The sequence below is a fragment of the Drosophila rhopaloa genome, unplaced genomic scaffold (genome assembly GCF_018152115.1).
Source record: "Drosophila rhopaloa isolate 14029-0021.01 unplaced genomic scaffold, ASM1815211v1 contig_115, whole genome shotgun sequence".
NCBI classification, from domain to species: domain Eukaryota; kingdom Metazoa; phylum Arthropoda; class Insecta; order Diptera; family Drosophilidae; genus Drosophila; species Drosophila rhopaloa.
In genome coordinates, this window is record NW_025334990.1 from 11,633,350 (window position 1) to 11,758,520 (window position 125,171).

Sequence of the window (125,171 nt, forward strand, 5' to 3'; positions counted from 1 at the left end):
ACAAATTCATGTCCAAGGATGCTGCCTCAGCTTGAACCCCTTTCGCACCTACCATCATTTACCAATTAGTTAATTTTTACGGCAGCGAGCTGAGAAATCTTTCAAATTTCGAGTACAAGTGTCTTTTAATTTCTTATTAGCGGTTTATTATCCCCGCGGACATTCGGGCCATTAATATGCAGGGCGGCTCAGGCGGCAACTCGGTCGAAATCATTAATTTTAATGAGCCTGTGAAAGTGGCCCAAAAAGGATTATGGTGCTTGAGCATTCGGTTAATTACTTAATAATTTGGGCAGGTGTTATTTTTGGAAAGTCAATTCGTAGGGCGTCTTGAGAGCAGGCAAAAGTAATTGGATGCTGTGAAAGTAATTAGAAGTTTGGGGAATTTGGTTTAACAAAAGCTTTGTTTTTGGAAATTTGAAATGGAATGAAAGGTTTCTACGGGATAAGGTTTAAAATACTTATATTTTGCAAGCAATTCATGCACTCATAGCAAAATTAACCCTAAATTTTAGAAATTCGAATTAAAACTTTATTTTTTCTGAATCCAAGAAGAGATTTCTATTTTCAAGGAATTTTTTTCTCAAAACAAGAAAACTTTTCTTGAATCAAGAAAGTGTTTCTCAAATGTAGAAATTGTCGCCATAAACTAAACTCACCTTAAATCCAAGAAAGAATTTCTATATTTTAGTAAAAATGGTACTTGTTTTAGAAATTTTTTTCTTAAAATTAGGAATTCTGCCCTAAAAAATTATTTACCCTAAAAAATAGAAAAATTTTCTCAAATCATCATGCTAATTTCATTTCAGTAAATTTTTTTGCGATTTAAATTAAAACTAAAATCCTTTATTATTTGCTTTTCGGTCAACAATTTCAATATTTGCCTTCTAAGTTCCAATTCAAACAACTAAATCTCCTTTTGAAGGAATTCCTCTTTTAGCTGGTATCAATCAGTTAAGTATCGCCACAAATCGTTTATCCCCAAATCGAATCGAAAGTGCAGCCTTTGAGATCAAACCAAACTTGTTTCAGGCTTCATCGATTTGAGTGCTGATCACGACCAGAAAACCATGGGTTAAGGGGTCCGAAGGGGTTAAGGGAAGTGGATGGACAGAAGGCGAATGGAACATTAATCCGTAATTTGCTGGTTGTGAAGTCGGGCGACTAAGTAATAATTTTTAATAGGAAGCCAATGCCATAAATGGTCAATAGTTGCCACTCAGTTTTTGCTGCTGCTGCATCGATTTTTATATTTCTGTTTTCTTTTTTTGTTTTTTTTTGTGTGTCTGGTGATTTAAGCCTGATCCCTGACAAAAGACGGGAACTGATTTTGGCTTTGATGGAATGCCAAAATCGATTCGGAAATTCGCGGCACGTGCAGAGTGGCGATCGGAGGAGAACTGGCAGCTGAAGTCGGAGTACTAGTACCACGATCTACACCGATTCATTCCGATTCCTGGCCGTAATTTATGAACTTTAATTGTTGGCTTTTATAGAAATGGATTGGTGGCTATAAAGCATTAACAGTTAGAGACGCTGGCGACACTTTTAATTGATTTTCTACCCTTTTGATTTAATTTATGAACTGTTCGCCATATTCGGCTGGCCATACTCGCTGGCCGGTTAAACATTTAATCAATGTTCGAGTATCTCAAATCTGCACTTGCCAGCCAGTCGGCCTTTCAGCCAGTTGGTTATAAATATTTATGAGCCAGCCCAGGCAAAGCTAATGACAAAGTGATAAGGACAATTAAGGAGAAAGCAGCTGCTGCCCAGGGCCAGTGCAATACTGAAATGTGTCACCAGAGTGGATCCTACAGATGGTATGGTATCGTTATGGGGATCGTGAGTACTGCCTTGGATTAGATAAAAGTTAAAAAACATAACATTTTATAATATATTCTCTAATCTAAAAATCCAATCTAATTCACAGTTTTTGGGGTAATGTATACTACACATAAACCACCGATTTAATAACTAATGTCATATAAGAAAGGCAAAATCATGGCTCAAATTTTTTTTAATTTGTTTAGTATTATATATGTTATATAAATTGGTAATTGTTGTCAACTAAATGTTTGAAAAAAAAATTTTAATTTTAAATCTTAATTTATGGTAATGTGACCTTTAAAATTCAACTGCCATATTTGTTTGTATGTAATTATTTGAAATATATTTATAAGAACTTCAAATCAAAGTACCCTAAAGTTATGTCTGCTAACCTACTAAAACGGGTCATATAAATAAAATACACGGGCCAATACAAATATTATTTAATTTTCTTTAAACATAAGACATTAATTCCGTAAAACCTATATAAAATATATATTTTGATTCCGTGTCACGATGTCATGTCCAACCGATGTTAGGTCGTTCATCAGCGATCAACTTGTAAACACGACGAACAAACTGCTGGCTGTAAAATATTGCTGCATTTTTGATCACTTGTCATCCCTGCATGATGGACGATCGGAGCAGGAGACAGCACATCGCATTGGTGGACCTGCGGCCAGTGGTCCAGTAGGTGCTCCCTTCGCCTTCTCCTGGATGTGGAACTCCAGAACAGTTTCAGTCGGAGACGAATTCCGCAGAACCTGTTGACAACACTTGTGCGACAAGCGAAACGATCTCGCTTTTTGCCTCCGCTATTTATTATGTTCAACTGTTTGACTCGATTCGATTCGATGGTGGAAAAAAGTGGTGGCCGAGGTGTCGATATCGCACAATGATTTTAATGATGGGATCGAACCGAACCACTCGCCACAAATACAAAACAAAAAACCAAACATTTGAACGCGGCCTGTTGCAGCAAATCGCTGAGATGCCAATGCTGATAATCAATAATTTTTATATTTCTGCCACATCGCTGGTCGGCTTTTGCCATCCAGCTCAAAGGAGGACTCGAGGAGGATGGCTTCTTGCTGTGTCAGCTCACCCCTTGGCCAGTCACAGGACATGACAATAATCCTTAATTACAGCTCACCCAGAGCCAGCGAAATTCGACTCATAATTGGAGTTCAATGATTCAACCACAATCTTTTTCGATGGGGGAGATTTAAAGTGCTTACTTTCATTTTTACACAGGAAAATGAATAATATTTTTTTTAACTTGCTTACTTTCATTTGTACTTAGGAAAATGAAGAATATTTTTTTAACTTGATATAACTCGTTACAAATTGCAGATTACATATGGTGTTTTTAAAATAATATATTTTATTTGCCAGTTTTCGTATTTTGTTTCGGTGTATTACGTCAGAAATATTTATGGAATAAGTTTATCAGTTTCATTACAAACGAAATCCAGATAAAACTATTTCAAGAAATGGGAGGCTAAGTCCATAAATCATGTTCATGAACAATTTTTGAATAATAATCTTTAAGTTTTAATTGTCTTGGGATACATTTCGTCTCAAGTTAAATAAAATTAAACATAATACTTATAAATAATTTGTACCAGTCATATATCGATAAGAATTTCGTTTTTTTAAATTTCTTGCTGTTTAAGCTTTTTAAATATCATAGTCTTTGAATTTGAGAACTCCATTCCACTTTGCAGTTACCTTTGATTTCTTGTTTGAGTATTCCGTATGCAAAACAAATTGACAGCCAAAGCGAGTTTTCCTTTCACGGATTTGGCAATGTTCGATAGTGTCAAGTGGAAGGTCTCCTGTGACTACGACAGACTTGACTTAACCCCAACAGCAGCAATCCCACATATTCTTTTATTAATGCTGCAAAAGAGCAATGGTACATTTTTGCGTGGAAAAGTGCCAACAATTCCATCAAAGCGCAACCCTTTGAGTGTTGAATTTTCCTGTCACGTCAAGAGAGTTCCCCTTCAACCAATTTTCACACATTTTCCCCCGAACGCAAAACATTGAAATCGCATTCAGCTGATTAGGTTCGAGGTGTCTGAAGGGGAAATTGGGGAATTTCCACTGGTAATGGTGATTGCCAAACCGCTTACGACTTTTGGCATGGAGTTCGCATACCTAGAATCAATGTCGGCAATTAAAAACCTGGCCTAGAGTTTCGCAACTACAGGGGAAGAAGATACAGAAGCAATTGCTGAAAAGACAATTTGATGTGCAATAAAAATGTTGGCCTCGACAATCCGAAAAGGAGACCCCCAGGAAAATGGGAGTTGCGAAATTGGATTTCTGACCCTTTGGCCAGCCATGTGTGAAGGTCCTTGGCCATTTCTATTTGCATCTAATACATAAACATAATGCGTTAATTTCAAAGGAACTTGGCAAGGAGAAAAAAAAATATATGCAAACAAACGAAAAATATTTCCTTTTTTTTTCTGTGGGTGGTAATCAAATTTGCGATGTTTTTTTTTTGCCGCATCTTACTGAATTGCTTGGCTGGGTATTCCCACAGGATTTCGGGGGGTGACCGCAGGACAGGACACACAGGACATGAGCGATACAAATAAACAAATGATGTAAATTTCATTTTCCAGGACTTTGCATTGCTCAAATATGAAAATATGAAAAGCCAGGCCCTTAAATAAATTACATGAAATTTATTTTGCAGTCGAAGGAGATTCAGGAAAAGACCAAAACTATTTGGAGAGTTGGGTGTTTGGGGTGTCTGAAAGTCCCTTTCGGAAATATTAGATTCATCAAAGTTCAGCAGATTTGCATTTATTTCACATTTGTCATGGACCAGCTGCTGCCAAAGGGTCTTAAATGTCAGCCTCATCATCGGACTGCCGGTGCAGACATTAAAAACCACTTTTCGAAGGCGGAAAATCCTCAAAATGATTGGCATTAGCCAAATATATATGGAATGAAAAATGTCAAATAACTCCGAGATTCACGCACAAAATGTCAATTTCAATTTAAGGCTTCGAATGAAATGAATGATTCGGTTTTAATTCTGGTGGAGCAGGTTGTGTTGGGATTTTCAAGGGTGGTGCGTCATGGTTTTCCCAATGAGTTTCCCAACTCAAGTGGGAGTTTTCTTTTGCCTACCATAAAATGTTATGAATTAGCATATTAATAGCTTCGATAGCGTTAGTTATTCGACTTGAAAATCAGGAGATCACGCGGCACATACTCATCCTGCCGCACAGGACACTCGCGGGTGCCATAAAAAATTCACACAACAGCAATTCTGCAGCTCAGAACCCAACGATTAAAATTATGCAAACGCATTATATGGTAGCCTGCATTTTCCGAGTGGAATGGGATGTATGTATCTAGGGAGCCATGGGCCGTAAACACTCAATATTCGTTGCCGCAGGAAAAGATTCTCTTTAAAAGTAAATTGCCTATAGGCAGTCTCTATGCAAATGTGGAAATCGCACGGAGCACTTAAAACAAATCCAGATAGAGACATCTGGAGCAGGGGAAAACCTATTATAAGTGTTCCCTGGCACAAAAGGTTCATAAATCAAGTGTAATATTGTTTTTGGATACGGCAAGTGGCTGTACGATACTTATGAAGTTTTAATTGCCTTGTGACACTTTCCTTTAAATTGTGTAAGGATTATCAATAGCTATAAATTTAAAAAAAACACTAATCACAAATTCAAAATTCCTTTAAATCGATGTTGTTTATGTGTCTTAGGTAATGTTTACTCATTTTGATTATTGGTTAATATTTGGCTGCCTAAAACCACATAAATCGTTAGATATTGAAAATCTATAATGTCTAGGGGGTGTACCATACAAAAAAGGATTGAGAAATGTATATCAGTATGAAAGATTTCGAATCAAAAGAGTTTTGTAATAATTTATAAGAAATAAATTAACTTTTTTAGCTGTTAAGGATAAAAGATCATAATAATTTACAAATAAATCTTTAAGAAATGTAATTAAGGGTATAGTTTTATAGACCTTTAAATGGGTTTTAAGATCTCTAGATTAGTGTAATAATATTAAGAAATTTATCAACTTCTTTGGCTGTTAAAAGGTAAAAAACAATAATAATTTTCTTCAAAGGCTGAAGTTCTCTCACCCGACTTTTTAAAGGAGGATTGATGATTGGGGAGGAGGATTAAGGGCGGGGGCAAGGATGTTGATCTGAGTGCAGGACAATTACCACAACTGCCAGCCGGGAAAGTGCAACTGTGTGCGCTTTGTGCTTTGCCTATCTTGCTGCCTATTCAAGTGTCCATTTTTAATTAACACTCTGACAATTTGACGCGAATGGAAATGCATTTCGAGTGAGTGTGTAACCACGTGCGACCATGTGCGATTGTGTGTCCTTATGTCCGTGTGCAAGGACTAATGTTGCCACTGCGGCGTATGCATGCCGATGAGGATGAGCCTCTGGTTTTGTGGGGAGCTGAGAGCTCTGCGCTGAATGTTTAGAATGCAATTGACGTGTCAGAGGGCAAATGCACTGGGTGGAGGGGGTTCGAGGGGGAAGAGGGTTCAGGACATCAGACAATAAAGGGGGGTGGCTGATAAATGTTGCATGCGCCTGTGTAACCCAATTACCGTTCTGCAAATTACCCACACCAGGCTGCAAGGATTCGTGTGCCGAGTTTGGCGGAGTTTGGGGCCACATTCCTAGACTCGCTTTGCATAATTGATGACAAATTGAAATCATGTTTATGGCATAGAGGCTGGGACATTCCATAAAATATTTTACATAGATTTTTGATGCAGACAGTCTTCGCCTCAAACCCATCTGGACTTTCCCTTTTCCTCGACTTTTTCCTAGGCCATAAATCCCGGACTGGCCAGGCCAAATCAAATGGCCAATGGATCAATTTGCGGTTGATGGAGCTTAGCCGCTTGAGTCTTCCTCTCGGGGCTCGTAAATCGCCATGAGTGGGGGCCATAAATTTTCAATTGGTCAGTGGGTGAGGAAAGGGTAAAGGACACTCCACCACAAAAAAAGAATAAATAGCCTAGCTGGTAGTTAGCTAACATTAAAGGACAATTTTCCATTTAGAGGGGTCTTAAATCTAAGCAGCGTTAAATGCTTAACTATAGAATATTTGTCGATTAGCATATTTCAAATTGGAACCTTTACACATTAAGTTTGTTAAAAAAAAGACTATTCTAAAGGGAGTTACATTGTAGAGTGAAAGACTTTGTATAAGATTTGACATCCAACTAAACTGAATTCGCTTTTCTATAATTTTTAATTTTTGGACTGAAATGCGAAAGGTATAAATGCCTAGCTTTAAGATTGTGTTAAGTAACTTCTATACATTAAGCTTTGCTAGCTTTAAGAATTATTGATAATAATATTAAAATTAAAACCAAAAGAACTAGGACTTATAACTCATCTCAAAAATGTAAATTCAAATTGCTAAACAACCAAATTTTCAGTTAGAAGGGTCTACTTTTCAATCTCGGCCAGAAAATGTCCATTACTCTGAAGCGGAGAACGGTGATTTCGCCGCAGGACCTCCTGAAGACACTCACTTTATCTGGTGAAGAGGATCTGGACCTGCAGATCAAGAACTGGGTGATGTGGGACCGCAATGAGGCGACGCTGCACCAGGTGACCGAGGCGGTGAAGGATCAGGATTGGGAGGCTCTGCGGGTGAGGCTGTGCCACAGGATCACCTATTTGTCCACTGGCCTGAGGGGTGGAATGCGGGCTGGCTTCGACTCGCTGAACGATGTGGTGATCATCGAGGTGGCCCAAGGCATTTGTGCCTACCTCCTGGATGTCTATCCCAGTATCCAGAAGCGGCAAACCCAGGGCGTGGTGGTGGGCTACGATGGAAGGTACAATAGCAAGCGATTCGCCCAGCTCATCACCACCGTGCTGGCAAACAATGACTTCAAGGTGTACCTCTTCACCCGGATGACTCCCACACCCTTCATCCCTTTCTCCATTGTGACCCTAAAGTGTTTGGCGGGTGTGGTGGTCACCGCATCACATAATCCCAAGGAGGACAATGGCATCAAGGTGTACTGGACAAATGGAGCTCAAGCGATGGCGCCGCACGATCAACGGATTCACGATTACATGCTGAACAACCTGGAGCCAAAGCCTTCGTCCTGGGAAACTTCATCGCTGATTGATCATCAGTTTGTGGAGGATCCCTACCGTCAGATATATCCGCTTTTCTATGCAACTTTGAAGAAGCTAGTGCCTCCGATTTATCTGGAGACCAACGAGTGCAGTCAGTTAAGGTTCATCTACACAGCTCTCCATGGAGTGGGCTATCCCTTCATGAGGGAGGCCTTCTACCAGGCAAGACTTAAGCCCGTGATTCCAGTGCTCGAGCAAAAGGATCCGGACCCGGAGTTCCCCACATTGACCAAGCCCAATCCGGAAGGTGAGTAATGTGTACTTATGGGTTTTGATATAGCAAGTTTGTTGCTTTAAGCAAAATATATGTTTTATTAGTTGGTGATAGACGATAAATTCAATTTCAGTGCGACACAGAATATCAAAACCTTTCAGATATTTTTCTCTACTTTAAGAGGACAGTTCATTTCATTACATTTTAGACATACATTTATGTACATTTCTTTCGCTGGGCAGTTCGTTTAAAAGAGTAAGTTTGTTGCATAAACAAAATCTATGTTTTCTAAGTTTGTGGTAGACGATGTATCAGCAGCCAGTCAATTTCAAATATATACTCTAAATGCTACACATAATATAACAAAAATTATCTTCTTTTAAAGGGCAGTTCGTATTAAAGTCTTAAGCAAAATATATGTATTATAAGTTGCTGGTAGATGTTACTTATTGAATATCAGAAATTGATTTAAGATAAAAATTGGTGGTAGACGATGCATCAGCATGCATAAAATTATATTTTAGATTTTCTATTTTTACAAAATATCAAAACCATTTAAATAATTTAATCTTTTAGAGGGCAGGGAAGCCCTAAAGCTGGCCATCAAGAAGGCGGAGGCGGAGCACTGCACCCTGGTCCTGGCCAATGATCCGGATGGTGATCGCCTGGCCGTTGCGGAATTGGATCCCCGAGGTCGCTGGAAGGTGTTCAATGGCAACGAACTGGGCGCTTTGCTGGGATGGTGGTCCCTGGAGAACTACAAGACCATGACGGACAAGCCGGCGGTTTCCAATTGCGTAATGTTGGCCACGCTGGTCAGCTCGCGAATCCTGGCGGCGATGGCTCGAACGGAGGGATTCGTTTTCGTGGAGGGAATGACGAGCTTTTCCTGGTTGGCTAATCGGGCCTTGGACCTGCAAAAATCCGGAAGGACGGTGCTCTTTGCCTTTGAGGAGTGCTTTGGCTACATGTTCGGGATGAGTCTGCCGGATAAGGATGGAATCGGAGCAGCCATGCAATTGGCCACCATGGCCTGTCATCTGCGCAGCTCCCGGAATGTGACCCTGATCGAGAAGCTGAGGGAGATCTACGATACCTACGGCTACCACTCCTCGGTTTCGTCCGTTTTCATGGCTGACAGTCCAGATACAATCACAGCGATCTTTGAACACTTGCGCAATTTCACGGATGAAGGTGGCTATCCCATTTGTATTTTGGAGGGCGAATTCGATGTGGTCCATGTCCGGGACTTGACCACTGGACTGGACACCTCCGTGGACGACCAAAAGGCCCGCCTGCCCGTCAATCCAGATGCCCAACTGATCACCTTTACCTTCACCAATGGCTATATAGTCACCCTGCGATCGGCTGGCGGCGATGATATCAAGATAAAACTCAATGCAGAGATATGCGGTTTGCCGCAGGAGAAGGAGTGGGACGAGCTCCACGACAAGCTCAATCGGATGACCAACGCCGTGGTCGAGGAGTTCCTCGATCCCGAGGAGAACGGACTCACCGATTCTTCGGTGATTGTACAACCTTAATTTCACGCTCGGTTTATTTAGATCTTTTTTTTAAATAAAGGCTAGTTAATACAATCTAAAAGAAATGATTAATTTCTATACCATTCTATAATAGATTTCTGGAACCCTACAACCTTAAGGGAAATCATGCATGTACTTTTAAACTGATTTAAAAAATTTAATTTTTGTTTTCGTTTCAAAAAGATTATTGTAATTTATTTTTAACTTAAATTATGGGACGATAGTTTTGATCTGTTCTGGTAACGTACAATTTTAATAAGTTTATTGTTCTAAAAAAATGATATACTTAACTTTTCACTTTGTGATTAGATGAAAAAAAATATGAATAATTTCCTAGTTTGTCATGGTTTGTTTACCAGATTTAAGAAAAATCGTTGCCCTTGCCTTTTGCCTATTAAAGTGCTGTGAAAATGTCTTAGGTGAAGATGGGGAGCTGAAAAAGCCGCAGAACGCCAATTAAGCGTGCACAGAAATTGCCAACCATGTGGGTTATGTGGGCCAAGGAGGGGGAGTCCAAACATGGCCAACATCATCCTTTGTTTTCCCACCACACAGACGTATCTGTATCTCTAACCGAGCGAAAGTATCTGGCAAGACAAACACTGAAATTTTATAGTTTGCCTGCTAATTGCACTCTGGGGGTGCTTTCACCTCCCACACCTCCCACACCCTACTATACCACCCACTCCACCCCCACTCCAGTACGCTCCACCCCCCTGATTGTGTGGTAATCGCTTCCGATTGTGCGAATCAGCAAAAGTCAGCTCACATAATGAAAACAGTGATTAAGAGTTGGCTGGGCCATCAACATGTAAGTCGTTTTGGAGTTTATAACATACAAGTACATGGCTCATTGTTTCATCTTGGTTTTCGGGTACACCTCCACACATATCACATATTTGTTTAGCAGGTCAAACGGAATATTTCAATAGCTGGAAAATGAAGAGTGCCCAGGTAAACAAGGCGATGATCCCCGAGGTCGTCGTCAAGTCAAATTTCATTCGAGACAAAAGGTTGGCCCCCACTCACATGGCCATTAAATTTTCCCTAAAATACATACTCGAACTGGGATCCAAACGCACACGAATTAAATATTAATCCCTGTCGACGAGTGGGTTTCTTGTATTTTTTGCTGTTTTTCTTGTATTTTTGGATGGGTTCCGCCACGTTTTACACGGTTAGTGGCGATGCGCCAAGGTTAGTGCATTATTAAGCACTGTTTATGCGACATTAGGAACATAAAAGGCGACCCAAAGTCGATGTAAATAAGACACGGGCCCCTGGCAAATCAACAAAATAAAACGAATATCCCACATGTGGGTGGATGGGTCTCCTTTTGCGTTTGGTTTGAGGGTATTTCAAAATTTGGATACTGCCATTAAAATAACTAAGAGGCTTTCGGGTTGTTAAAGCGGGAATATTGAGTGAGACATGTTATTTATAGGGGGTGGATTTGAGGACTTTTCGTGGATTAAAATGCTTTATTTGAGAGTGCCTTACAGAGTCTTTTAGCTAAAGAGTTGATTTGGTGAATTATTAAAGGCAGTGCTACATTTTAAATAGTTTTGGCTTAATACTTTTTTATACTCTTGCGAGGGTATTATAATTACAGTCAATTGACCCACAATTCGACTTCCAGAGTCTGATTTTAAAGTGACATACCTCTAAAGACTTGTGGATTGATTCTCTAAAAATTATCATTTAAATTTTTCATTTTGGAGTTGATCAATATTTTGACCCATTTTCATGTTGGTTATTTGTAAGTTTCCGACGACATGTAAAATGGTGACCCACACAATTGGACTTCCAGAGTCTATAACTTTACCAAATTTAGGCCGATTTTAAAGTGACATACCTCTAAAGTCTCGTGGATTGATTCTCTAAGCATTCAAATTTGTCAATTTTAAGCTGATAAATTTTTTAACCATTTTCATGGAAGTTATATTAAAGTTTCCGATACTGACTAAGTAATGTTATTAAAACTTAAATTTTTAAAAGATAATATAAGCATAAGGTGTAAATTGATAATGTAAATCTTAAGGATTTATCATGTATATGTTAAAATAATAGCTTTATATCTGTGGCTGGATTTCTTTCTTTCTTTGAAATATACAAATACAATTATATTTTGCAAGGTCTACAACATCATATAGAAATTTGTTCCGTTTAAAATTGGATGCAGCCGCACAAATTGGATTTTAATCCGTTTGCAATGCAGAATAAACCTACAATTGGAACCGCTGGGTTGTTCACCAATAGGATTCTGAACATCCTGGCCCTGTGGCACATATGTTGTGGATATTCTGTTACACCAGCCGGAGTCCGCCGTAATGAGGACCGACCGTAGAACCACCCTCAGTCCTCGTCCTCGTCCTCGAATGGCCACAAAAAAATACGGGGTGCCAGCGGCACTGGGACAATGGTATCTTAAATTCGCATTCGAAATGAGGCGAGCGGAGTGCGCTGGTAAATTGATTACGTGCCACTTGCTCACATCATCAATTTCAGTCCATATGCGCGAAAATCCTTTGACTAACGAGTGCCACAGGACTAAGGACATAGGACACAGTACACAGTATACAGGAACCCTGCAATCGGCGGCACCCACAAATTGTTAGTTGACACTCGAAATTTCTGGTGTTCAGCATCGTTAATTAAGAGCATTTGTTGACTTCCGCTGTGGTGACCGTTTATTTGCTGTTTGTTTTTCTTTACACCCGATTTCCTGCGGTTTCGAGGGAGGCTGGTTGGTGATTGTAATCACAGGATTATGATTTTGATACCAGAGTGACATCAAGTGTTTGGCGGCTGAAGGACTTATCTAAAATTAAAGTTAAAGTTTTGAATTATATCGTCTGTGAAGAATAATTTCATATAATTTAGTGAGTTTCTAACCAAAAGGCGCCTTAAGTTATTTCTTAAAAACTACCACTTCTTAAAATTGAGTAAAAATGCGGTGCTTGCTTTTTTTCATAGTGAAATTCTTAATTTTAACCAGCATTTATTTGTAAATGTTTCTGTTTAATATACTAACAGTTGGCTTAACAATTTGTACACATATGTGGACACAACTTTTCTGTTCAAAAAATAAGTTTTTTTAATTGCCCAAATCAGTAAAAACTATCATTCTAAAATAGTTTGCTAAGCTTCAAAATATTAAATAAACCAAGGCAGCGATTTTTAAGTTTCCTCTTCCATAAAAATAAACAAAAAAGCTGGGATTTCTACACACATTTTTTTTTTGGAAAAAAAATAGTTCTTAGTTCTATACAAAATGTTAATTCAATCAATAATTCATCAGTTTTACGGCAGCTGCAAGGATCATCGTCCTTCGCGTTGCCCCTCACCCCCTCTAGTCGCATCTCTTTCTAACAATTTGTTTTTACTGTTTTATTGTTTTCGTTTTTGTCGCATAAAAATGACAACAAATTAGTTTGGCTGCCGTCGGTGGTTTCCCGCTGGGTTTTTCACAGTTTTGTTCGATATCCGTTTGTTTGTTTGCTTTTTTTTTTTTGCCTGTCTTTCCCGACTTCGTGTCCTTGAGTGCTGGCCAATAAATTATGTGAAGGATGCTGTCACTGCAGCGCCTCACTCCCCTAAAATCGGGCAATTCGGACGGGGTTAAGTCTAGGGATCAGGGTTTTTTCGAATCCAGCGAGGGCGCGACGTGTTTTTGATTAGCTTTATTAAATATGCAAACAATGAAATTGTTGTCCTGTTTTTTCCCATATTGTTTTTGTGCACAAAAGTGTAAAATTCGTCGGATGCTTAATTGCCGCAACATTTCTATTAAATAAACTCAAAGGTACATAGATGGAAAAAACCTGAAAAAATGTTTAATTTAATATGCATTGCTTACAATATTTCCGTGGCAGACACAACCCTCCAGATTTCACGGCAAACAAATTGCTGGTAATGCATTTTAATTTTGTTTGCTTTTTTTTCTTGCTCCTGCAATAAATAACATTTTTTTAATACAAATTTGAAGTGAAAAGTGCTCATAATTTAGCTCTGCATCTTGGGTGCGACTGCCAATTTACATGTTTTTCCCGTATTCCGCAGCTGTATGAATATTTAAAAGAAATGTGTTTTTTAAACTTGAATATAGAAAAATTATATTTGACTTTGGTCAGTTTGCTTTTCTCTTTTCCCTTTAATTTCTTTCACTTCTTATAAGAAGCAGCCAATAAGAACTAAATGTTGCTGTAAGAGAAATTCCCAGCGGCTAAGAGAAAGGCGAAAAGAGTCAAGACCGAAGAGAATGGAGAACTGCTTTATCGACGCACACTAAATTCGACTGCTTTCTAAATTGGAATTTATAAATTATATAGAAACTACATTTTTACTTAGGATTAAAAATGAATTTAATGGAATTTAAATTCAAATTAAGTGAAATATTTTTTGTCCTAAAAAAAAATACAATTTTATTTAACGATTGCTTACATTTTTTCAATAGCTTATAATGGTTGTATATACAACATTAATTAAAATGTTAAAAACAAAAATTTTTAATTCGAATGGTTAGTGGAGTGCCGAGTGGAGTTACAAAAACATCCTTAATTTTTGATAGAAAAGTGTTAAACAAATATTTTATGTATTATTAAGTAAATATGTAATATAACCAGCAACATGTTGAGAATTGGCAAACAAGACTTGATATTTAGATTTATGCTTTGTTTATTTGTTTGTATCAGATGTTGTTGCTGCATTGTCACCATTTTGGAAAGTGGGTTCAGTGGGTGGGGATCAGAAAAGTGTGTGGAAAAGTGGAAAAGAGTTACGAGAAAGCGAATGGAAGGGAAAATGACCCATGGGAACGCAACGGAAATCTACGTCTGCATATGGAGATGCTATTGCTCTTATCCCTGCTGCTCATGTTGTTGCTTTCGTTACTGTTGCCATTATTTTGGGTGAAATTTTCACCCTTTTGCAAGGACACCACCTCCCGATTACCCCCGCATGTGGAAAAACAGTAACAAATAACTGAAACGTCAGAAAAGTGCACATATTGCATGAAAAAGGGTTCATTAGCAGCATCAATTAAAGTTAGAGATCCGAAAAGGTTAGTTACAAAAACCCAGTTAGAAAGATATAATTATATTTTAAGGGCTATGAATGGGTATGAAATTATTTTAATTAAAATGAAAGTATATATTAAACTAAGGTTCAGTTATTTATAAATAAGTAGGCAAGGTCACAATTATGTTCCGTTTTTCTCAAGAGTTACATTTATTTCATACAGTTTGAAACATTTTAAGCTTTAAAAAATTCACTTCTTATCTTAAATAGTTTTTTAATGGTTGGCATCCTGAGAAAGCTTTGAGTTATTTATATTAATCTTATCTTAAGATAACCACCTTTAGTCAACCAATGGTTAAAGGTATTTATCCTAAATCATTTCAAATTGGTCTTTTTCATCCTTTCAGATTTCCATTATTTGTTTGCTTCCAGTTTTGCCATCAATTATTACCAGCAATTCTGTCAATCTCCCAGGAAAAGAGGAACTCTCAGACTCTTCTGTTTTTCCACTTTTCGACTGGGCATTGTTTAACAATTAACGGAACAAGTTGCTTAACTTTACCTAAACGATTTAAGTCAACAGAGCTCTTTACTCTTCACTCAGCCTCCTTCACTCCGCGTTGTCCTTCACTCCGCGTTGTCCTTCACTCCGCGTTATCCTTCACTCACTCAGTGGACCGAGTGTCCTCGTCACTTGCTCATCGGAGGAGAGGAGAGGAAAGGAGAGATGAGGCAGTGAGTCCTGGCAGTGCTTCCGCTTCCGATGACTGCACAAATCGTTGGTCTCCTTTTTTGCAGCTCCATTTCCATTTTTTTTCAGCAGCTTTTTGCTTCTGCTCCTGCTGAAATGACAGAAATTTGTCAGGAAACAGTTCGTTTTGTTTGGTTCTCGTTTGGCGGCACTCACCTGACTCACCTGCTCAACTTTTTGTCCCTCAACCTCGCCTTCCTGAACCTTTTTGTTTGCTTTGGCCTGAAAGCCAAAAAGTGCTTAAGACTACCCCACTTCATGGAAGCTGCAAAGCATCGCTAAAAAGGACTTCAACAGAAAATAAACGAATAGGAACACTTATTTGCAGTGATTGAAATGTATCTTATATTTTCAAAATGTACATAAAAGGTACGAACAAGTTCAATGGGCATTAATTCGCTTTTCAAATAAAAGGGGGGTAAGTAATTATAAAATATTTTTGTTTAACTCGGGAATAGGATGGATATCATATTTTTGCAGTTTTTTTTATGTCAAGGCAGTCTTTGGTAGTTAATAAATGTTTAAATATTTAATAAATTATATTAATCAATATTTAAGAAATATGTAAATAGTAATAATAAATAAAAGTAACAACTATTTCTTGAGCATTTCTTATTTCCCCCGTAAGTATACTTTCTAACGACGCCCATGACCCATGTTGTCCTTGCATTTCTGCCCACCCACAGTCAGTTAAAGGATTCCTTTGGAACTGGCAGCGTGCGGCTTCAATAATTAAATTTGCGACATTTCAACGCTCCGGCGATCAATAAAATGGAATGGAATTAACTGTTGTCAATTATCCGTCGCTGCTTTCATGCCTCTAAATAGCAAATGCAGCAAAAGCAAAAACAGAACCAGAAGCAGCGAAAAAGTAAAAAGCAAAGTCGAGCGATTGGATTGCCGACAATAAAATGTCACTTGATCGCTGCATTGGCGCTCGTGTCCAACTGAATTTAGGCATCGCCGGCGGTGGTCACTCTCTGGAAGTTGGATCGGTATTAAAGGGGGGAGGGGGATGAGGAGCTACACAGCAAAAAAAAATAGGGGACAATCTGTCATTATTCACTATTTAATTTAACCATTCCCAAAATAAACTGTTTTACAGAAAATTCTTAGAGACTTAGATTTTTATTTTTATAAAATTCTCCTAATAACTTTTAAATTATTTTTTAAATCACTAATGTTACCAAGTTAATTGCCAAGTAACAATATTAAAAAATTTTATTTTTGACTGCATAAGTATCGAAACCCTAAAGATTTCTATAGCCCCCCATTTGTATTAACTTTTAAGGTTTATTTGTTAGATTGAACTAAATTTTGATCAAATACCTTATATTTTAAGTATTACTCCAAACAGTTGTATTATATGTTTTCAAATTTAAGCTTATAGCTTATATATTTCTTACACAGTTTTGTTTTGTGTGTGACGTTGGGTGGATAACGAAGAGGCAGGGTGGTGGTGCTGGTGGTGGTGGTGGTTGCCTGACCAGGTGGCGTCGATCTACCGCAACGCTCGACCACACAAGACGCTTAATTTGTTGCAAGTTGTCCGCTGTCTCCGCTTGACTCCCCATCAATCAGCGGCCGATTCTTTAACTGGAATGGTGCAAGAACAGGCAGAAGAATCGCTTTTTGCGACAGTCCCGTTTCATCGAAAATTCAGAGCACGCGAACTGAAGCATGTTCCTTCGATTTCCCTCTTCATCTAAATCTTTGCATTAAGCTTTCTTTGAAACCCACAAAAGCTTCTAATGGTTTCTTGGGTGTTTTTTATGACAGCAGAATTTAGGTAAAAGAGAGTCAGATGTAGTAAAAAAGAGTAAAAAACTGTTTCTTCAACAAATAATTTATTTAAGCTTTGATTGAGAGAATTGAAGCTCAGCTTGCACCTGGTTCTTTCCCAAAGTCAAAGGTTGATTCATGCTATTATACCTCGAATGAGCCATCAACTATAATTAGTGATTAACTGGGTTCAAAAATCTATAGAAAAGATAATCAACAAACTTAGCAGAAACGTGTAGTCAAGTTGACTTTAGAATGTACTAAAAATAAGTATGTTCCGGGGTAAAAACTATTTTAGCTTCCAAAGATTATTTATATATATTTATATAGGGGTTAGTCTTTTTAGTCCCATGCAGCGACTAATGGAAATAAGTAATACAAATTTCATTTAAAAATCCCAACTCCTTGCAGACCAAAATCAGAATGGCAAAAGGTAAATCATAATATATGCATAGTTGAAAGATTCAAGTACTTATGATGAATTAATCTCTTTACCCGAGAATTCCTTAACCTTCTTGTGGCCCTCCCCTAATTAACCCTTAGCCGCGCTCCACACATGCCATCCACTCTAATGAAAATCTATCACAGTCAGCGCAGGTCCCGGTGAAAAAGTAAATTCATTACACTTTCCCAATTATGTGAGATACATTTTAATAAAGGCGGCGGGAAAAACCGCATCTTAATCAAGTAAATTAATAGCAGCGAGAAGGAGCGAGTTGCCAGTCAGAGATCAAAGTAATTAATTATAATAATTAAAAACTTTTCGGCAGTCCTTGTCTCGCTCGCTCTTTTAAACTGAAGTTACCACAAACTTTTCAACATATTCATGTAGAGGAGCGAACGAGATGAAGTGTGTGTTCAAAAGTGCGTGCACCTGTTGAGATTTAAGCAATTCCCCAAGCAAATCCCATATTCATATCTTGTGCTGTGCTCTTCTTACTCCATTTTTTCTTCTTCTTTTTACATATTTCCCGTTTTATATCCTTTTTGATGAAAAATAGTAGTTTTGTCACCGGTGCTTTTGTTGTTTTTGAGTGCACTAGTTTTTTAATCATCGCTAACAGCCTTGGAGGCTGTGAAATTCCGCTTGGCTGCCCTAATACACTAAAAGCATTTACCAACACTGCCTGCCACGCCCCCAGTAATACGCCCACAAACGCCCGATTAACCCCCCCACGCCCACAATTGTTTGTGCTCAGTGGAGCAAGTACTGCGCACTTAGCGCTGTCCCTCTTTCACTCACAGTGGCGTAGGAAGGATATTCGGGGTTAGAAACTTCCTTCGAGATTTCATAAACATAGTAATCCTATTGTAAAATACATTTTGAAATAGTTATTATTGGGTTTTTTCTAATTTCACTATTGGTATAGTGAGTTAATTATATTTACTAAATATAAAGTCATTTACACTCAAAAAAAATATAAAATATCTTTTATATTAATTTGATTCGCGTTCCAGTGTAGATAAAACCCACAGTCTTTACTTTCAAAAAATTAATACAAATTTAAATAATGAAAGTTTTTTTTTATCATATAAAAGGCAATAAACTGTATATTAAAACCCAATTTTAAATATCTCAAACCCCTTTAACAAAAACATGCACACCTCTGGCTCACTCACACTGTCCATCTCTTTTTGCTGTGAGATTTAGCTTGAAATGAAAGAGGATGAAGGATATACACAGGATGCAGGTTACGGTACAGAATGTGGGATGCAATCATCTAGAGTGTGCAAAATAAAAAAAGAGCACTTCAAAAGTGGAGGCGACCGCAATGAATAAGCTGCGACATCTGGAAGGGGCGTGGCAGTGCGCCCACTTGGAAGCAATTAATTGACCCCACCAAATGGCAAACAAGAGGAAGAGAGGAGGAAAAAAGTGAAGGAGTGATAGAGGTGAAGTAACTGCCTTTCTTTACATCTTAACATCTGTGGTGAGTTTCTAAAAATCCTAAAATAGTTATTGATAAAAATTTGATTTAGGAGTCTTGTTGAACCTTGTGTTAAAAGTATTAAGTAAAACCTAATAATAATAATGCAATATGTTAAAATTGGTAGAAATGTATAAAAGCTATATTTTTGTTTCGAATTAATTATATATATTTATAGCTCGATTTCCCTCCCACTATAGATACAAAACGCGGTTTTATTATTTACTTTAGTTTAGTTTATTAAAGTGGACTCCATTACACTCAAAAGTAGTTAAAATCTAAGGGGATTTCGTCCCGTCCTCCTTTAACCAGAGTAGGTGGTGTCGGTCTTCTGGACATTCAGGACGCCTGATTCATCGGTGGCACCATGGACGGTGGTCACCTTCTGGTTGCCATTGGCATCGAAAGTGGTCACGGTCTGATGGATTTGGACGGCGGGGGCGGCTCCAGATCCATAGCTGCTCTGGTAGCTGTTGGAGCTACCGCCTCCGGAGTTTGTGCTCAGTGTGGCGGCGGTGTTGTACGCGCCATTGTTGTAGTTGGAGTTGTAGTTGTTGCTGTAGTTTGGGTTGTAGTTACCGTTGTTGCCCGTTGCAGAGTCCTCACCGAAACGGCTTTCAAAGTTCACGCTGCTTTAAATAAATACTAACATTAGTAATCAATGCTCTCAACACAAATACAAATAATCTTATACCCCTTAAATACAAACATAAAATGATTTACTTTTAATCACATTGAGATATCACAAATATACCAATTGCATTTTAGGTTCAATGGGATGATTTTAATATTGTAACCAAAAGGCAATAAATATTAAGCTCATTTATATATATTTTGTTTAATAACTTACGCAAGTGGAGCAGCAGCCTGCTGGGAGTAAGAGGACCCGGATGAGCCAGAGCCATCAGGATTCTGAACGAAGTGAGAGGTAGAGGTGTATGTTCCGCCATTTCCACTGGAGGAGGAAGAGGAGGATGATGAGGAGGACGAGCTGTACACCTGGCGACGCAGACGCCTCAGCAGATGGGCATTAACGGGATGAACATCCGACTGGTGACCCTGCGCATCCAAAGTGAAGAAGGCACGTGGCAGGAACTGACCAGCTGGAAGAATATTAAAATGCTAACTTGTTAATCAGAACAATAAAAGCCTTACAAGGAAGCTATAATATATGTATATTAAAATCATCATCATCTACATCAAAACATTTTAAGCTCCATGAAATCTGATTTGTATAATATTAAAGTTTGTCACAAAGTAATCTTAATTATTATTAGTTTCTATAGAAAGACAAAACTAAAAGAAGAGGGAAATATTAGTTTATATTATTCATATTATTAGTATTAATTATTATTAGTTTCTATAGAAAGACAAAACTAAAAGAAGAGGGAAATATTAGTTTATATTATTCAAATCTCATAAACATGATCATTGCCTAAATATATAACTCTAACACTAGAAACGTGAAAACCAAAAGACTAAATTAAATATGACTTCTTAATAAGCATTTGGTTTCTTCGGGAATATTCTAATTTAACTACTTATTCTTGAATCTTCCCAATCACCAACCCCGAAAGTATGCTAGCAATACTCTATTCCAAAACAACTAACATTTCTATTTCTATTTTGAGTGTGAAAGTTTGTCCACTCTCTATTCACGTGAATGACCGAAACTAATGCGAATATGAATAGCTAGAAATTAATAAAAGCCAAAAATAATGTGCGGAAAGTTTCGATGGGCAAACATTTTGTCGCTAAGATAATGGGCCAGCTAATTTCACAAACCAGTTCGTATTCCGGATGGGTTCGATAGGTTTTTGGGTATTATTAACATACCCGCACCCGTCGGTCGACTTGTTAATCAAATTAATAATAAACATGATAGCAGCCTTGGCTAGCGATGATGTAATTGCGATAGCAATCGGGCTTAAGCACTTTACTAAGTATAATTAACTTTTGACATACCGGAAGAGGCCGAAGCGGCAGAAATCGCAAACAATGCGATGGCAATCACAGCGTATTTCATTGTGGAGCGGGGGGGGAATCTGTGAAAACACTTGAACACTTAGTATGGGTATTTTTTAGGGGATCAGAGGGGGCTTTCTATGGCTCAACACTCACAAAGACGAACGAAAGACTGAGGCAGCGAACGCGTGAAAAGTTCCAAAACGACTAAGCTCGCGGTGCGGCAACCCAGCGCTTTTATATGGAAATTTTTAGCGCTGACGTAGTGCGAACCATCAACATGATTATCATCCAAAAGGTGGAAGAACAAGCAGAAGCCGTCAAACAAGCAAAAGAGTTAAGCAAATAACTCCACCGGTAGAATCAACAATAAACAAAAGAAGAGGCCAGGCTATTAAAGATTTTAAAACCGGGCTCACACTCATAAAAATAAAGTTAGGCCCAGTGATTCATACGCTTTAATAATATTACTTCTCTCAGTTTCAGAGAGTAACTCTTGCCAATACAATATTTCACACAGATAAATTCCCCAAAAAGTTAATGATAATGAAGAATACATGACTGAGCAGCCAAAGCGCCAATTGGGAATTTCTGTTCTGTTTGTTTTCACTTTATTTGTATTTCGCCTTATATTCAACTGTCTGTTGATCTGTTTTGGCCAACTCATGTATATATATATTGGCCAAGTGCCCTCGCTCTTCCTCCTTGTTATTTTTACACACACATCGCCCAGAGCTCTGTTTTTGACCCGATTCGTGTTTGGCCAACAAGAAGTTCTCGATTCATGCTTTTTTTTCTTGGGGCAATAACCTGATTACAACGTGGCCAACACCTAAGCTACGGAGAATCAAACTTGCATGTATTATAATTGTCTAGCACAAGCTCTTAGCTTACCTTAATTTGTTTAATGGCTAGCATGCGTCTACGAATTATAATAATATTTGAATTTTAATCAGATCTTTGAGGGTTTCTCCTCTCCATCTGTTAGAAATTGAACTGGTTTTATCGTGTTTTTGTTTGTTTTCGTTTTCGGCCAACAAAATTAAAACAAATCTTGTTATACAATTTTACATTAACTTATGTATTCCAGGAAATCCTTCAAGTCATTAGACAACCGGTTATTAGATTATATGGGCTTTTTTATGAGACTTGCTAAACAGTTAATTTTACCAGCTTAAAATAAAAATTTATCTTTGCAAAATAAATAAGTCCCAACACAAATGAAAAAGAAATTAATCTTAATCAAACCGTAATAAAAAAAAATAAAACACCATGCTTATGAATATATTAAATGTGATATAGAATTTGGTTAAATGAAAAGAAAGAAATTATAATTTAGCAAACTTTGTAATTGAAGAAAGAAACATTTCGAAACTTAAACATTGTGTGGACAAAATATTCCATATTTCTAATATTTCATGGAACTGCAACCCTCATTCCTCTTTTTTTTGTATTTATTAACGAATTCAATTTCTTGGATTTATATTAATCTAATAGAAATCCACAAATTTGCTGCCATTTGTTGTAGACAAATATTTTTGAATTTCGCACACGTTCTTCGGGCGAAAATATGTACCAAAATTGAATACGAAAAAGAGAAAGAAGAAAACCTTTTTCCGCAAAAATGGTGACAGAGCAGAATGCTGACCGCCTACTAGGAAAGATAATCCCTAGCCGATTTGAACGATTTATTATTTGGCCCAGCCAACTCGGAGCCCGTCCGAAAACCCGGAACCATTAATCATCCGCGTCCAGATCCAAGTCCGAGTGGTGGACACTCGGCACTGCAATTGGTGGACATTTTGGAGAAGAAACTTTTGCGGTACGTGGCAACGTGTTGAAATTACAAAATGTGTTAAAAAATGAAAGAGCGGTTGGCGGGGCGGATAAAAAGCAAAATAAAATATTTCATTCACACACAGGCAGACTTTTGTCTCTACTTGCCGTCCATATAAAAAACATAAATTTCCTTTGAGAATAGAACTTGTGGGGCGGCAAGGTGATTATGTTTGACAGCCGGCCTGGGACATAGAGCCCCGCCCCTTTTTCATCGCCAGACAGGACATGGGTACCAGTAGCAGGACCTGACCAAAGTGCGGAAATTGGCCAACTATTTTGTTTAATTCCACCACTATCTCACTTTGGATTCTCAACTAAAAAATATACAAAACAAACCTATTTAAAACCAAATAAAATGGAATTTTATTTTCTTTAGCCTTCATTAAAGCTTTTTCATCTTCTTTGGGGAATTGCAAAAAAATATGAATAATTGAAACAGCTGAAGAAAATAATATAACCAAATCAGAAGGTCAGATCTGTATTTAATGTATAACATTTTTGTTTTTGGGAGGGGCGACTGAATGACAATTTGCTTTTTGGCTTCAACCTCCCTCAACTGAAATTGATTTTCATTGTTTTTCGCCTAAAAATACACAAAAGAGTCGAGAAAATTTGCCTCTGATTGTCAGCTGAATTACCCACACAAATTCAGCTGACAATCAGAGGCAAATTTTTTTGGTTGGTTGGTTGGAGAAACCACTCCAAATCCACTTCACCAGATATGTCAGTATGGAATCACGAACCTCGCCTGATTTCTCCAGTGATTTTTCGCAATCAACCTGATGAGGATGTGCAGAGGACATACTGGATACTGATGGAGGCAGTGCTATGATTAGTATCCTTTCAGCCAGGTCAAAAGTGACTCTCTCGCATGCCAAGTGGCCTCGGCCAGATGAAACTTTAATGCGGCACAAGGACACAGGGCAAAAAGAAGCCGCCTGATGAACTACGTGATGGTCAGAGAGTTCCTAGTTACACCTGCAAAAAATGTAGATCTTAGGTTGACATTGCCATAAAAGGTGGTAATTAAATTAAATCACCAAAACTAACTTAAAATGGGTAAAAGATCCTTAATCATGCAAGTATTTCATTTGATTAATTTGATTTATTTTTGTCAACTAAACAGTTTCTGTTTTTCTAAAACTTCAGCTTTAATTTATTTACTAGAGATAATAATAAGAACTTAAGACTATCTAGTGGGACCGAAAAGCTGTAATAGTAAATCTTGCTTTAAACAAAAACTTTCACTAATAAACACAATAAAAAAACCTTCCCATATATTTTGTTTTAAAAATATTTAGTCAATATAGAGAAATTTGATATAAACTAATCTTTGTCTTTAGCTCTTTTTAACATTAATAAATAACTTTAATTAACATTAAACTTCATCTAAACCTTTATTTCAGTTAAGCTTTTAAAGGGAATATTTATATTATTATTTTTAAATGAATTTTATCATTTATTTTTAAGTGTATAAGAATAGTGAGCGACAAAGTAAAATGCATTGAGGTTGGTGGCGGAGAAACGCGACTAGAATCTGAATGTTTTACCCAGCCTACTCCCACTGCCGATTTATAGCATACAACGACTAGCATATGCCAGATATAGTCAGCATATCAATGGCAATAATGTACTTGGTCCACGAGTATCTTTATTATCCTGACTGCTTGGCAATTATTTCCGACTATTCTGCGCTGTCTTGTTTTTGGGTCCTGGGAAAGGCAAACAAAGGATATTTCGCGCACACTCCTTGGACATGATTGCATCCGGCCAGGAAGCCCTGCGTCATGTATTCTAGCATCCTTACATCCTTATATCCTTGCTTCCTTCCTGCAGATCCCTTCGCCAGCCTCATCCGCAATTTTCACGCCCACTTTGTTTGATGATGACAAATCTCGTTGCGTGTTATCAGATTGGCCAACTTGCCTCTCCCCTCCGGATTGCATAATTATGTTTATCTTTGGTAGCTGCGCTCCTGCCACGTGTCCTTGGGTTTTTCTGGTTATTCTTCCGATTTCCTCCGCGACCTCGGAACGAGCGGCACGTGCTAATCGGCGGTCGTCTGCAACGCCCATGCACCACCCATCCACCCATTCGCCCCCCTTGTAAATGCACTACCGCCCTACATGGCCGATAATTGAAATCGCTAAGCTGAACATCGGAATCGAAATGGCTTCATTTATCAGGTCAACTCAATGGCAGCGCATAATGTCCTCCAAGAATTTGAATTGGGGAAAGGGAGTGAGTGGGAATCATAATGTATACCACTTAGCTCGATTGAATTTGTTCATCTCTTGTTACCTAATTAATGAAAGTAACTAATTTTTGTTATTAATAAAAATGTGTATGCTATATTCATACGCTTTAATTAACAGATTGATAGATAGATAGATAGACACATAGTCTAAACCCACTTAAAAATATATATTTGGTAATATCTGAAGGCACTTGCCAATTTTCATATTTTATCCATATTATTTTTGGATACCTTTAAAATTAGAAAATAAACCTATCTGTATAATGTTGACAGTTTAATTCTTCATAATTGGTTAATAGAATGCAAGTACTTTTAAAATTGAAAAACTGTATTTTAAATTGCAGGTTTGCAAATAACTAAGAAACTAATACACTTTAAGATTTATTGAAGTTATTTTTAACGTTTAAAATAATACGTTTTAAAGTTATTTTTAACGAAACTTTTTAATACCAAAGCAAGTATGTTTTACCCATTTAAACAACCAAATATTCCTCGTTTTAAATGAAATTTGCTCATTTGCCTTTAAGGACATCCTTCGGTTAATGAGTGCACTCACGCCCACACCCACGCACAACCGAATGAGTGTCGCCCTGCGGACGCATAAATTATGAATAAAAGCCTCACACACGTGGAGAAAGAGAGGGGGATATGAAATAAGAGGGAGACGGGCAGCTACAGTCTGAGGCCAAGAAGTGTGCTAAATATTTAAATACTTAAAACCATAAACCTGAGTATTTATAAATTGACTTTAACAAGCTCATGTGTGGAAGTATGGGATGTGGGTGTGTCTGTGGCTGACCCTTTTTTTGGGCACAAGGATCTGCTCGACTCCGTTCATTAGAAATGCTCACTAATGTGCCCGACTTAATAATAATCAAATTTATATGCATGGTTATGTCCTTTAGAGCAGGACCACAAAACTGAAGTTTCGCAGGACTTTGAAGGGGAATGGCAGATGGATTCCCTGAGAAAACGTTGAGAATGAGACGAAGAAAAGTGTCAATATCCTTGTTTTCCCCAAAAACTTCTGGCCAAAAGTGCAGCTGTCCAGTATCGAAAGTGTGGTTTGCAACACGCCCAAGTCCAGTACCGTTATTTCGTTACCAGCTTCTTGTTTGTCTGCTTGCTTGTTTGTTTTGTGGCTGACACTGAGACTAAATGGCCAAAAAGGTTGGATCTCCCGGGAGTTGCTTCGTCCTTCCTCACACTTTCTGCCCCCGATGAGTCTTGGAAATTTCACAAAAATTAATTATGAATGCTGGGATCTATGTTGTGATAGGCCATTCTTTTTTGGCCAGAAACATTTTTGATTTGCCCTGAACGGGAATCTTCTTTTTGGACACACACCCAAAATCCTGTTTCTCCACAGAAGCGACAATAAAAACAAATTACAATTGCAACAATGGCAACGGCAGCAAAACATTTTGAGGCATTTTCTCCACACACTTCAGTTAAATGAACATTTGCAGGACCTGAAAGTATATATTACAATACAGGGGTTGCACTCCAGGAGCATTAACCCCTTTTTGAAAAATTGAAATAAATTACCAAAACTAAAGGCAACAACTGTTCGCATAATGAAGTCAAATTATATTTTTGCCTAGATACACTGCATGAAGTAGGGAAGTTCTTGTACCATTTTGTAATAATTTCTTTCTTGAATTTAGGTTTTTATGAAGTCATTCGGACAAAGTTACATAATTGTATAATTCTAATTTTATCTTAAACTCCTAAATAAAAAATTTAAACGACTTAGTGAGTAGGAATATTATAACCCCCGCTGTGAACTATGTTTAAAGATCTTGATAATACTTAAATGAATTTACTGTATATAAATAAAATATCGTTCACATTCATTTTTTCCAGACTAAGTTACTTTCTTTGTAGGTTATTAAATATTAAGTCTTACAATTACCAAAGTAATATTTTTCTCTGTGTAGTAGAAAAAGGGGGAGTTAAAATACATAGAGATGGGGTGCAGAGAAGATGATCAGGGAAGGTGTGAGTGGCTCAAACTAGCAGGGCGTTAGCTAAGGGTGCGTCCACTGCTGGTCCTTGGAATTATGCAAATCGGCTGCACTTCAGATACTACCCCCTACTAAGACCCCACACCCCTAACCACCAGAGATAACCCCCTACAAACACCCATGCTTAGTGTCATCGAGCATTTGCCGGGCCATTTCATTGACACGTAGAATACCTTTTCGGCGTCCACTTCGTATGATGTTATCATTTAATTCTTTGGGAATTAACACGGACATTGTCAACCGTAAATGAGCTAATTAATCTAGTAAATGTGTCGCAGCTCATTCCACCAGGAGTGGGTTCGCGTTTTTGTGGTTCTCCAGAGGATCCCCAAAGCTGACACGCTTCTCCAGGTGCAGGAGGAATGGGAAAGTGGGATGGGTGGCCCCTCGGGGAGCTGCACTAAAACCCCAAATGAGATGCATGAATTCTTCACCGCAGCCAAGCACCTCATAAAAGTTTACATGAAAGTATTTACAACATATTTAAGGGGACATTTCAACTGGAAATTAAATAAAATACAGACGATGGAAATTTATAGAAAATATAAGTACTTTATATTGTAAAAAATACTTTTTAAAATGACATTTGCCTACCTAAAGGCTCAACTTGTACTTCACTTGTATGAAATATAAATTGTATGATTTTTAATTCAATTAATAATTATATTACACTTGTATTGGCAAATCATGGTTTCAAATATGTACTTAATGGTTATTTTGTTATAAAATAACTGAAGTGTTTTTTATTTATCACTGCTTTTAATTTAAATCCAATTTTCATTCCCATAATTTTCTGAATTTTTGGCTAACTTCAGTTGGCCAGAAATCAATCTTTTGTGGCACCAAAGTTAATGAACCAGCCGCACTTTTCCAATCTCGAATTTGATGCGTTGGATTCCACATATTTGGCCGGACTGAAAAATAATTTCATGTTTATGGCAAAGTTGTTTTCACCGGCCACAAAAATGCTTATCGAACGGCTGAGATCGCAGAGCGAGACTTGTAAATATTTATGATTTTTTGCGATTTTTATTTGACTGATAAACGGGTTTTTCCCAGACAAGAGATGGGGATGTGCGAAAATGTTTGTGGGAAGCAATTGATCAACTAGCCCAAGGTTCACCTTCTGTTATTTGAAATAATAAATCTGAAGAAAGGTTTTGTTTTGGTAGCCTCCATCCCCCGTGTTATTCTTATGTAAACGAAACCTTTTTTTTTCTGGGAGTTACCCTCACGAGAACGTTTAGGTTGAGAATTGGGTAAACATTTAAACTGGTTGCGATTGTTTTGGCAAAATCGTTGCAGTTGGTCAAACACGTGTTTGAGATAATTTAATTAAATTTACTTGGCTTTTTTCCCTTTGCCACGTGCCACTCGAGTCCAGTGCGGTGCCCTCGAAATGGAGTGGCAAACACTTGAGCACTTGCTTTAAATCGCTGCTCGAATTGCGGCAAGTGCAGTGTGGGGGGGTTGGTTGAAACTAGGAATTCCTAGGAATCGAAAACTTTGGTGGTCCGCGCGGCAGACAATGCAACAATGCCACAGTGCCACAATGGCGTTGTCATATTTGGATGGATCTCTGGCATCTGGCACAGTCCGTGGAGAATAAACTAAATTCCCTCGAACTCGCACGACAATGCCGATGATGACTTGAGGAAATCAACGAACGATCTTCCATCTGTAACTAAATATGATTTATTTTCACGGTGTGTTAGCCGCTTTCGCCCCTCTCATTAGTCGGGGCTCCGGGTAATTTGCATAAGTGTCCTGGCCCCAGGAAAAAGGACGCACTCGAGAGCTGGAAACTAATTAAAATGTTCGCGCCTCAAATTTCCTCCACTCGCCTTTATTTATGACCCTGTGAATGTCTTGCATATGGACAGAGTTGAGAACCTCGTCTGGAGTTCCTTTTTCTTTCTCCCCGTCGCTGCCTTCTTATTTTCCTCCTTTATTTTTTGTTTACGAGTGACAAATGGGACATTTACATGCGAGTCAGTATGCATATTAGAATTATTCATGGTTTCTTAAGAGATGGCGACTGTGATGCCGCAGGAAAAGGGTGAGGACTTTCTGAAGGAAATCGGAAATGTGAGATTTTACTGTTGGCATGGATAAATATGTATATTAAACCAATATGAAGGCTTTTCAGATATTTTATTAAGGATTAGCCGGGTTTTATTTATTTTTTAAGCCATGTTGTCAAAAAGAAAATAATTTAAACCTAATCAAAGCATAACTCTATCAGTCCTAGCTAATTTATTTGATTCTATAATCCGACTTATAGTTACCATGATATCAATAATCAATTACTATTATTATCAATTATACAATTGATTGATTTTTTAAATATTTTATCTCATTTAGCCAATAAAATAAGTTTGAATTATTTAAAATTCTAGTTAAGTTAGAAAAATTCAGTTTTCACTGCATTATAATATAATTTAAATTACTGAATGATGGGCTTTTAAATTTAATTAGGATTTATAAACATTTTTAAGGGCCAGAGATATGTTTCATTAACATTTTTCATCTATCTTATCTATTTCTTTTCTTGTGCAACAAGCTTTATAAAAGTTTTAAGTTAAGGTTCCAGTCCTGCTAATGAAATATTAATCATTTTTCGTATATACTTGGAATATCATTTACTTAGAATAAAAATTGCAATGATTTTACAGACAATTAAAAAATGTAGTTCTTTTTATTGGTGTGCAGTCAAAACCTTATTATAAATTCCTTTAAACAGATATCCGCTTATGGTTAAAAGTCAAACCTTTGGCTAATAGACACAATTGTAGTTGTGGTGATGAGAGTCCTTCCGATTGTCATCCCCCGTTAATCCCCTAAGTCACAATGGACGGGGTAAAAATGAAATCAGAAGACCGGGAAGTTCCAACAAATTATTTAGCAATTGGCTAGTGAAAGTCCAGCCCAACGCCATGTAAATCCAATTGTAAACAATTTGAATCAAATTCCAGGGGCAGCAACAAACAGGGGGTGGCAGGGGTTAAGGGGTCATGGTGTTCCATGACAGCTGTCGCGGCCCAGAAAGTCCGCTGAGGATTGGGCGTGATAAAAGGGGTTAATCGAACACGCGGACCACTGTTTCGGATCGGAGAATTTTCTTCACCTTTGCGGAAAAAGAAAATTTATTTGTAGAAGGGCGAGGAATTTCCTTCTGGGTATTTTGGTTAATTAGCGATGTCTGGGGACATCTTCAGCCTGTTCTTTTTGCCTCTGATTTAAACATAAAATTTGTGCTCCCAACTCTGGGGAAATGTTTCGAGAGTTTCTCAAAAATAGACCAGCCAGTGTGGGAGTGGAAAAGTCGGGAAAAGAGTTGATTCTTCCTCTGACACTTGCCGACTTTTGTTTAACGGAGTTTTCCGGCCTTGTCAGAAGTTAATGAGATTACCACGCCCCCCAAATTAATTCACGGAAAAGTCAAACAAGCTGCATGCCTCTCTTTCCCTCGTTTATTCAATCGGTCACAGGCCAAAAACCGCAAATGCGGAAAATGCAAATTGTTTTTCATCTGAACCCAGAACTCAGAACCCGAAAGCCAATGCCATCCCCTGACCTTTTCACTGTTTGTTCTCCTAACGAGGCGTGAAAATTTTGTGGGCGGTTCCTGGTAACAAAGAGGGATATGGATATGGATGTGGATGGTATAGGCATACCTATAGGTACTCCACAGTGTTTGACAACTTCTTCTGCCTGGATAATGTGCGAAAGTCAGAAGGGTTAAACCCGAAAATGATGACTAATCAACTTTATGCACACAACAAATATATTAAACAAAGGTGCAAATAAATAGGGAAGTAGGTATTATGTATGGAATAAATACATTTTTGAAAGAGGTTTACAGCTACAAAAAAATACAAACAAGTTAGCTGAATACATATATGTAAGTTTAACTTCGCGATTTTATATACCAAAAAATCATTGAAAGAAAACAAATTGGGATTTAATTGTTCAACTTTTTACAAGAAAAACCAATTAAATTATGGTTTATTATATACAGTTATTAACATATAAATATTTATATAAAAAACTACTCTTAATACGATATGTTATAACGTTAAAAATAAATCACAAAGGCTTTTAAAAAATAACAGCGGACAGAAGAAAGAAAAAATTTGTAAATTGGAACAAAATAAAATTTATAAGATTAAAATGTTCTCAAAAATCAGAAAAAAATGTATTCAAAGCATGAATTAAGAGAGTTTTTTTGTAATCCCGCTAAATTGGGTGGTTGACAAATATTTGGAAATATCAATGAAACAGTCCACTTTTTTCCACCCGTTCCGCGCAGAAAATCCCTGCTTGCTTTTCGAACTGCTTTGCCGATAGCGGGCGAAGAGAAGTCAAAACCACTGCTCTCTTTCAAAAGCGGCTGAATAACTGACCAATCAGGTTTGAGCACTTCACACAATGACAATTTTTTATATCAGTCTCCCCAGTGATTTTGTTTTGTTTTTTTTGGGTTTTGGTTACCGTTTCGATTGTGTTTTGGTGGGCTTGTGTTTGTGTCTTTGCAGGCGTTGACACTTAACATCCCAAAAGAGAAGAACCGAAGGTGCCTGGGAATAGGAATAGGACTGAACTGAAATGGAGAGCCGGTACGGGACCCCGAGACCCCGAAGTGGCCAAAATCCCAAAACCGAGACCCGAGAAGCCTCGATCCTAGACACACGCCCCCTTCGATTGGGGACGTCGTTGTGGTTCCATTCGCAGCGTTCCTAGGGGGCTGTTGCCGTATAACGGTGGTGGGTTTTCCGCTGACAGTTTTGGTCTCCTCTCCACGGGATTGGCCATTCGCATCGCCATTGGAGTGCCACCACCCCCGTCTCTCTCGCTCTCTCTCTCTCTCTCCCTCGTTCTCTCGCTCTCCCTCTCCCTCGTTCTCTCCAGCGGCGCAGACTCGTTTCGATTCCATTTTCAAAACTCTCGTTGGCCGCCTGCCGCAGCAGCTGCGCCTCTGCTGCGGCGCTGCCTGGTGCGACTACAGCGGCAGCAGCATCGCTGGCAAGGATTCAGTTGGGGTTTAACAGCCACTCGGGACGGTAGCGCGCGCCGCTCAAACTTGTTGCGAGACCAATTTTCCGAAAATCCCAAATTCTCTGCGGTGCATTGGCCAGTACAACCCACACCCACATACACACATAAAACACTTTCGTTTCGCGATTGATTGCCAGCTCTCCGGAGACCCAAAAAGAAAAAAACCAAAAAACCGAAAATACCGATCGAGTTCACCGAAATAAAACGCCTAAAGACGCCATCAAAACGGCAGCCACAATTTCCAGCGCAGGATTTGGAGGAGACGTCGCGTACGCTGATCTCCACCAGCACTCGCATTCGCATCATCCGCATCCGCATTCGCATCCGCACCCGTTCGCCTCCGACGGCTTCAAACTGCGTTCCGAGGAGCCGGTGCCGGGCTTCAGCTCGGCCTCCCCCTGGCCCACCCTGGAGCTGGGTATGGAGTGGGGCCGGAAGCTGGGCTATCCCAGCGGCGTTTCCGGTCCGCGATCCGCCGGCAGCCTGATGTTCGGCCTTCCGCCAACCGCCGCCGTCGACATGAACCAGCCACGTGGACCGATGACCTCACTGAAGGAGGAGCCGCTGGGCAGCCGGTGGGCCATGCAGCCAGTCGTCGATCAGACCAAGTAAGTGGGAGGACGGGGTAACATTGTGGCCTAAAAGTGACACAAGCAAGTGATCTATCATGTGATTAACCATGGAGTAAATCAAGAAAAACTGACCTCAAGTGACTCTATGAAGTGATCTTTCAAGTGCAAATCGTGTGTAGCTTAAACCTGCTGACCCATAAGGTCTTCAAGACCTTTTAGATGACCAAGTGTATAATATTACTTAAATCTGAAAACCGATCTCAGTGAAAGTTTGAAGGCTTACTGATCTTAAATTTAAGTTACCTTGAAGAAAACTCTTAAAATTCCTGCAAAAAAGACTTCTTATAATTAACCTCGAGATTTCCACCATTTGGAAAATGTTAGTTCAATTTTTGTGGATCGAAATTCTTCACTGTCCTGATAATTAACTGAACAGCTTTGATTGCTTACTGAACTATAATCTGTACTTTTTATATAATCTAATAAGTGAGCCCTGTAAATATCGCTATTGAAAATAGTGTATGTATAAGGCCACTTAAAATCGTTATCGCAATTCTTTTTATACAGTCATTTCCTTAAGCGTGAATGTGTTTGTAATGAATCAAAAGATAACAGCTTAGGTTCCCTTCTTAAAGTTCAAGCTAGTAAATAAATCTAGTTTAACAGATTTATCTATATTCGAGCTTCACGAGAATTAATTAATTGAAAATGTTATAAGTTTTTGTGTTGATATGTATTTTATAACTGCTGTTATTTCTTGGCGCCCAATGTGGGGCCTATTAACATATATTTCTGACACGTAGCAAGGGGGCTCCATGAAAATTCCCCCTTAATCTCTGCTAATCTCTCCCCTAATCTCTGTCGGCAATCTCCAAGAGAAACCAGTGGCAAAGTGCCTGCAACAATGTTTCCGCAACACACACGCAGAGCCCAAACAAAAAGAAGTCTCCAAAAAGGGAAGACCGTGAAAGAAAAAAGTGCGTTTGTTTACTTTTGGCCAAAGCCGGCATCGTGTCCAACAATATATGAAGGCCCCTGGGGGAGCGATTCCGAAACGTAGTAAGTCAGTCAGTCAGCCGGGGAAGCGGGCGGATTTTTATGACCGCCAGCCACCCTCTCGAACCCAAGATGAACCCCAAAACAAAATGCGTCCATTCAGATCCCAGACTCACTCGAAATTCCCACTCAAATCACTTGGTTCACGCACTTTTTGGCCAATCTTTGGATTGTTGGCTTACGAGGGGGATAAACGGGGACTTTGAGCTCAAAGGGATGTTACTTTGTTGTTGCCCATTTCGCTTTGACTTTCACTTTCGTCTCATCTGAATGAATTCGACGACTTTCAAGAAGTCACTCCACTCAACGACCCCAAAAGAGGGTTGCTCGGGAAAAGCTTTTATTTTTCTTGGCCCTTGTTTGTTTAGTTGCGTCTGAGATGTTTCTGGCGTGAGATGTTCGCGCCGAGAAGAAGTGCGCGAGTTGCCCAAACAGAAAGCGAGAGCGAAATGACAGCGGGATTTGTCAATTCAGCGGCGGCAAATCATCATTCCCACCCACATCCACACCCACATCACAATCCGAGTAATCACATCCACCTTCAGCGGCAGGACAATCTCAATCAAGATCATAATCACAATCAGACATTAAGCAATAAGACAATGCGCTGTGATACGAGGTAATAGAATTGGATACCATCCTTAATTGAAAACAAAAGAAACAGTGAAAAACTTGTAATTCAAAAATCTTTAGGCAGTTGCTTAAGTTGAAAGTTATGTATAATTAACGGAATTATTTTAAATAGGTCAAAGTGTATTACAACTTCAACATCAAAATGTTATAAAAAGTTTATTAAAACGAAAACCATAAGCAAACTTCTTTAACTCGAAGTTCAAGTTGCCACGATACAGTTTTTAGCTAAAAGAAATTTAAGTAATTAATTAGTTACATATAAAGTTAAACTAAGAAAGAATAATTTTCCGACTTAATCCAAACTATTGAAATTTAATCTAACAGTTAGACCAAATATTCTATTTTGTATATTTTGATAGTTTATGTTATATGAAGACATAATTGCCATGAAAATAATATATACAAATCGTATAACCCTAATGAATAATATTTTATTTCTTACTTAATCCCTTTAGAGATACATTCCTGTTCCGTATGGAATCGCTTTAAATCTCTCCCCTCAAAGAGAAAAGTTCAAACTGTTGTGATTGCAATTTGAATTTTTGAATTTATTATTATTTTGTACGCAACTTTTGCGACAAATAAATCTTTCCGATTCCGATAATTGCTCAATATGTTTGTGGCAACCCATTTATTTAAACACTTATCTGCCCATCTAACTAGAACAGCAGAAACAATGTTGTACTGTAAACAAAGTGCATAAACCACACACAATTGTGTTGTACTTCTTGTCGCTGCTCGTAAATCAAGGGAATATTCGAAAATTTATTTCAACAAAGATTGTCCAGGGAGAAGAAATGGTAGCAGCTTCGCTTAGATTGCAACAAATGCCCGTAAAGTGTCCTTAAACAATGAGCAGCAGGAGCAGCCACATTCTCTGCGATATTTTCTGCCACTAATAAAGTCGTCTTTTTAAAGGACTCGCATGTGTGGAAAGCAGCTTTTCACGTGCCTGCCCAGCAAATAGACTAAACGTGACCACGAATAGAGCCACCTTTACCACGTCCTCGTTTTCTAACGGCCACCTGGGCATCGATTTGCGACAATTAAATGTTGGCATAATAAAATCAACAGCAAAACGGCCACAAAAATGTTCTCGATCTTTTTTTTGTTAACTGCTCCTCTCTCGCAAATTGGCGGCAAGTGCAAACAAAGTGAGCTGGCAAACTGCCGCAGAACGATTTTCCACAATTTCCAGCCAGTCGAGTTGAAAAGTCAACAAAAAAAAAAAAAAAAAAAAAGAAAGCGGAGCTTGGGAGGTTGGGGGAGTTGGCGCAAGTTTTTTATTTGCCAGGATGTACTCGGCATTATTTTGCTGCTCACTTTTCGAACACTCGACTCCACTCCATGGCCATAACAATAACCTTTCACCAGAATGTAACATGTCTGGCATTTATATGTCGTACAGGCACCACCAGGTCCGCTCCTCGACAGTTTACCTCACATCCCGCCAGTGGAAATCGCATTGAACTTCCGCTTTCCCCCCAAAAGCTGACTGCCCTCTTAATTTGATATCAGCTTGTGGGTGAATCAACTTTAGCACCGCAAAATGTGTTTGTTTCCTCGTGAAATTCGTATTCCGATTCACTTGAAGTCTGCTAAAGAGCATTATCCAAAATGTTTCCATGTCATTTTAAGCAGTCAGTTGTCATAAACATTCTCTTCATTACAAATTTTCAAATGTATTAGAACAAAAGCATAAAAAAAAACAAGCTTGGTGCTTGACTCTCAAATTCTCGGAAAAAAAACTGTTGGTTTTTAAAGAAGAAAACATTTAAACCGTTTAACTAATTTTATTGTCAATAAATAAAAACCTCATATATTATTTATTGACTTCACCTTAAAATAGATTAGATTTTGATATTCTAAGATTACCTAAGAAGTAAATTCTACGTAAATTTAAAAATCAAAATACACATCACATTTGCTCCCTAAAGGATTGTAGCTTAACATTTTCGACTCTATAGCTTAAACGTATCACTCATCAACTGTTGAAAGGCAATCAAAACTATTGAAAAGTACAAAACCAAATCCAAACACCTTCTGATAAAATTGTGCAACGAATCCACTGGGTATCCAAGTACTTATTTAATAACTAGGACGCAATTCGATTGCACTTTCGATTGGAGTGAGGAACTCTATCATTAGCTGATGGCTGTGCACTCCAAGCCCGACATTATCCTTTGGCAAATGTGTATATAATTGCAGGACCCCCGAGTCAGTTGGCCAGGACATGCGGCGAACGGCTCCTTGACATTGTCCGTGCAAACAGGAGAAGCACATAAATAGTGCAGGAAATAATGCAAATACAAAAAATCTGATAAAATCAGCATTTTCTAAATTAAATTGTTCGTTATGCATACGGTGAGGAGGGGAGAAAAGGACAGGGTAAAGGAAACAGGACCCTACCCTAGTCCTGCCAGCTCGACATTGTCCGGTAATTGTTCGCTGACAGAAGGAGAGTGAAGTGCCCCGAGTGTTGGGGGAGGGGGTTGACATTTAGCATATGAACTGGTGGATGGGGCAAGGACAAGCCTTTATTCCGTCTACGGCTCAGTGTCCACGTGTCCGGGGATAATTGCCCAGTGTCTGCTTGGCCCACATAACAAGCGCATATAAAATATTTCAAGTGTAGGAGGGGCGGACAGGTCTGTCATACATCAGGATTATTGTGTCACGTTGGAGTTGCTTATGCGCTTTTAATGATAGTTGTCACCGTCGTCCTTCTCACCCATCAGAGCTGCTGCCCGAATGTCACTCTGCAGCGTAATTGAGTTGTCCCTAATTCCGGCCGGAAAACACTGAGGCCACTAAACTAGACTCTCGCTGTCAATTAGAGCCTCTTTAGGCCCGGTCTATATTTACGCAGCTAATGGCATAATTACTGTCCCCCGGCAAAGGTTTTTCCCATGTAAAACATTTCACTAATTCCTCATTTTCCTTTTCCTCCATTGCAGTTTGGGCATCGGCCGCGCCCACTTCGAGAAGCAGCCGCCGAGTAATTTGCGCAAGTCGAACTTCTTCCACTTCGTGATCGCCTTATACGATCGGGCTGGCCAACCCATCGAGATCGAGCGCACGGCCTTCATTGGGTTCATCGAGAAGGACTCGGAATCGGATGCCACCAAGACGAACAATGGCATCCAGTACCGGCTGCAATTACTCTATGCAAATGGTATGTGGAGAATTCCCTACAAGGTGGTAACTTTATTAATAATATGCCCTGTTCTTGTTTTTAGGAGCTCGCCAAGAGCAGGACATTTTCGTGCGCCTCATCGATTCGGTGACCAAGCAGGTTAGTTCAAAAATACAATCCATTTTTTTCAATAGTTATAGTATTATATGTTAGCCATCTTCATAAGTTTCTTACCAACAAAATGTTATTTAATGCTCAATTTACTTGAAGGGGGAGGAAACCTTCTGTATTATAAAGTTCAATTTTATACAATAATTAGACTTAGTTGTATTTTTTATTAAGCTTAGTTGGCTTAAAAGACGTACACCGAAGATAAAATTAATAGAAATTAAAGGATATGCCTTTGATACATATTAGAATGAACAAGAAAGGAAAGCTAACTTCGGACGGAGCCGAAGTTGATATACCCTTGCAGAATATTCTGTAAATTATATTTGTCAAAATTATTCATATGATGTATTCTTAATACTCATAAAATGTCCCAACTTCCTAACTTTAAAAACACCAAAGTTATGGCATTTCCAATCGTTCAGTAATATGGCAGCTATAGGATATAGTCGGCCGATTGGCCAAAAATAAAAACCATAGAAAATCCCAACTTCCTAACTTTACAAACACCCAAGTTATGGCATTTCCGATCAATCAGTTATATGGCGGCTATAGGATATAGTCGTCCGATCCTTATGAAATTCGGTAGGTCGGATTTATTGGCCAAAAATAAAACTTATAGAAAATCCCAACTTCCTAACTTTAAAAACACCAACGTTATGGCTTTTCCGATCGTTCAGTTATATGACAGCTATATGATATAGTCGCCCGATCCGGCTCGTTCCGACTTATATACTACCTGCAATAGAAAGACAACTTTTGGGAAAGTTTCAAGCAGATAGCTTTAAAACTGAGGGACTAGTTTGCGTAGAAACGGACGGACGGACGGACAGACGGACGGACAGACGGACAGACGGACAGACGGACATGGCTATATCAACTCAGGAGGTGATCCTGATCAAGAATATATATACTTTATAGGGTCGGAAATGTCTCCTTCACTGCGTTGCAAACTTTTGACTGAAATTATAATACCCTCTGCAAGGGTATAAAAATAATAAAAGAATGGTAAATGGAATGCTAAAATTATGTGACTGATTAAACCCTGTTATAGAAATAGTACTCACACAAACACCCACAGTGAAATTGATTGATATTTAAAACACTCCTCGAAACCACTTAGTATTTTGCAATTCATCTTGCGATTGCCACTTAATTAAATGAATAACTTCGTGATTTCCATCCATTTCAGTGCAAGTTAGGGCCAAAGTTAACCAGGCTATGAAAAACTAATTCCTTCCACTTGACTGCTTTCGTGCATTTTTCTGAGCACGATGTTTGTTTTGCTGATTCGAGCATAAGTTGCATTCGAAATTGATTGTCACGGCTAATTAAGTGTGTCCTGGTGTGTCCTTTGGCCGATAAATTGAGCCGTCAAACGGGAACGACTTTTCCTCCTGGAAAAGGGGTGTGACCGGGGCTAACGAGAGTAGCGAGAAAATCGAGAGAATCGCACGGGGATCGAACATTGTTAATGCGCTTTGTTGTGGGTGCGTGCAAGTCCTGGGGCTTTTTTTCCTAGTCCTTCTAGTGCACCATATGTCCGCTTTTGTGGGCCTAATGCTCGCCGCCGCCTTTCCTTTTTCCTTTTCAAGGGCAATTAATTTCTCGAGTGACAAATTTTTATAGACGTTGAATCGTCCTTTGTCCTCTTCTTTCGGTGTCTTCCCCATTTAACCCCCTCGTTTCTCGATTTCTCCACGTTTTGTGGGCGTTTCTTGCCCATTTAGCCCGTTCGCATCAGAAACGAGCGCGCAATAAATTTGTCCACAAATTATCGACAGCAGCGACATCGCCCCTTTCTTAATGGTGAGAAAACCATTTGTGCAAATGCAATTTAATCGCAAAAATATTTGTCCTGCTGCCAATTGAATTTCCCGAAAATAACGCAACAAAATTGCAGATAAAGAATGGTCTCCCAAAAAATGTATTATTTTTAGAAATATTGATAAGAAATCGCTCGAGACTATTATTAATGTGCATTCTTAAGCAATTAAAGCTTATCGACAATGGAATAGCGCCATCGAGAGTTATTTTGATTTTAATGAGCAATTATCAAGAATTTAATGGGTCTACAAGGATAAATTATAATTTCCGGGCTTCAGATTCCCAAAAGATTTGTTTACTTTCTTAGAAATATTTTCTACAATTTTTTAGTTGTGTGATATGAGTTACATATTTAATCTACAGTATATAAAGACCAATTTTGTTAATCGTATACATTTTATTAGTATTATTCCAAATTGATGAAGTACATTTATATATTTAAAAGGATACTCCTAGTTTATCCTGGTTAGTTTGACATCACTCCTGTGAAACCCCTCATTCGAACATTTCCGCTTGAGTTGTGATGTATTTTTGATGGACCTACCCCTAACCTGAGAAAATCTCACAGCGATACGATTTGGTTGCCCTGTTTGAAAGTGTCGCAAGCTGGGAAAAGAACAATCATTTGATCGGATTAGGTGGGTTTTTCTTCCTCTTATTTTTTTTTTGTTTTTTGCTGACTGCTTTTGAATTTTACATTTCGTTTGTCGCGTGTCGTCTTTGTTATCGGATTGCGTAACAGGTAAGGCGGGGATAAGCGAGTGTTATCTAAGTGGGTGGGGGGGTTGGAAATTGGAGAACTGGTAACTGTGGCAGGCCGAAGGCGATTAAGTCGGAATTGTCTCAGCCGAGGAACTCAAGCGAAGGCAATTGTAAATGGCAGGAAGGCAGGACGATTGTCAACTGGCGTCCACGTGGCAAAATCTCGGGGACAACCCTTGCATCAGCAACCCCTTTTTGGCGAGTGCAGCAAATCATGGTCATAATCATAATTACATTCGATCAGATAACGGCGGAAAACAGTTCGAACCGGGAGGCGTCGCAATTGCAATTTGAGCTAACGATGGAACCACGGAAAATCGCCTCATTTCGGCGATCATATTTCATTTTCATCAGCGGCCGTGGTGCTACGGGTCCGGCATAAAACAATAGGGAAAATCCTTTTCCCCGTTTTTGTGTTTTGCCAAAATTGCGCTTATCGCGATTAATACGCACAAATACACGCACAAAAGCGCAGCGAAATTCTAAACCGAATAAGAGATGGAGATAGGGTGAGAGGGAGGGGGGTAACTGGCGATTAATGCACTAAGATAACTGAGACATATAGTGGTGGCAAATCCAGACGAACAAATGACAAGGATCCGCCAACCGGTTACCCGTTACGAACAAACCGCTAACGGTTAAAAAAAGGAAATGGAGCAACATTAAATACCCCATAGCAATCACACTCATACACACACACACTCTTGTCTGCGCGTGTTAATTAAGCGATAAAATTAATTTGTATGTCAACACTTAAAAAGCCGAGAGAGAGAATCATTTTCGATTATTAACAAATTGTGCGAGCACGCTTAATGGCAAATTGTTATTGTTGTTGTTGTCGTTGGCGCCGCCGGCCGCTCAATAAATTCAACAGATTGCGCGAAATCTCCACATTTGCATGTGCTGTCTGTCCGTCTCGCTCGCTCTTCCCCCCATTATAGGCTCCCCACACTAGCTCTCCCTTTCGCACGCAATGCGATTAAAAATGCTTTCACGGCAAGTGCATTTCTGCGGTCGAAAGAGATGGGTATAGTGTTATAAAAGAGAGAGATAGAGGGCGAGAGGTGAAAGCAGGCGCAAAAAATGATATCGCCCTCATTATGCGAAATGTGTAATGCATGCGGATTCCCCTTTGAAATTCTTGCGGGTCCCTTGGGGCACCTTCGGTTTTAAAAAGGTGTGCAAGATGATGCACTATGGATGTTATTTGGGTGAAAACAATCTTAACTTTTAATATCTGTGTTGGATGAAATTTGTAACATTTTTTTAAACCTATATAGGAAATATCTTAACATACTCCTTTATTTTCATTCAGGAATTGTAGTTTTTTACATTATTTTTTCTCTTTGAAAATTCATAACAAAGGCTTGAAAGGCAACATTTTATGTCTTATATTTGTATGCAGAAATGTTCAAATTAAAGTCATTGCTTTAATTTCGGTTTTTTTCACGTTACTGGCAATAAAAATAAATAATATTTTAATAATGACAACATAGTCAATAAATAATTCATAACATTTCAATTACCGAAATCAAACAAAGAAATGTATAGGAATATTTTTTTAGGAAGTGCATATTTCAAAATGTTTATATTTGTATTTTTTCAAGATGTTGGCATTACATTGTTATCCCGTGTCCCTAAAAATATGCAAATATCAGAAAAGGGACCCAAAAAAAAGGTTTCTCCCCCTTTTCCCTCAGCAAAATGCACAAACGTAAAAAGTAAAAATACGAACAGAGGATGCACGAGTCCTTGCAACGGTAACCTTTATTTTGTTGTCCTTTCTTCTTCCTGGGCAATTTATGCGTTGTCCTGATAAATGAAGCTTTAATAAATTAAGAGCAACCCTCTATAGGTTTTTATTCGGTTATTTTTGTTTTATTGTTTGGCCTTTCACAAACATTTTTTTGCAGTCCGCTCTTTTGTACGCGATAATTTATCTTGTTTGGCGAGATTTTTATTTGGCACGTTAAATATGCAGCATGCAGCATGCAACATGCAGCATTCAAGTGCGTGAATAATGCAGCGAACGTCGATTCATTTTATTCCAAAAGCGATAATAACAATTTGCAAAAATGCTACAAAAAAATTGACTCTTCGGTGGAGTTTGATGGAAAATCGTTTAAAATTTAAAAGCCGAGGCTCATCCTGTTTGCAACACCCCCCTTTCCACCATCCAATGTGGAGTCCTTTTTCTGCCTGTCCTGTCATCACTTCATCACTCGCTTTTTTGCACATTTTTTCTTGCTGTTTTGTTGTCCTGCTCCTGACTCCTGTTCTTTGTCCTGTTGATAAATCGTAGTTTAAACGCTTTTACTCCAGTTTTAGTGGCTTTCGTTTAGTTTGCCGTTTTTTTATTAGATGAGCCATTTAGCCTCTGATTTCCGAGCTCCCAAACTCCTGACTTTCGGCCACAAAAACACGGAGAACGAGATACAAACTAATTGTTTGTTTTTGCATCCCACCGCAAGGATGATGGATGATGATCCCTGTTTTTACCCGCTTTAGGCAAGTGGTTTATTTTTTTAGCTGGGAGAACTTAGTTTCGCTTAGTTGGTTTAACTATTTGAATTTATTTGTGAGTGAAATTTATGGAGAATTAATGTGAGATTTATTAATATTTGTTTTAAGAAAAAGAAATTTTTAAGAAAGAGTATTTGGCAAGCTAGAAAAGTTAGTCAAAAACATTAATAATTTTCGTTCAATGGATTTCAAAATTTATTGATGTTATTGACTTATAATGCTGCTCTTCTGATTTCTGATACAGCCTTTTCCTTTTATTTGTCCACTTTTATGTCAAACTATATTTATCATGTTCTCTTTTTCCAAAATCGAAAATAAACAGGTGACAATTACAAGTTGTCGCATAAAAAATCTAAGCAAACTTTATGTCCTATGCCGGAAAACATTGAAAATCCATTACCCCGGACTGGGATAAAAAGGACTCACCATCCTTGTCCGGCCTATAATTAGCTGCACTCCGTCCGGGACAAGTTCGAGCAGTAATTCCGGCTATCCCACACATATTGGACATTGAGCTGGGCCATCGAGAGCTGTCTGATCCTTTACAGGTTTCGCCAGGAGTAAGGGGAATTATTAACCTGACAAACGGGATAATAAGGGATGATCATAATTTTACATGTGCCCAGCTAATGCCAAAAACAGCAGGGGGCGGTGATATATACATATACAGAGGGTGGGATTCTGGAGGACTGCTGCTGGTTGCATTAAAATTAATTTCTGATTATCTATCTGGTTGGGCACAGCTTCTGGACTCATCATCCGAGGATACAGTTTCACTGCCAGGAGAGGAAACAAATGCACATATGCCGGTGACGTCAGAGGAACCACTCGTCCTTGACGGCAAGTGGCGGGATTCCTATTGCTTCTTTTTTTTGTTTTTACTTTTTGGTGGATGAACACGGCTCAGGTTTTTGGCTTCCTCACTCGGTTATTGTTATTACTTTTGCGTGTATCTCCGTCAGTTGATGAATGATCCTCTCACCCCCCGTGGAAGTGCGTCCTTCACCCTTCGCATATGCCGTGTTTTTGCCAACTAATTCGCTGGATGAGTGTTGGATTACGGTCAGAGGGCGGGGGGCGGGGCAACAGGACACCCGCTTTAATCATTTTTAAATTAGAGAACTATGCGCCTTTTTTGTATGCCATCCCCTTGTTTATCTATTTGGTTGGAACTTCGAGAGGCTTGAGGAAATTGCAGCAGATTGTCTAACGCTGCACTTGCGGTTTCTGTTTCTTCCACATGGCACAATTCTATGGAACGTTTTACCACCCCCTCGGAAAAACGCCTCACTTCACTTCACTTCACTGCCACCACACGAAAACAAACACACAGTTCGAGTGGCGTTTTCACTGGGCAAACACAAATACTAGACTCGCACAAAACGCCCCTTAGATGCCCATACCGCTCGAATATTATTTATGCAGAGGTAAAAATTGTGGACATTGTCAATATTTGCATTGTGTCCCATATGTCGATTTGCCGGGCCGAGTTTTCGGGGCTCTGTAATTAGCATTTATGTGTGTTTGTCTTAGCCCAAAACGATAGTTGATAGGGGGTCAAGTAAGCAGGGAGGGGTTTCAAGTCTGGTGTCGATAGCACAGGGTTAATAACGGGGTCATGTGGCGTTTACTCAGGTGGTAATGGAGGTACGTAAATCAATGAGATTAAGATCTTTGAGGTTTTGCCAAAACTATGAAATTATTCTTTAGGTTTAGTTCGATTTTGCTTTACTTTAAGGCATACATACAAGTATTTCCACTAAATCATTGTTTGACAGTTTTTAAATTATTTATTAAGTAGTTCCAAATTAGTAAAACTCAACATATGTCAGAAAATACCTAATAAAAATTAAAATGACTTAAATATAAGACTAATATTAATATTATTTGTATTATTATTGCCATCATAAGCAACCTTGCTTAAATAGATAACTATATATATCTTCTTTAACACTTGGATTTGTACTTTATTCCCAATTATGATTTCCAATTTCAGGCCATCATATATGAGGGCCAGGACAAGAATCCCGAAATGTGTCGAGTACTTTTAACGCACGAGGTGATGTGCAGGTGAGTGCTTATTACTACTATCTCCATTTATTACCCTTCTTATAATGCAATCCACACCTTTTTGCTACTGATTTGCGAATCGAAATCTCAAGTCTCGCGGGCATTCGGAAACCGAATCCCTGGAGCTTCTTTAACTTTCTTTTTTTTTCTACCCACCCTTTTTCATAGCCACTCAAATTATAGAGACCTGAGTTCTCATTTGTTTTGCCTGTTTTTTCCGTGATTTTCCCTGTGTTTTCTTACGATTTTCTTACGCTTTTCCCCAAGCTTCGTGGGCTGCTTTAATTTTGTTGATTTTTAAGCTCCGTCCGGCAGAACGGAGAGTGTCCTTCGTTTTATTTTCACGCTCAAACGCACGCGAGCTGAAACGTATAAATGGTTGACTACCGAGCCGCCTCATTGCCACCCAGTCACCACCCACTAACACCCACCACCACCCACCGCCCCATGGGCTGCTGTTCACCCTTCTAGCAGCTTTCTGACAGTTGAAGGTTGCGTAGAAAATAAAAACGGCAGAGAAAAAAAATGCTGAAAGAAAGCCAAACAACAAAAAAATTACACAGCTTTAGCCGGTGAACCCCCGTCCACCCCCCCGCAGGCCTCCACCCCTGCTTGAAATCCATGTTGTTGTTGCTGGCCGGCCATCTTTTATTATTTCGGATTGGCACCCAGTTTTTATGTTTGCGTAGCATTATCAAAAACAAGGGGACAACGCACACAAGCACACATTCTGAATCTCACACTTACACGGGGGTTGCAGACTCCCCCATTAGAAAGAGAGAGAGAGGGGGAAAGAGACAGCGACAGCGGGAAAGAGAGGCAGGACGAGGACGAGAACGACGACGTCTTCTTTATCGTTTTGGCTTTGCGCCCATTTCAGTCATCCATGTTTATGTTATATGCCCAGCAAAGACCCAAAAGCCAAAAGCCGGGTCCAAGCCAAAAATACCACCCCCAGTTGACCCTCATCCACGCAATCCGCCCACACAACCCACCACCCCCTACCCCCCTTTTATTCTTTTTTTTTTTTTTTTTTCATCTAGCCCAGGGGCTGTGCAGTCGAAGAATTACGCAGCCATTGAACTCGATATAGATATATGAGTGCGTACATAGATGCAGATAGGGGATAAGTGCAGAGCAATGACAAATGTCTGACCCCGAAAAATAGGCACACATCTAACGTACTTTTCAAAGAAAAACAGTAGCTTAAAGTAAAGTAAAAATTGGGTGTTAAAGGCAAAGGAAAATAAGCTTTAAGAGTATTCATTTTAATATTTAGGTGGAATTGAAAGAATACTAGTTGAAGAAAACTCCAGGATTACAATATGCCTTAGGACTGATTTTATATGTAGAATTGGAAAAAACCATTTAGGGAGTTTATCTTAAATCTGATCTTCCGTTTTAAATATAAGAATATAAAATGTATTATTTTATTAATGTTGGTAAACGTTGTAAATGTTATTTCTCAAATTTTTTTATTTAACTATTTTTGAGAGTCTTCAAAAATTATGAAATTTATATTTACAAAAATCAAGTATACGCCCCTTTGTACCCCACAAATTATATATTATTAAGATTAAAGCTAATTAACATTAAAGTTATATTAAAATGAAACTATTTATCTTTCAGCCGCTGCTGTGATAAGAAGAGCTGTGGTAACCGCAACGAGACGCCATCGGACCCCGTCATTATTGATCGGTAAGTAGTCATAGTTCATTCTCCTCTTCCACTGCCACTGTCACATCCACATCCACATACCCGTATCCCTGTCCAGGACCTCGTCCTGTTGCTCCGCCACACAAAAGATGACATTTTAAGCTGCTTTTCATCATCGTCGCTGGCTTTTTATTTTGTCAGCCTGTTCTGCGGCTTGTGTATGCGTATCGTTGATTTATTGGCATTATTATCAACTGCAATATAAAACACGATGCGGCAGACATGCAAAGAGCTCGAAAGGGGGATCCTTTATGGCATGGAAGGAGCTGAAATGAAACAGAAGCTGCAGTTGGGAGGCAGCGACTCCCCCTCGAGAGGCAAACAAAAATTCATCAAAATGGCAGTGGCAAATTCTATTTTCATAAATTGTAAATTGAGACGAGTTCGCGGCAATCCGACACGCCCTCGATGTCCTTTTTGCCGTCTATAAGGCCACTTTCCGGAATCCCAATACCCAAACCACAGCGTCGCCTGTCGCGTGTCAGTCGAATTATGTTAATTGTGTGCACATCCTTGCGGCCGCCACGCCCCCTTTGTCCTTCTGCCTGGAGTGTGGCCTCCCTAATTGGCTTCGGAAATATTATTTGAGTGCAGGAAATTAGAGAAAACCAAAAATGCAAAACAAATTGTTATGAGAACATGCGGGTAACGAATTTAGGAAAGTGGTGTGAAAGGGATTAAAAATAAGCATAAAAAAAACCCTTCTTATATAGTATATATTCAGATTTAAGAATAATTAATGTTTTTTGATAAATATATAATATTTTAGGGGGAAACACATAAATAGGAAGTGTTTTGAAGTCTCTTAAAAATGTCTAACAGTAAGTCATTCCGAAATACACCAGTGATTTCTAAGGCTCCTCACTACATTTAAAGTGAAAGTATAAAACTTTGTCTTACAAAAATAAATTAAATCGTTAATATAATATATGAAAAAGTTTGTTTTGAAAATTTAGTTTTTGTTTATTGAAACTACTTAAAAATGATTTATTTTTCTGTGTGTAGGTGCAGAGTAATCAAACGAACATTTACTTGAAAACCCTATAGAATCCACCTCCACCGAATCAAGCATTTTATTCAAACCTTTCTTGGGCATCTGCAGCTGCAATCGCCGCCAAACTCATTGAGTTGTTAAACAATTTTGTAGTCCCCAGGCCCCATTAAATTGAGGCACACCTTATGCAGATGATAATCAGTGCTCTGTGTGATTCCCCGTAAACCAGATCGCGGACCTCCGGCGAAGGGTGTCCCCAAGTATTTGCCTATGTGGACTCCATCTCCATCTCCATTCCGATACTGACTCCGATTCCAGCTGCAATGGCCATTTGTAGGACTGCCCACAAAGGTGTTCCGCGAACTGAGATCTCCTTTCGCTCCGCTTAATGATTCTATTATTAAAGTGGGCAGCCAAAGTGTCTGCGACCGGTTGGCAGGCAGCCCGACTCACAATCAGGCCATAATTGGTGTCATAATTAAATTTAATTGATTGCCTCTCCTGGCTCCCCCACCTCAGCTTGCAAATTAGGAAATGGCCGGGGCAAATCGAGGCTGAAGTGGCAAAAAAAAAAACGAAGCCAGTTCTTGCCACACAGCCACTGATTCGCAGCAGATTCGTAGATGCTGACAAAAAACACGATCTCGGCGAGATCACAGATCGCGCGCTGCACATTTATGATCTTGTTAAAATTGCTCTGCGTGCTGTTGCTCCAGAATGTCATCCGTTGGAATAACAGTTACACTTCACCGATCTCCACCTGGTGATACTACTCCAATATCGCAACGACTCCTACTCCTGGTCCCCATATCGGTGGCATCTCTTTTTCTGCCCCACGTGCCCGGGCGCGACACTTTGCGCTTGATATTTACGATTATTAATTCATTTCTCCTCTATTTATTTGCCTTGTTAGCCGGGCTGGCAAGCCTCAAGCTCACACATTGAATTGGTTAATCCTGTCTAGAGATGGTAGCGTGCCTGGAGAAATATTACTTTAAAGTTAAAGGATTCTGTGTTACCATTTATGTTTGTTTGGGACTTACATCTACCTGTATATTTTTACTTAAATAAAAGTATTTACAGGTCTTTTTCCAGATTATATTTTTGATGTATAAACAAATACTTTTCTATCGCTCTTTATACAAACTTATTGACTTTATTTATTGACGAGCAACAGTTCTTAACATTTACAAAAATCTTAGAAAAATCACCCAATGAAACATATTAGTTACTTTTATTAAATTATAATTCTTATTAATTATTTCAAATTAGAAAATTCCCTTTTGGCAAGCAACAGAATTGATAAAGTGTAAATCTTCTTAAGTTCAAGCTTTATTTTTATCAGTCCTTTAAAACCATAAAATGGTCAACTGGACATATATTTCTATTGAGCTATCGTGACACGCTCACACCTGTGATCCCTGCCAGCTCCCTGCGCATGTCGCATTTGTCAGGCGGGCTGTAACTTTTGTCGGCATTGCATTCCATTCGTGCGACTCGGGCGCATATCAATCACCAGCTGAAAACACTCCCAGCTACCAGCTACCAGCTACCGAGTACCAGCTTCCATCTCCAATCAGCTTAAAAGGCGGCATGGATCAGTCGGTGGCCAACGGGCCCATCCAGCCCAGTCCGCCCCCTTTGCGGCGACCGCTCATTGATATGCCAGTAGATCATGCCGCCGGCGGGAAGACAAAGACCCCGGGATAATCTATCTGTTCGCAACTAAATTTCGCCGTGCCAGAGGAGGAGAGTTGAGCAGCGCTAAAGCGCTAACTTGCCCGGGGGTCCAACGCATTTTGCCACTCAGCAGACCCAGCCGCATATATGCCCCTTTCCATAACCCCTCGACGAATCCGACGATCCGGCGAAACTTTGTCAGCGGCGCGCAACAATTGGAACTGATTGAAAATTCCGAATCGGGGATCCAGGGGACACCACCGACTTGCATTTCCAAGTGGCTGACGAAAGCCAAAAACTGATACGATATGACAACAGCAACAGCACAACAACACCAGTCTGGACCCAGAGCAACCAGCACTAACCAACGACCGACTACCAGGTATCTATCTCTTTTGCCCAGATACTGACGTTCGGACGTGTGCCGTGAGAGCTGCAACAACAGTAGCCACTATCCACTGACCACTGGTCACTGGCCACTAGCCACATTCGCCGGCGATCTGCACATGTTTTATTGATGAATTTCTGTTATTCATGCAACCGATCTGCAGTTGGCCACAAGAGGAGGCTTTGGAGATGCCGAAATTGTGCACACAATGAGCTGGCGCACAGTGAGTTGAGGGATGGCTAAACTAGATCGAAAAATAGTAGGAGCAAATTTAAAGGAAATTTCAATATATTTGTTTCCTTGTTTTCTTACTACTGATGAGGATTTGAAATGGTTATTTACCTACACAACTACTCCTTGATCTTTATGATAAACAAATTGTGGTTACCAGAGAAAACATCCACATTGTAGAGATCATTAGGGCATTTTTAAAAAAGAAAAAAATTTTTAACTTAAAATTTCAGCTTATGTAGTTTGCCTATTAACAAATGATTGATTCGATTTCCAAGACATATTCACCTTCTTCAAAAGGTAATTTTCCAAGTGTGACACCTTTTGCTTCTCAGATTGCTATGCTTGTTCCACTGTGGAATAGATCGGTGGGATTTGCAATTACCTGGGGCAGGTGATGAGGGCTTAGTCGCAGTCTCAGTCGCGGTTCGAGTGGTGCTCTCTCTTTCTGGGGCCTTTTTTATTTATGATTTGCGAGGACACTGGACACTGGGCACTGGGCACTCGCATTGTCTCCGGATCGATTGCCACGCATTTTGTCCCTGCCTTTTTCCCAGTTTGTTGGCATGCACTTCGTGTGTGTTCCATAATTAAGTGAATTTAAAGCTCACTTCAGCGGTGGTCGTTGTTCTCGTTGTTATTGTTGTTGTTGTTGTCGTTGTTGTCCTGGTTGTTGGCGAGGTATTCGTGTTGTTGGTTCTGCGACATGTTCCACGTTTTTGTCACACATTTCCACCGATCTTGAGTGGTTTTTATTTGATTTATTTCGTGTATTTCTCTTTGTGCTCCATTTGTTGGATATCATTTTTTGATTCACATCTGGCGTATGCGTAATGATGTGAATTATACTGACAACCATGCAATTGCCATCGTTATCGGCAATAGTCATTAAAAACGCTATCGCGTGACCAGCGCGAAGCGCGTTCGACTTTTTAATTTGGGTAAATTGTGGGGCAATCAAAAAAGAGTGTCCACCACCAGCACAACCCCTCAAAACACCCAAAGCGCTGTAACACAAAAACTGAAATCCAAAAAGAACCCAAAAGAAACTAAACTCGTAGTGTGGGTAAAAAGCTCTCAGGCGAACAATCGAAAATTTGCCACTCTTGCATTTATCTACGTCATTGGCATTTTCTTCGCTTTATTTCAATTTTCTATATTTGCCAGCGTTTTGTCCACCGCAGCAGCGCCAAATAAACTAAGTGCCAACTCCCGGCCAACTACCCTCGAAATGCCCCGCCCCTTTTGGCCAGCAACAAATAGAATTGACATTTTGTGGTGTCCAATATGCAGAAACATGGGGCGAAGAGTTGAACAGACGCGGTCAAAACAAGGGACTAGAGAGTATCCATTTAAATAATCTAAAAGATTTTTTGAAAACTAAAAAATTAATTAATGAAATATATGTATAACCATAATCATTATAATCGTGAAGTAAATATAAACTTTAGCTGAAATAAAATGACAAACTAATAAACTTAATCATTTTCTTGAATATTAATAACTAATATTAAAATCATACAACTAAAATAAACAATACCAGAAATATTGAATATACATAGTCGATATTGTATAATCTCAGTCAAACAATATTCTTGGGACTGCTATATTCTCAACCTCGACTGTGCTGCGTGAGGTGAGCCAATGTTTTGGGCCATTCATTGCATGCCTTGATAATCGCACTCGCGCTAAAAATGATGACAAAACTGCTGCTAGTTGTTGGCTACAGTTTTTAATTTTCTAAATGCATTCCAGCCACCTGGCCGTGCTGGATGTCGTGTCCTGTGGCCAGGAGAAGGAGATGGAGATGGTGAGGTGGTTATTCAGGGGGAAAAGCAGAAAGTCCTTGCTGCCTGCTCAAATATTTAAAGCGTCGCAAATACAAAATGTGAAAAAAGAGACGATTTTGACGGCATTTGCGGTCAGCAATCGACAGTCCGCCCATGAAATATTGGGCAGACATTCCATGCAGACAGCCGTAGAGTGGGAGACCATAACAGTTAATTATCGATAAAGATATGGACAGCAACGCATATTTCTGCCTTTTTATCGCAGCCATTTCTCCCCTAAAAAACACAAAATACAACCATATACTCATCCATTTCGGATATAATTTTCATAGACTCTTGACGATTATCTTTGAAGTGCAAAGCAATTGAGTTTGAGTTTGAATTGGAATTTGAGGTGCGCGAAGTGCATTTGATTTGCACCTCGTAAATCATTGGATTCGGAGATGTGGCAAAACGGAAACGGGAAATTTTGAATTGAATTTTTGCATTTCAAAGAACTCTGGGATCGGCACATTTGCATATTTGTAGTAGACTGTCTGTTGAAATTGAATTATTAATGCAAATTTCCAGCGCTTTGCACTTTTCGCTCACTTTAAATTGGCACTCGCATTTTTGGCAGGCTGAATTTAGGTTTGCTCCTGGGAAATGCAGTTTATTAAATCATAAATAGGTGAATTTAAATTCTAGCATTGCCATTGAAATACTAGAAAGTCGTAACAATGAAATGTTTCTGCGTTTTCAGTGTTCAAATATAACATATCTTTCAAGCGAATGATATTTCTAAACGGAATTTAAAATTGTTAATATACCTTTTATAATTTAAATGTCCTTTTTGGAAACTATCACTGTCTGTCCCTGAGTTAATTCAAAATTTCATCCACATGTTGATAACTCAATTAACCCTTTTGAATAGCTGAATCTATTCCCTGAGGTTAACCCAATGAATTAAGCAAACCCGTCTAATGTGCATAATTAAAGTAGCCCTCATGACACCGGGCTCATATGGATTTAAAATGCACGGTTCCAAACTATACGAGTATCCACATTGTCTTTGTCTCGGCTCATCATCTTGGGATAAACTCATCTATTAGTTGGTGTTTGTCTGTGCGATTCTGTTAGCCATTTCCTTGGCCATTTACCCCTGTTGCATAATTAATGGTATTAAAAGCGTTAACTGACAGTCAACACACTCCGGCACACACATATGTACATACATGGGTATATGCGGAAATAGTTGGCATAATTCGGGCATTTCAATGAGGTCGATAATTTGATGGTTCAGCGGAGAGCAAGGGATAAGGTCACACACGTACACACTCGCGTCGTCGTCTTCGTCTCAGATACATTTGTATCTTTTTGTGGCCATTCTATCTGCGTCTGATGCCAGCTACTTTTATCGTTGTCTGATATCTAACCTCGCTGTGCGTGTGTGTACAAAAATAATCAGTTTAGAGATGAAGAAATCCCAAGAACAACAAGCCGCCAGCTTCCCCCATTCGCAAGGTATTTCCCCGGTCCCAACGGCATGACTTTCGGTCCCAAAGCAACCCCAAAAATATACATATACTTCGGTGTATGTATAGAAAAACACAAAACAAACGCGAAATGTAATGAACTCGGTGCTGTGAAAAGCTCACTCACATTTGTAAGATCCACTCAAAAGTATCTTCACTCACTTTCGCTCTCTGTGTTTTTCGGCGAGTGAAAGCCTCGCCACGCACCAAGTGAAAGTGTTTTCAACAAGTTCTCTTCCGGCCAGAAAGGATAAACGTATCCTGCCGTCTTCACCCCCTTGCGAAAGTCTATTGCAGTACAAAGGAGCCCAAAGGAAGATGTGAAGAAAAAAGCTATGAACTTCAGATGTGGCAGGGGGTGGTTGGGTGGATAAGAATCCTTGGGCCGTTGGGCTGCCAAGCGTGGAGCGTTAAGCCGAGAAAGAGCATAAATAAATAAAGCCCGAGCAACAATAGAAGCCAAAATGGTGACTTCATCCTTGTCGACGGCCATGTTTTCGTGCCTTTCCATTCGCTTTGTATTGTATTTTCGGTGGAGAAAATGCCAAAAGGCATAGAAATGGCGCGAAAGTAAGTTTTCGCATTATTTTTCGGGCCTCCCACCACTTTTGGCTTCGTTGGCATTCGTTGTCATTGCCCCATAGTCATTGGGTTTATGCGACAATAAAGTTGAAAATTTTGAATATTATCGTTAGTGAAAAATTAGAGACAAGTTGGCCCGACGGCCACCACCCCCACACCGCCTCACCTGAGGTCCTTCTGCTGGGAAATACTTTGTTTTGGCGTGCGCCAAAAACGCTCTCGGCTCCTCACGGCCTGTTCACGCCATTGCCAGATAATATCAGCGGAAAATTGTGGGTGTTTGGGTGGCTGGGTGACTGGCAAAGCGATTTATGTCCTTTTGAAATTCATCATTAAATTTGTGCGCTGTTTGGCGATGCAAAGATAATGCCACAATTTGTTGTTTGCACTGTTGCTGCTTCGCAAATTTACAGTTAATCGCCGGGCTCCTCTGCAAAACCATAAACAGGAAAAACTTTCACTTTTTCGATAAAGATACTGGGAATTTATTTCAATTTTCTGTGACTCAGATGCGCGGGATAAGGCATGAAGTTAGGGTTAGGAGTTTGGAGTTTGAATAGATTGGAAGGTGCGACATATTTAGATGATTAAGATTTACTTCAAAAAAGTTTTTGAAGTTATTGGACAGTACAAAAAACTAATTATAAAAAATATGTAAAGTTTTGTTAAATATGGGCTAAATTTTATTTGATAAATACGATTTAAAAACTTCTTAAAAATTAAAGTATGCATTATTTAAAATCTGTTACAGTACTTCTTTTAAAATAATTAAGTTTTAACTAATTTACCAATTCCAAGGTTATTAACCCATTTTATATGAATTTTATTGCTTTAAAATAAGAGTTGCAGATTAAACACCTTAAGTTCTAGTCCCAAATTTCTGTTATTCCCAAAGGCCATTCAGTGAAATGCTTGCTCTACTGTTCGATTCCATTGACAACCACTTTTGTGCCGAAATTTAAGCACTTTCCGCACACCTAAAAAAAAGAATCTCCGCCCAATCGAGGGACACCGCCAAGTCGCGACCCCCTCGCCCAAATATGAATGACCAATTATGCACTTCGTTGGCGCTACGTGCCCGAGCTGCCAATGGATCCCCAAAACAACAAAAAACGAAAATCTTCCCCGGAGGTGTCCCGATGTCATGTGCGAACATTTGATGATGCGTAGCTTTTCATTAAATGAAAATTTCGCGTTGCTGGCAAAACAAAAGGCCAAAGAAAAGGCCGAAAGAGCAAACTTTGTTGGCTGAAAACCTGGAGAATGGGCAAAGCCAGGAGAATTGGCCAAGATGGAGACACTTTGATTTATTGACAGGATGCGACTGGAATTTTTAATAGCCCCCAAGTGGGTGGGTGGCTCTCCAGCGGAATAATCCCTGAATTGGTCAGGTCAGAATCCGATTTTCGGGTAGATTTCTCAACTGCAATAGAGACTCCAAAGGCATAGACATATGCAAATGGGGGAGAGCCTGTGAATTTATGTGTCCTGTCCGGATATTTTGAAAACATTGTAATTCAAGCGAGGCAGGAGGGGCAGGATGCTTCCGAGAAAGTCAATTAGCTGGCCATAAAAATGCAGGCTGGTCTCCGAAGTGATGATGGCTCTGGTGTCTCAGGGATGAAGTCATCGCGGGCAAGTGAAATTAGGACCCTTAAGGATGCACTTCTCAGCCACTCGATATGTATTCAAATTTCAGTTGCATGCAGTTGCATCTGAGAGTCTGTGAGTTTCCACGTTCGTTTGCCGCGCTGTAATTCGATATTGTATCTGACAGATACACGGCTCTCGTGTATCGAGATTCTCTGGGGATGGCAGTCCAATGCGCTCAATGCTTGTGTTAATGATGATGAGCCCACTCCGATGTTCTTTTTTCCCGTAATGGATAACAGCCATCCACTCACATCTGTTTTTTCATTGCGAAGTCCAACAAGTTCACAATAGTTTTTGATAAGCGCCACGCAGCTAAATAAAAAACAACACATTAAGCTAAATATATATTTTGTATATACATTCATATAAAGTTGGGCTTAATGGAGACTGGCATTGCTGCTTATTCGTTGGCATTGCCTTTTATCAGTTTTAATTGAAATTCTGGCTTTTTGGCATATCTCGAATGTCAGTTCCTTATCGTCTAAGTAATGATTTATGGACTATCCGGGAAATGAGTAACACTCACAAGAGTGCCAGTGGGAACTTAATGTCACCCCTTTAAAGTGCGAGAAACTCCGAAAAAGTGTCAGAAGTATAAACAAATTTGCGACACTCCCATCGGACAAGGACATATGCAGATGCCACCCGCTGGCCGGCCAGAGATCAACCCTCCCTGCTCCCTGCTAATTTGTCCAATTTGTCGACTCGGAAACAACACAAAAAAATATGATGAAAATTGCTGGCACATCGCCGCTTTTCCCCCCACCCCCCGCTGATCGGAAAGGAAAATATTATTTCTGCAAATAAAAAGGGGGACGCTGGATTCTGATAGGGCCGTATCATGTCGCCGGCGGATGCATAAAAGTATTTCAGCATTTAAATGCACCGCACCCGGGTGTCAGTTTCCATTGGATTGGACTAACAGGCTAACAGGCTCGCATCCTGGCCGCAGGACATTCGCCGGCTGTCACCCCACTTATCGCAAGGGCACTATTCACTACTCACTATTGCCCCGGGGCCAAACATCTGCCCAGAAATGGCAATGGAAAAAAGGAGAGCAAATAGGCACAAGTGGCAGCAAAAAGACGCAACCCGTCATTAGCGGCTCGTAAAGTCTTAATTGAAGCTGGCATAAATCCAAAACTAATTTATAATTGGCTGCCCATTGGGAAAAAACGATTCAAGAACCATTTATGGTTTAATATGCCTTACTTTTCCAAGCAGACAAGTTTCAAAAAATATTTCTTTGTTAAATTAAGACCTTATAAAACATAATGTTAGTTGGTTGTTAAAAAAAATACTATTAATGTCTGAAAATATATATGCATATCATCAAAATAACAAGAACTTTTACAACTTAAATTTGTTCATATGTATTTTATAGATGATTTGAGGAATTCTATTATATTGAATTTTCAACTATTTTTTCCCTGTATACACTAAAGGCTTTTACAATTCATTAATTAATCGAATCTTCCTTTCTTTACAGCTTCTTTCTCAAGTTCTTCTTGAAGTGCAATCAAAACTGTTTGAAAAATGCCGGAAACCCGCGGGACATGCGCAGATTTCAGGTGAGTTGGCGCCTTCACCTGCCCAAGCGATCGTTATTAATAGAGTGTTTCGTTCTCCTCAACATCAGGTGGTGATCTCCACGCAGGTGGCCGTGGATGGACCACTTCTGGCCATCTCCGACAACATGTTCGTGCACAACAACTCGAAGCACGGACGGAGGGCCAAGCGGCTGGATACCACGGAAGGTACAGGCAACACATCCCTGTCCATTTCCGGTCACCCCCTAGCGCCCGACAGTACCTACGATGGTCCGTAGCAAAATTCCAATTATTCCGACCAATTTTTCGTTTTACGTAGATCCAAGAAATCCCCCCATAATCCCCCGAAAATTCCCCCATAATCCCCCGAAAATCCTCCAAGATTTTTCGTTTTATTCGTAGCAATTGGCAAATCAGAAGCGATCGCATCTGTGAGATATACTCAACTAACCCATCAATCTCTGGGATTCACTTGCAGGTCTCTATCCACCGCTGCCAGTGGCCACGCCCTGCATCAAGGCAATCTCGCCCAGCGAAGGCTGGACAACCGGCGGCGCCACCGTGATCATTGTGGGCGACAACTTCTTCGACGGCCTGCAGGTGGTGTTCGGAACCATGCTGGTCTGGAGTGAGCTGATCACCTCGCACGCGATCCGGGTGCAGACCCCGCCGAGGCACATTCCCGGCGTGGTGGAGGTGACGCTATCCTACAAGAGCAAACAGTTCTGCAAGGGATCGCCCGGTCGCTTCGTCTATGTCTGTAAGTGGTCGCAGTTCCGCCCTCCTGCTCATCCACTCCATGTCTAACCTTTTGATTACCGCTTTAAGCAGCTCTCAACGAACCCACAATCGACTATGGTTTCCAGCGCCTGCAGAAGCTCATTCCCCGGCATCCCGGCGATCCGGAGAAGCTGCAAAAGGAGATAATCCTCAAGCGGGCCGCCGATCTCGTCGAGGCCCTGTATTCCATGCCCAGGTAAGAGGATTGCTAATATCGAAGCTCTTTGGCGGGAAACTAATACCCAACCCGTGTTGCAGCAGATCCCCGGGCGGCTCCACGGGCTTCAACTCCTATGCCGGCCAACTGGCGGTCAGCGTGCAGGATGGCTCTGGCCAGTGGACCGAGGACGACTACCAGCGGGCCCAGTCGAGCAGCGTGAGTCCACGGGGCGGCTACTGCAGCAGCGCCTCCACGCCGCACAGCTCGGGAGGATCTTACGGCGCCACGGCGGCCAGTGCAGCGGTGGCGGCCACGGCAAATGGCTATGCACCTGCTCCCAACATGGGCACACTCTCCTCATCGCCCGGCAGCGTCTTCAACTCCACGTCAAGTAAGTACCCTGCCCCTAAACTCCCACGTAGGTGAAGGGAAACCCATCACAATGGTCACCTCAAAGTCCTGCATTCGATACTTCTTTGAGGGAACATCAGCATATTGGAAAATAATTCTAATAAGTTCTCATGATAGACATTTAGTTAAGAACTATGAGTATAAGACCTAATCGGCCTAGTTCTCCCTTTTGTCAATTTTTTTTTTTACCAATTTCAAGACTTTTTTAAACATTTTGAATAGAAAATTTAGATATTTTTTAATACAAAAATATTTAAATATTTTTCCATTGGAGTCTAAATATGTAAAAGCAATCGTTTCTTTTCCTGAGAAACAATTTTTCTTTAAATAGATATTAAAAAAAATAAAATAAAAATATTACGATTTCAAAAATTACAAATAAAAAAAAAGCCAAAAGTAAGCTTTGATAAGATATTTCGAAATCCATAAAAAAAAAGTCACCGGCCTATCTTAAACAACTCAGCTCAGAGGCCTCAGATGATCTCATGTTTCCCGTCATTTACTGATTAGGAAAACATTCCCAGCCAATCAAATTCCTGTCTTAGAAGTTCTTAATTTCTATTACAATCTTTTGTTGATTTGAGCTTCAGTTTGAATAACTCTCACATGAATACCGCCCTCACATAAACTGCATAAACTCTCGTTGCCATATCCCGAATTATCCCCACTTTTTCCCCCCAAACCATCCAAACAAAGTGAACAAAGTATGCTCAGCAAAGTGCATTTTCGCCATTAATTCCAACAGTGTCCGCCGTGTCGTCGACGTGGCATCAGGCGTTCGTGCAGCACCACCACGCGGCGACGGCCCACCCGCACCACCACTACCCACATCCCCACCAGCCGTGGCACAATCCGGCCGTGTCAGCAGCCACGGCGGCGGTCGTTTAAGCGATTCCCGGAGTCCAGTGGCAGCAGTTCAGCCGGAGGAGCTGAGCGAAGGAGGACCTTGGATGAGCCGGACTTTGGGGCAGAGTAACGACATTTTGTTCAAATTAAATGTTTCACGCCCGACAACCACACCACCCACCACCACCACCACCCACACACACGGCCAGACACCATCTATCAATCTGCAAGGACGCCCACAAAATGGCGAGTGGGTGGCTGTGCAAGAGGAGGGTCTTCAAAAGCAAATCTGAGCATTCAAAACACACTTCCACCATCAACAAACACCACAGATAACACATGATTAACGGTATTTATAATTTCCATTATCACTAAGATAGTAAAGCAAAAGCAAAGTCCCCTAAATATAACAAGCTTATAATTTTCGTAAATTTGTGTTTATTATTCTATGATTTCTGAATAACTTAAAAACATACTCCTTAGAAATAAAATTCCCTTCACCTTAGCCCCAAACATATCCCAACTAACTTACTAATCTTGTGATTTCTATATTTTTGCAGGGGTCAGCAGCCTGAGTTTCAATCCCTTCGCCCTGCCCACCTGCAACACACAGGGCTATAGCACCCAACTGGTGACGTCAACCAAATAATATTACTACTAAATGAGGCTATTGGCAGGCCCTAAATCCCTTCGCGAAGTCGCGCCGATACCACGCCAATCACAAGAAGCTCGAAAGTGCAATAAACAAAAGAAAATGGTTCCAAAATTCAAAAATCTATTTATATAGTTGTACAATTTTTGATTGAATCCCGTTTTTAATTTATTTTTGAATACGCCTCGGTAATAGATTTATACAATTACGCATAGAATACCATATCAAAGTAATGGAAAACATATGAAAAGGGAAGGCAGCATATCATGCAGGGGCCTCAAGAACCCACAAAGTTAAGATCGGGCAAATAGAATTCTAAAATATGCTTGATGAAACACATTTTGTAAATATTTATCACGAAATAAATAAAAATTAATTAATAATCGGAACTGTGAATAGAGGAAATTATACCTATTTATATACCCATGATGATTGATCAATACTAATACGAATCAAGATATACCAAAACAGATACAATTTGAACGAACTTTTGGACATAACTAAATGCTTGTATACGACACTTTCTTGGATTAATATCGAAACAAAAAATAAAAGTATGGGAAATACACTCTGCCAATTGAGAAAACCGAAATCAAAATGTTATATACCTACATAGATATACAGCCACATTTGCAGCATATCTAAGCGTAATATTACAACAAATTTATACCAAACTTTTGGCAAACATATCGTGCACTTAGTCCTAATATCCATATCACGCGATCCCACACTCATCACATACTCGAACATATTTGTATAATGCCCATCATATCCACAATTCGAAATTCATTTTGAGCGAGCCACTCTCTATCAACACCAAATCATCATAAGATATACATTTCGCTATTCAAGTCAGAGTGTTTGATAAACTACCGATTTGTTGACTAGAATCTAAGCTAAGCATACACCCGCAGTCGATATCTGGGGGTGCATATACTATATTTAGGCTTAAGTTTATTGTTTATTGCTCGATTTGTAGGAGATTTACTGTAATTTGTATTCGTATTGTATGATAATGTATGCTTGCTCTCCTAGATCTACAAGAAAACAAAAGCAAAGGGTTAGCGTCGCAACTGAGGAGCTCAACCAATACGATAGTGAAGCATATCTATAAGAATCGCATAGACAGCAAAACTTAGCCGCAAAACCGATTTGTAAATTACAATACAATAATTTATAATAACAATCTAGCAACGCTCTCTGTTTTGTAAATCTTAACAAGTTATTTAAATAAAATTTATTTAAAATAAACGTCATACACCATGAAGCCGAATTGTTTTTACTACGTCGTACAGCTTTATTTCGGTTTTGCGTTTGGGTAAAATTGAAATGTTGAAATAAATTGAATAATCAAAGTCTTTGCTCTTGGTAAAAGAGCATAAATTACATGAATACATAACATATGTATAGATATTTAACCTAATCAACGGCATGTAGATGCCCTGTTGTTTCCGTTTCTCGTTTCCTTAATCCTCTGGGTAATTGCATGTTGTGGCGGTGCCTACTCATCCTTGGCAGGCACCGAGTCCTCGCTCTCCTTGAACAGTATCTCCTGGATCTTGGAGCGCACGTACAGCTTGCGATTGAGCGACAAATGACGCATGACGGGCACCAAGCTTAGGGCGAAGTAGTAGTCGTCGTCCTTAGTGTGCTCTTCGTGGTTCTGCTGGATGATGTAGCTAAGCTGCTCACTGACGGTGGTCAGTCGGTCGATGGACGTCTCCAGGTTGTTCTTTAGCTGCTTGGCCGAGTTGTTGGCCGATGTGGAGGCCACCACAGTGGCCTGAACCACCTGAGGCCCTGCTGTACTGGTCCTGCTGCTACTCCCGCCGGCGGCACTGGAGTGGCTCAGCACGGTGACCTGCTTCTCCTGAGCATGCTCCACGCCGCCTTCCTCGTCCATCACGTGTATGGGACTGTAGCACAGGGGATCCTCGCTGTAGATGATGTCCTTAATGTCCTCGCTGATCTCATCGTTCTGCTCGTACTCCTCCCATTTCTGCGGCAGGGCACCAGCTTCGCCCAGATAGCTGGCGACGCCGGATTCGATCTTCGGCTTGGCCACACGAAGTGGCTCCCTCAGCGTCTTGGCCTTGGTAATCCGCACGGTTTTCTCTGCAAGCAAAGGATGGGAAATGGGCTTAGTGGATGTGCCTTGCGATACATATTGATAAAGCTGCCGATTTAATAACAAATATCACCCAGAGATGGACGTCCACGATAGTTTCCCGCCGACCCAAGGGGTCGATAGCCCGCCAGAAGAACTCCTGGGAATTTGGTAGTGGGGATTACCTTTCTTGATGATCGGGATTATCCGTGATGGAGTGCGCTGCTGCACCGGACTGACGAGGACTTCATCACTGTGTTTGTGCCGCAAATGCGTCCACAAATTGGTGGTATTGTTGCCCTTCAAATTGCTGGCCATGCCACCACGCGATATATTGTTGCCGCAATAGCGGCATATCGCAAAGTTTTCGCACTCCTCGTTAATATCGTAGTGCTGCCACACATTGCTCACGCGTCCCTTGGGCATTTTGATAGTTTGTTTTTAAAATTCCTTTTACGTGAAAACCAATTTTTTCTCAACAAAATTCTTTTTTGCAATATTAGCGTTGCTGGCGCCAGTGTTGTCAAATGCCTAGTGTGCCAGTGTTGCACAGCCGCCGAATATAGGGGTGAAAACAAAGGCCACAGAAAAAAAGGTGAAAAACAAAAATAAATGGGAAAATAAATGTTTTTATAGAAAAAAATATAGTAAAATAAGCATTTAGATAATACACCTCAAAAATGGTATTTTTTTAGTTTGGTTTAAATAAAAAAAAGAGATTCCTGGCTATTCCTGCAAACACTGGATGAGGGGGTTTCGGGGTTCGACTCAATAGTTATTTCCGGGTCGATTTTCAGGGTTTGTAATTCCCAGTTTTAGGTTTTTTCCCGCCCCAAAGGAAAGAATCCCGCACCGATGACCCGTGGATTTATCGCGATGGCAGCGGGCACTGATCCGTGCTCGGTTTCTACGGCACGGAGCACGCGTGGCAGTGGAATTGCAAGGGCGTGCGTGAGATTCGGATCCCAAACTTACCGTTACTGCTGCTGGAGTGAAGACATCGGTGGCGCAAAAGGGATCCCGTGCCGGTTTTCCCGCTGTAGGACAACAGATCACCGCAGGTTTTGCAGCAGGCGTACGGCTCAATTCGATCGTCGCACTGGACGAGATTGAAAAACCTCCAGACACAGCTTTTTGTATTCCGGGGCTCCACAAGTTTGCACCGCTTGTCGCCGGATTTAAGGAGGCTACGTAGTTCCGATTTCTTCTCCACATGCATTATGGCGAAGCGGATGATTGGCTGGAAATCGGTTTGCAAAACGAAAACAAACCCAAATTATAAAATCCACACAAATACAAGCAAACTCACGAAATTCAGTCACGCACAAAATAGTGTTGGAGAGCGCGACAGGGCAGGGTAAAATATTGCAAGGTGGCGAAAGATAGTTTTTGATTCTATTAACAAGAAATGGTTTAATAGGTAGGTTTACCTGATTTATTAATAATTTGTTTAATTTATTAACAGTATTTATCTTTTCCTAATTATTATTTGCTTAAAATATCGATTAAAGCTGATAATAGCAAAAGCGATAAATCTATAAAAACTGTATCTAAATCATCTGTAACTTGAATCGTTAACTTTCTTACCTGTTGATTAAAATGGGAAAATCTAAGAGGACTTCCTACAGCCAGGACTATATCAAGGCCCAAATACAGGATGGAGTCCTTCGATTCAGCAACAAGCGCAATCGGAGCAGAGTCTGGGATATTTTCGCCAGGATCGAGGACAAAAGTGGCGTCGTCATACCGAACATTGTGATGTGCCGGACATGCAGCAGCCTTCTTAAATATCACGGATGCACCTCTAATATGGTGCGCCACAAGTGCTACAGGACCACGGCGTTCAATCCGCAGGCGGAGGATCCCCTGGGCTGTGGCTACGACGATGGAGAGGAACAGGATCCCAACGAGACCTCACCGGATTCCAACACGGAGGAGAAGGCCGCCGACAAGGTCACCCAGGCGGTGGTGGAGTGGTGCGTGACCAACTCTCGTCCCTTAAACATTGCCAAAGACACGGGTCTTCAAAAACTAGTATCCGTTCTACTGGAGATCGGCTCGGAGTACGGCCGCAATGTCTGCGTGGAGGACCTGCTGCCGGAGATTGGAGTCATCGCATGGAACATCGAAACTTGGTACGAGGAGAAATTAAAGCAGTTGCGCTCCGAAATGTCCTGCGTCCGGGCAAACGGCTATAGCATAGCCATTGCAGAGGAAAAGGACTCCAGTGTCGACAGCTTCTTCCTCTCCAGCACAGTGCACTACGTCCGGGAGGGACGCAAATGTTCCCAGTTGCTGGGCTTAACCAATGTCCCCAGGAACAAGTCCACCACAGGTTGGTAAATAGAAAGTGAAACTAAGTGATGGCATCAATAAGAGTTTAATTTTAGATACCTACATCCTCAAGCTAATCGAGGCCACGCTAAGAGATTGGGACTGTGATCTGGTTGAGGATGATCCCATTTTCGTGTACGACGAGCGATCCTGTGTTAAATCACTATTCGAGGGCAGAAGAACTTTGTTCTGCATCAATTCCCTACTCGATAGAGTGGTGGAGAAAGCCTTCAATGACGTGAAAGAGTTAAGAAACGTACTGAAGAAAGGCAAGGAGCTGGTTATTCTGGGAGTGCTGCCCTCGCCCACTTCATCGGGTCTGGTCGAGATCTACCACATATTGAAATCACTAGAGGACAACTGGGGCATTATTGGGAATGAGGATGAAAAGCTGATAGAGGGCTGTGAAATTGCCGGTCTGGAGGCCATCAATAATCTCCTAGCGCGCTTTGAGAAGTGCTGCCAGACGCTGGAGAGCGGAACGAGCCCAACCCTGCACCTAGTCATACCCCACATCCACCGGCTAAGGAAGTACTGCGCCGGAGAATCCAGTCACTCGATGGAAGTGGATCTAAAGAGGGCGCTGATGGACAACATTGACTGGATGGTGCTGCCCTGCATCACCAAGTACCACATGATGGCCCACTTCCTGTTCCCGCCCACCAACAGGTTGCTGCAGTTCAGTCAGGAGGAGCGGGAGGAGACCGTTGGAAACTGCCAGATGTTCATGAAACGCTACTGCTCCTCGCAGCATCCGGAAAAGGTGGAACAAGTCCTGATCAAGGGCGAGGGCGAGCTGGTCAACGAGCGTGATATTGAGCCGGACGACGATCTATTCTCGGACTTTGTCGCCATGGACACCCAGGAGGATAAGATTGCCAAGGAAATACGAGGCTACCAGGCCATTCAGATGGCCTACAACGACGGGTTTAATGTTCTCGAATGGTGGCAATCAAACCGGGAACTTTTTCCGCTGCTCTTCAAGACAAGTAGCCAGATCCTAACCATTCCCGCCAGCAAAGCTCCCTCAACATTGGTTCTCTCACAGGCCAGCAGTCTGATCAAAGATCCTGCCTGCAGCATTGACGAACTGCACCGAGTAATGTTCCTGAAAACGAACATGGGCGAGAGCACAGAATCTTAGTCAGACGGTGTGAAGTAGTTGTGTGCTCGTTTGTGTGCAAACATGGTTTACCTCCCCTTGAAGTCCGGATAATATAAATTGAAAATGTCGATTCACATAATAATGAATACATTAAGTTTATAATGATATGTGAAAACAATTGGTTATACCAATGATTAAGACATAGTTAGATTTACAAGTTATTTTAGAATCCCTGGTATTTTGTATTTAAGTCTATTAAATAATTAAAATACATTTTAAATTTGAATTGCGCCCTCAGTCGCTCCTGTTCTTGCCGGAAAAAGCAGAGATTTAGCCAAGAGTGCAGAACGGTCATACTTTAACGCTTGGCATTTCCAATTAGCCTTAACAGTTAGCAGATACATACTCCGCAGATAGCCGTGACACCTTTCCGTTCGAAACCGATAGTGCCCCGTTAGACATCGATATTACCGATGTTCTGTAAACATCGATGTCAGTATCGATGTTCCTCCACCTCTACTCTCGACGCAATTAGAAATAATTGTGAAAATATCTGCAAATTGTTAAAAACGCGAGCAGCACAAGTAAATGTCTTTAAAAACAGTGCAAAATTAATGAAAAAATCGCAATTTTGTTGCGGGTGTCCCTGTTTTATGATTGTGTGTATGTGTGCGCCTTATTAAATAAATTAATTATAAGGCAGAGTTACATATTTGAAAAAGCAAAAGATTGGAAATAGTGTAGTGAATACTCTCTTTTTTCTCTCTCTTTTAAACAGTTACAAAAAGTGTCCCATACACATAGGCAAATACAATGAAAACGAAGAAGAACAAGAAATAGTTGTAAAAGTGCTGCGGTAAACAATTAAACAAATCGGTGGGGAAAATCTGTGAAAATATGTAGGTTTATTGCAGTATTTTCGCAAGTATGTATAGGCGTATGTAAATATGAAATATGTAAAGGCAGCAACAGCAAGCAGAGCAGCATATACACACATGGAGAAATCGCCCAAAAAACTTTCTGCGCAAGCTGCAGAGAGCGTGAGAGAGAGACAGAGAGCGGGAGAGATTGATTTCCTTGGTGGAAATGTATGAATGAATTTTCACTTTTGCAAATTTTATGTTAATAAAATAACAGTGGTCGCAGCAAGTGGAAGCTCCTAAAAACCTGCATAAATAAAATAATTAAGCTTGCAATCAAAAGTCAGTGTTTAAAACCCATACAGACTCCCAATTTGAGCCTCTCCTTCTCTCAATTTTCATCTGTTACATCTTTTGTTGCTTGGAAAAATCCGTGTATGTACGTGTGTGTGTGCGAAGTTTTCCACTGTGTTTGTCTACACGCCCACATAAGTGGCCCTGTGTTTGTGTATTTGGAAAAGTAAAAGTGATTCTCGATTTATAATCGCAAAACCCGAAATTAATTATTTACCTTTCCCGTCCAATTTAGTGAATGAATAAAACCCCCTAACTCTCTATAAAAAACCCCCCCAAAATTGTGCCAAAAAAAAAGAGTACTGGAAATCGCCGAGATATAGCTACAGCAAGTCGGATAACAACATCAACGTGGGATAGGATCGTCTAATAGTGTCATCAAGTTTCTGGTGTTGTTGTTGTCGTTTGATTCCTTTTTTTTTTCGTTGAAAACGTTTGTGCAGCAGCAGCTCTGAATGTCTTTATGCTTTAATCATGGTGTATTTCGCCACCAACAACAACAACACCGACACTATACGCTGCTATATTAGAATCTTTCTGATAACGAACCATGACAGAAGGACATGAAAGGTGAGTTTGTACAATATTGTCGATTAGCATAATCATCGAGCACAAGTTATGTTAACTAGTTTCTTAAACCACCAACATATAAAATATATTTTTCTAGTATTTAGACTTTGATTTGGCGAAGCTCTTGATACTTGTTCGTTCGTAAGCTAAAAAAAATACAAGTTTTTTATTTGGGGTGCCACAAAAATTGTCTTCCCGTTTAAATTCGAATTTGTTGTTAGAAATTCTTTTGAGATTTGAAAATTATCAACAAAAAAGGAAAGGAAGCTAGCTTCAGCAAGCCAGAGTTAAAAAAATAATTTAAAATTTTTATATCTCAGAGTATTTCCGTATATGCTAAAAAACCAAGAAGTTATATTATAATTTATTTCTTTGTTTTTTAAATTGTTCCTATGGGAACTATATGATGTGGAAGTCTGTATCAGAACGTCCGAATTATATACTACCAGCAGTAAAATTAAGACTTGTGAAAGTTTCATCCAGATAGCTTTAAAACTGAGAGGCTGAAACAGTAAAAGTAATTTTTTAATTCTTGAAAACAGGGTTTTTAATATTGATTTGTCGACTCAAAATGACACATGCTTACTTATCTAAAATAAAGTCATGAATTTAAAATATAACAAAATAATACGCATTCGTCAAATAATCAGTTCTTTAAGACTATTCATTAAAGAATAATCACATGTTGAGTAATGGCAAATAAAAATAAAAATTAATTTTTAAATTTTCAAAATAATAAGTAAGCGTCATTTTATTCTTATTATAGTTTGTTCATAAATTTAAGTAAATTTACTGAAAATAAGCTTATACTGTCCGGAAAATATACTGTTCTTAGTTCGTTTTTCCAATTTTACTTTATGTTTTTATTTTAAACTGAGTTTAGTTTGCATTGCCAGTTAACAGGCCAGCTTTGATGATTGCAAACTGGTTGCAATTAATCGGCGTGCTTTTATTAATTGCCTTCAATTGAAAGCTGATTGTTTGAAAAACATATTTCAATTTACGGAACGCTTTTTAATTGAGTTGCCTGTCTGTTTTTCTCAATGGACAATCGAAATGAAGGAAGGAACCGTGAGTCATTTGTCTGTGCGAATTTAAGTCTCCACATTGTCTGTCGACACTTTTAATGAATGAAATGGAACGCCCCCATGTGTGGTTTCTTTTTCCGTTTGCCTCTGGGTCCAATAATTGCCGTTGTTACGACTACTCACGTATTATTGCCTCGCGCCGCTGGCGCTCTTTAAATTCTATTCGAAAATGATGTCATTTTGTGTTTGTCCGTTTGTTGTTCCGCCCCGCGATTCGTTTTCTTTGAGTATTTACATCGGTGGAAGGCAAAAGCCTGCGCAACAAGAACAAAAAAGCAAAAAAAAACATAGCCCCCAAGGTTCCTATAGTTTCATTCATGTCTTGCTCTTTATTCAGTTCTCATAATGAATTGATATGCGAGACGCCCCCACACAAAAACGCATAGAGGGTGCTCATTACAATTCTTACTGATGAAAACCAGCAGCTTTAATTCAAGTTAAATGATAAGGAAATATTGGTATTTCTAACTAAAGAAATGTTGGAAACAAATTGATATTTTTCAATTTATTTCAAGTCTTTAAAACGAAATAACTATTTGGTGTTTCAAAAAAATGTATAGTTTATATAGAAATTATTAAAGACTATCATTACAACGTCAAAAAAAAAATGCATTGCCTAGTTTTTGAATCAAGAATCGAAATCTTACAGATCCAATAGTTTTCCTTCAATATAACTTTTACTAGAGCTCTCATAATTATTTAATTTAATTTCACCTTAAATTTCACTTTCAATTGGGATTGCTTTATTATAAAAAGGAAAACCTGTGTCAATTTTAAGTACTAGAACTTTAATTTGTGCATTACCATTATTAATTTTATGAAAATACTTAAAGATCGTTTTCTTGGCTTTGTAAGTTTAAAGTCGCCTTCAAACTAAGAAAACTTAAGACATTTTTCAGATTTAGATCATCTTTAAGCTTAGCATAAAGACGGGGTGTATATTATTTTAGTTCAACAGTATGTATTGATAAAAGGAATGAGTATATATTATTGAATAGAATCCTTTTTCTTTTCGCCTGAGGGATCTGTGGAATCATCATCCACACACTATTATTTTCACAAAAGCTCATTTATTTGGATTCTTAAATATTAGTCACAGTCGGTCGCCACAAAGTAGGCAATGATATTTTAGAAACAGAAGTTTTATGGTCGAGACACTTTCAAGCGTTTCTACTTGTTTAATAAATGTAATCAAAGCACATTCTTTTTTATAAATTTGTGTAGTCGATAATGACCAATTGATTTAGAAACACCCTGTTCGCCGTGCTTTTTGTTGCAGCGGAAACAACATTCGATTTCAATTTAGCATTGTAAATTGATTGGCATGTGAATAATGTAACGGTAAGCGGGACATCGTGACCACGCGACAGCGAAGATGTGTGTGGCTTTGTATGCAAATACGTGGGAGTGGAGTGTGTGTGAGTGCTGGCTATCAAAGGGGTGCTGTGTATTGGAACTTTTTATTGTGGTCGCCTCTCCGACTTTTTCGTGTGGGTGTCCACAAACACAAGCTCAGACACAGACGTATACGCACACGCAGACCGTTGTTCATTCATCTTTTTCTGCTGCAGCCTCTGTGTATGTGTGGGTGGTTGTACAAGTGTGTGTGTGTGGGAGTATCCAAGCCATTCAGTTGGCAACAATGTTTTGGGATTGCCGACAACCACCAAAGCTATGTACCAAAGTTGGCAATGAATGAATGTTGGTTAGAAAACTGTCAATTGGTTAGATGGTTGGCTTTTATTTTGCCCAGATCATTTATAGCCGACAACTCCCACACAGACATAGAAAAAGATAACTGGAGCTCTCTCTCTAACGGTATCTTTCCCACGCATGCGCCGTAACTGGAAGTGAGAGCTTCCAAATATTGATAGACTTTTAGTTTCGGCTTGGGGCAGGCTCTTCTAGCTTTCCACACATATAAAAGTATGTATGTTTTATGTTTGGTGGAGTTGGTAGTATATCTATATATACACCTCTTTTTTATTTTGACTACACCCTGGCTTTTCGGAGTGAGGTGGCAACTCTAAATCGAAATGGAGTGAACCGTTAGCGCCTCTCATTCTCAATGAAAACCCGTTATGCGCTATGCTCTGACCCTGGATAGTTCCGTTGGATTCCTTTCATACCTATATTTCATTCACACTGCCTCGGAAATCCTTGACTAGCTGACGTAGCTGAATGAAAATCATAGGAAGACCAGTCCTTGACATGTCCTGAGTTTCAGAGGCCCGGTGACGTCGCGACAAAAATTCATTCTGTAAAATCCAGCGAAACTAGGACAAGTATGTGTATATATGACACGCACACTGGTGCACTCGCATTCACGTACCCCCAATTCCCCCTTCCCCCTTCCTAACATACGCAAACACACTTGGCACAGTGGAGTTTCAACTCCCTTTATGAAGCTTTTTTCATTCAGTAACTCCTCTACATTTGCCCGGGAACTCTGTCTTTATTCAAGCACAATGTATGCTAAACTTGTGCGCAGGTCGTCAAAAACTCCATTTGATGTCCCCCATTCATAAGGCAAAGGATCCCCAGAACTGAAGTTGCGACCTCTTTTCAAGAATGAAGTCTCCCGCCGGATGTTGCATATCAATTGTGACACCCTTAAATATCATTGACAACCCTTTGGTTAATAATTATGCTCCCCAAAATTCAGAAAAGGGACTCTTAGGTCCAATATATGTTTAATTAATTTATGCCTGGAGGGTAACAGGTGCTTAGTGAACATTTTTTCTCAGTGCCTGACCTGAGCTTATATTTTTAAACCGAAGGACTTGCATTTATTTTTAGTTGTCATTGGTTTTTTACTTTTACTCGGATGAATCAGCTCCTGATGGCAGGTGGCAACTAGCATCCTTGCTATGGCTTCCTTGACGGGTACAAAAATTGAATTAGCCAAATTAGCGGCACTTGCAGGTTATCCTGTCGAAGATAAAGAGGCCTTGTTACATTCATGGTTCACATTCGGTAAAAACCATTGGTAGTTCCAGCATGGCTACGGTTTCCTACACCAAACTAAGCGTCAAACGCAAGATAAGCAGGTGGATTGGTTTTCAATTAACGATTATAGTTAATTTTATTTTGTATTTAAATTGAGAATAAGTTTTTAAATAAAAATCCATTGAAGCAAACAAGATCCAAATATTTTCGCCTAATTTTAACTAAATATTTCCTCATTTCATCTAAATATTTCTAATATATATACAAATGATTTGAAGTATGAAACTAATTATACCTTTTTCCTCTTATTTAATTTCACAGCGACTTCTTAGTAACAGTACGCGCACAGGTAATGACCAGAGACGAGAGCACCGAGGGCTGGCTTCCGCTGGCCGGGGGTGGCCTGGCCAACGTTTCGATCCGGAAGCGGGCTAGGCTATCCCCACTGGCATCAGGTCATGACTACATTATCTACGGGCAGAGGATATCCGATCAGAGCGTGAGTAGAGCCACTACAGAACCTTTAAAGATGAGATAATAACCATAAATAAACCCCCGGCAGGTCATCTTGAGCTGTGTGATCAATAGAGATCTGAAGTATTACAAAGTAATGCCCACATTTCATCATTGGCGCGCAGGGAAGCAGCGGAACGGACTCACATTTCAAACGGCCGCCGATGCGCGGGCCTTTGACAAGGGCGTCCTGCGCGCCTACAACGAGCTGATCGATGGTAAACTCCTGCCCGGATCCTCCTGGCTGACCTCATCTATCTAATAGTTGCATGACCGGCTTGCACATCCCATCTCTCTGCTTTCTATCAGCCCGCTTTAGTTGCCTTTTGACTCCTGCCAAAAACCACTTGCCTTTCTTTCTTCCGATTCTTCCAATCCTCTGCCTTAGTATTGCTTTCGTTTACTAATATATAACTTTTTGTATGTCTTATGCTCTACTTTTGCCACAATACCAAACGAAAACAATCAAATCAATTATCAAAAATCACCACACACAATCACATTGGAATATTGCAAATTTGTTTCAAAAATCGACAAATCAACCAAACATTTAAAACTATAATTTCAATCAAATTGGTAAGTGTTTAATGAGGCCGTACCTTAAATTAGTTCATGTGTGCTGTTTGCTTTGAAGGAAAATTGTGCTTAATCACTTCAAAATTCCCAGCACATATACGACAAATAATATAGTCTAGTCCACACCTATAGGTCACAACTTTTCAACGAATTCTTTTCGATTTCCTTGCTTACACCTAGATGTATTCTGATTTTACGCTCTCTAGACTCTACCACTTTTTCTCTTTAAAACTTTAACTGTTCTCTGCTTTGCGCCTTTTAAAAAACTGTGTTCTTTGCTTGAAAGTATTACATTTTTTCTGTGCACTAAAGCCCTTTTCTTTCCCCATTTAGGACTGGCCAAATCGAATCCGACGATAATATGCCCGCCGCTGACCAAATATGATTCGGTTGGCGAAGATGATGTATTCATGACCCTGGACTTACCTGTGGAGAGCGAGAGTTTACAAAAGATCCATTCAAGCCCCGAGGGCAGCGAGAAAAGTCACAGTACGTATTGTTGAATGGGATTTTAAAGTGGAATCAAAAGTGTACTTAAAAAAATATACATATTAACGCTTGATTCCACTTGTGATGTCGAGGCATATCTAATCCTTCCTTATCTTACAGAGAGCGTCAGCAACAACTCCGATTCGGAAAAGCTGCCCCCGCCGCCCATTCACTACATATCCACGGACAAAACATCGGCCACCACATCGCCGCCAGACGCACCGCCCGCATCTGCTGCTCCATCGCCGGCGACCGCCGGCCAGATTGCGGCCAGTGAGAACTACTCGTACGTGACGCTGACGGCGGTGCACCACGACTACAACTATCCAGTGGTGGACCAGCCGGTGGGGGCGCAGGTGCTCAACGCTCGGCGGGAATCGATCAGTGCGCTGAAGAAACGCAACGCTCTGGAGGCGGCGCAGGCCATGGCGGCGGCCCAAACGGTGGCCAGTCAGGCCGGCCGAGACGGAGGATCGGGAAAGCCACTGCACAAGCCAAATGTATCCGACATTCTGAAGAAGGAGACCCGCTCGCGCTGCCGGTACTGCCATGAGCTTTACAGCGAGGACTTCAATCGGCGGGGCGCCTGCGAATATGCCCCGGATCCCTTTCGCAGCGGCTACGAATGCATCTCCGGGATGGGCTGCGCCCGCTGCATGATCTACCATTGCATGAGCGACGCCGAGGGCGAGACGGCCCAGCATCCGTGCGACTGCAGCGCCAGCGAGGCCGGCTGCAGCAAACGCTGGCTGGGCCTGGCGCTCCTCTCGCTGTTCGTGCCCTGCCTGTGGTGCTATCCGCCGCTCCGCGCCTGCCACTTGGCCGGTATCCACTGCGGTCTTTGCGGCGGCCAGCACAAGCCGCATGTCTGACATTTGGAGGCCCGCTTGCAAGGACAGCACGATGATGACCCCAGGCCCAGAAGCGAATTCCACTACCACCAACCCGATCAGACCATGAGCAGCACCAAGCGTCCGTGGAGCACCAACAAGAAGCAGTCGCAGCAATCGCAGACCCAATCGCAGCGCCACTTTTACAACTGGGAGCTGTCGCACAGCTTGGGCGCACCACAGCAGCAGATGCCGCCGTATTTAATGCAGTCGACTGAGAGGAAGGCGCCCCAAAACGATTACGGACGCTTGCTGTTCTAGGTTTTGTCCAGGGTGACAGCTTAGAGTCCTGTTTTCGCGAACTGATTACTCAGCTGTATTGAATCGTTCACCAGAATCAAAGAAATGTCTTAGATGTCTAAAAGTAGGCAAAGAAATGTTTTTTCCCAACTATTTGAGAAAAATAAGCAGAATACTTCCAATACAGTAGAGAGGCAATTTTGTGAAAATGAAAAGCTCAGCTTGTAAAAGTTAGGTGAACAAAAAAATGTATAAATCAGTTCAGCTGAAAAATTAGTTTGCGAAAATATGACTTTAGTTCGCTTTTAGTATCATTTCGGTATACTCCATTTGAATTGCCATAATTTATTGTATATACAATGAGCAGGAAGGATTACGTATCTATTTTTAATATACTTTTTAATTGTAACTTATATTTAGTGCTCTCGCTTAATTATAGTTTTGTATAAACGGGCTATTTGTTTTTATTTTATTAACTGAATAACTTTTTTTAAAATCAAATATTATACAATGTTTGTTTTAGTTTAAGTTGTTTAGAGTTTTTTGCTATTTACACTTGCTTGTTTACAATTCGAAATTGGAGAACAGTATTAAAAGGCCAAGGCAAAGGCGAAACGAGAACTAAATAAATGAATAAATATTTAAATGCGATTTTCTCTGCGCGATTCCAATTTGTTAATCAATGTCACGCGCTCAAAACTCACACGAAAAGTTCAAACAAACAGCAACCTGATGCGCAAATGAATAAAATGAACGGAATACATGCAACTAGGAAGAAGGAACAGTTGGCGACTCAGCTGTAAAATAATTCTTCTCTGAACCTGAATAAGAATTACAAATTGTTTTCGACTCCCCCAGCAAAAGGCTCTGCGGCAATGCTCGAATTTTGTGAGTTCGCTTTGCTCAGCAATTGTTACTTAAACGAGCTTTAATTAAAAACTACTTAACTTTTTAGTTGCCTTTTAAAAAGGATGTTTTTGTCTCTTCTTAGGGCTCATGAAGATTCAAAATATTCCTTTTGCCAAGAACTCAAAACTTATCATTTCCAAAACTTTTGTTTAGCCGTAGAAAAAAACCAATTAGATTTAGAGAGTCAATGGACAAGCAAAGACAGTAGCATTGTTTGGGGCTCTTTTGCAACTAAATAATTCTAGAATGCGAGGCAATTTGTAATTTTGAATAAAATGCTAAACACTTTGGGCGGTTTATAAAATTACCCTAAGAAAAAGCATTTGAGCAAAGGGGTAAAAAAAAAAAAAACAATTTAAGTGTTTTCAAAAAATCAACAAACTCATATATGCAGCTATATATATATAAAAATAAAAAAAAAAACATTAATTTATTTCTTACTATATAATTATTGTTGTACTAAGTCAGTGAGAAAAACCATGAAAGAAAACTTCACACGAAAACTAAAACAAAATGCATATTTATTAAAAATAAGCAAAGGTTGTGCAAAAAAACACATTAAAAAGCAACATTATTATTGTAAAAATTAACTAAATACGGCAATTGTTATTAAATGTGCAAAATTCAGTAAAACATTGATACAAACCTCAAAAAATACAAGCCAAGTTATGAAAACGGACATCAATGGATTGAAAAATTTTGAAAAAATAAGGAAAGATGAACCGAGAACCGATCAAACGGAAACAAAACACTCAACAACAAGAAGTACAAAATGTTAAATATGTATCTATAATTTACAATTACGTTTTATATTATTTAATTTAAACGCTTACTCAAAAGAAAATAGCTAACTATTATTACAATCGTCCTTACACACAGAAAAACAATAAAACTAGCTCAAAAGCAGAATTATTACTTTAGCTAAAATACAATTTACCTTTTGCAATTTTCCTTTCCTTTATTATTTCACATCGAAATAAACAAAAATGGTTAAAATAGCCGCATATACTCATATTAAATTGAAAAGAAATGTGTCATTACAGAAATGGATAATGCAAATAGTAATATAAATGATATATTTATTCATATAAATGTATTTGAAAATGTGAACAAAAAACAAAAAGAATACCAACAATAAAACACAATTTAATAAACAATGTGAATGGCTTGAGTGTGTATTGATTGAATGTCATATATTATTCTATACATGCAGCAGGCTTGTAATATATAATACAAAACAAGGAAACACTATCGAAATGGACGAGCTGATGAGACAAAAGTCCGGAGAAGACCAGAAATCCGAGAGGCAGGAACTCACCTGCAGTGTATTATTTACCAAGTGAGATATTAAATTTGTCTTTTAAGTACTTTACCTAACAACATTTTAGTCCAAACTTTAATCCAAAAGAACCAGCCTCTTATGATGAATTGAACTCCGTAACGCGCTTGGTTTCGAAGACCGAGGATCTGGAACTAGGAGGAGTCTTCAAAAGATTTTCAAAGGATGGTTTTGAAGTGACGGAATCTTTGAATAGATCTCTCTTCGAGTTTGGTCATAATTTCGAGGATGTGGAGGGCTGGCTAAAAATGGTGCAGCCGCCCAAAGATCAACTGGCCTCGGTGCTTCGCTATATGATAGAGGCTCATCACAAGACCACCGTGCAAATAGATATTAACAAGATGTACTTCAACTGCCACTTTATCGTGCTCCAAGTTTATTCTCGCTTCTTCAGCGAACTAAAGACAATTCCCCTTTTGGTAACTCTACCCGAGGATCGCGTCTCCCAGAAGGCCTTTATGCTCATCTACAAATGGATGTTGAGCGATGAACCCATCTTGGAGTGCCGCTATATAGTTGAGATTTTTGTGGCCGCCACTTATTTGAGAATCGATGATTTGCTGGCGCATTGCTGGAAATATTTCGATGACAACCGCTGCTACAACGAGGATTCGGCTTGTATCCTGTATGTGGAGACCAGATACAATCCTGCCTTGGATGTGGTGCGCAATCTAATGCTAACCAGAATCCAGAAGTTCCTGCTCACCTTTGTGGCCACCAAGGATTTTCTGGACCTGCCGCTCACTCACTTGGCTTACCTGCTCAGTTCCAGTGGGATCTGTGTAAATACGGAGATTGAGGTATGCGTGTTTGATCTGATCTGAGATTATATAGTTTTATCTTCCTTCTTTTAGATATTATTTATAGCAGTGCGATGGTTGGGTCACAATTGGAGCCAAAGAAGTGCGCATGCGCCGCGTTTAGTCTCCTGTATTCGCTTTCATTTGATGCCCCTGTGGTATTTGCTTTACGTGCGTCGCGAGGAGAGTCACCAGTTGGTGAAGGAACTGCTGTCCCTTGAGGAAGTGGATCGGAAGATCAACGAGGCCATTTCGAACATCACTTCGCGAATGTACGAAGAAAATCTAGCGGGTTTGAATGGTGATGGATCACTGCTTGAGGATTACCTTAAAGAGGGAACACCTCAGCGCAAGTGGATTTGTGATAAGTTATGCAACTATTATCACTGGGTGGGGTGCCCTAACACTCGGGAGATTCGTTACAATAACTTTGAAGTTTACCTTACCGAATTGCAACAGAGCTCCTTAGATCATTGGTCCAGAGTGGAGGTGCTGGACTTAAGTAAAAAGACTGATTGCTGCAGCTTGAGGAAAACACAATCGGACGATGCATTCCCTATTCTGAATAACAACACATGTTAAATGCAAAAGTTACAAAAATAAAACGACAAAGTTTAAATTTAAGAGGTTCGAGTCTGTGCTAGCTATAGTGAGCCATCTACACTGATGCTCGACGGCTATCGATATTAAAGTCGAGGCAATAACGCGGATAAGGCGTTTATATATACATATAGTTTTTTGCGTTAACATGTTATTTTTGTGTTGTTTTCTTTTTTGCCCATGTTTTTAATTTATGCGCCAAAGGGAACTTAAAAATATCTAGGCGGAAATTTCGGAAACAACCGATTTCCCTCAGTGCAGTAAGACCATTTGTTGGCTTCTTTGGGGAGTTGCGGTATTTTCGGCAGTAACTGCTGCGACCATACTGACACTGCTTTGTTTTGGAAAATAATTTATCAAAATAATTACAAGAAATGGAAAAACTAGAGGCCCTTAAAATTTCCTCGATGCGTCCGCGCAGCAATATCCTAGACAGACCGCTCTCTAAAGGGAAATCTGAGGTTTCCCAAAGTATTGTGGCTCTGCTTTTCAGCGAAATCGTTCAGTATTCGCAGAGTCGAGTGTTTACAGTGCCAGAATTGCAAACAAGGTGGGGTTTCAATATGTTTATTGGATTAATTCCGTAATGTAAAACTCTTTTTAAGGCTACATGACTTGGGTCAAGACGTGGGCACCCGCATTATCGACCTGTATTTCGTCAGGGAACGGAGTTCTAAGCGGGAAACCAAATTAACGCAAATGCTTCTGTTTGTAAAGACCACGGTGTGGAAAAATCTTTTTGGCAAGGAGGCGGAAAAGTTGGAGCATGCTAACGATGATGAGCGAACATACTATATTATTGAAAAGGAACCCTTGGTTAATACTTTTATTAGTGTGCCGAAGGATAAGGGATCCTTGAACTGTGCCAATTTCACGGCTGGCATTGTGGAGGCTGTGCTCACCAATTGTGGATTTGTAGGTTTATATTGTGACCCAATAAGTATTCTCTGTAATAGTGTTTGTTTTATAGCCCTGCAAGGTCACCGCCCACTGGCACAAGGGCACAACCTACATGGTCAAGTTCGAGGACTTTGTCATCGCCCGCGACAAGCAGATGGAGGAGAAATAAATTACGATTAGTTGAAAATAGAGCTTCTTTTCGGTCTTGTTTTAATTTCACTACAAATCGAAGATCAATCGCTGAATGTATGGCTTAAATGAACTTGAACTGGCGATCCTTGTAGGCCACCTGGCCAGTCCTGTACTTCTGCTCGCGTCCATCGCGTTCCGCCTTCAGGGCCCAGGCGTAAAGGGCAATTGGCAGAACTACGGCGAACAGTCCCGTGCGGAAGGACTTGCCAGTGGGCTTGAAATGCTCGTAGTTGGAAACGCGCATCGCCTGGAAGCGGGATAATCCGGCATCGAACTGCAAAGACAGTGTGTTAATCGCAATTATCCCATTGTGATGACATAACCAAGCCAAGGATTGGTATTCCCACTTACCACGGTGCCGCCCTCGCCGGTGGCATGACGATAGGGATTCGAGCTCTGCTTCAGGAACTCTTCGCGCAGCTTTAAAGTATGCTCGTGCTTGCGCTTAATGAATTCGTCCGTTGACAAAACCATTTTTATTTTTGTGTTGGAAACCAAATTTTTAGCAACAGCTGACAGCGATGTTAACGGGTCGGGAAAACTGAAAAATACCACACATCTAAAAATATACTAGTTTCACTTCAGGAATGTTGTATATTCAACAAATCAAAAATAAATTTTTTGAAATTGGATAATATTTAAAGTTTGGCTTAGAATAGTAATAAATTATTATTTGAAACAGTAATCAAATGAACATAGAAAAACTATCCATTTCAACAAAAGCATATTTGAATCTTTTTTAATATGTAAAAATTTGATAAACTTGCCTAGAATAATATTTCGAGGAAGGCCAGTTCTCTAACCGCACATATCTCACCGATCTTCAGTCGACTATTTTTATGTATAGCAAAAAACTCTTGGAGCGACAAAATTTTAATTTAGATTCTGTCCATCTTACTTTCTGCGAACCAGAAACCAAGTCACTGGTATGAAAAGTTGGGCTTAACCATACCTTCAGCTGGAAATTTTTTTCTAAAATAACTCTAAGATTAGTTAAAATTAAGTAAGCTTTTAAAGTAAAATCAGGGAATGTATTTTTGAAAGAGTTTGATAGAGTCCAAAGACCCTAGACCATGTTGCCCATGGTGGATAAGTTACTCAGTGGGAACACAAGTTCGACCGTTTCACTGAAAAGCGCTCTGTGGAATTTCGGTATCAACGAAAATATTTCCTGTTAAATAAATAACATTGTAAAAAGTTAAACTAAGTTAAGATATAGCTATAGTTGCAATATATAATAAAATGTTTAAGTCCTTGATTTATGACCCAAGAAAGCGGAAATCGAAATATCGATAAATTTTGTTTCGAAAGAATAGCTATGTTTGAATCTATTGCCTCTCGCTCAGTCTAGTACGTCAAAGGATTTTGATTCACTTTTCTTTCGGTGAAACGTAAGTATTAAACAATTTTTTTGATATACACATATTTGTTTGCCCATAAAGTCTGCTGCTTCGTTGCAGCACCAGCTTTCCACCACCGCCACCGTTATATTCGCTCTCTTGCTCGCTCTCACTGCGCATGTCCTACAAAGTGTAATGCGCAGATCTCGTGTCCACATCCTAATTCGCCGCCTCAAATCGCCGGAGTCTCATCTCTAGCAGGATTTTTGGCAGAAAGGACGGGATTACGTTCCCTAATTTAGGTGGTAATTCCCAGAACTCAGATATTCCCTTCGGTAAGGTGGTAAAACCCCCCGAACGTAGGGGGTAACTAATCAATAACTCCCCCTTCGCGCATGTCATTTAAGGACGAGAGAGAGCGAGAGAGCTGTTTTGAGCCAACGCGCATGCTACTCCTTAGTTGGGTGGTAAATGCACTTGGCTTAGCCACGATTTTCCCGAGCGGTGGGGGTACATCCGATGTTTAGGGGTGGATTTCTGGATTTCGGTTGCCCGCGGTTGCGCCGTTTGCCTGGCTCATTTTTCACTCGCCTGCAGACGGAGGCATTGGCTCCCGGATTTTAACAATTTGGGCCTATATTGATTTTCTCCTGCCCGTCCGACTTACAGATTCAGTGCAGCATGAGCCTGAAGTCCAGTGCAAGGATTAAGAAACGCCGCTCGGAGGCAGCGGCTGCCACGTACCCGGTACCATCTCCGGTTCAGGCGGGGAACGGTGCCACATCCTCCACACCGAGTCCTGCCGTTACCACACAAAATCCAGGAAATGGCACTCAAAATCCTTGCCAGAGCTCCTCCAAGAAGCACAGTTTCGTGGGACGCAATCCCAACTTTGACACTGATGAGACCAAGTTGCTTATACAATTGTGGGGCGATCCCAAGTTGCAAAGGACCCTCATCACCACCCACAAGAAGCACGCCGTGATCTGTCAGCTGGCCGCCAAAATGCAGGAGTATGGCTATCATCGTTCGCCGGAGGAGATTACCACGCGCATCAAGAACCTTAAGTGCTTCTATAACCGCTTGAAAAAGGACAAGGAGTGCGGCGGCTTGTCCAATGATTCGGAGCCCAGTTGGAAACACTTTGCCGAGATGGATGCCATCATGACTAGACCGATTTTCAGTGTGCGACCCAATGAGGTTCCTGCTCCTTCGCTCAAATACCAACTGGAGCAGGCTCTGGAGGAGCACGCCGAGCGTCGCAGACGCCGGCTAGAGAACGGCGAGGAACTGTCCGACAGCGATAACGAGGAAGATGACATGCTGCTCTCTGCTTTGGTGACCAAAAACAAGGAGTCCATGAACCGAAAGGAACTGGAGGCTGGCTGCCTGGAATCCGACCTCGACATGAACGAAGAATCATTCTCCAAGCGTCGCAAACTCTCCGCCGACGTGGATATTGACATTGGCGAGGCTCTGACTTCACCGTGCATTAAAAACGAGCCTGCCCAAGAGGTGGAAACTGCTCCCGTGGTTCCGCCAGTTGAGCCCGAGCCCGAGGAAGACGATGACTGCATGCTTCTGCCGCAGCCCAAGGAAGAACCCATCGATGTGGACGCTTCGGATGATTCGCCAAATGAGAAATCTCCTAGTTCTAGCTCATCATCGACTTTGGCTGACATGTTGCAGCGGAATAAGCCCGCCAATCTACTCCCCTTCACCGGAGCCAATGTCATCATCCCGGCCAGCATCACCACCACCACGGCTAGCATCAGCTCAACCACGCAGAGTTCAACCAATACTCCGAATAAATTGCAGGGCGGCAAGATATCGCTGGTGCCCACGAATTTCCTGATGCAATCCAAGCTGCCGTCTGCCACGGGACCAAGTCCCATGCCAAACGCTAAAGGAGCTGCTCCCCAACTGCAGCTGCTGCAGAGTGCCATCAACCAGGGTGCTCGTCTGATGATCAGTGGATCGGCTGCAGCACCGGCACAGCCAAGCAACGCCGGTTTGGTGGCCACCGCACCCGGAGGAGTTAAGTTCGTGTTGGTCAATGCGGAGCAGGCCAAGGCGGCAGCAGCTGCTGCCGCTGTGGGAAAGTCATCGGCTTCCCTTCCCTTGGCCACTGCTCAAGCTCAAGTTCAGGCCGCGGTTCAACAACAGCAGCAGAAGCTTCAACAGAGTTTCCAACAGGAGCAACATCTGCAACACCAGCAGCACATCCAGCTGGAGAAGGAGGAAACACGAAGGGTTCAAGAGAAAGCCCGCGAGGATCAGCAGACTAAGCGAACTATGACGAGTAGGTTCCAAGTTACTATTACATGTATTCATTGTACTACTATCAGTTGTATTTTTTAGCAGCCATCAGACTCCTTTTACGCCAGCTGGTGAATTCCCAAAACGAGTCCAACGAGATCCAGCACAATCGTCTATCCCTGGAACGCGAGCGCCTCGACTGGGAGAAATCCATGGGCGATCGCCTGCTCAACTTATTGCCAAGTCTTTTGCAGCCGGCTGCTGCTAGTTCGCCATGCTCTAGTGCCCAGCGCCTGCAGCCACCTAAATTGCTTTTCACGACCGCTCTGCCTATGGGAAATGGCACCGTCGCCATGCCGCACATCCTAACATCCAATTCGTTGCCCAAGGTCATACCCAGCACAAGCTGCAATAGTGGCGTAGCGGTGGCAGGATCAGGAATAGGAGGATTGGTTGCCAGTATGGCCACCCAGCTGGTGGACAATGACGTGCAGTTAGTAACGCCCAAGCAGGAGAAGGAGGCCTGAACCGAAGTGGAACTAGTCGTGTTAAGTGATTGATATTACAAGCATCTTTCAGTGATCTCAAAGAAATGATATTCTGGTCTTTACATTAGTATACTCTAAAATGACTCCTATAAATAAACACTGAACTAGTCTCGCATTTTAAGAGTATTTCTATTTCATATTTAATCCGGTTCTGTATTGATCTGGAATTTAATAAAGTTACATTTTAATAGTATAGTATTTTAAAAATGGTCCTTGTCAATATCAATCAAAACATCAAATCAGGTAAGGGCCCCACTTATCTTTCAAATGGTCTTAAAGTTAGAGCAAACATGGTAATCCAGATCAGTTATTCTTTCAGATTTAACGTTACTTTAATAACGTTATTTGAATTGTGAGGAGCAGGATTACTCCTGTTAAAAGTGATACTATTGTCCTTAAGATCATGAAGTAAATTATATGTATATGAAATCTAGTGATTTATCTTTAATCAATTTTAATTTTAATCTATTCTAATATATCAACAACTATATCCCTAGTGTATGTTAAGCCTCTCCATATCGCGGATTTCCATAATGTCCGTCTTTAGTCGCTGCTTTACGATCTCCCGCCAAATGGCGTCCCGATCCTTGTTGTCCGTAACTCCCATCCGCTGCAGAGATGAGTCTGTGATGCGGAGTAAGGCCCTTCCGGTTATATCGTGCTGGAAAAGTTAATAACAAAACAGATCAGTAGGCAGTACTTGTAATGTCTAAATTGTAGCAAAAATTATTAGGATTTGTCCTTTTTGTGTTTCTAGGAGCGGAGATGACGGATCTTCTCCAGGAAAGCAGGGCCAACGAAGAAAAGCGGTAAGTGGAGGAATCAAAGATTCAAGAACCTCAACTCACCTGGGCGAAGAGCTGTTCGTATTGGGTGTATTCGCCGCAGTGGCGTCGATACCACTTCTGCACATCGCTCACTGTCCACAAATAAACCGCCTTGGGTCGCGTTGTTTTCGTGCGTGTTTTATTTTGCGTAGAATTGCTTGTTTCTTCGCCCATTTTGAGTATAGAAACTAACAAGTTTGGATTTGTAAATTGCAACAAAACAAACAGTGACGCCGATGGGTCGATATCTGCTAGGTGTGAGAAAACAAAAGTATCGATATGCGGCTTGGGAATCGTTATTTTAGGCAGGTGAAATTTAAAAAATCTGACTAATTAAATATCTTTCCCAATTAGCTAGGTTTTCTTACATTGTAACCAAGACAACTTGATAACTCAATCAATTACTTAGCTTAACAACCTAATGTAAAATCATTCAATTTATTGATGAAAAACCTAAGATGAAAAAGAAAATCCTTTTTTTTTCTACTTAATGTCAACTAAATCTTAACTAATTAAATATTAAAATAAACAATTATTAGTACATAGTGTAAGCCAGAAATATTATATTTTGTTGGCAACCAATTGGTTGTAAGCCGGCTTGTCCCGATTACTCACGAGTAGCCGCGTGCGATACATCGAAAGTGGGCACTAGCTCGGCCTTCTTGGCCTATCGATGGCCGCTGTGATGCACCTATCGAAATCGCACCAGCGCTAATCGTGACTGGCGCTTAATAACAACGACCAAAAGGTGAAAAAGGCAGCATTAAACACGTAAATACGCAATAAATACACCCAGGACCCGATTGAAAACAAAGAAAAAATTGGCGCACTGCTTGTGGCTGAGTTGAGACACGCTTAGTTGATTGATTGATTGTTAATTCGTCTGTTGATCGCCCCACATCTCGTCCGATCCAAAATTCCAAGTCGCAAGATGGCCGGAGCAACACTTTTCGAACGTGCCCAGGCATTGTCCAGCGTAAATCGCGAGGAGCAGGACAGCTCACTGTTGAACAAGCTGGTCCGCGATCAGGAGGGCGCCGAGAACGATGAGGAGCGCATCCGAATCAAGGAGCAGGGCATCCTACAGCAGGGGGAGCTCTACAAGCAGGAGGGCAAGGCCAAGGAACTGGCCGATCTCATCAAGGTGACGCGTCCGTTCCTAAGCTCGATTAGCAAAGCCAAGGCGGCGAAGCTGGTGCGTTCGCTGGTGGACATGTTCCTGGACATGGACGCGGGCACAGGAATCGAGGTGGGTCCTTAGTTCAAACCCTAGCACAACATTTATTAATAATCTCTTGGTTTCCCCCACAGGTTCAACTGTGTAAAGACTGCATTGAATGGGCTAAACAGGAGAAGCGCACCTTCCTTCGCCAATCGCTGGAGGCTCGTCTGATTGCCTTATATTTCGATACTGCTCTGTATACGGAGGCACTGGCTCTCGGTGCCCAACTTCTAAAAGAGCTTAAGAAGCTGGATGACAAAAATCTGCTGGTGGAGGTTCAGCTGTTGGAGAGCAAAACCTACCACGCATTGAGCAATTTGCCTAAGGCCAGAGCGGCCCTGACCTCGGCCCGCACAACGGCCAATGCCATCTACTGCCCGCCAAAGGTCCAGGGCGCCCTGGATCTGCAGTCGGGCATCCTGCATGCGGCCGATGAGCGCGACTTCAAGACCGCCTTCTCCTACTTCTATGAGGCCTTCGAGGGCTTCGACAGCGTGGACAGCGTGAAGGCCCTGACCTCGCTAAAATACATGTTGCTGTGCAAGATCATGCTGGGGCAATCGGATGATGTCAACCAGATCGTCAGCGGAAAGCTGGTAAGTTAGCTTGCTCACCCTTTTGAAAAAGAAAATGGGTGTGCAAGAAAGATTTAAGAAAATCCTTTTTCAACTTTTGATTCAATTAAAATTATTCACCGGACACAAGTGAGGAAAATACTGCTCAGGCCTAAAGTATATTTAAATCCTTACCTTAATTATGCGATTTATGAATTTTAAATTCTACTAAAGCTTTTGTTTCTACCAGATCTACTGCGTATATAGTCTAAATTATTTAAGTTTATTGCTTGTGGTAAATAATTTAGATTATCCATTTCAATTTAAAATTGTATGTTAACAGGCCATTACGTACTCGGGTCGCGATGTGGACGCCATGAAATCAGTGGCGGAAGCTTCACACAAACGCTCCCTGGCCGATTTCCAAACTGCACTCAAGGAATACAAAAAGGAATTGGCCGAGGATGTAATTGTGCAGGCGCATTTGGGTACGTTATACGACACCATGCTGGAGCAGAATTTGTGCCGCATCATTGAACCCTACTCCCGTGTGCAGGTAAGTCGGCCATCAACCTCCTTGTGTATTCAAAATCAACTAAAATAATTTTTTTTCCATTTATCAGGTCGCGCATGTGGCCGAGAGCATCCAGTTGCCTATGTCGCAGGTGGAAAAGAAGCTGTCCCAAATGATTCTAGACAAGAAATTCAGCGGTATTCTGGATCAGGGAGAGGGAGTTCTTATTGTTTTCGAGGAGACGCCCGTCGACAAGACCTATGAACGCGTGCTGGAAACCATCCAGAGTATGGGAAAGGTGGTGGACACATTGTACCAGAAGGCCAAGAAGCTGTCGTAAGCGGTGCGCAGGAGGCACTATTCAATTCACACATGATATCAGCATACTTAGCAGACTTTTCATAGTTTCCTTTTGTATTTTCCAACAACTCCCAAGCCTTGTTCAAGCCAAACAAGTTTTATGTTTCTGCGAAAACGAAATTAATCAATATTGGTAAAAATAGCAACAGGAGCAGCAACAACAGCCACAAAAAAAAATGTAAAACAAAATCCATTAAACTAACATAAGCAAAATTATTAATCATTGAGTGGGATCGAATTGTTTACGAAAGATCGGTATAATAAGCAAAAATATTCAATTAACTACATAATAAAATGAAAAAACAGAAAACCGTAAACAAAAAACATGCCAAGATAGACTTTTAACCCTGGATTATTGAATATACCTTTCAAAATATTAAGTATAAAATATTTGGCTGATAATTTTCGGTTCAAACTTGTATTTAAATAAATTAGTTTCTACATATTTGAGAGTTATATTTAACCGAAGTGATGAGAAAGTCCTAGACCAGCGCCGAAGTCGGTTTTCTGGTTGGCAAAGGGTCCACTGGTCCACTTATTGGCCGATCCCGTGAGATCCAAACGGGTGGCCCGATCCGCCGATGACCAAAGGTTAGCGCGTCCTTCCGCGCCAAGTTGCTGTCCAATTCCGGGGAAGTTGCTGTGTGTCAAGGAGGCACCATGTCCATTAATATGTGAGTAATCCAGACCGGCTCCATTGCGCTGGAACTCGAATCCATTGGCCAGTTTGTTCTGCGAGGCGAACACCTTGGCATCCAGATTGTGTCGGCCATTATTGAAGAGATTAGCATGGGCCTCCTGCTGGAAGACGTCCTTCACTCCAGGCGTGTGAGTTCTGGTTAAAGAGGCACCATGACCAGCACTGTGATACAATTAGAGATTTTGTTAGTTACTTGGTGTTATCCTAGACATATAAAAAATACTTACTTGTTGTAGGCCAGAGTTCCTCCAGTAGTGACCGGACCTCTTTGCGTGTTTCCAGCTGCGAAGACCTGGCCCACCAGATTGTGGTTGGGATCGCCAATGCCCTTGGTGAGATCCACCCGAGCATCAGCACCTCCTACAGGGTTGGAGGCCAAGGAACCGCCCAGCACCTGACGGCGGAAGCGGATTGGCCGTGACGTCGGGAATTTTCTAGAACCTCCATAAGGCACTGCTTCAGTAATGGCGGAGATTGCCACAATGGCCAGGATTAGGATGCTTGTCTTCTGCATGTTGCTGGATTGGATTGCTGGAGCTGACTGATGACCCAAGGTGGCTGATCAATCGCTTTTATACCTTGCCAAATGGGGAAGAACTCTCACCTGGTGATTCACAAGATTCATCTGAGTGTCGATTTCGGGTTGACTGTCTTATCACCTAGAAATTCCCCGATTAACTTGATGGGTGAATTACCTTTGAATTTGTTTACCAGTTTTTCACCTTTGTACTTTCCAGGACTTTAGTTGTTTTATGTTAGGAATAATTAGGAATAAACTTCAAAAAGCATTCAAGTTTGATGCTCTCCTTTACAGTGTTATAAACTACTGAAATTAAAATATAATAAAAAACGAGTGAAATTAATTTTAAAATGGAAAAAAGGACCAAAAAGGGTTTTATAACCCACTATGAGTTTTAAATGGCTGCCAAAAAGGTGCTTAGAAATACATTACATGTTTTTCTGTTAAAAGTTTTTCATGAAGATTGTAACTGGGTACCCAAAATCTGATATAAAGTGTTTCTATATTCTAGAAAAACAAAAAGGATAATTTTAAAATTCTAAAAACCGAGAAAGAAAATTTTGTAACATGTTTTCTATTTAAATTTGAGTTTAAAATGTAAAAAAAGGATTTTTAATTATTTTATATTACCAAAAACTGGGAAAAATCGCTTTAAACAGCAGAAACTCAAAATATAAGAACAAAATATAAATTTGTAAATTTGTATTTACTCTCAATACTGTCAACTGCTCTAGTTGGATAATGGGGGGTATTCTTCCAACGCTTACATACATTATTGATAAGATAAAATACGTAATCCAATAAATACCCAAAAATCTTGAAATTATAAATACAATTTTGAACAAATGAATGATCATGTCATATAATGATTCTGTGTGTGTTTACTTTAAGAAAAATACCCTCAACACGATCTACAGATTGAATGGTGTAAAGTTACACTTAAATCAAACTTAAAGGTGATAAGCACATTTACATATATGTTTCAAATGCTTCGACTTTTGGCCTTTCAAACGTGACTTCGTGAGGTTTTTCATCTGTCCATTTCTTATCACCTACCTATTGCCTGGAACCTGTTGGCAATTACATAGCAGTATGTATATTCTAGGAACCCCCTAAGAAATGATTATTGATCTTTTTATAGCCTTGCAGAGGGTATTATAATTTCAGTCAAAAGTTTGCAACGCAGTTTCTTGATCAGCATCGCCATGAGAGTCGATCTAGCCATGTCCGTCTGTCCGTCCGTCTGTTCGTCCGTCCGTTTCTACGCAAACTAGTCTCTCAGTTTTAAAGCTATCTGCTTGAAACTTTCCCAAAAGTTGTCTTTCTATTGCAGGTAGTATATAAGTCGGCACGAGCCGAATCGGGCCACTATATCATATAGCAATATAACTGAACAATCGGAAATGCCATAACTGGTGTTTTTAAAGTTAGGAAGTTTTGATTTTCTATGGGTTTTTTTTTGGCCAATCAATTCGACCTACCAAATTTCATAACCATCGGCCGACTATATCCTATAGCCGCCATATAACTGATTGATCGGAAATGCCATAACTTTGGTGTTTGTAATGTTAAGAAGTGTTCTATGGGTTTTATTTTTGGCCAATCAATCCGACCTACCAAATTTCATAAGGATCGGCCTACTATATCTTATATCTGCCATATAACTGGACGATTGGAAATGCCAAAACTTTGGTGTTTTTAAAGTTAGGAAGTTGGGATTTTTTATTGGTTTTATTTTTGGCCAACCTATATAATTTACAGAACATCCTTTCTTGTTTTTAGCTTATTTAGTCGGTCAATACAAATAAATCTGTCTTATTTAATACAAACTTTGCAACAAAATGGAAATCCGGGACTACAAATGCAATTGAAAATTCTCGAATATATTTCTTCAGATTCATATTATTTGCAATTAAAATCCTGATCACCCCATTGTTCAAATTATAGGTATGATTTAAATTAATTTGTTGAATTCAATATATTTATTAATAAATTAGGTTTTTTAAATTTCAAAATTATAAGTTCAACCGAAGTGATGAGAGAGTCCCAGGCCAGCGCCAAAGTTCGTTTTCTGGTTGGCAAAGGGTCCACTGGTCCACTTGTTGGCCGATCCCGTGAGATCCAAGCGGGTGGCCCGATCCGCCGATGACCAAAGGTTAGCACGTCCTTCTGCGCCAAGTTGCTGTCCAATTCCGGGGAAGTTGCTGTGGGTCAAGGAGGCACCGTGTCCATTAATATGTGAGTAATCCAGACCGGCTCCATTGCGCTGGAACTCGAATCCATTGGCCAGTTTGTTCTGCGAGGCGAACACCTTGGCATCCAGATTGTGTCGGCCATTGTTGAAGAGATTAGCATGGGCCTCCTGCTGGAAGACGTCCTTTACTCCAGGCGTGTGAGTTCTGGTCAAAGAGGCACCATGACCAGCACTGTGATACAATTAGAGATTTTGTTAGTTACTTGGTGATATCCTGGACATATAAAAAATACTCACTTATTGTAGGCCAGAGTTCCTCCAGTAGTGACCGGACCGCTTTGCGTGTTTCCAGCGGCGAAGACCTGGCCCACCAGATTGTGGTTGGGATCGCCAATGCCCTTGGTGAGATCCACCCGAGCATCAGCACCTCCTGCAGGGTTGGAGGCCAAGGAACCGCCCAGCACCTGACGGCGGAAGCGGATTGGCCGTGAAGTCGGGAACCTTCTAGGACTATCATGAGGAACTGCTTCAGTAATGGCGGAGATTGCCACAATGGCCAGGATTATGGTGCTTGTCTTCTGCATGTTGCTGGATTGGATTGCTGGAGCTGACTGGTGCCCCAAGGTGGCTAGTCAATTGCTTTTATACATTGCCAAATGGGGAAGAACTCTCACCTGGTGATTCACAAGATTCATCTGAGTGTCGATTTCGGGTTGACTGTGTTATCAGCTAGGAATTCCCCGTTCACTTTTGATGGGTGATTTACCTTAGCTTTTTGTTGTGTGCTTCTGCGACTTGAGCTCCTCACCTCCCCTTTTTGCGCCTCCCATTGACGCCACTTGTTGCTCCTTTGTGCGGATTTCAACCCCGCCTCAGGAACTTAGTTGGCATCTTCAAGTGGTTTGCTTTGTGGCTGGAGAAAGGAGTGCATCATCATCTTGCGCAGGACAGCATTTGACAGTTATAAGCGATTCGCTACCATATTTCTCTCTTGATGTCAGGCTTTATCAATAGATATTGGGGGGAGGAAATATTCTTAGGGTGCTGGATGGGGTTAATGAGCGGAATAGTGAGCCTGCGAGAGCGGCACGATTTGAGTGAAGTTTCAGCCGAATTCTAATTGAATTTTCTGCGCAGGAGCAGTCAAAAAGGATTCAAGTCGAAAGAGAGGAGAGCGGAAACTTTAACTCGAAGTGACAACAAAAAGCTTGCACTGAAAAATAAAAAGTATAAACTGATAGGCTTGTGATTAAAGAAATTTTTATAAGCCTCTAATGACTAAACCTTTTTGAAAATAATGCATTTAAAAAAATTAAAACCATAAACGATTAAAATAATTAAAACAAAATTATAAATGGAATAATTTAAAAAACATAAATATTTACACAAGCATACCATAAAAAACATCTTTTAATTTAAAACATTAAATATGTTTATATATATGTTTTCAGATTATTGACGTCGATGATTACTTTTTTAAAGAATCAGAAAAACGTCATGACAGTCTTTTTTCTAAGAATATATACAAAACATATATACTACAAAACATTTACCATAATATATTTACTAATTGATCTTTTTTTTCTAGGGGCTTGTCAATTTTTTTTGTGGAATGACAAATTCATTCATTATGGTCTGCAGCCATCTGGTTCGTTTGAATCTTATATACATACTATAGAACCTGTTTGTGGATCACATACGTATTCAATTTAAATACGTTTAGGTTGATTGCCTCTCAACGGTGACTTTTTGTGGTGTCATTTTGATTTATAATATTTCTTATCAGCTCTAAAGCTGAGTTATATTTCCCTAAAGCTTAGCTATTATATTTGATTAGACAGTAAAGAGAGACTTAAAGGCACTTAATGCAGTATTCGTTGTATTTATTATAAATGGTTTAAAAGTGATAAGAAAATTTGGAAGAAATTACAGAATTTGCAAAAACATTGTTGATCGGATGTTCGTTCTTGGTTTTTCCACTGATTCCACATCTTTAAGCGGGCAGAATGGGAGGAGGCCTTATGGCAGCTTGAGCCAGTCCCAGGTGATCTTCGGGAGCCAGTGCCTCGCGCCTCACCCGAATGGGGCGGGGATGGGAGGTGGGCCGTGGGCTGTAGGGGCGTGGCTTGCCGGGAGTGGCCAGAGCCATGGCGAAAACGCAGGCCAGCAGCAGGAAAATGATGGTAAACTTCATGTTGCTAGCAGTAGACAAATCCAAATGAATTGGTAACCATAGATGCAATTGCCTTTTTATAGGAACCGCCGATCCGATAAGATTTGAAATTCAGACACGTCGTGTCTGCGGTAACTGGTGGTTCCCCATCGCGGGGACTTTTCATCTTGTTTGTCAACGAAGGGGCCACCGAAGGTGATCGGCATGGCAATCGCCTTTTTTCTTTGAAAGCGTAATAACAAAGTACTTTACATTTTTTACAATACCTGAAATATTCTATTCAGTTTTTACAAAGTTTTTTAACAGTTTTAATTTTTTCTTGGAAATAATTGACAATTGTACTTTTAATTTAATTTTCTTTCAAACAAACTAAATAAAAACAAGAGAGAACGCTATAGTCGGGTGCCCCGAATATCAGATACCCGTTACTCATGTAAAGGGAGTGCGAGAAACTTTGATCACGCATAACTTTTTAACAAATGGTCCGATTTGAAAAATTTCTTCTACATTTCGATAGGTATTGATAAACACAATAAAACTGCATTTTTACTTTTCCGAAATATTTAAATTTTTAAAATCGTATATAAGCGATTGTGGGCGTTAAAGGGGGCGTGGCACCATTTTGAAACAAACTTGCGCTGCGTAGGAACTCCTAAAATCTACATGCAAAATGCCAATCTTCTAGCTTTTATAGTTTCCGAGATCTCAGCGTTCATACGGACAGACAGACAGACAGACAGACGGACAGACAGACGGACAGACGGACAGACGGACAGACGGACATGGCTATATCGACTCGGCTAGTGACCCTGATCAAGAATATATATACTTTATAGGGTCGGAAACGCTTCCTTCTAGCTGTTACATACTTTTGCACGAATACAATATACCCTTTTACTCTACGAGTAACGGGTATAAAAAAAAAACATATAATCTTAAAACATTTTATATTTCATATTCCAAGTATAAATTTACAGGCATTTTTAAAAACCACATTGAAAATACGTATTTAGCAGTTATTAGGGAATCGGGAATTGGTTTAAAAACGTTTTTTGTTGTTGGATATAATATTTGTGATATCTTAGTATGAACAAATTTTGATATGGTTCATACCAAAATCAAACAAATTAATTGTACTTTTTAATACTAATGGTTCATACTAATACCCATATTTTTGTATGAACTAATTTATTTGTATTTCCTTTCAATTGATTTCTTTAAATTATTTATAGGTTAATAAGAAATTAATTTCAAAACCAATTTTTTGGCGCGAAGCTGTCACTTTCACTCGCGCTGTCTCTCTCGCACCTGCACTGGCAGGGCCGAGCTCCCTCTCTTTCTTTCCTCTCTCTTTGAAGTCCTGCCGTCGGCCGCGTCAAATCTCATTAGACTGGATACACACACACCTCCGCACGCGACAGCGGAACGCGCTTGAGCGAGCTTTTCCGTCCGCTTTTGAGCGCAACATTTTCTTTTCGGGGCTCTTTTGGAAAACTCTTGGGCAGCTTGCCAAACGCTCGTATAGAGGCCAGACGCGAGGAAAACTCTGCTTATCGATTACGCACGTAACACATTTGCCCCACAGTCGAAGAGCAAAAGGTTCAAGAAATCCAGCGAGCCAAACATTATTTCTGGTGTGTAAAATATTTGTCTAATAATTGGGTGAAAAGTGCGAAAAGTTTACATAATAAGTGGGTGAAAGGTGCGGACTTGAAGGTGGCTTTCGCCTCAAGTGTCTCAGACTGTGACAATGGCCTTCAAGAAGTGTGCGAAAATTGTCTATATATAGAGAGTGATATGTACCTCAGCTTTTCGGGGCACGTGTGGGCCATTAAAAAAGGAATAAATCTGCAGACATACAAAAAGATTTTTAGTATATTAATAGCCCAAGTGGTTCATTAGGAAAGTTTTAAAAATAAAATATGAAAGTGTAAAGAAGTTCTTGGTAATATTGTTTATGTTTCTTATTATTTTATGTTTTTATATTACAATAGATTAGAAACTATTGTTTGTCTAATCTCCTTATTTTTCTTTAAAAACCCCCATTTGCATACATTCTTTGGTGGCAACAACAAGTCTGCTCTATATACAGACAATAACCCACATATACACACACACACTTTACCCACATTTGTTATGTGCCAACGGTGCGTATGTGTGATACCAGTAAACTCAACAAAAAATGAAATAGAAATTACTCACGCTTAAAGCTCACCAGCTAATGCAATCCACTCAACTTGCATGAGCTCACTCAAAAAATAGAGTGAATGGCAGAGCTTGTTTGTTTTGCCATTGCCAAGTCCCTGATTTATTCGTTTTTCTTTGTGACCACAAATGGAAAGAGAAAAATGTTTGAATGCGCACTTCAAAGTTATTAAAAGAACTGGGAAATGTCAAACGGAAGTAGTTGACAGCAGTAATTGTCAAAATCCCTGAGTGAAAACAGCAACATGAGTGGTTTCCGGTTGAGCTTAGCCTTGTACATAAGCAGTAAAACGAACTATGCCATATATTCAATATTCGATTTTATTAGTTCTTTTACATTAGTTCTAATAAATATTTATATGGTGTGGGCAATGTCATTCACAATTATTATTTAATAGACAGCTTAAGTTAGTTATTAATATTATTATAGTAATATTATATAGTAGTTTCATTTAGTTTTTAAAGGTAATCAAAAATAGAGTAAACAAAAATAAATTTTACTATTTTTCAAGAAGTAATCTTAAATCCTGTTGAATATTTAAAGGTTTTTGCTTTATGTCTGTATATTATACAAATTTAAAATTTGTATTAAGCTTGCCTGAGCACTTTTATACAGTTTATAAAATGTTTTTTCCCCATTCCTAATACTCATACGTCATGGAAGTGATTTTCAATTGTTTCTGTAGAGGAAAAGACATTGCGATTTCTCTGTCGATGTGTGTGAGCCAGAACAAAAGCGATGGTAATGCTGAATTGTGTCCTTTGTTTTCCACAGCTGCCGAATGATAATGGAGATGATAATGAGGCTGTAACTGGGCCACAAGAGACCAGACCGAAAGGAAGTGCCAGTCAAGAGCGGAAAACCACCAAGCAGCAAGGGTAGGGATCAGAGGAGGAGCATCCAGGACCAACCAGCAGACACCATCCGAGTTCAAGGAACCAGCGAACAATGAATCCCTACACAGCAGGCGGCGGAGGAGGTGGCGGCGGCGGAGGAGCCAATCCCTTTGGAGCTCCAGCCGGAGGAGCAGGATTTGGCCAGCAGGGCTATGCCTACGAGCAGCAGGCAACAGGTGGCTACGACCAGGGAATGAACTTCGGCAACCAGCCGCAGCAGCAGGCAGCCGGATACGGACCACCTGGAGCCAGACCACGGGTGGATGTGGAGGCCAGCGGCGAGGTGGATCCCAATTTGTAAGTGGGTTAATTATAAATTATAATTATAAACACCTCTTTCGAAAAGTTTTTATTATTTATTATTTTTATATCAAAGCCCAGAGAGTATTCACAGTTTTTGATCAGATATAACAATTTTGATCTGTAATTTGTATATAATATGTTGCATATTAAATACATGATTTTAGAAATTTGTACGTAACGTTTAAATAATCTCATATTTGTGGGAGTAAAAAAGGCAATACTTGTTAAATATGTTAAATTATAATAAATTAATTTACAATATTATTATGAATAGTGAATGTGCAAACTGGTTAAGATCACTCAAGTGCCAAGTGTCTGCCAGACATCCTTTTTTATTGTGTTTAATGATGTAAAGCTGTATTTTACAGACAAGTCATTGTTTTTAATGACAGTCTATTTAATTTTCATAGATTTATTTTACTAACTTATATTATTCCCTCAGATATCCGGAGGCCAAGGAGTCAACGCACAAAGTACGCGGCCACTCGGACATCCTGGAAATGTTTTTCGGGGCGAGCACGGAACGTGAGCTGATTCCCGTGAAGAGCTTCTACTTCTTCTTCTACGCCGCCTTCGGATCGCTGTTCCCGCTGATGGGCGTGTACTTCAAGCAGATGGGCATGAATCCTGGCCAGTGTGGAATCCTGGTGGGAATGCGGCCCTTCGTCGAGTTCCTGTCTGCCCCTTTCTGGGGTTCCTATGCGGATCGGTGTCGGCAGGGCAAGAGGTTGCTCCTGGGCTCACTGGCCTGCTGGGTCCTGTTCACCATTCCGCTGAGCTTCATCCGACCGGAGGCCATTAACTGCATTGAACGGCGAAACTCCACGGACTTTGTGCTGACCTACACCCGCACCAAGCGGGATCTGTCGGCCATGTATGAGCCGGAGCAGATGGATTTGGGGGCAGGGACCATGCCGGCGGACGAGGCCCTCGAGGAGGCAGAGGCATCCCACAGCCGGCACAAGAGATCCCTGCTGCTGCCCAGGATCGATGCGGGCATCTCACCGGTCCACATCAACTTTGTGAGCAACTACGACGACAAGTACCACAGGGATTACGTGACGCCCATCTTCAGTTCCATGGTCTACAGGACTCCGGTAAGCTTTGGAGAGGGTTCGAAAAGAAAAATAATAATTTTATAATAATTTGTGTTTGTTGAGTTTTATTTGTGCATATAGACTTAATATTATTAGGAGCTGTTTGCTTAATGTTATCTAAATAATAATTCTGTTTTAATGAATGAAATTATTTCCCAAATAAATTATATTATTGTTGATAATTTGAGTGATATTTTGGCATTTAAATAATAAGGCGTTAAAAATGTTTTAATTTTCTTTAATAGCATAACAATAAAAAATATTGCTGCTTATTTAAATAAATATACGTTTAAATATCAAATACCAATAAAAAGTTGATGGATATTTAAATATATTTTATATAGCTGATAGCTTTTATAATTATATCGTAAATGTTAAAAGTATGAAATGTTACATAGTATCTTAAGCATATATATTGTTGTTGCTTTGATATCAAAGGACTTAAAAGTTGATATATATGCCGTTTTACAAGCTGTAATGTTTAATATTAAATACTAATTTATTTAATATTTTTTCTAATCCATTTCAAGAGCTTAGGTATGTTTTAACAATCTCCAATTAGTTTGGCAGACCAGCTGCTAAGAGATTTTCCCTTGAAAACTACTAATAACATACCCGTTTTCCCCACAGGACATCCAAAAGGCCTTCTTCCTGCTCCTGCTGGTGATCCTCATTGGGGAGTTCTTCAGCGCACCGGCGATCACATTGGCAGACTCGGCGGTGATCACTTTGCTGGGCGAGGATGCGGACAAGTATGGCCACCAGCGGATGTTCGGATCATTGGGCTGGGGCATTTCCATGTTCCTGGTGGGCATCGCCCTGGATCACTCCACCTCGTTCTCCAATCATCCGTGTGGAGCTGGCAACAAGGAGAAGAACTACAACATCTGCTTCTCCATCTTCTCGGTGCTGATGACCTGTGCGATAATCTCCGCCTCGAAGATCACCTTCAAGTATGATCCCATGGATGAGCAGCTGGCGGCGCAGCAGCAGCAGGCGCAGTTCGTGGATCCCAACAAGCGGGCCGAGGATGAGTCGATGAACCAGTTGGCGGCCCAACTGAATCTGCCCTCGCTGGCCGTTGGTAGCGGCAGTGCCGCCTCGGGTGCCGGTGCCAGTGCCAGTGCCGGTGGCGTCGGTAGCTTCCTGGCCCCTGGCCATCAGCCACAGCCGCACATTGGGGCGGAGTCCAAGGTCTTCGCGCAGACGGCCAAGGAGTTGCCCGAGTGGATGACCGTGCTGACCCACTTTAAGGACCTGAAGACCGCCTCATTCCTTTTCGTTGCCTGGTTCATGGGCTTTGGCATTGGCTTGATCTTCACCTTCCTGTTCTGGCATCTCCAGGACTATGGCGGCACTCCCACCCTGTTCGGTGTGGCATCCGTCATCAATCATGTTTCCGAAATTTTCGCCTACTTTTTCAGCTTCCGTCTGATCACCCAAATTGGTCATGTCAAGGTCCTGTGTCTGGGATTGATTGGTAATGTGCTGCGCTTCCTTTATATTTCCTATCTCACCAATCCGTGGATGGTGCTGCCCTTCGAACTGATGCAGGGCATCACCCATGCAGCCGTGTGGGCCGCATCCTGTTCTTACATTGCCCACAATACACCCAAACATCTGAGAGCCTCGGCTCAGGGCGTCCTCCAGGGCATCCATCACGGATTGGGGCGTGGCTGCGGCGCCATCATTGGCGGCATGTTCGTCACCTACTACGGTACTACTACTACCTTCCGCTGGTACGGCATCGCCTGCCTCTTCGTCCTCGGCTTCTTCATCTTCGTCAACTTCTACCGCAAGGAGCAGGGCTTCATCTCGGAAATACCCGTCACCGAGGATCCGCATCAGGTGAGTTATGTGGTTTTGAACTACGATTATGCGGTTTTTACTTTCATATGATTATCTCAAACTCGATTTGACCATTTGTAAATATTAAAACGTTTTAAAAGTACTATTTATAGAGAATAATATTCAACTATTTAGTGTATTTCTATAACCTTTCAGAGGAAAAGTTTTATAAATTGCAATAAAAACTGCTCCAAACTCAAATCAAATTCAAGTGAAACCTGACCTGTATATGTTCTGTCTTGTCTCAAACAAAAGTCTTAAGCCAAAAATATAATTTTCTTGCCTAAAGTATGAAACTGTTAAATTCTTAAAAACTTAAATCAACCGTGGGCAATAGTTACCATAGTCTAGATACTAACAGATAATTTTCTAGAGATATTGAAGTCATTTATCTCACGTAAAATTGACTCACTCTTAGTTACTTTTCTATTTTTATTATGACTTTATTGGGCAGACTTAAGTCTTACCCCTACTTTTTGAGCTGCATAACTAAAGTATTCTTCATTTTCAGGTTGCCGAGGAGACCTCGCACTTGGCTCCTCATGGCGTTCCCAGCAATCCGATTCCACGGGCTCTGTCCAATTCGCGGCTGAACGAGATGAACCCGAACGGAGGACCCTATGGCACCTACCAGACCACTGGGGGAAATCTGGACATACCCGGAGCCAACCAGCACAATCCATTCGCTCAGTAAACGGGGAAAACCCGTTGTCTTCATACTCACAGAACTAAAACGAACAAAGTATAACCGCAAACATATCTTGGACATTGGCCTGCAATATGAATTGCATAACTGCATTGCTTTATTTTGATTTGTTGGGCAATCAACATACGATCTACACATAGCATAGCATATACATATACACATATATTTTATATAGGACATGCCACATAGCCAGCATAAAGGTTCCGTATGAGTTAGATTGGTTACAGTCGATGGATTGGGGGAAATCGAAACGAATTTTCACATAGCAGCTTAGCAATATATATATATAGGGCAATATATGTGTGTGTACGGATAGATGTATATATATATTGTGCCGATCTATAATATTTATAGGCCTTTTTTTATATCAGTTGCATGGCGCCGGGCGTTTAATATTCTCCCGGTTTTTTTGTTAAGTTAAAAACATGCAGAGTTTGTTGCCTGCTTTTGGGCGATCACCAAGCAAATCACACATACGCATGGGTTACCCCCCTGAATCACACATAAAGTACCTATACAACTATGCAAATAGCAACCTAAACGGAGATTGAAAACATAAAAACACCAACAGAAAATGTGAATACGGGGCGTTTCAAGGCTACAGGACATCGGGAAGCAGCGGAAGCTGCTTCGTTTAGCCGCAGTTGATTATGACTATGATGTTCACCATACTATTTTATAGTATTAATTTAGATTATCCCTTGTCTTATGGCTTTGAAACGCACCGTATGGGTTTCCCAATAAGTTAGGGGAGTTCTTGTAAAGAAAAACCAAGTAGTTAATTTTCAATTAAATTATTTTACATGTTAAATGTTTTTCGAAGAGTCTTAGGGTAAAATACCTTTATGGAAAAAATTGCATTCTTGGTTTCACACATTTAAAACATTTAAGAATTTAAATTCTTTAGAAATTGGAGAGCAAATTGTCGTTCACGAAATTGTCCCTTGCAATATTACAAAGAACAAAATTAAGTAATTTAATGGAATATGTATTATGAAATATAAATGTAGTTGCATTAAAAATGAAAATAAACTAAACTTAAACCAAAGTAGAGACGAGAACAAACAAATAAACCAAAAACTTAAACCAAAAGATAAACAAATGTTGTAACGAATGATATTATGGAAATCCGCCTCATTGCAATCAACTGTTGAATATTTTAATTTTTACACAAATATACTAATAAAGTGACATATTTTGACATACCTAAGGAATACATATAAAATAGAAATATAAATATACGTTTATATAGTATATGAAAGTTGACGCACCAAAGTGAAAAGGCAAACTAAACTAAACTAAACTGTATCTGTACCTAAGAGATATTTTTCCTGATTTCAGATCGACGGTAAATAAAGCTAATATAGCTTATCTCTCGCGCGATATGCATAAACATTAATATATAAAATACTGTAAACATTATTATTAAATATTGTTGATAGCAAATTTGATTGAATATTTTCTAGTATCGATACGCTAGTTCTTGTGTACAGCACCATATTTCTTGAGATTTGTCGGGTAGATTAACCTTAGTATTATGCATTCTGTACAACTGCACTCACAGTTATGTTTGTTGAGCCGATATTTAAAGAAAACTTTCTCTATATATATATATTGAAAAATCATACTCATATATGCTATACACTTATATAAGAATGTACAAGTATTATACACAAAGCGCATACATATGATACAAAGGATACAATACCCAGCCCGAAAACCAAAAACACAGAATGAAAAAGTGAAGCAGCCGGTAAACGCAAGAAATCATGTAATTATGTATGTTTAATAAAACGTTTAACTACCGAGTGAAGTCTAAAGACAAAGGCACAAATTCTTTCGCCAACCATCTGTGTTTGTTTTTGGTATTCTTTTTATAGTAACCTATATAAATCGGAGCAGTCGTTCGTGACGTGCAAATAAAATGCATCTGGTTGTCGTTGGTTATCTGTTCTGCTTGGCTTTTGTCCAGGTCAATGGAACACCGGTGTGTTCACCGCCAAAAGCACCTGCACTTCTGTCGATTCCGGAAGACAGTCCTCGGAGAGCTCCACTACCAGTGAGACCTATTCCGAGACCAGTGCCTCCAAGGATAACTCCTCCACCTCCAAGGGCAACACCACCGCGATTTGTGAGACCTCCGATAGCACCACCCACGAGGAGGCCAATAATTCCACCTCCCAAGCCCACCAGAAGACTTCCCATCACAAGGAAACCAACACGACCGATCCCAAAACCACCAGTGACACGGAGACCCACCGCCAGGCCAACTAGACCACCTTTACTGCCAACCACGCGAAAATTTCTGATTTGGTCTCGAATTCCCACTAGAATACTGCCCACTAAACCAAACATAAGGCCCACTCTGTGGACAAGACCTCCAGTGCGTCCTCCGTTGCCAACTATTCGTCCAACGCCTCCAAGAGTGCGTCCTACTTTATGGACAAGACCTCCTATAAAAATCACAGTGAGACCCACCATTAGAGCTACAGTTAGACCCACTATCAGACGGACTTTATGGACGAGACCTCCAGTTAGACCAACTATTCCCACAATAAGACCTACCAATCGACCACCTGTTAGACCCACTATTAAAAGGACTTTATGGACAAGACCTCCAGTTAGACCAACAGTTCCCACAATTCGGATTACGAGACCCACGATAAGACCCACTAATCGAGCCACTATTAGACCTAGCAATCGACCCACCCATAGACCCACCTTATGGACAAGTCGTCCCATAGGACCCACTTTGGTAACAATTCAACATCCGAATCCGACTCTATGGACAAGACCCCCAGTTAGGCCTTCCAATCCGACACCTCGATCCACCAGGTCGCACAACCCAACGACTAGAGGTCTAACTTTTATTTTCTTTGAACACACGAATACTCCTTCAACACCGCCACCAATTCGTACCACTAGACCTCGAAATCCGGACAGAACTCGATCCACAAGAAAGCTGATTTTTGTGTTTCCAAGGGACACTACTGCAATCGCTCGTCGTCCTAATTGGACAGTCCATCCAACAGAAGTGACTATTTTGAGAACCTAAGCAAAATATAAATAAAATATTGTAGCCAAGTTTATTTTATTTCATTCATATTAAATTCTATTTAACCCACCAAGCAGTTAAAGTCTTTAAATAATCCGTAAGGGTGCAGTGCAAAGGCAAACTAAATTAAAAAAAAACGTTAACTGGAGAGTGGGTTACCCTATAAAGTAATCAACAGAATGAAATCGATTTTTTAGTTTCCTATTTTTATAGGAAAGGAATATAAGCAATGCAAACAATCAAGTCTAGACTTAAAGGCGGAGTGGTTACTAGTTTTTAAGTATTGTCTCAGATTTTGCCGATAAAAACAAAAAGCAAAGATGGAAATGTGGTATCGCGGAAAAATCAACTGCTTGGCTCATCATTAAAATAGTTTAATTTTACTTTTAAATTCAAATAACCACCCAGCCTCGATAAACTTTTCTGCTCTGGTGAAACGTAATCCCAAAGTCATTAAATGAAAGCAAGCTTAACTAAACTAGAACTGAGTTTTATGCACAGCAAATTCGGTGGACTCCGTCGTTAACGACCCCCATCTCCATGACAAATAGCCCCGAAGTGCCAGCATACCCAACCTAAATCCAGGGCAACTGAGAGGGGAAAAAGTAGTTGTGGCATACCGGAAACGCTTCAAGTTTGCTGAGCTCATTCGTCTCTGCGATTTGTTGGCATTTCAACGGGCTGACGTGCTGGCTGGCAGTGGGCGGAATGAGGGGGTGTGGTGGGTGAGCAGTAGGCAGTGGGCGGTGGGCGTGGTGCAGTGACTGCTCATGCAATGATAAATGAAGTTTTAGTGGCTTTTGACCCATTTAATAAATTGTTAAAGTTGAAGAATGCACAAGAATATTGTAAACTTGTTGGCCACCATTTCTTTTCCTCTCTGTTTTTTTTTCTCATTTTTACTTTTATTTGTATATTATTTTTTATTTTTATTTTGTTGCTGCTGGCATATTCTGAATTAGGGTTAATTTAAAAGTTTCCATTGCAACGCTGACCCATGGTGAATGAAGTTGTTGCCATGTTGCAAACTTTGCCGCTCACTTTTCATGCCCCACTTCAGAAGTTTTGTTGAATTTTAAATAATTCTGTTAAATTGCATAACGTGCCCAGCTGTCCGGCCCTCCATAGACCGAGGAACTTTGGACTTTCTGCTTATTAAGTTAGCGGCGACGACAGTTTTCAGTTAACGTGATTATGTGCCATTAAAAAATTGTATATTATCCACAAGCCACGGAATAGTAAAGGAAAAACTTGAGTCAAATATCCATGACAATAAATAAGAGAGAGCGGAGATGAAGGGGATTTTGGGAGCTGAATCTCCTCCAGCCATAATAAGCAGCATAAAAAGTCCTGGCAAGGCTCTATTAGAGCCAGGACTAAGCAGCTTGGTCTGTCCTCTATCCCCCGACTTCCCCAAAAAAAATAGAGAAAATAAAGTATGCGCTGGCAACTCTTCCTCGTGGAAACCTTTGCCCCATTCCCTGTCAAATATATATATATTCTCAGCTATATAAACAATTTTCTTTTATGCAAGAATAACAAGCAACAAGAATAGATTTTTGCATAAGAAAGCCCTGGACTGAAGTTGAAGTACGATGGCAGAGCGAAAATCCTCTCAAGGAAGCTGCTGCACAAAAGTCGGTCCAAATGCAATCCGAGCTTTGTGTTGCCAAGAACAATCGGACTGGCAGGCTTGGCTTTTGATTGTGGGATTAAAGGAGATGGCCCAGGATATTAATGCATGGGCATGCACCCAATATATGTGTGTTCGGTAACCCCTTTGGAGCCACTCCTTTGAACTCTGACCTTATAATACCAAGTGCTGTGATCAATTTCATAACTCAGTCTAACTTAGTCTAAAAATGTAAATTGTAAAAAAATTGTAATTGTAAACATACTTTTAAAAAATTCATATTAACATCCATTGATAAACTAAAAATGTTATTTATTTTTATTAATTTTAATTATCTAAAGAAAATGTAGCCATTGAAATGTAAAAGACTGCATCGCAGTGTAAATATTTTTTTTCTAAAGAAAGCTTTAAAAATCTGCATTAAAAATTGTCATTTTAACGTTGATGAATTTTTTGACCGAAACTTCAGAGTCTATAACTTTACCAAATTTAATCTGATTACAAAGTGGCATACCTCTAAAGACTTGTGGATTGATTCTCTAAAGATCTGCATTAAAATTTTTCATTTTGGTGATGATCAATATTTTGACCCATTTTCATGTTGGTTATTTGTAAGTTTCCGACGACTTGTAAAATGGTGACCCACACAATTGGACTTCCACAGTCTATAACTTTACCAAATTTAATCCGATTTCAAAGTGGCATACCTCTAAAGACTTGTGGATTGATTCTCTAAAAATCTGCATTCAAATTTTTCATTTTGGAGATGATCAATATTTTGACCCATTTTCATGTTGGTTATTTTAAGTTTCCGACGACATGTAAAATGGTGACCCACACAATTGGACTTTCACAGTCTATAACTTTACCAAATTTAATCCGATTTCAAAGTGGCATACCTCTAAAGACTTGTGGATTGATTCTCTAAAAATCTGCATTCAAATTTTTCATTTTGGAGATGATCAATATTTTGACCCATTTTCATGTTGGTTATTTGTAAGTTTCCGACGACTTGTAAAATGGTGACCCACAGAATTGGACTTCCACAGTCTATAACTTTATCAAATGTAATCCGATTTCAAAGTGGCATACCTCTAAAGACTTGTGGATTGATTCTCTAAAAATCTGCATTCAAATTTTTCATTTTGGAGTTGGTCAATATTTTGACCCATTTTCATGTTGGTTATTTGTAAGTTTCCGACGACATGTAAAATGGTGACCCACACAATTGGACTTTCACAGTCTATAACTTTACCAAATTTAATCCGATTTCAAAGTGGCATACCTCTAAAGACTTGTGGATTGATTCTCTAAAAATCTGCATTCAAATTTTTCATTTTGGAGATGATCAATATTTTGACCCATTTTCATGTTGGTTATTTGTAAGTTTCCGACGACTTGTAAAATGGTGACCCACAGAATTGGACTTCCACAGTCTATAACTTTATCAAATGTAATCCGATTTCAAAGTGGCATACCTCTAAAGACTTGTGGATTGATTCTCTAAAAATCTGCATTCAAATTTTTCATTTTGGAGATGATCAATATTTTGACCCATTTTCATGTTGGTTATTTGTAAGTTTCCGACGACATGTAAAATGGTGACCCACACAATTGGACTTCCAGAGTCTATAACTTTACCAAATTTAAACCGATTTCAAAGTGGCATACCTCTAAAGACTTGCGGATTGATTCTCTAAAAATCTGCATTAAAACTTTTCATTTTGGAGTTGGTCAATATTTTGACCCATTTTCATGTTGGTTATTTGTAAGTTTCCGACGACTTGTAAAATGGTGACCCACACAATTGGACTTCCAGAGTATATAACTTTACCAAATTTAATCCGATTTCAAAGTGGCATACCTCTAAAGACTTGTGGATTGATTCTCTAAAAATCTGCATTCAAATTTTTCATTTTGGAGTTGGTCAATATTTTGACCCATTTTCATGTTGGTTATTTGTAAGTTTCCGACGACATGTAAAATGGTGACCCACACAATTGGACTTTCACAGTCTATAACTTTACCAAATTTAATCCGATTTCAAAGTGGCATACCTCTAAATACTTGTGGATTGATTCTCTAAAAATCTGCATTCAAATTTTTCATTTTGGAGTTGGTCAATATTTTGACCCATTTTCATGTTGGTTATTTGTAAGTTTCCGACGACTTGTAAAATGGTGACCCACACAATTGGACTTCCACAGTCTATAACTTTACCAAATTTAATCCGATTTCAAAGTGGCATACCTCTAAAGACTTGTGGATTGATTCTCTAAAAATCTGCATTCAAATTTTTCATTTTGGAGTTGGTCAATATTTTGACCCATTTTCATGTTGGTTATTTGTAAGTTTCCGACGACATGTAAAATGGTGACCCACACAATTGGACTTTCACAGTCTATAACTTTACCAAATTTAATCCGATTTCAAAGTGGCATACCTCTAAATACTTGTGGATTGATTCTCTAAAAATCTGCATTCAAATTTTTCATTTTGGAGTTTCAATTTTTTGATCTGAAAAATTGTACATAAATTTTCTTGCGTTCTTATTTATTACTTGTATAATTTACTTGTTTATTAAAATATTAATATAGTAAAAACAACAGTAACAAATTACTCCCCAGAAAAATGATAATATCCAAAGTTTCCACTGTAGTTTTTATTTTGTTTTTTGGCTTATGTTAAAGACAACATTTGCAAGGGAACCGCAAAGATGGAGCTGCACAGCTAGAGAAGAGTGAAAAGCGAGGAAAAGTGGGAACCAAGGGCAGAAAGCAAAGTCGACGACATTCAGCCGCAAGAAGTTGTCGCTGCTGGTCGGGAAAATAAGGGGAAAAGTTGTGGGTGGGTGGCAAAAAGTGCTGAGCATAAATAAGACATTTGCGTGTGTAAGCAACAACAACCCGCAAAACAACAACGATGGCTTAAAATAACTCCAACATGCAACATTGAAATGTGGCCAAGAAGAAGAGGAAGAAGAAGCTGCTGACTCCAGTTTCCAGGATCTGCAATAATTTTCAAACTGCTTTCGCCCCGAGAATCTCGAAAGTTGCAAAAAGTAAATGTAATGCAAAATGCAAAGTCATAGCTCGCCGTTGTCCTCGAGTGGCTATAACACCATCCTCCTTTTTTTTAACAAAAACCCAAGCCCACATCCCTTATCCCTCAATCATCTGTACCCCTACACAGAAAGAATACTATTTTAAAATAATAACTTATGTACCCACTACTAATTTATTGTCTAAAAAAATTACTATAATATAGTGTCTATTATAATAATAATAATAATTTAGTGTCTATCGAGAGTAAAAGAAATCTCTTTGAACCGAATTCAATTGGAATGGATTTTTACATCAATAGAAAATACCATCGAGTTTATTTTAAGAAAAAATATAGAAAGGTAAAAAGCATATATTTGTAAGGCTTTGAATACGACACATTTTTGAGATATTTGGTTAATATGTGTTTTTTTAACCTTTTAATAATATGTAGTTCAGTTTATATTCTAAATTATATTGAAGAATATTTTTACAAAAGCAAGTTCTTTTTCATGGACATGTCAAACGTAAAATATTTAATATTTAATTTAAAATTTTGTAATTATAATTTTCTCAGTGTTGCTTGTTTCGCAATTGTTGGGATTTTTTCCGTCAGTGTGCAGCCAATTGTTGTGATTTTTTTCTGTTCTCCGACTCGTGCACATGCATTTATTTAAATTTCTTTGTCCTCGTGTCTAGGAGTCCTCAGCCCAACCACCCGCTCATTTTGCCAATGTATTCATTGTCTGTGAAATTGTTGTGTGTTTCCATGCCGTCGCATAATGTCTCTCTTTGCTCCCTACGTGCTCCTCATTCCGGCTTTTCCCCCATTTCCCCCCTTTTCGGAACCCCTTTTTCCCCAACCCTTTGGGAGGTGCAATCCTTGTAGCGACTGCAGTTTGCGGTTTTTAACTTGTGACAGTTTTAAGTGGCTGCCGTTTGTCTCCGTGGCTAGATTCATTCACATTCACATAAGCAGGATGCCCAGGCACATACGTGGGTGCTCTGAGATTTAGCCAAATTGTAATGCTCCTTATTCGCTGCTTATGCATAAATCGTTGGCCATAATGATGCTAAGTAAGCAGCTCCATTTCCCCAGCAGGGATAAGCACCATTTAAGCCTGATTAAATAAATCCGTATTCACAGAACGATTTGTGAAAATAACTTTGTGGCTTTTAGGTGTTTTGGGAGGATTTTTAGATGAACAAAAAAAGAGGTTATTCATTTTTAAAATCTTTTAGTGTCAAGAGATTTTCTTATTATATTTAGAAAGTTTTCTTGGTAATATACGCAAAAAACTAAAAAGGAGCCAACGCATATTACTTATACGCAGTGTTGCCTCTGTTTACATTAATATTTAATAGCCATTTGTCTAGACAAAGTCTTACGTCTGCATGAATGCCTTTCATTAATATGTTTTACATTTTAAATAATGTAAAAGTTCCATGAGTGGAAAACGAATATATAAAACAAATGTATTTTAAAACTGTAGCATTTTAAATTTTCGAAAAAGGCGAGAATCCACTTTTTCTAGCATTTTCTGAGGGGTAAGAGATTCTTTTGTATGACAAAACGAACTATTGCGATGCTTTCCGCCTATCTTTCAGAGTTTCTTCCGCTTCCCTTGCCATTTGGGTTTCAATCACGCCTCTTCAGCAGCAGATCCAGATGGCTTCGCCTGCATTTGCCTGGCTGGACGAGCAAAACCCTTAATACCTGGAGGAGCACCTTTACCACCATTGTCAATATGCGGCCTTTTGCTGCCACGCCCCCACCTCTGAACCGCCTCTCAGTACGCACTTAGCTGTTGGCAGCATCATAATCCATAGCAATAGCATAGTTTCCTGGCGCTGCCAACAACCTTTGGCTTTTGTTGTTACTCCTCCTGAACCCTGCGCCCAGAACAAAAGGAAAACAATTTTCATGCGTGCATGGCAGAAATCAAAAGAAAGGGGCAGGCAGGCCCACAAACACACACAAGCACACACACATCATCCGGCCCAACAATGCCTATTTTAGTGAGATAAGAAAGGAGAAATGGCACGGCAACATCAGCGTCAGCGTCAGCAGCTCTTCAAAGCAATTTCCAAGTGGCCCCGTTCTCGGGCTCAATTCAGGCACACATGGGTACTAGTTCCACCATACTATATACCAGTATTCGTGGGCCCAGCAAAAGGTGAGCGTGGCTGGACCGAAAAACCGGCGACTCACTTCACTCATCGCTTAAGTGGCTGTTGTGAAATATTCCTGCGTTCCCTGTTTGCCAATACCCTGTGATACGTAGTTGGGGTGCTCAAGGAATGCAATACTCACAAAATTAAATTCTGCACAAAATGAATTCTGTTTTAATGGAATTTTAATCATGTTTTTATTATAAAAGAATGCTAAACTTTACCAAATTTGCAAACGTTTAAATAAGTCTCAGCTGTTATGTGGTTAAAGGGTCCTAAATATTTAAAAAGAGTAAGGAAGCTTTAAAATCAAACTAAAATATTATAAAATAAATTTTCCTTAGATTTTATATATTAAATTCTTTGAGAAACTCTTTCTATGAAGCAAGTATAGCTTAGATGAAGAAATCTAATATAGTATTTGTATTTTATTTTGCTCGACAGAAGAAAATTTATTTCTCTGAGTTTTGTAGTTTCAAAAATTGATATAAAATAAATATAAAATAACTTGAAAAGGAAATTTAATGTAAGCGAAATTGTATTAAAATACATCACATATTAAATAAAAATTTTTACAATTTCACTTTACCAACGAATTTTTCGAATTGCATTTTATCCTTGGTAAATGGTATCATCAGTTCGACCAAGTCCCAGCATCACCATCTTTTGGATGTTGTTTGCTTGTTGTCAGGAACAGATAGCGTCACGGTTTTGCGGCGGGTTGAGCAAACGGTTTTTTGATGGTCTCGCCGGGGTCATGGCTTACCCAAAAATTACGTATACGCAGCGCAAGACATATTAGCCATCATATTTGCAGACACGCAGCTGAGGAGCGGGCTTGGCTTCAAAAAAAGGGGCGAACCGGGGCCGAGTGGGCGGGGCCAGGGCAATTAACGCATGCGAAAGGCAACTGGCAATTTGTAGGAGCTCGTTAAGCGTTTAAGGAAAAATGCCAATAGCAGGCTAATTAGTAGGGAAAGGCCATGAAGAAGTGGGAATAAAGTTGCCGCCGCTCTTGGCACTTGGCATTTGCCACTTGGCAAACCTTGGACCGGACTCGTTTTTACCCTCCTCTGACTTATTTTTTTGCACGGACAAGCTGTGTTGGCCCACCTGGGCAAATACTTGTCGAAACTTTTATAATTATGTTCGAGCTATGGCAAAAGTTTCGACGATGTCTCGGACTTCCGACTGAGGCGATGTCTGCTCATTTCTGGCCAGTTGCAAGTTTAGCCGCAGTGAAAGTTGGTTGGCTTTCCTCCTTGCCTCCTTCCGCTTTTCAACTGTTTTCTCTGCACTTCTTTTATTTTTTTATTCAGTTTTTATTTCGAGTACTGGAAGTGGGCGGGGCAACAAGTTAATTATGCGCCTCTTTGACACTGTTCGACTCTGGTTATAGCTCTGAGTTTGTGTGGGTGTGGTTGTGTGTGTGTGTGTGCGGCGCACTTCCGGTCTGTGTGACGGCACTTCCGATGTTGGAGGACAAAAAAAAGGAGGAAATTAAAAATGTCGCTCGGCAAAAACGTCGTCCAGGACTCGTTAATTAAACGCCTGCGAAAAACAAGGGGAAAAACCAGCACCACAATGAGCAGAGGCTGCGGCAGAAAACACTGAAGAAGGCAGTGCAGCATCACCAATTTTTTTAATCAATTTTAAAATGCCACTTAAATGCGCCGGGCGCCAACAAAAATATTCTCATTACTCGTTGGCATTTGCCGGGGGCCAGGGCTGCAAAATTAAGTGATTGAATCTATTTAGTGAAGAAATAAAATTGTATCTTTACAATGTTTCAAAAATATATGGTTTTGTATTGAAAGAATATTGCGATTTATGGGAATTTTTATTTAGAGCTCGCTTATTAAAGTTTAAAAACATTGTGTGAAATTAATAAATACATTGTTATTTAACCATATATACAAATTAAATAATATTTTAGCGGGTAAAAGTAAGAACAAAATTCTTATTCTGAAATGTGTCGTATACGTAATATTTACTTAAACATTGGAGCCAATTTTCACTTTCCCTAGATTTTTTGGGAATAAATGACTACCTTTTCAGATGCTAAGATATGGATTATAGAAGTTCATATGTTCATACTTGAAGATATAATTGTCACATTTTATTTTAGTAATTTCTTCAATTATGAAATGGCGATCCCGCCCTGTGTCTGATATTTTTGTCGCCGACATGTCCTTTGGCGGCTGTTCGGTGCATGCAATTATCGAAAATTTAATTAAAGCTCCAAGTGTCACAATGTCGATGGCTTCACATGAACGGAGTGTGAGTGTTCGGATTCTCTGTGGTGGGTTGTGGCGATGCGGCCTATATTAATGTTAACGCTTTAATGCCTCATTAAGTGGCAACATTGGCTTGCTGGGTGTTCACTGTACAACCAGAAATTGTTTAAGCGAATCTCAAAAGTTAATGAGGAAATACAGTCAACTTGAGTCTTGCTATTTAACATATTGGATGGGAATCTAACAAGCACTATTAGAGTTTAATTGAATTTAACTCGTAAATTCGTTCTTACTCAATTACCTCAAAACATTGTTTTTGGTTTACTATATTCTAGGTGGCGTTGAACTCACCAAAGATTCGTGGACAAATATTTAAAGCTCCAAAGTTTACTATTTTAAAATTTTTCTTATCAACTAGTTGAATAATATAACCCATTAGATACCCCATTTGAGTGCCCCAGCCTTTAGTAAATAACGCTTCTTTGTGTTAGTTAAACGAGCTGTTAAATAACCCCAGGAATACACAATGCCAAATAGACAAATACCCATCTAAAGATACGGACTTAGTTTCGCCCCCCTTTTTCGGGTGGACGATTGGGGACCGTGGTCCAAATTGAAATGCAAGTTGTCGCCGCTGCTGCTCTGTGCCTTCCCACTTTGTTGCTGCTTCTGTTGACAAATGCAAAACCATTTGCCAAATAAATAAGCAGCTCAACGTAAATAAATATGCTTTCGCCACGCGCATTTACACTCAATAAAGATGCTTCAGAAGAGCTGGCCCCAAAAGACGTGGATGCTGATGCCAATGGATGTGGAGGTAGAAATGCACAGAGAAAAATATTTATGAACGTTTTATAACTAAACTTTTAATAAAGGAAATATGAGATTTTTGTATAAAGAAACAAGAATACTGCTTATATAGAATTTTATATTTTTATATTTTATAAATTTTAAGCAGGGCATATTAGTTTATAATTTATATAAGTTTACTTGTTAATTCATTTTATAAATATGGTTTGACATTAAGTACATATGTTAGTGTTTTTTTTATAATTTTAATCTTATAAAAATAAGTTTACAATTAAAATCTTATTTGGAAAATAATTTCACTGAATGAAGAATTAATGGTGCCATTTTCTTTCTGTGTGAGACTGAAATTGGAATGAGTAAGGCAATGGGAATAGCGAAGGCGTCAGCGGGAGTCAAAGGATAAGTCTGGCAGTGCTGAGCATAAAAATTGTATTTTAATGCCCGCGCATAAATAACGCAAACGGGACACACTCACATATAGACACAGGACGTGGCTGACAGGCGGACGTTTTATCAAAAGGAAAAATCCGAGCAGCTTCCTCTCCCAAGACCAGAGTCACTGGCACTAATTTAGGTGCCGAAAAATCAACAGGAAGCAAACATACCAAAGATGAAGGACCCCGAACGGGCGAAGGACGCAGCACGCTTCACTGAACCAGGCGGCGATGACAACTGCCAGAGGAGGGGGTGGTGGACTCCAGGAGGTCCTGGGTGGGAAATCCAATCCTCCCGTGGGTGGAGGGGGGAGGGGATAAGGGGGGGAATGAAGCATCTTCATCATCAACGACTATGGTGGCGGCATATGTTAGCGTTAGGCGCTGGCGCTCATCAATAAAATCATCGGGGTCATTAAGTGGATTAACTGCAGCCATCAGGAGCATGTGGTGCCATTGCCCAGGACGCAAAATGCCAAATACGCACACTCTGACACTCACACTCACACTCACAGTCACACTCACACCCACGGCCACACGCACACAAACACAAACACAATCCAGCCTGAAGATGGCCGTCATCTTTGGGGTTTGCTTTCGCTCCACACTTTTCACTTCATAACAGAGCAAAGAGATCCGAAAGTTGGATGGGTGCAGGGTATTTTATAACCGTGGGTTGGATTACAGTAGTCTCTCAATATAAGTATTATTATTAATTTATTTATGGGGTGTCAGAAAAATTTCTGGTAGTTATTTATTTGAAATATTATACTTTGCTGAATAAAAGCATACCATATAAATCGGGACACAAATTTAATGTAGCCAATTCACACTTCTCTTCTGACCTCCAAATTTAAAAAAAAAAATTAATAATTTCAGACTTAAAAGCAAAAAGCAAGATTAAATTTGTGTATTTTTTTGTGACAAAAAAAACCAGCATTTGTTCTTGTTATTTCCGAATGCCAAAAAACAACAAATTACTCTGATGTTGTTAAATAATGACTAGTATGTCAATATTTAACAAAAAAATTTATTTAATGATTTTTTTATTACTAATCGTGAAAGAACATTAACGTAATATGTTAAAAGAGGATAGAGTTGAGCAGGATGCAAATCATATATTTTTTTGTAAGAATGTATTATATTTAAAAAATATTGTGGCTTTGCAGAAACACAAACATTAAAGTGTTCTCATTAAGTATTTTATTTTAAAAAGCCAAGTTTTTTTTAATGATTTATTTAAATATTTATTATTGATTGTTTTCTATTTTTAACCTAACTTTCAAGCTTGCAGATACTTTTAAATCTCTGCCACGGTGCAACGCCCCATCACGTCTGGAGGATGGCAAAATGTTTGTGTGCTCGTTGCATGGATGAGTCCTCCTCCCTTTATCCACCATTCTTTCTGATTCTCGGCCACTTCCATACTCCACATCCTTTGGCTCTTCTTCTTTGTTATGGCATTCCTCGGAGCCAAAGCAAAACAATGAAAAAAGGCGGCGAGGATGTCCTGTCTCGGTTGCTGTTGTTATTGACATGTACGAATTAGGTTAAATTTATTTACTGTCAGTTCAGTGAACTGCAAATGGTTTTAGTTTATTAAATTTACCCACATGCACATCCACTCACCCACAATCTGTCTTAAGTTTGTTAAAATGTTAAAAGGCAAAAAATCAAGATTGAGCTATCTTGAGCATCAGAGTACTTTGCTTTTAATTTGCACAGTTGTAAATTAATTTTCAAAAGGACTAAAACCCATCCACCGCTACGATTGTGGCTTGATTAATCGTTTCTGCATGGCAAACGAAATAGAGGAGTTGATGGATGAAAAGCGAAGGGGAACTGCACAGAGGGAAAATATGATAAAAAATTAAATTTCTTATTAAGAACTAAATTTTACAGCATTAGAATTTGTTGTTTTGTACTGCATAAAAGAAGACATTTCTTTTAAATGTTTAAAGGGCTTTTATGTATTGCTTATTAAAAACATTGTGCAAGACTTTAATTATTTTTAGTACGAAATTCTTTTCTAAGTAATAGGTTTTATGGTTTTGTTTAATCGCACTAAAAATTTGGATGGAAAGTAATGGATTTTTCCACATTTGTGTGTCCCAAGAATTGCGTGAAATAGTAATCCACCTAATCAGTTTAATAACTTCATTACTCATAATTGAAATCTATGCTTTACGTTTATAAAATAAATTAAAAATAGAATTGTCAAAGCTATAAAGGGCTTATCAATCCCACGAAAACTTAGCATGAACTTGGTGATCTGGTGTTCTTAAATACGTCGGTTTTTGATGTGAGCTCGTCAGTCGATTTGCGAATATGGAGAGCACTATTCAAGTTTTTGGCCTGCTCTTTCTGCTGGGCTTTGCAGCTGAATCAAGTCCATTTCCCAGCCCCAATGCCACCGCCGTTCATCAACTTTTTCAACGCATGGACTCAAATGCCGATACCTGCAACTATTTCCAACAGTTCTCCAGCGGAAGTTACTCGTATAATGACAATTGTCGCGCGATCCAGAACTCAATGTCAAACACTTTCAATGGAAAGTTGCGTACGATGTTAAAGCAACTAAGAAAGCAAGCTTATCATAGAAGAACCAGTGTGGAAAAAAAGGTGTTGTGGTTCTACGATTCCTGTCTAACAGCTCCCGAAGAAACCTTCGCCTGGGAACACTATCTCGAGGTATTGCCACATGGTCCCAGACTCAACTGGCCACCTGCTTATCGCAAGACTGGTAACCAAACATTCCAGTGGCAGAGGACCTTGGCCAGACTTCGTCTCGTTGGTCTTCGGAATCTCCTCTTCGATGTGGACGTGGCTCTGGATCCCACAGATAGCAGCAGGACCATAGTTCTCTTCAGAAAGCCGATCATCAAGGAGATCCAGAATAACAAGGAGAACGCAAATTTGCTGAAAAGCCTGGGAGTCCGCAACGATACGGTTTTGTTTTTGGGCAATAAAATTTCGCAGCTGCAAAAAGCAATACAAAAGCTTGCCGCAAAACGTGGGACTATGGAAAATCTGTCCATTAAAACGCTCAAGAATCGGACTAAATTACCATTAACGCAGTATCTTAAAATTGTCTTTGGAAGGTCCATGGAATCAAACTCTACGGTTTGGGTCGAAGATATAGAATACCTGGAAGGTCTGAGGGCAGTGATAGATAAATACGACGGTGCAGTTTTAATCAACTACTTGATGGTCAGTTATATCCGGTATCTGGTTGGCCTGAACGATAGTCTACCTGGACGAAAACGCGGTAAATGTATAGCTGCAGTTCGAGTTTTAATGCAGCCGGCCAGCGAGTTGCTCTACAATAAGTATTATCCCCGTAATAAAGAGGAAGTGCAGCGATTGTTCGATGACCTTAAATTATCTTTCTTGAATTTGCTGACGAGGAATCGACTGAATCTAACTGATGAGGATTTGTCCCATCACGTGCGGCAACAGCTTTATATGACTGTGTCTGTGGGAACGCTGCCAGATATTGACGATCAAAGCGGCCTTGTTACGAATTTGTATAAGAACTTGAAAATCGACAGGGGTTCGGACTTCGCCATAGCCCATCTGAAAGTTCTGCAGCATCGGAATAGACGTGTCCTGGCGCAACTACATAAACCGGCGCTCAAGGAAAACCGACTTTTCAATCTCTCTCCTGAACCCTATTATGAGATTAGTGAAAACAACATAGTCGTGCCGTTTGACACACTGCAGAAGTCCTACTTTTCGCCTAATATTCATGAAGCCTTCAGGAAAAGCCTGCTGGGATTCGTGATAGCCCGTCAAATGTTGGTGAACTTTGCGCCTCAAATACAGCCCATATCTTTGATAAACCAGAGCGATGTCCCCGGAATCTCCTGTGTTAATCGAAACTGCTCAAGTGGTTTTACCGACGATGAGAAGGATGTATTGGCCTTGGCACTGATAATGGAAAGTCTCTTCGAAAAAGACTCAGAGTTAAGGCAGAAACATCCCTCCTATTTACGCCTGTCCTCGAGGGAAGAGTTTCTCGTCAACTTCGTCGAAATATTCATTGCACCCAATTGTAAGCCTGACACGAACAAATTTCGCCTTAGCCAAGCAGTTCAAAATCTAAGACCATTTAAAGAATTATTTAAATGTCAAATGTCCCCGACTGAAACCGCCATTGAACTGCGAAATCTTGTAGAAAAGCTGTGGAATACAATTTAAAACACATTTTTTGAAAGTTAAGTTAATAAATCTGAAAAATAAATGTACACTAATATAAAATAAATATGAATTCTCTAGTCTTGTCATTTTTATATATACATTAAATTGTTGCTATGTGGAAAGGGGCACTCTTATCTTTTAGGCTTAAACAAAAAATACAAACAAAGCAAGTCGAACAAATTAAGCATATTCTTTAATGAGCTTTAATATAAGCAAATAAAAAACAACAAAAAACATTTTAATTACTATTTCCGGAATTGGTTGTAGAATTTTTAGTCTCGCTAATTAATACGATTTCTAAAAGATTACATATACATTTACTTTTGAGTTTAACAAATTTTAAGAAATATTGTATTTACCATTTTTGGTTATTAATATAATGGGCTTACCCAACCATAATGTTGTAATTTAATAAATATAATGGAATGTAACCTAAATTAATTTTGACATTTTAGAAACATCTCCAATAACTAAATTTATCTAAATATATTAAATTAAAAAAAACTTTAAGAAAGAACGTAATAAATATGTGTGTGTTACTTCTTGCTAATTTCTCTATGTGTAGCACTAGAACGGCATTAATCAGCGCACGTTGAACGCTGCTCATTTATTTGGAAGTGCGCAAAAAACGAAAACCAAAGCCAAAGTATGGCTCAGTTCAGTTCGGTTGAGCTTGGTTCAGATCGGTTTGGAGGGATTCCTGTTCGGAAAAATTAAAAAAATAAAACGAAATTCACTTCAACAAATGGCTGTGGCAGTCAAAGTTAAGCTGCAAGGGCGGCAAAATAAAAAATGACTGAGCGCGCCCTTGCTAAAAGCATTTCACAAAAGTTTGATAAACAGGGCGCAGGGGGCGTGGCTGGATGGGAATGTCAGGATCCATCAAGCCGCTGCGCTAAAAATCAATTAAACCGAAATTACGCATACGACATGTGTGCCAATGGCAAACAGCTTTCACTTTTGCGCTGAGCGACTTTTTCGTGGAATTATCGCCGGCAAATTGATTTTGAAACTGCTCGTTCCACCTCCGTTTTCGTTCACTTTTTTTACTGAGGCCCAAACGTGTTAAGCGTGACGTTTGAAAGTGGAACAAAGTTGTTTCAATATTTGCCAGAAATCTCATATGTTGGCAAATAAAATTTCATTTGCAATAAACTGAAAGTGAAATTGCACTCGCAGCTTAAATGCAAGGGCTGTAAAATTTAAAAAAAAGTTTGGAGAAATATTCACCAACACTTTGTGGCTTTCTTATCTTTACAAATTCAAGTTTAACTTTCATCGCATTTTAATTTTTTTCTATAACTTTCGTTGGTTTTGCATTCATCAATATTGAATGCACCATCTGTTTTAAACGCTACTTTTCCAACTTCAACTCCAAACTGCATTAAATAAACTTTAACGTTCAGCTTTATTTCCACATTTAATGACTAAGACTTCGGAAGTTGAGAGGAAATTAAGGATAAAATGTTGCAAATAGGTTGTTAGCGGCAGCATTGGCTGTTCACCTGGACAAATTAGTGTTGCAATGTGCTTAGGTCGGCACTTTAAAATATTTATATTTGCATCGGGCCACATGGCGTATGCGCTATATTCTCGGGCGCATACGGTGTGTGCATGATAAACAATAACCAGGAAGGCACAAGCCGAGGATTTATGTTGTCGTTTGAGACTTACCTCACCACCCACTTTGCAGTCCCCTTTCCACCCCTTTTCACCCCCCTTTCGCCACCCTTTCTACTCTATTTTCCCTCCCCCTCTGTCACTGCCATATGCCATGTATATGCAATTATGCGCCATCTGCTTGGGATTCTGCGGTTGTCTGACTCGCGGTGCTCGCCTGACCGCAACAAATACCCAAAGAAAGCGAACAAAAAGTGGGTGTAAAAATATAGAAAAAAGAAAGGAAAAATCTTTGCGTATGTATACAGAAACTGAAGCATACTTTATAGCGCACACCTTACTAACTTTTACTCTGCCACAAGTTATAATTAAGATGGTACACGGCGTAAGGGGTTGTAACTTTTTTGCTGATTTTTGGGAAATTCGTTGTTGCTGATACGCTAAAGATGTTTGGAAGGAAAAATACCAGAAATAATTAGATTTTAACTTTGCTTATTAACTACCTATGCACAAACGATATAAATCATTCGTGAAAAGCAACGTAATGTAGTAAAGAAAATCTATATATTTTAAATAACTAAGAAACCATTTATTATTAGGCTTTAATATATTTGGAATATATAAAGAGCTTATTAGCAACGCAATTTAAAGGAAATTAAATTTACTCACACATAGCTTATGAAAGTAACTTACTTTACTACATAAATTATTACCAAAATTTGCATATTATTAAAATACATTAATAAAAAATCAAAGAGAAAATAAAGTGTTTATTATAGTTCAATGCCTTTATTACCAATAATTAATTATTATACTTGTAATATGTACACGAAAGTATATAATTATACGCATAATTACAAGTTGTAAAATTACCCATTTCCTATTTAACTTAGCTATCTCAAAGGATCTTTTCACTTTCCCTAAGCCAAAAACTAGAACGAAAACAAAAACAGAACCCGGCCAAAACACAAAAAGCGACGCCGACAATGACATCTTAACCAAGAATCATAATTGCTTTTAATGTTTATTAACTTGGCCATCAAGGAACGACGAGGAGGGAAAAACATTGTGCCTGGTTCCGCATGCTAAAATAAAATCCAATTAGCGTTTTCTTACCACTTGCGGTGAAGTCCCCTGTTGTTTTTGTTGTTATTATCCTTCGTCCTTGTTTTCCTCCATTTTACCGTTTTAATTTTGTTTGATAAACACGCTCGCTTTTCAAATTAAATTACACGCAACTAATTTGTTTTTGTGATTTTCACACACACTTTCTGTGTCCTTGTGGATACGTTCACATGTGACTGCTTATTTAGACTGTAAGAGATTATTTTGAAAAGGCCAAAAAGGAAAATAAAGAAGACTAGCTTTTGATTAAATTTGATATAAAACCTTTAAAAATTAAATTAATAAAATGTATTATAATGATGCTGAGGAAGTGATTATGCGAGATATAAGTTGTTTCATTTCAGTAGTCCCAGAATATTGTTATGTTGTAGCCATAATTATTTACTATTAACTTTTGGCAACTTGATTAAGTAGATTACATTAAAAATTACTTAAAGTCAAATAACATAAGTCCTTTGATTTTTGGGGTTTTCAGTAAATTTGTAATGGCATTTTCCCATCAATCTTGACACTTGAAACCAAAGGACCCGAACTATTGTTGCCGAAAAAACTCCTTTAAAACCATTAATCACAGTGGCCACTCGACCGGAGAGCCACTCTCACCTCGCACCTGCCAAGGACTTTCACCTTATTAGTTCGAGAGCGAACGGGAGGACCAGTTAATTAATAGGATTAACTACCAAAAAAGCAAACACAATTGCTGGCGGCTGACGCTCTCCAAAGCAAACAATAACACAAAGGACTTTGGCCAGAGGAGGTGGAAAATGGAAGGCCGGGTACTCTGCGGGTGGCAAACATCATAATACACTCACCAAAACAAAGCCACTGAATATTGGAAATCAAATTAACTTTGTTAAAAATCTTAAAACCAAAAATTATTGTTTTAACATTTACATAAAGATAAAAAACTAAGCCGAGAGAAAAGTGGAAAATACAATACTTAATATTTAGTAAACATTATTTAAATAGTTTTTATTTAATTTGAATTTATTTTTTAGCTCTTCTCATTTTGTAAAAAAGTTATCCTTTTTTCAGTATAAAATATATTAAGATATATTTTTTTGTTTACAGCAAAGAGTAGATTAAGTAGATTTTTTTAGGAACAGTTTAATACCATTAAATTGCTTCGATATTTGGAATTTATATATTGCTGTTTTTTAAGTGTACACACGTTCGTCCAAACTTTTCACTAAGGGTATATGTGTGGCTCAGATGTCGGCAGCTAACGCGCTTTAATGCAGGTGATTAATTGCTTTTGAGGTTCCGTCGGCTGAGTGTTGGAAAATTTTGAAAATTTCATTAACTCTTGTGTGAAAGTTTTGCGAGCTTTGAGCTCCAGTCGGTGGGTTTTCCAAGGCACAGGGGCGAATCTCTGCCGCTGAGTGACTTTTGTAGGCGAGCATTTCTATTTGGCTTAGACGGCGTCTAATTAAGTTAAAGTCTCCCGCCCGACAGCTGCCCCGCCCACTCGGCCTCCGATTGAAGCCCCTGCTAATGATGCCGGCTGACGGGCTTTAAATTGTTTTTGATTTACTTATTTCCGCTCTGATAAATTACATTTGCCGACGACAAAGTTCACTCGACAGTTTGGCTAATGCGCAAACTTTTCGCGGCAACTGTTGTGCGTGTGTAGTAAAAAGCTTGTTGGGAATTTGAATAATTTATTCATATGTTACGTGGTTGTCGCTGCTTGTCGTCAACGGATTCGCGCCCAAACGCGCAGCCTTAATGCAAATTTAATTAGCCCCGAGTCTATCAAATTGTCATCATACAGTTGCAGCTCAACTTTCTTAATGCCAAATGTGTTTTCTGCTTTTTTTTTTTTTCTGTTTTTCCTTTGAGGAGAGCAAACAAATCTAAGCACAAATTTATTTGCCCAAGCAAGAGGAGCTGATAAAATTGAGCACTTCTGTTAGTGGAGCAGCTGCAAAAAGGCAAACAATTTTTATAATTTATTTGCTCCGCTTGCAACTGTGCAGAAAATGTCATAAAAGATTGTTGAATGTCCGTAGAAGGGGACTTTGGATTTTAGCAGGATTATAACAACTTTTGAAGTGAAAAGAGAAAATTTATTCTTTCGTTTGCGGGCTACTCACTTCACTCAAGATGACGTTGGCCAATAAAACCTGTTATCTAATCCCCGGAAATAGTTAGTACCTCGGCACCCTTTTACACGCCTCTGTATGGGTTGCAGTGAAAAATGAAGGGCGCCGGAAAATGCAAGTAGTAGGAAATTGTTGCATTAAAAATGCATTTTCTGAACAAACTAGTCAAGTAATAATGAAATTTTTCTTGGTAAGGTCTTGTGCTGGATGGGGTAAGTTTAAGGGAAAAGCAAACCCAATAAAAATGTGTACTTAAATCATTGAAAAACAGCCTTTCTCGTATAATAAAAATGTATATATTTTATTACTGAAATGAAAATGACTTTTTATATACATTTTTATAAAAATGCAGGATAAGAAACCAAACAAATTACAAATAGAACAACTTTATTAAACCGATTACCCACAGCAAGAAATTGAATATGTTTAGGCAATTGGTATCTTGTAAAAGTTTTGTAAATGGCCTTCATCAAAGGTTACCTATGCTGCTAAGCAATGATATTTTGATATTCGCAGCATTAATAAAAAGTTTTCGCCTCACGAGGAAATTCAAAGCTTTTCGCAGACAAAGCGCATTTCGATTTCAGGGAGCCCAAAAGATTACGAAGCGGGTCCTTGGCAACAGGACCTCTCCAGGGCTTTTCCTTTTTGTTCCTTTTTGGCAATCTGCCTCACGCACTCAAACAAACACACGTCCTCCGTTGAGAGGGAAAACTTGAGGCTGTCAGGACATAATTGGCGTAATTCAAGAGGCTGGCAAATGAAAAATGAGCCCAGATTTCTTTTTTTTTTTGAGGGCCCGAGTGTGCAAATAAATAAATAAATAACTCAGAGGGATGCCAAGTGTCAAGTGGGGGGCAGTCGTTCACAGGGCCTCAGACCTAAACCATAAATAACAAATTTGATTTTGATGGGCCATTTGTTCGTGTGCTAATTCGAGCCGAGTCCGGGCCAATTAAAAAGCCCGTAAGAAGTGCAAATTATGACAGCGCCGCAGATGCATTTGCCAAATGTTAGTTTTTGGCTTAATTAGCTGGCCAAGGACGGCGGGGTAGGGGGGACAGGCAACTGGAAACCGCCAACGCTTTTGCAATTTAAAACTGTCAGCGGCAGGACCTTCTACTCCCCATTTGCAGGCCATTCCTGGCGGCACATGTCCACAGCATGCTGTAATTTATTAGCAACAGTCAACCGCACAGGATCTCCGCTTTCCATCCACCCACTCCCCCCTCCTCAGTTGGATCCACCCCCTCTACACACGCACCATGATAAATGGCATTTATATTGGGTTACACTCTCGGCCAAAACTGGAGAAACACTTCTGCATGCCATAATTATCAAGGACCTCTTCTCTCTGTCCTGTCGCCTCCTGTTTGTCGGCTGCCTTTCCAGCTTTTCAGCTTTAATTGCCCTTTTCGTGTGCCCAGTTAACAGAGGGGGGTGGGGGGGTTGCCAATCTCCCCACTAAGCTGACAACTGTAATTATTCACTGTAATATGACATTATTTATGCTCTTTTAATGGTAAATTTCTTTGTTGTGCTCCACAAGTGATTTGGAAAAGGGTGAAGTAGTATTTAAGACTATGAACTTCTACTTAAATGTTTCATTAAATGAAATAAAGTCTTTTTGGTTTTTACTAAAATTTAATTACTAAGAAAGTTTATATCCCTGGATCACTTTCAATGGCTTCTCTTGGCCTGCAATTTGTCTCATTTTTCCCTTGCTTAATTAAAGATTTATGGCCTTTAGTCTGCACTCCCCTCAAACAGAAAATCTGTTTGGTTATATTGACAAGCTTTGGCCATTTTTTAATTTCCACCCCGTGTAGCCTGAAATTTGAAACTTTTTAGGCCAGTTGTCAAACACATTGGGTCAAGTTGTCAACGCCACTGTTGCCATGTTGCTCCTCCTCCTGTTTTCTCCCGGATTTTTCCTGTTTTAAGTCACCCCAACCAGTGGAGGAGAAGTAGCCACTCAGGCGGTAACTTGTCGCCACTTTATTAACTGTCAATCTGGGAATGACTTCTTTTTTTCAGCTGAATCCGCTTTTCTCTTACCTGAAAAAATGAATACACTGCGATACAGGCGAGCTGTATAAAATATTATATATAACACTTTAAAAACTATAAAAAAGTTTATCTACAAACTATTGATAAGTGATATGATTTATCTAAATAATAAAACCAATGTGTACTTCCCTTAGTTTATACTTTCTGATTTTCGTTGGAGTAATACTTTTAAAGTGGCTTCAATTTGTCATATTCTATAAATATGTTGGAGTTTTCCGCAGGTTAATTATAATTAATCATCTAAATTGAGCACATTCTTTCGCCCAAAATGTCTTCTTTAAACTTTGTTGTTTATTTATAGGGCCACAGGGAGGGCTTTATATCGTGAAAAGCTTAGAATGGTTTGTAATATTGATTTATTTAAGAAATAAGGGTATGCCAGCCTCGTGCACTTTATAAAATGAACTTGATTTTCATTTATTTCGTCGCTTCTGATAATATTGCGCCTAGAACTTGACAAGATACTGGCATCTACTTCCTGATATGTAGGAAACTCCTGCTGGGAGCTGGAGAAATTCGCTCGCCCCACTTTCTCTTCATCGCGACTTACTCTGTCACTTTCTCGGTTGCGCCTGACAAAACATGAAATTTAATATTTGTTGTCATGTTAAGGAAAAAACACGGAAAATTTGAACATGATAAATGTTTTTCGGTGGGGACCTGAGCAACGCACACGCCGGGAAAAACTTCATGAGACCCAGCCCCATCCACATCCCCGCAACCAGATTTTTCCCGCCACGTGGGTGTCGTTTTGCCTGCTGAGACATGGCACGGGGATTTGTCCAACAAAATAACAACAAAATAATAAAAGCAGCAGCTACAAAAGGAGAAGATGAACAGAGTGTTTGTGCCATTAACCCAGTTGTTGAATTTTGTTATACTTGCAACATCAAAGCGACAGAGCGACAATGCCGATGCTGCCCAGATAAAACAACTCAACAAGCTCTGGGATTTCCCCCTCGACATTGAAGTGCATGACACAATTGCGGGCACAGTGAATAAAAATAAAAAATAAAATAAAAATCTCGAGTGCAACAAAGAGTGGCATATAAAAATGTATATTTACAATATATCCGCTGCCTTATGAAGTGAGGTTTGTAGTGGGCGGCACTTTTCGGCAGGAGGTGTGGCAACATAAGAACCTTGACATGCAATGCAGTACGTCGAGTATCCAAAGCATTCATTTTGATTCTCGGCTGCTGCCACAAAATAAAGACAGCAAGGTTGCCAATATTGTCAGTGGAGTGAAATCAATTTGCTTTTTCGTCTGACATTCCGATTGTTTGATTTATTAGGTGGGAAATACTCGTGTCATGCTAAAATTGATTAAGCTGTTAACAAGTATTTCGATGGATGGTGAATTTGATCAGAAATTGTTTATAATAAATGGCATAAATATTGAAAATAAAATCATAAATTTCCTTTTTTTAAATAACCACTAATAATTTAAACATTTGATTATTAAAATTTTAAAGCTTTACTATTTTATATTGACTAT

At 39.8% G+C, this 125,171-nt stretch overlaps 17 protein-coding genes across 33 annotated transcripts; 10 read left to right on the forward strand and 7 right to left on the reverse strand.

The window, feature by feature from the left end:
• Positions 1-7,249: 7,249 nt before the first annotated feature.
• On the forward strand, positions 7,250-9,823 carry LOC108041584 (glucose 1,6-bisphosphate synthase). Its single transcript, XM_017119525.1, has 2 exons — positions 7,250-8,258; positions 8,802-9,823. The coding sequence occupies exons 1-2, from the start codon at positions 7,331-7,333 to the stop codon at positions 9,767-9,769; spliced, it is 1,896 nt and encodes a 631-aa protein (XP_016975014.1). The 5' UTR covers positions 7,250-7,330; the 3' UTR covers positions 9,770-9,823.
• Positions 9,824-19,470: 9,647 nt separating this feature from the next.
• LOC108041586 (uncharacterized protein DDB_G0271670) lies at positions 19,471-21,439 on the reverse strand. 2 transcript variants are annotated; one of them, XM_017119528.1, is made up of 4 exons: positions 21,371-21,439; positions 21,215-21,294; positions 20,100-20,352; positions 19,471-19,878 (listed from the first exon to the last, which is right to left on the reverse strand). In XM_017119528.1, the coding sequence occupies exons 2-4, from the start codon at positions 21,273-21,275 to the stop codon at positions 19,554-19,556; spliced, it is 639 nt and encodes a 212-aa protein (XP_016975017.1). In that variant the 5' UTR covers positions 21,276-21,294; positions 21,371-21,439; the 3' UTR covers positions 19,471-19,553. The 2 variants fall into 2 exon arrangements, with proteins under 2 accessions (XP_016975017.1, XP_016975016.1); XM_017119527.1 differs by having other exon boundaries at positions 19,471-19,881.
• An 11,080-nt stretch (positions 21,440-32,519) lies between these two features.
• On the forward strand, positions 32,520-61,137 carry LOC108041603 (transcription factor collier). Of its 10 annotated transcripts, none has more exons than XM_017119565.2 (11): positions 32,520-33,003; positions 37,614-37,831; positions 37,896-37,951; positions 45,069-45,142; positions 46,772-46,840; positions 57,180-57,261; positions 57,330-57,510; positions 57,719-58,000; positions 58,069-58,216; positions 58,282-58,571; positions 59,998-61,137. In XM_017119565.2, the coding sequence occupies exons 1-11, from the start codon at positions 32,816-32,818 to the stop codon at positions 60,084-60,086; spliced, it is 1,677 nt and encodes a 558-aa protein (XP_016975054.1). In that variant the 5' UTR covers positions 32,520-32,815; the 3' UTR covers positions 60,087-61,137. The 10 variants fall into 10 exon arrangements, with proteins under 10 accessions (XP_016975054.1, XP_016975053.1, XP_016975048.1 ...); XM_017119564.2 differs by lacking the exon at positions 59,998-61,137 and adding an exon at positions 59,337-59,577 and having other exon boundaries at positions 58,279-58,571; XM_017119559.2 differs by lacking the exon at positions 59,998-61,137 and adding an exon at positions 59,337-59,577 and having other exon boundaries at positions 32,716-33,003.
• Positions 61,138-61,362: 225 nt separating this feature from the next.
• Positions 61,363-63,522, reverse strand: LOC108041605. Of its 2 annotated transcripts, XM_017119568.2 has the most exons (3): positions 63,172-63,260; positions 62,382-62,727; positions 61,363-62,204 (listed from the first exon to the last, which is right to left on the reverse strand). In XM_017119568.2, exons 2-3 carry the CDS (start codon positions 62,620-62,622, stop codon positions 61,591-61,593), a joined length of 855 nt encoding a protein of 284 aa, XP_016975057.1. In that variant the 5' UTR covers positions 62,623-62,727; positions 63,172-63,260; the 3' UTR covers positions 61,363-61,590. The 2 variants fall into 2 exon arrangements, with proteins under 2 accessions (XP_016975057.1, XP_016975056.1); XM_017119567.2 differs by lacking the exon at positions 62,382-62,727 and having other exon boundaries at positions 63,172-63,522.
• A 2,622-nt stretch (positions 63,523-66,144) lies between these two features.
• Positions 66,145-74,815, forward strand: LOC108041607 (sprouty-related, EVH1 domain-containing protein 1). Of its 3 annotated transcripts, none has more exons than XM_017119571.2 (6): positions 66,145-66,298; positions 67,085-67,419; positions 71,778-71,955; positions 72,019-72,187; positions 72,879-73,034; positions 73,155-74,815. In XM_017119571.2, exons 2-6 carry the CDS (start codon positions 67,400-67,402, stop codon positions 73,904-73,906), a joined length of 1,275 nt encoding a protein of 424 aa, XP_016975060.1. In that variant the 5' UTR covers positions 66,145-66,298; positions 67,085-67,399; the 3' UTR covers positions 73,907-74,815. The 3 variants fall into 3 exon arrangements, with proteins under 3 accessions (XP_016975060.1, XP_016975061.1, XP_016975062.1); XM_017119572.2 differs by having other exon boundaries at positions 72,945-73,034; XM_017119573.2 differs by lacking the exons at positions 66,145-66,298; positions 67,085-67,419; positions 71,778-71,955; positions 72,019-72,187 and adding an exon at positions 72,194-72,545.
• Positions 74,816-74,969: 154 nt separating this feature from the next.
• LOC108041606 (kelch-like protein 40a) lies at positions 74,970-77,799 on the forward strand. 2 transcript variants are annotated; one of them, XM_017119569.2, is made up of 3 exons: positions 74,970-76,412; positions 76,462-77,212; positions 77,267-77,799. In XM_017119569.2, exons 1-3 carry the CDS (start codon positions 76,330-76,332, stop codon positions 77,792-77,794), a joined length of 1,362 nt encoding a protein of 453 aa, XP_016975058.1. In that variant the 5' UTR covers positions 74,970-76,329; the 3' UTR covers positions 77,795-77,799. The 2 variants fall into 2 exon arrangements, with proteins under 2 accessions (XP_016975058.1, XP_016975059.1); XM_017119570.1 differs by having other exon boundaries at positions 76,315-76,412; positions 76,482-77,212.
• Positions 77,800-78,118: 319 nt separating this feature from the next.
• On the forward strand, positions 78,119-78,903 carry LOC108041599 (trafficking protein particle complex subunit 5). Its single transcript, XM_017119551.2, has 3 exons — positions 78,119-78,362; positions 78,418-78,727; positions 78,783-78,903. The coding sequence occupies exons 1-3, from the start codon at positions 78,187-78,189 to the stop codon at positions 78,879-78,881; spliced, it is 585 nt and encodes a 194-aa protein (XP_016975040.1). The 5' UTR covers positions 78,119-78,186; the 3' UTR covers positions 78,882-78,903.
• On the reverse strand, positions 78,900-79,445 carry LOC108041600. Its single transcript, XM_017119552.2, has 2 exons — positions 79,256-79,445; positions 78,900-79,178 (listed from the first exon to the last, which is right to left on the reverse strand). Exons 1-2 carry the CDS (start codon positions 79,376-79,378, stop codon positions 78,966-78,968), a joined length of 336 nt encoding a protein of 111 aa, XP_016975041.1. The 5' UTR covers positions 79,379-79,445; the 3' UTR covers positions 78,900-78,965.
• Positions 79,446-79,595: 150 nt separating this feature from the next.
• LOC108041596 lies at positions 79,596-83,365 on the forward strand. 3 transcript variants are annotated; one of them, XM_017119548.2, is made up of 3 exons: positions 79,596-80,295; positions 80,914-82,546; positions 82,606-83,365. In XM_017119548.2, exons 2-3 carry the CDS (start codon positions 80,926-80,928, stop codon positions 83,028-83,030), a joined length of 2,046 nt encoding a protein of 681 aa, XP_016975037.1. In that variant the 5' UTR covers positions 79,596-80,295; positions 80,914-80,925; the 3' UTR covers positions 83,031-83,365. The 3 variants fall into 3 exon arrangements, with proteins under 3 accessions (XP_016975037.1, XP_016975038.1, XP_016975036.1); XM_017119549.2 differs by lacking the exon at positions 79,596-80,295 and having other exon boundaries at positions 80,626-82,546; positions 82,609-83,365; XM_017119547.2 differs by lacking the exon at positions 79,596-80,295 and having other exon boundaries at positions 80,627-82,546.
• Positions 83,366-83,475: 110 nt separating this feature from the next.
• Positions 83,476-84,127, reverse strand: LOC108041601 (protein aveugle). Its single transcript, XM_017119553.2, has 2 exons — positions 83,900-84,127; positions 83,476-83,712 (listed from the first exon to the last, which is right to left on the reverse strand). Exons 1-2 carry the CDS (start codon positions 84,050-84,052, stop codon positions 83,545-83,547), a joined length of 321 nt encoding a protein of 106 aa, XP_016975042.1. The 5' UTR covers positions 84,053-84,127; the 3' UTR covers positions 83,476-83,544.
• Positions 84,128-84,573: 446 nt separating this feature from the next.
• LOC108041597 (26S proteasome non-ATPase regulatory subunit 11) lies at positions 84,574-86,973 on the forward strand. Its single transcript, XM_017119550.2, has 4 exons — positions 84,574-85,127; positions 85,190-85,696; positions 85,998-86,210; positions 86,278-86,973. The coding sequence occupies exons 1-4, from the start codon at positions 84,810-84,812 to the stop codon at positions 86,506-86,508; spliced, it is 1,269 nt and encodes a 422-aa protein (XP_016975039.1). The 5' UTR covers positions 84,574-84,809; the 3' UTR covers positions 86,509-86,973.
• Positions 86,931-87,781, reverse strand: LOC108041602 (attacin-A-like). The gene is made up of 2 exons (XM_017119555.2): positions 87,456-87,781; positions 86,931-87,390 (listed from the first exon to the last, which is right to left on the reverse strand). Exons 1-2 carry the CDS (start codon positions 87,740-87,742, stop codon positions 86,988-86,990), a joined length of 690 nt encoding a protein of 229 aa, XP_016975044.1. The 5' UTR covers positions 87,743-87,781; the 3' UTR covers positions 86,931-86,987.
• A 1,926-nt stretch (positions 87,782-89,707) lies between these two features.
• Positions 89,708-90,552, reverse strand: LOC108041585 (attacin-A). The gene is made up of 2 exons (XM_017119526.1): positions 90,240-90,552; positions 89,708-90,174 (listed from the first exon to the last, which is right to left on the reverse strand). Exons 1-2 carry the CDS (start codon positions 90,524-90,526, stop codon positions 89,772-89,774), a joined length of 690 nt encoding a protein of 229 aa, XP_016975015.1. The 5' UTR covers positions 90,527-90,552; the 3' UTR covers positions 89,708-89,771.
• Positions 90,553-91,804: 1,252 nt separating this feature from the next.
• LOC108041589 (drosocin) lies at positions 91,805-92,154 on the reverse strand. The gene has a single exon (XM_017119533.1). The coding sequence runs from the start codon at positions 92,134-92,136 to the stop codon at positions 91,936-91,938; it is 201 nt and encodes a 66-aa protein (XP_016975022.1). The 5' UTR covers positions 92,137-92,154; the 3' UTR covers positions 91,805-91,935.
• Positions 92,155-93,609: 1,455 nt separating this feature from the next.
• On the forward strand, positions 93,610-101,017 carry LOC108041582 (major facilitator superfamily domain-containing protein 6). Its single transcript, XM_044461837.1, has 5 exons — positions 93,610-93,749; positions 95,096-95,514; positions 95,963-96,617; positions 97,248-98,465; positions 98,977-101,017. Exons 2-5 carry the CDS (start codon positions 95,270-95,272, stop codon positions 99,157-99,159), a joined length of 2,301 nt encoding a protein of 766 aa, XP_044317772.1. The 5' UTR covers positions 93,610-93,749; positions 95,096-95,269; the 3' UTR covers positions 99,160-101,017.
• Positions 99,597-102,226, forward strand: LOC108045027 (non-classical arabinogalactan protein 31). Its single transcript, XM_017124198.1, is given in 4 exon segments — positions 99,597-99,603; positions 101,144-101,288; positions 101,290-101,796; positions 102,019-102,226. Coding segments are annotated over 4 exon segments (867 nt in total).
• Positions 102,227-114,881: 12,655 nt separating this feature from the next.
• On the forward strand, positions 114,882-117,652 carry LOC108045026. The gene is made up of 2 exons (XM_017124197.1): positions 114,882-116,607; positions 117,597-117,652. Exons 1-2 carry the CDS (start codon positions 114,882-114,884, stop codon positions 117,650-117,652), a joined length of 1,782 nt encoding a protein of 593 aa, XP_016979686.1.
• Positions 117,653-125,171: the final 7,519 nt, after the last annotated feature.

What these genes read in the sequence shown, in the direction of transcription:
- LOC108041586 (XM_017119527.1), bottom strand. Translation starts at nt 21,275, where the DNA reads ATGAAATACGCTGTGATTGCCATCGCATTGTTTGCGATTTCTGCCGCT. An exon ending in TGCCGCTTCGGCCTCTTCCG is followed by an intron (nt 20,353 to 21,214) that starts GTATGTCAAAAG and finishes ATATTCTTCCAG; the next exon opens with CTGGTCAGTTCCTGCCACGT. An exon ending in CAGGCTGCTGCTCCACTTGC is followed by an intron (nt 19,882 to 20,099) that starts GTAAGTTATTAA and finishes ATTTATTTAAAG; the next exon opens with CAGCGTGAACTTTGAAAGCC.
- LOC108041606 (XM_017119569.2), top strand. Translation starts at nt 76,330, where the DNA reads ATGGACGAGCTGATGAGACAAAAGTCCGGAGAAGACCAGAAATCCGAG. An exon ending in TGCAGTGTATTATTTACCAA is followed by an intron (nt 76,413 to 76,461) that starts GTGAGATATTAA and finishes ACAACATTTTAG; the next exon opens with TCCAAACTTTAATCCAAAAG. An exon ending in GTGTAAATACGGAGATTGAG is followed by an intron (nt 77,213 to 77,266) that starts GTATGCGTGTTT and finishes TCCTTCTTTTAG; the next exon opens with ATATTATTTATAGCAGTGCG.
- LOC108041585 (XM_017119526.1), bottom strand. Translation starts at nt 90,526, where the DNA reads ATGCAGAAGACAAGCACCATAATCCTGGCCATTGTGGCAATCTCCGCC. An exon ending in GGAACTCTGGCCTACAATAA is followed by an intron (nt 90,175 to 90,239) that starts GTGAGTATTTTT and finishes ATTGTATCACAG; the next exon opens with TGCTGGTCATGGTGCCTCTT.
- LOC108041582 (XM_044461837.1), top strand. Translation starts at nt 95,270, where the DNA reads ATGAATCCCTACACAGCAGGCGGCGGAGGAGGTGGCGGCGGCGGAGGA. An exon ending in GGCGAGGTGGATCCCAATTT is followed by an intron (nt 95,515 to 95,962) that starts GTAAGTGGGTTA and finishes TTATTCCCTCAG; the next exon opens with ATATCCGGAGGCCAAGGAGT. An exon ending in TCACCGAGGATCCGCATCAG is followed by an intron (nt 98,466 to 98,976) that starts GTGAGTTATGTG and finishes CTTCATTTTCAG; the next exon opens with GTTGCCGAGGAGACCTCGCA.
- LOC108041599 (XM_017119551.2), top strand. Translation starts at nt 78,187, where the DNA reads ATGGAAAAACTAGAGGCCCTTAAAATTTCCTCGATGCGTCCGCGCAGC. An exon ending in GTGCCAGAATTGCAAACAAG is followed by an intron (nt 78,363 to 78,417) that starts GTGGGGTTTCAA and finishes ACTCTTTTTAAG; the next exon opens with GCTACATGACTTGGGTCAAG. An exon ending in TGCTCACCAATTGTGGATTT is followed by an intron (nt 78,728 to 78,782) that starts GTAGGTTTATAT and finishes TTTGTTTTATAG; the next exon opens with CCCTGCAAGGTCACCGCCCA.
- LOC108041601 (XM_017119553.2), bottom strand. Translation starts at nt 84,052, where the DNA reads ATGGGCGAAGAAACAAGCAATTCTACGCAAAATAAAACACGCACGAAA. An exon ending in ACGAACAGCTCTTCGCCCAG is followed by an intron (nt 83,713 to 83,899) that starts GTGAGTTGAGGT and finishes TAACTTTTCCAG; the next exon opens with CACGATATAACCGGAAGGGC.
- LOC108045026 (XM_017124197.1), top strand. Translation starts at nt 114,882, where the DNA reads ATGGAGAGCACTATTCAAGTTTTTGGCCTGCTCTTTCTGCTGGGCTTT. An exon ending in AATATTCATTGCACCCAATT is followed by an intron (nt 116,608 to 117,596) that starts GTAAGCCTGACA and finishes TTTGATAAACAG; the next exon opens with GGCGCAGGGGGCGTGGCTGG.
- LOC108041584 (XM_017119525.1), top strand. Translation starts at nt 7,331, where the DNA reads ATGTCCATTACTCTGAAGCGGAGAACGGTGATTTCGCCGCAGGACCTC. An exon ending in GACCAAGCCCAATCCGGAAG is followed by an intron (nt 8,259 to 8,801) that starts GTGAGTAATGTG and finishes TTAATCTTTTAG; the next exon opens with AGGGCAGGGAAGCCCTAAAG.
- LOC108041605 (XM_017119567.2), bottom strand. Translation starts at nt 63,415, where the DNA reads ATGCATGTGGAGAAGAAATCGGAACTACGTAGCCTCCTTAAATCCGGC. An exon ending in TCACTCCAGCAGCAGTAACG is followed by an intron (nt 62,205 to 63,171) that starts GTAAGTTTGGGA and finishes CTTTGCTTGCAG; the next exon opens with AGAAAACCGTGCGGATTACC.
- LOC108041607 (XM_017119571.2), top strand. Translation starts at nt 67,400, where the DNA reads ATGACAGAAGGACATGAAAG. An exon ending in CTACAACGAGCTGATCGATG is followed by an intron (nt 72,188 to 72,878) that starts GTAAACTCCTGC and finishes TTCCCCATTTAG; the next exon opens with GACTGGCCAAATCGAATCCG. An exon ending in GGGCAGCGAGAAAAGTCACA is followed by an intron (nt 73,035 to 73,154) that starts GTACGTATTGTT and finishes CTTATCTTACAG; the next exon opens with AGAGCGTCAGCAACAACTCC.
- LOC108041596 (XM_017119548.2), top strand. Translation starts at nt 80,926, where the DNA reads ATGAGCCTGAAGTCCAGTGCAAGGATTAAGAAACGCCGCTCGGAGGCA. An exon ending in GACTAAGCGAACTATGACGA is followed by an intron (nt 82,547 to 82,605) that starts GTAGGTTCCAAG and finishes TGTATTTTTTAG; the next exon opens with CAGCCATCAGACTCCTTTTA.
- LOC108041603 (XM_017119556.1), top strand. Translation starts at nt 34,419, where the DNA reads ATGTTCGCGCCGAGAAGAAGTGCGCGAGTTGCCCAAACAGAAAGCGAG. An exon ending in TCGATTCGGTGACCAAGCAG is followed by an intron (nt 37,952 to 45,068) that starts GTTAGTTCAAAA and finishes TTCCAATTTCAG; the next exon opens with GCCATCATATATGAGGGCCA. An exon ending in ACGCACGAGGTGATGTGCAG is followed by an intron (nt 45,143 to 46,771) that starts GTGAGTGCTTAT and finishes TTTATCTTTCAG; the next exon opens with CCGCTGCTGTGATAAGAAGA.
- LOC108041600 (XM_017119552.2), bottom strand. Translation starts at nt 79,378, where the DNA reads ATGGTTTTGTCAACGGACGAATTCATTAAGCGCAAGCACGAGCATACT. An exon ending in CCGGCGAGGGCGGCACCGTG is followed by an intron (nt 79,179 to 79,255) that starts GTAAGTGGGAAT and finishes CTGTCTTTGCAG; the next exon opens with TTCGATGCCGGATTATCCCG.
- LOC108041602 (XM_017119555.2), bottom strand. Translation starts at nt 87,742, where the DNA reads ATGCAGAAGACAAGCATCCTAATCCTGGCCATTGTGGCAATCTCCGCC. An exon ending in GGAACTCTGGCCTACAACAA is followed by an intron (nt 87,391 to 87,455) that starts GTAAGTATTTTT and finishes ATTGTATCACAG; the next exon opens with TGCTGGTCATGGTGCCTCTT.
- LOC108041589 (XM_017119533.1), bottom strand. Translation starts at nt 92,136, where the DNA reads ATGAAGTTTACCATCATTTTCCTGCTGCTGGCCTGCGTTTTCGCCATG.
- LOC108041597 (XM_017119550.2), top strand. Translation starts at nt 84,810, where the DNA reads ATGGCCGGAGCAACACTTTTCGAACGTGCCCAGGCATTGTCCAGCGTA. An exon ending in ACGCGGGCACAGGAATCGAG is followed by an intron (nt 85,128 to 85,189) that starts GTGGGTCCTTAG and finishes TTTCCCCCACAG; the next exon opens with GTTCAACTGTGTAAAGACTG. An exon ending in AACCCTACTCCCGTGTGCAG is followed by an intron (nt 86,211 to 86,277) that starts GTAAGTCGGCCA and finishes TCCATTTATCAG; the next exon opens with GTCGCGCATGTGGCCGAGAG.